We start from the raw sequence: 144179 nt of genomic DNA, 5'->3' as shown, positions 1-144179 counted from the left end.
AAGTGTAGCTATTTCTGCCACCTTCTGGCCTTGCTTCTGTTAACATCCTAGCTAATTTCAACAGCAGGCAAGGTCTTAAAAGGGAAATATTTTAGCTGCAATCTTCAAATAAAATCAATGAGGACAGGAGGAAGGCAAGGAAAATTTTAGTGATCTTTGTGTATTAGTCAAAGAATACCAAAAATGTCTTCCAACACAAATCTTGAAAAAAAAAAAGATGTAACTCTGGGAAAAATATTAATGACTTGATGCCATGCACACATTTCAAAAGCATGCAATTTAGTGGATTTTTTTCAGAGATATTTCTTTATAAGAGTCATAGTGAAATAGAATTTAAGTTCTCCTCAGCTGGAGATGAACTCCAAGAATGCCTCTTCCCATGCTAAAGAAAGATGGGCTACAAGGTTGCATCTAACCTCACAAGGTGTTTAATTAACCTTGCTGATGAAAACATGAAACTGATTAACGACTTTTTGTTCAAAATACACCACTAAACATGGTCCTCTAAGAGCTTTCATACTGAAAGCTCTAAGTCATTTACCTGCTTTGAATACAGAGCAAATGAGGGAAAGTCTGTATCAGTAAAGGGAGTCTGCCTTCATAAATCACACTGTCTAATACCTATATTTGAGTGGCAACACCTGTGTACAAGCCAACACAGAATCTAGCATATTAATTAGGAGAAAACTATTAAAACATGCAATAGTTGTTCAGGGTACTTGTAGATACTGAATTCAATTCACTATTGTTGAAAAACAAACTGCTATATGAAAAAAAAAAAAGCTGAAAGATGTAAGCTTGAGCTCCAGCTCTTTCTACTACAGAATTTTCCCAGTCAAGATGCATACATGTGCACTAAGTTAGCTGCTTTAATGGCCAACAGAGATCTAGGACTAGAGTCAATTGCCCTAGTAGAAGCACCTGGTGCCACTGGGCCAACCTTCCTATCCAGCACACCCACCAGAAGAACAGAGGTTCTCAGGAGGCCTTGTGTCATGTGTCAGGCTCATAAGGATGTCTTTGGTACCTTCAATCTCACCAGTTACTCAAACGTGGGCAATTAAATCCCTGTTCAGGACAGCCAAAGTAGTTGGAAATGCTTACCAGCTTACTAGATATAGCTCTTTACTGCATAGTTCTCTAAACACCGCATCCTGCACAGGCATAGGGGCTTAACTCAGACACATGCTCCTAGATCAATTTCAGGTGCCTTGGGGTATCTGACACATGTTTATGAGGCCAATGGATATGACACAAAACCTACAGAAAATCTTTGTCCTCTGAACCACCAGCTAGAAGCCAGGATAGACCCCTATAGGAATCTCCTGTGTGGGACCGAATGGAGTCTCCAGTGTCTATTTTATTCTGCTGATTTTGTTGGAACAAATTCTCATAGCATGAAAAAAAAATGAGATGTTGACAGCAAATGGTGTGCTAACTGGATTAATCAGACACTGAGACCCACTTCATGACTCTATTATCTCGCTCCCATTGAAATCAAGGTTTCCCTTGACCAGTGCAGTACTGCTCTAATTCAACTTTTATTCCATTTTCATGTTTTCAAATATAAAAATGATATTAATGAAGAATATGAAGTTTACAAGTTTGTGAGCAAGAGAAAAATCAGCATCCCTTATATCATCTGTAATAAAAGAAACACAGTTAAATACTTTTTACACTGCAAGCAATAATAATGGTTTTACCAAGCCAAATTTAATCCAGTGTTTACCTGTGTGAATTGAGAAGTTATGAATCATTGCTTTGGTAACCATCCCAGATAGGAATAAGTTCTGATTATTAAAAGAGGATTAGATTATAAACTTTTGTTTAAAAATAAATATTTTCCTTATGTCTGGAAACTTACAGCTAGCAGAGTCCAAAATATTACTTTCATATGATTTAACCAACATTACAGTAAGTTAGCAACCGTTTTACCATACATAACCTTCCTTAAAAGTGACCAATTCTGTAGGCATTTATCCAAGTGGATTTTCATCCTGGAGTATAAATTGAAACAGATGTCAGTAAACAAACACAATTTTATTTTCTAGCTGGTTCACAGCAGCAAGCTTCAGAAAAGGCAGCAATGCCAACATCAGAAGCATGTTATTTGCTGATACATTCACCAGGTGTTCTGAGAATCTATTCATACCACCCTGACTGAGCTGAAATCACTTAATCTTCCATTAGCAGACACAAATATGAGTAATGCTTCTGACACTGAGAAGAGTTAATACAAAGGTCAGATAACAAAGACCAAGACCCCACCTTGAATACAGAGAAAAATCAAGTTGCATCTTTCTTGACCTCAAAATGAATCCATCAACAAAAATAATGATATAGCTCCCAAGAGCAACATGCAAATCAGGGAATTAATCTCTAGCAAAATGTTTTATGTTATGGGAACCCAGAAATAGATTTGATTCAGTGACAGTAAATCAAACATGGTGGATAGTTCTGTTTGACTGATGAGCATACATGCCACTGGCAGCAGGGCAGTGACCTGTGCAGGATAGCAATAAATACTTTCACTGGCAGTTTTGCAGCCATTGCTCAGTGACACTAAAGGAACATAGAAAGCTTCAGGCAAAAATGCAGTCCAGCTAACAGAAAGACAATTTGCTTTTCTGCAGCTTTTTCCACACCACTCTTTTCTGCTGATCAGGAAAGGAGCATCTTATAAAGATGTGTGAAGAAAAAAATATTTTAAACTGCCTACAAGATATTTTTTGCTGCTATCGCTTTGTGCTAGTAGTGACTTGCTGCAGCTGATGCATACCTGCATAATAACATTGGTACGTTATCTACAGCTCTTTTTTTTCTCATCCTTACTCTGCTCTCAAGCTCTACTATATTTCCATCTAACTGACACTTTCCCACTCCTTATTAAAGCAAGGGTTAAGTTAGAAAGGGACTACAGTTAGTGATATTTCCTGTCAAAGGAGAGGCAATTGCCAGGAACATTTAGAAGAAAATGAGGTTGCTCTGAATCACACTTTGTTGTAGTCTGCATCTTTCCATGAAGGGAGTTTAGAGAGATTGAGACCAGGTTATTCCACACTACATCACACTAATTGCTTGTCTCACAGTGCTGACCTCTCCCAGCTACCCAACTCATCCAGCACATGCCAGAGTTCACAGGTAACCAAGAGATAGATATATGCCCCTAAAGCCACAACAGCTGCAGCAGAGGCTATTATTGTCTGCATGGATTGAGGAGTCCCTTGGGTATACTCTGGAAAAAAGAAACTTTAGACTTCACAGCTGAACTGTGCATAATCTTGTCTGTTCATAATCTTGGCTGAGAGGCAGAGAGGGGGGTTACTACCAGGAGGAGGTAGTACGAGTAGCATAAGTAATAACGAACCTGAGCTTTTAATGAGGGTGAGAGGTCTGGGGCTGGAGAAGGAGCTGGACAAATCTGAACTCCACCATTGTCTGGGTCAACACAGTGTCCAGAGCAGTATAAAAACAGCACCAGACCTGGGCATCTGGTCATTAGCCATATAAGTCATACGCAGTCTGAACTGGGTCCCACTCAGAGACACAGTGGGGGCTGTTTCCTATGGCAAGGATCAGCCCACTCAGCTTCCCAAGATACACCAGTATGTCTCTTCAGAGCTGATGATGCTGCCAAGTAAAAGGTCAGCAGAACTTCCACTGTGGCAATCAAATAGAATGCTTATTCTCTGGTGTTTCAAAGGTCCTGTTCTTCATCTCTAGACTATGCACATTAATGGATGTTCCTGAGGATCCCACTGTCATGTCTCCTCATCAGTTCACCTCATCATTCCCAAGGGTTTAGGATAGAGGTATATTGGAATTCCCTGTCAAGATTTTGGCAGCAGGGGAGCTGCAGGTTGCTTCTGTAGAAGAAACCCAGGGCCACCCTGTGTTGGACACAGGGGGTTCCAGCTTCAGTGAACACACCCCGGGATACAGTTGAGCCTATCAGCAATGCTGGCAGCACCTCTTTGTTAATATGTTTAAGAAAGTGCAATAAGCATTGCTTAGCAGCTGTGAGAGGAGTGAGAACAATGTGAGAAAAACAGCCCTGCAGACAGCAAGGTCAGTGAAGAAGGAGAGGGAAGAGTGCTTCAGCTGCCAGAGTAGAGATTCCCCTGCAGCCCTTGGGGTACCAGGGTGGAGCAGATATCCACACTGCAGTCCCTGGGGGACCCCATAGAGCAGCAGGTGTACATGCCCTGAAGAAAGCTGCAGCCCATGAAGACCCCACACCAGGGCAGAGCCCCAGCACAAACTGTGGCCTGTGGAGAGGAGCACACTCAGGATTAAGTGTTCTGGCAGCACCTGTGGCCCATGGGGGACCAGCACTGGAGTGATCCATTCCTGAAGGACTGTACCCCATGAAAAGGACCAATACTGGAGCAATTCTTTGAGAACCACAGCCCATGGGAAGGACCCATGTTGCAGCAGTCCAAGAAGGTCTGTTTCCTGTAGTAAGGACCACACACTGGAGCATGAGAGGAAGGAGCAATAAAAACAAAGTGTTATGGACTGACTGCAACTTCAGTTTCCCATCCCACCTGGGCAGTTCATAAGAGAAGGTGGAAGGGTCAGGAATGAAGGCGTGAGGATGAGCCTGGGAAGAATGGGGTTCATAGAAGGAAAAAGTCTTAGTTTTTTTCTTTGCTTCTCAACATCATACTCTATTTTTAATTGGCAATAAATTAAATTAATCTTCCCCAACTCGAGTCTGTTTTGCATGATAATGTAATTGATAAACTATCTCCCCACAAGGTTTTTCATCTTGTTTTTCTCCCTGTCATGCAGAGAGGGGCTGAGAGAGCAGTGGTCACTGAGAGAAAGTCTGCCAGCCAGCCAAGTTTAACCTACTGCAATGTGGTCATCACTACATTCACTCAGCTATAGCACCAGATAAGGAAAGGTGATGCACCTCCACCCCTACTGCCTTTGAGAGAAGAGCTGGCTATAACTCAGAAAATTCCTGTGGAAAGAAAACAGTGACTTAAGTTCTTTCCCCTGGCACGGTCAGTGGTCATGCTGGTAGCAGGGAAGATGCCTTCTTACAAGGAAGGGGTATCTATAATTGGGGATGTTCTGGAGCGGCTGTCTTGGATGTTCAGTTATTGTCCTGGTCATGTTTATTTTAAAGTTTGGTAAGAAATAAGTAGTTCAGTGCCCAAGAAATAATACTGGCTCAGACATATGTTTGGGTAACAGAAGTTACTATAGGACTGCAGACACACAAGGCAGCATATGCTTTTGCTAACGGGATGATATCTTGTACTGCATTAATATGTTCCATTAGTACACAGCTAGATGAGGCAAGAATGTAACTTTACCATTTCATGTTCTTATGAAACACTGGTGAAGTCAGGCTGTGTTAATACCAAACATTTTAAGACATTTGCAAGGTCTAACTTTGGTAAAGAAGTGTAATGTCATACAAATGTAGAAATAATGTAAATACAAATGAAAGCAAAATAAGGAGTACTCTGGGATATATGATCATATTCATGTTTACATGGTACATGAAAGCAGATCAAATCCTTTAGCAAGTTCCACAAGTCTTCTATAAAGACTTTTTTTTAGAAGATAATGGAAAAACCTATAATAGCACCTTAACCCACATTACCTTCCAGCTCTGACCAACTGATCTAAGAATCCATCTTTAACTAAATAATTTTATCTGGTTAAGTAGTCAGCACATGCCACCAAGGATTCTCTTGTTATCTTTATTTTTTTCATTTCTCAGATTTACCCAATCTGTGATTTTAGTGCCTCTGCCAGGCCTTTTCCAGTGCCATAAGAGTGTGCTAGTAAAAGCTGTAAGAACTTTCTGGCCATAACAGGGGTTTTTGAGAGCCTTTTTTATTTTTCAGCTTCTGAGTGTGTAATCACTGCTGTAAAACTGCCAGACACCCTGCTGCAGGAAATCCTCTCTTCACTTGGGCACCACCAGCAGGTCCTAATGTGTGCTAGAGGTAAGCAGGACAAATGCCTCCCTGCTACAGTTGTTTAAAGACCAGCTCAGTGACCAGGCATTTGAACTACAGCTGTGATGTGAGCTAACTGAAGGACAGTGCACTCTCCCTCCTGCACTGCTGGAGCATGTGAGAGGGAGGAGGGGTATGCCGCATGTTGGCTAAGGGTTGGTTAGAGTCATATGTCCTAGCTGCCTTGGGGAGGAAACAATCCATCGTAGGACAGCACTATTTTGGGACACAGATCCAGAGTGAGAACACAAATTTTTCCAGCCACTATTAGCAAAGTTTCTACTTTTGAAGAAGTGTCAAGGCAAGACATTATTACTGGATGAGCCATGTAAATTTTCTAAATGTATGCAGCTATATGTAGCCCCCATCTCCTCAGGAGACTGTTATTACAATCTTGTAGCTGCCATAATTGTGATCCTTTATCTTTGCCCTGTAATAAAGGCAGTCCCAGGAGAAGCTAGCAACACTGCTCACTCCACCTCCCACCTGCCTCTATCCACATAAGAGCTTCAGTGCCTGGGGTAGCCGGTGGACAGCCTTGTACATCTGTTCCTGGCAGCTTGCTAACCTACCAGGCAATTGCAGGAGCATGCTCCCTGGGGTACATTTCAGCCTGCACCCTTGCCCACAGCCATAATAGAGCAAGCACAGCATCTGAGCTTGGTCTTGAGGGTGTCTTTATCCACAGCTACAACAGGAGCTACGGACAGAGCCAATGAGTCTTGCAGTTGTGGATGTCTTTTGCTTGTGGGGATAAACGTGATGTTATTACAGCTACTGTTCTCTGCCCTGGTCTGCTTTTACAGGAATACAAGGACAGTTGCACTGGGCCCAGTATGCTCTCCTAGAACTTCTTGTTACATTTTAATATCCCCCCCCCCGCTTCTTCTCCCTCTCTCAAATATCCTTAAATAAGAGTAATTTTTAAAGTTGACTTTTAATATGGTGAAGGAAGAACAGAAAATCCCCAAAAATGATGCTTTTCACAAACTCTGGCAAAGCCAGTGAAAAATGGCATGGAAATGTCAGTAGTTAGTCTCACAAAGCTTTTCTTTGTTTCTAGGTAATTGTATTTGATACCATCTTAAAGGCTGAGATTATATCACTTTCTACTGGTTCTCTCTGTGCAGAGACCAATGGATCTTATGGATCATTGTAAAAGTCCAATAGGCAACTTATAAAAGTTCTGTATAATGTTCAGTGAATAAGCAGGGGACAGGTTTAACAGCTGAAACAATATGATGATACTTTTTGTTAAATAAATGCACAAAGATTCTGTACAGTCTGAGTATCCTGAGGCTTCTGGATAAATTTAATTCACATTTGATCTCTTCAAATGGTTACCAAAGGATTTACTTGCCTTCATCTTGTTTGAGAGGTGAGGCTAATGCTATTTCTTTAACCTGCATCATTATGCAAAGACTGAAATCTCACGAAATGCAAGTAGTCAGTAGATCTTGCAACACTTTAAAATGTTATATTCAATAGCAGTGATAGTTTATTTCTACCTGCATGTATTTCACTGCCCTTTGAAAGTCTTTGTGTGATTCATTGCTAGGCAGCCACTGTCTTGAAAAAACCTTTGGGCTAGAAGCTTATGATGTTGACATTTATAATGGTTGTTCTCTTCATAACTATTAGTCTTGACAATAGTCATGTTGGTGCTTCTCAGAATTTCTCTAATTCACATCAAAATTCTGTTTGTTTTCTCTCTCTAAAACCAAAATTTCTTCTTTTTCTGTTGGAATATTTGAGAATTTTCTACTACATTAATTTGCCAAAGAATATGTGTTTTCCACAAAATGGAAACCATCATTTATGTTATAGGTTCAGTGAACTTGCAAACTCATTAGTCTAGACAGTACGTTTTTTCACCTGCTTATCTTTCAGGATTTTCTCAAATGAACACATTTCTTGTATCTGAATAGCTGGAGAATACAGCAAAATAGACTTGGGGCTACATTGACAGCTAAAATTTTTCCATTGAAGATGCAGTCAGTGAGGTAATAAATTTAACCATAAACGCAAGAGGCAAGCATTTACTTGTCTTTTTCTATGATCCATAGAAATATTCTATATACCACTGGTTGAAAATCACTGATTTCGCTCCACGAAATAACTTGTTGTCAAGTCTTTTGTCCTTAGTGTCAGATCATATTGTGAGATATGTAGGTTCCTCACACAGGGGACAGATTTAGGCTTTTAAAAAGGGATCCACAAAATTTGAATGACCAAACCCCATGGTTCTTAGGGATATAATTTTCAGACTGCTGAAAGATCCATCTTCTGTCTTCCTCTGAATAAAGTTTATTAACTCATGCAAAACAAAGCACATTTTTATATATTCACTGGAGCAGAGACAGTGTAAACCTCTAAGTACATAGAAGGTAGATCACCTGTTTACAATTAAAAGTGTAATTAACACTATAGATATATATACACATGTATAAAACCATTCAAAAATCAAGATAACCTCTTCCTCCATGTTAGGTTATATGAACAAAGCTTCTTCAAATTAAAGCAAAGACCAGTGATAATTAGAGGAACAGTAATGGGTGAAAGTACCCAAGCTGAAAACAGTAAATTGCTAAGATCATTGCAGGACATTCAAGCATTGATCCTTGTGGAAAACATGCAAACTGGAATTATCACATAACAGATTACAAAACCTGTTATGTGGTTCAAGGGTTGAAGAGAATTTTGGGATGAGGTAGAAAGACTGGAATTGGAATTCGGATGTTTAAGGAAGGGACCAAGGCAAGGAAAAAGAAAGATTAGGGAGGAACTTAGATGGGAAATAGAAGAAAAAGAGAGGGATAAATAGAGGTGGTAACATTTAAATAGGTGGTTAGTCAGTATGCTTGATACACTAAGTCCTGTTCTTGATTACTGCAGCCCACCCTATATTAAATCTCATATGTAACTAAATTCTGTGGGGGTTCATACCCTGTTCTAAGCCTGCATGTCTGAACTTCCAGCAAACTTCAAGTCAGCCTCACCAAAGAGTAGGGAAACAGATCTGGGCCTCAGGACAGCCTTAATGTTCAAAGCCAGCTACTGGTGGAAACCATCTGAGTCAGGGTGGACCAACTACCAAACTTGAAGATGAGCTAGAATGTAATGATGTAATAGGAGGACATAAGCACTTTGAAAGACACAAGGTCAGAGCCAGATACTGAGTGAGAGGCCTGAAATGCAGGCAGGGATATTAGGTGGACTTAAAACCCATTCTGGTATCTGGGAGACCAATGAACATGGGAGTGGCTGAAAATCAAGAAGGTCAGGATGTGTGTATGCCATGTATGTATGTGCTCTGCGTGTGTGTACAGATGTATCAGGAATAAAAGGTCAGCCTCACTGCTGGCTGGACTCGGCCACAGGAAGCCACTGCATCCATAGGGCTGGGATGGGAGAAAGCTTGAGGGCTGAGAAGGCTGAGAGCCAGCTTTAGAGGGCTGAGAAGGAGAGCTTCTCTTGTCCCTAATGCCCGCCAGACCCAGTTTCCTCCAACTAGAACAGAATTTTATTTTGTTGTGGGGGTTTTTGTTTTCCTGCTTCATGCCACTGACTTTCATTACACGAAAGACAGGATATTTCAGTCATGGATCAGTATCATATTGCACTGTCAACATAGCCCCTGGCTGACTTGGAATGAGCTGAAAAATATATGTGAAATTGTGTGGGATTGGTCCCCAACAAAATAAATTCTGAAGCAATGTTGAACTAACATCTGAATTCCACATTCATCAGTGACACTGTTAGTTGGGAATCATTTGTTTACTGCTCAAATATTATCCAAGCCTAAAAGCTGTTACCTGGCTTTGAAGATACCTAAAGAGATTTTCTGAGTGTTTGAAGGAAGATGCATATTGCCCTTAATTATAAATAACATAAATGAGTCTCTCCTAATGCTGTGTGACAGACTGACTTCCTAAATAACTATTTATTCTGAATACACTGAGATCGGGGAAGACATAAACACTTCAGGAAAAATAAGAAGAAGGAAGAGAGAAAGTAAGTATGGACTACAAAGGCAAAGCCTTGGTTCCCAGTCAGTTCCCACTGAGTTTTATAAAAACAGAGTAATTTTGGCAGGAAAGGACCATTGAAGGTCATCTGGTCTAATTTTCTGCTCACAAAAGGGGCAACTCCAAGAAGGTTGCTCAGGTTCTGTCCAGTCAAGTTCTGAATATGTGCAAGGATGAGGATCCCACAACCCCTCTGCCACCTGTGCCATGCTTGAACACCCTCACTGTGAATGAGGGAAACTTTTTCCAGGAATCTAATCAGAATTTCTAATGCTGCAAGTTGTGTCTGTTGCTTTGTATTTGGTTTATGTGGTAAGGTTTTGGTAGCAGGGTCCTACATGGTGGCTTCTGTGAGAAGATGTCAGGAGCTTCCTACATGTTAGACTAAGCTAGTTCCAGCCACCTCCAAGATGGACCCACCTCTGGCTAAGGCTGAGGACATCAGTGATAGTGGTGCTGCCTCTCTCACGACATATTTAAGAAGGGGTAAAAAAATACTGCACAACACAGCCAGGAGAGAGGAGTAAAAATAAGTGAGAGAAACAACTAGGCATAAACCAAGGTCAGTGAAGCAGACAGGGGAGAGGGTGCTCCAGCCTCTGGAGAAGATATTCCCCTGCAGCCCATGGCGCAGACCATGTGAGGCAGGCTGTCTTTCGGCAGCCCACAGAGGTCCTCAGTGAAACAGGTTAAGGAAAAGGCTGACCTCATTAGGCTTCAGAGCAAATGCTGATCAACGGTCCATTCCTCTTCGTCTTGTCTTTTAGTAAGCCTGTAACCTTGCCTTGAAATACATCTCAGATTTGCGAAGGGATACGGCCAGGTCAGGAAGATGCTTACAGGCCATGTGAGACCCAGGAAAGATAAGAAATATGAATTGTAACACGCAATGCAGAAGGCACAAAGTGACTCAGAATGGTAGATGACATGATTACAATGACACCAGAATGGGAAAATTTGGGATTTAAAATTTATTTCTTCTAAAGAAGGAAACTTCTTTTAAAAATAGCAACTCAAGAGAATCCTCTTAAATTAGGGCACAACTACTGATTGTTCAACAAGGGACAAAATATACAGAGAAGGGAAAGGTTTCAGAACTATATATTGCGTTAATAATGAAGAGAATTGGCACAGTTAACAAGATTACAAATATACTTTACAGAAGCTAAAAATTGTAGCATTAAAACAGAGACTGTGCATTTTGTCTAAAAGCAAATTTTTTCTGTGGCAATTTCTTTTTCTGTTACTTAAGTGGCATACCACTGTAAACAGTGTATGTCTCATGTTGCTGGTGCATATTGTCCTCTATATTATTGTAATGCCATAGCCATAGTAGCAACCTTTCAGTATTATCAATCTGACCTCAATAAAAGCAGCATAAATATTACAGATGATAACATGTTCACAGTGATGGAGTTAGCACAAAGAACTGAGAGTTCCAGGAGATATCATAAACTTTTGAGATGTATCTCTTTTGCCATTGTTATAGCAAACATATATAAATGAGGGAGATCAAATTTTAGGGGACAAGAAAATAAGTGAAAATTTAGTTCACATTTTTGAGTTCTTATGCATGTGGAAAATTAAAAAAGAAAAACAGTGTAAGGAGCATGAAGATTCTGTCTACTGAATGAACCTGGGTTAGATTTGGAACTGAAATCACAATCTAAATGTTGCTGTCCAAGTGCTAGTATGTATTTCAGCTATGGTCAATCTTCATTTTCCTCCTGTCTCCTGAACAGCTGAGTGTTTGGGGTTTGTTTGGTTTTTTTCCCTTTTTTTTTTTTTTCTGGTCACATCAGCTGCAAAGAGGAAAGGAAGCAACATAGATCCTGCATAAACCTGCTACCTTACCAGGAAGAGGGTAATTCCTCTTACAGTCCTGTGCCCTTGCTCAAGTTATATGCATCCCAATGTCAAAATGGGATCAGATATTAACCTCTCTTTTCTTCTTGTGGAAGGTGAAGTGCATTGCTTTTATGACACCATGTGTCTAAATGTCACTGTGTTGGTCCTGAGCAGTAATGGCATGATGAAGGATCTCCAAGTTGTCATCACTTACTGAGCAGCAATTTGATAGCACAGTTCTACTGCATGTAAAACTGTTTCTTTTTGAAAGAAATGAAGCAGGGTGTTATGTTTTGGGAGGCACCAAGTCTAATCAAAATGCTGAAAAGGGACACAGTTTATCTAATGACTGGTCTTTTTAGCAACTTCAAGTGTATACATGGAAAGGCAGTTTGGATCAAGGAATCAATATCTTGTTCAAATAGTTTTAAATAGCTGTTTAACCTTAAGCAAGACCTGAATAAAATGCAACATACTCATTCCTAGCAATAGGGTCATGCTGGTTTCAATACCCCAAGAATATTCAAAATTTTTAAAATTTTCAAATGCTACTGTAAGTAGCCTGGTGGGAAAGGGGAAGATGTGAGGGGATGTCTCCCCCATACATTGGCCTTTCAAGGAGAAAAGGCAAGATGTACAATTATTAGTAGTTCCCATTACACAGGTCCCAAAGCATAGGGGTGATTGCAGTGCTAAGTACACATATCAGATCAGTTTCATGACCAGCAATTCTATCATTTTACAGGCCATTATCGGAAAGTACAAAAGAAAAACCTTAGACCAGGCCCTAAAGCTGGTTGATAAATACCAAAATAGGCTGCAAGGTGTAACATAATGAAACTCTGAGACCAAGCACAACTCTGAGGACAAACAAATCAGCACTGCGACTATCAATCCAAAACAATGAACACTTATCACAAATACAATTAGACACACTCTGGTCAGATCTGTCATTATCTCAACCCTTGTGCCCCACATTGGGCTCCAAAAAGGACTGTCCTGGTTTAGACCCAGTCAGTAACTCAGCACCACGCAGCTTCTCGCTCACTTTCCTTCTTTACCCTGCTCTTCTGGGCAGGATGGGGAGAAGAATCAAAAGAATGTACAACTTGTAGGCTGAGATAAGAACAGTCCAATAACTATTACCCAATATACAATATAATACAATAAAGTACAATAAAGTACGGTAAAGTACAATAGAGTACAATAAAGTGGAAAATAATAATAATAATGATAATAATAATGGAAATAACAAGGGGAGAGAATATGTATATATTTAGCATATCTAGATAACATCCAATTCAGTATTACATTGTCCAAATTTCCACCTTCAGCAACAATTTAGGCATATATATATATATATTATGATATTTCAAAAAGAAAAAGTTAGGGATCTGGTCATGTTTTCAAAAGCACTCAGACACTTGCTCCTTAATGAAAACAAATACCTAAACATGTGACCATACATTCCAAGAAACTTATTGGGCAGTTTTTCTTAGGTAATTGCAAATATCTGCAACCTCAGCCATGATACGCAGGAGCCCTCATAGGTACTTTTAACTTGCATTAAGTAACTGGAAATGTGTGTTTTCCACCAGGAATTATCAAAGATTATGTTGAATTACAAAGTTGTTTTCAGCTCCGTCCTCTGTTTTCCTCTCTCTTTCGCTAAATTCATCAGCCATACAAGGGGCCATATTTTACTAGAGAAAGGTTACTCAGTTGGAAATATGGAATAAAAATATAAGTACAGAATCTCATAAAAATTGACTTTTTTTTTTTCCTGTGGGTAGAAAATAATAGGTTAGTGTTAAAGCAGTACAGGATTGTTGTAGAGAGCATTCAAGATAATGATGGAGAGGAGATGCAGTGGATGTTCAGAAGTGCCATGGACAGATTGTAGATTGCAGCACACATAGCAGTGGAAGTGGCTGGAAATGCCAAAAAGATAAGATTTTCAGAAATGCTTGTTGAGTACTGAAAAGCATAAATAGTGACAAGCAGAAAATCTCAAAGAGGGTAAGGGAAATATCCAAGTGTCTCAAAATAAACCAAAAGGGGAAATCAGACAAGTGTATGGAGTGTTTTTGAGGCTATAGCTAAGCAACAGGAAGCATTTGCATGATTGTCTGTGGTGGCCAAATGATCTGGACAACAAGCGTCCCTGGCAGTTCACCAGACCTATGGCATCACTTATGATCCCATGTTTACTATCAGGGATTGGATGAGCTGCTGTATTGGCATGTGATAACTCATCTCTCCTACTGCCTTAACAATGCTCTGTTTCATAACATGTCAGACTCAATTACAGTCCAGACCACATGACTATAATATAATCATTCTTGTATATGTATATGCATACACATATGCATAAGTATATACAAATATATATGTATGGAAAAAAACTATGTAGATGAGCCCCTCAGTTTAGTGGTGGACTTGGCAGTCCTTGGGTAATGGTGGGACTTGATGATCTTAAAGGTCTTTTCCAACCTAATTGATTCCATGACTATGATTCTATGCTGCTTCTTCTACACTTGTACTAATAAATCCCATTAATTTCCACTGTTAACTTTGTCCTTTTTGAAATACTTAATTACATTCATCAAAATCTCAGACTCAGACATGTAGAAGAAAACATTTTTCCTGGACCAATGGCAGATCCCAACATATGAATATTAACTGTATCAAAATGCATACATATAAAGCAATTCTAATGCTGGGTTTCATTTCTTTTGGAGCACTGATGTCCTACTTCAAAAAAAAAAAAAAAAACTGGATTGGAAAAACCCACAGTGGGGATTAAATGTCAGATTATTCAAGACAAGCTGATGGGAAAAAATAGACTGAGCAAAGTAGTTGAGCATCACCACAGCAGGTTAAATTCAGCATAGATAATACAAACTAATGCAGGCATACAGAAACAAGTGGAACACTCAGCATAAAGGTCTTAATATCACTGTGGACAGCTCAGAGCAAGCAAAAATAGCAAAATTACAAGCTAATGTGATAGGTACAAATTAATAAGCAAGTTAATGTGCCATGTTCTTGCCCTAAGAAAGGTATAGAAAAGAATGACTTCATATTTTAAATGCCTTTTTATAGCTCAATGCAATTTATGTACGCGTATAACCAGTTCTAAATTACATCTAAGGAGCTTCACATTGTATCTGTGTGTACATGTGTTCTGTAAAACAGTTCTTCACATTTAACTGCAAATTCATGTTAACTTCATAGTTATGTCTAATTTTGACTGCCAGAAAAACGTGCTTTATGCTAGAAGTGACATATCAGACTTTCCATGTTGTGTAAATATCCACCATAGCTCCTTTTTAACTCTCACACTTAGTCTTTACTTACTTAGACAGATAGAGTCTAGGGTTTTGTCAAGTGAGAATGCTTGCCCACCTCATGATTTTTCATTACTGTCTGTGTTTGGTTAACAGCCGCACAGGTGTTTTCTACTGAATCAAGAATATCAAATCTTCTTCAGAGCAAGCAATAGTACATCTTCCTCTTGCCAGGCTTAAGACAACATAATAAGACCCTTAAAACAGAAATAAATCAGTGGCCATCTACTGTGTAATATAAAAAATGTGGAAACGAAATATTGTAAAGTACTCTCATTTAATTTCTCCTCCCATGTTTTTTAATTTTTGTATCTCCTTATATAGTAGATCCATTGAAGGCAATATTTGGTCTGAAAAAATGAACAGAGATTATCTAGCCACTGCAGACACTTCTATTTTCCAGAAGGTGCCTGTTTGCCATTACCTGTCTCACTGCCATGGTTTGATGAAGACAATAAAAACAGTTAAGTTTACAATTCCTAGCAATGTCAGGGAATTTGGATGTGAATAAATTACAAGACAGAAATATTGAAGTCAGGTGGCACATTTCTCAAATTACTGGGACTTTGTAAAGGGAGACACAGCATTTATGCTTCATATGTTGTTTACAGATGCTTATGTCTTCATTTAATATGCAGCTTTAAAGACGAATGCTGTTTACAGTTCTTGTTCCTGTTTGAAGCATGTTAGTTTTTACTGCTAAGAATCATAGTGACTAAAAAATCCTACTGGAGTTTATTGTGTTCTCCTTTGCTTTCAGCAAGAGGAAATGTTAAAACTTTGTGCTACTTGTTTTATAATCTCATTTATTTTTGACTGAAAACCTGAATATTAATGGCATTTTATTTTATTTTGCTTTATTGGTTTGGCTTGGGTTTTACTACATGGATTAGATTCCTGCATTTCTTAGTTAACAGTCCCTTGATGGAAATTATTTGGATGTCATCTTTAGGATTTAATTATCTGGAGTAGAAGTTAAAAAGCACTGCTCTATCCCAGTGAGACAGGAGGGAGCCCATCAATACTTCCTTTGCTGAATTATTTTAAGGACTGATGCAGTTCCCTTTCACATGGGTGTAGATCAAGAGCTGTTCCACTGATACGAGTAGATTTATATTTCAGAAAGGAGATTAGGATCATGTGGCATTTTGTAGTTAGCTTTTTTCTCCTGGTGGCTGTTAAGAAGTACAAAGGCAAGAATGAAATAACCTATCATGTACAGGAGCCAGCATTGTTTTATGTGGCAGTTCTTGATCTGTCCAGGTGCCCGGCAGGCCTGATTATATGTCAAAGGTGCCCAAGGGCTCAAATTTTGCCTCTACTCTCATGGAAGATATTTACAGCTCAGATCCTTCCATTACAGCATGAAGGGGGAAACTCCTACAGACTTCAAAGGGAGCACGACTAGACCTTGGGGTAAAGCCAGACTCAACAAGCAATATATATTTTTAAAGTGAATCAACTGGGTATGTCTCAGTGGAGATTTTTCAATCCTAAACTTTTCAAAATCAGAGTAAATTTGCATTTTTAAAGGAATCTAAATCCCATGTTCTCTGTAATGCACAAGAGCCCACATCTCATGGATAATGTAGCTGTACACAAAAAGCTACACGTGACTCAGGTCCTCATCAGGCCAGAGGACACCTCCACAGCTTTCAGGGAGACTTGCAGGGCATGTAGTTTTCCTGGGGCAGTAGATCAGAGCTTCCAGCTGCAGATCAGACACTTGAATAAATATAGACATACCCAGCAATAGCAAGCAGTGAGTATAGAGAGTATGACATTTGCAGTTCATCACTGAATAATGTGAACTTCTGCTTTAGCTGATACTATCATACTTGCAGAGCTCCTCTTTTCGTTTCCCTACTTAGACAGTGATTACAGTCATGCTTACAGCCTATTGTGAAAAGCGTAAAGTCAGACTTAATCCCTGGCCACTGCCATATCACTTCAGAAAATAGGTGGAAAATAAAGCGGTGAGAAAGAGGCAAAGGAAATGAGCAAATTCAGCTTTGTAAACTGCAGAAGTAAGAGACTTGGTAAAAGTTAGAGAAGTACAAGGTGACACATTATATGCAAATAAATTAAGGACACAGAGTTAAATCATAAAAGTGATAGAATTCAAGGTGTCAGACCTCCAAAACCAGGTTTTGCTGCAAAACTGGGCAACTTCTCTAGTAATATAACTGATTTTTCTTACAACAGGAAAATGCAGTATATCTCATCTATCAGTGCTTCAACAACACAATATATAATATGGGGACATACAGGAAATAGTTCAGCTGGAGAGGATAACAGGATTTATATCAAGTATATAAAACTGTGTGATGAGGAGGCAATAATGTTTATGCTGAAAGTAATCAGCTGGTGCTGGATAAAGGTTCACAATTCTGAAGAATCTGCCCTTAAAGTAACTTATATTTTGTTAGATGCCTCAGCACAACAAGGCTGGAGTGTGCTAAAAGCTGGATATTAACATAAAGTTAAGAGATTTGTATAATTTGGAATAATAGAGGTAGGTTGAAATTAATTTAAGGAATAATAAAAATAAGATGTGCTGTAAGCAGAAAACTCAGAAGTTGGAAATGATAAAAAAAAAATACTGTATGTGCAATTTGTGTCAGTTATAGTCCTAATCAATGAATCCTAATTGGAAAAAAAGTATGGAGAAAGTCACTCTGTTCTCCTGACCATGCCAGTCTGCAGCACATGAAATGACGGTAAACTTGCTAGCAAACAGGAAAGCATGTAACTGTTCTCTATGAACATTTGGATACTGGGGTACCTACCTGGAAAAGCATGCTTCTGAATAATTATGAAATGCCTTTTAGTAGATAAATCCTTAATTGGATCATTTACTTCTTTTGTATAGATGATGTCTGGTTTCAAAATTCAAAAACCTTATCTGCAAAACAGACCAGCATTTGCTTTTAGTCTAAGAGGAGTGTTATGGGTTGTTAATACTGTGAGTTCCATGGCAATGTGAACTTAAGTATGTTCTTGCTCAACAAAATTACAACACCTGAACATTTTTTAATTTATCTTGGTCTCTCATCAGGTTAAGGAGTCTGCCTGAGCTGACATTGAGCTATATACTAAATTTTTATATATACTTTTTATATATATATATATATATTTATAGTTTATATACTATATATAGTTTATATATAGTGTATATATAGTGTGCAGTATATATAGTATAGTATATATATACAGTGTACTATATATAGTATATATATATAGTATATAGTTTATATGCTATGTATAGTAGTTTACTATATACAAAATAGACCCCACCTGTTCCTCCACAGGTTTAACTAGCAGTTATCCTTGGAGATGGAGTTGTGCTTTTGGCCCTAGCACCTGCCAAAACACCTGGCAAACCATATTTTGAACAAGAAAGTATTGTCAAAAATTGAGGTACGTTGCTGTCTGACTCTGCCAGCTCTAACAGGTGTTCTTTGCAGCAATATAGAGAGTCCAAAAAAGGAACAATCTTTTTAAAGATGGAAATGTAGACACAATAGTGGGGGAAAAGTAGGAACAAAATTAATTCAAAGTCTGAATAGGAACTGAAAGAATTGCTTTCATAGAATCATAAAATAGTTAGGGTTGGAAAGGACCTTAAGATCATCTAGTTCCAACCCCCCTGCCGTGGGCAGGGACACCTCACACTAAACCATAGAATCATAGAATCAGCCAGATTGGAAAAGACCTTTAAGATCATCAAGTCCAACCATTACCCCAGCACTGCCAAGCCCACCACTAAATCATGTCACTGAGGGCCTCACTTACACAGGTTTTTGAATGCTTCCAGGAACAGTGATTCCACCAGCTCCCTGGCAGCCTGTTCAATAGCTGACCACTCTCCTGGTGAAGGAATTGTTTTTAATACCCAGTCTAAACCTCAAATGGTGCAGCTTGAGGCCATTACCTCTTGTCCTAGCACTTGTTACTTGGGAGAAGAGAATGACACCCTCCTCTCTCCATCCTTCTTTCAGGTAGTTGTAGAGAGAAATAATGTTCCCCTGAGCCTTCTCTTCTTCAGACTAAACAATCCCTTCACCCCACAACATTAAAAATACCAGGAGAAGCTCTAGTTTATTTATAGCTTATCATGAAGAAAATTGTGTTCCTCATAACATCTTCTGCCTGGCAAGAATTTTGCAGGCATAAGAGTCCTGCAAACCAAGTGAGGTAAGAAACAGGAACATCAGTGTACCAAAAGCTGTAACAACCAGTTGGCTCCTCTCAACGCACCCTCAAGCCTAGCGCAAAGCCCTCAGCAACCTGGACCCAAACCATGACACCCAAGGCTTCGTCCAACCTGGCCTTGAACACTGCCAGGGATGGAGCATTCACAACCTACCTGGGCAACCCATTCCAGTGACTCAACACCCTAACAGGAAAGAATTTCCTCCTTATATCCAATCTAAACTTCCCCTGTTTAAGTTCTAACCCATTCCCCTTGTCCTGTCACTACAGTCTCTAATGAAGAGTACCTCCACACCATCCTTATAAACCTCCTTCAGATACTGGAAGGCTGCTATGAGATCTCCACACAGCCTTCTCTTCTCCAGGCTGAACAGCCCCGACTTTCTCAGCCTGTCTTCACATGAGAGGTGCTCCAGTCCAATGATCATCCTCGTTGCCCTCCTCTGGACTTGTTCCAACAGTTCCATGTCCTTTTTATGTTGACAACACCAGAACTGCACACAATACTCCAAGTGAGGTCTCACAAGAGCAGAGTAGAGGGGCAGGATCACCTCCTTCGACCTCCTGGTCACGCTCCTTTTAATGGGGCCAAGGATATGGTTGGCTTTCTGGGCTGCAAGTGCACACTGCCGGCTCATGTTCATTTTCTCATCAACCAACACCCCCAAGTCCTTCTCTGCAGGGCTGCTCTGAATCTCTTCTCTGCCCAACCTGTAGCTGTGCCTGGGATTGCTCTGACCCAGCTGTAGGACCTTGCACTGGTCATGGTTAAACTTCACGAGGTTGGAATCAGCCCACCTCACAAGCGTGTCCAGGTCCCTGTGGATGGCATTCCTTCCCTCCAGCGTATCAACCAAACCACACAGCTTGGTGTCATCGGCAAACTTGCTGAGGGCGCACTCAATCCCACTGTCCATGTCAGCGATAAAGATGTTGAACAAGACCGGTCCCAACACTGATCCCTGAGGGACACCACTCATTACTGGTCTCCAGCCGGACACTGAGCCATTGACCACAACTCTGTGTGCGGCCATCCAGCCAGTTCTTTAACCACCGAGTGGTCCATCCATCAAATTGATGTCTCTCCAATTTAGAGACAAGGATGTCATGTGGGACAGTGTCGAACGCTTTACACAAGTCCAGGTAGATGACATTAACTGCTCTACCCCTGTCCATCAGTTCTGTAGCCCCATCATAGAAGGCCACCAAATTGGCCAGGCAGGATTTCCCTGTAGTGAAGCCATGCTAGCTATCACCAAGCACCTTGTTGATTTTCATGTGCCTTAGCATGCCTTCCAGGAGAATCTGCTCCAAGATTTTGCCAGGCACAGAGGTGAGACTGACTGGCCTGTAGTTCCCCGGGTCATCCATTTACCCCTTCTGTAAGCGGCGAGGAGAAGCAGACAGGCCAACCCAATATGCGTGATAAGCAACTTCTACTTTATTTGTGACGCAGTTCACACATATATAGGAGTGGTATTCAGCCACTCCTTCTTGTCACAACAGTATTGGTTAGCCCCCCACAGCTTCCTCCACATTCTCCTCCCAGGTCCGGTCTCCAGCTACCTGTGGGGGCCACCCCTGCCTTGTTCGCACAGTCCTCCAGGGCTCTATGGTCCTGCTCTTAGAGTCATTCTGCAACAATTCCCCCCTTCTTCTTTCTGCGAGCAAGGCATTGTGGGTTATTCTGTTCACCTGTTGTATCACACAACTATAAGCAAGTCTCATAGCTACGATGATTAACCTAACAATGATACATAAGTGCAATACTTCAAACAACAGTGTTTGACTCAACCTGTAATGCCCCGTGAAGACAACCATCTAGTTATTCTTAGGATATTGCTCATTTACTATTGCTGGGTAAGCTGAGCCAGGGTTCTCAGCTGTGCGTGCATCGAATTAGCATAATCAGAGAGACTCATACAACACATTCCATCAAGCTCTTCACATCCATGTCCCTGTTCCAACAACAAAAGGTTCTGCAGTGTTGCATGTCTTACAGAGTCAACATTAAAACAAATCAGAAATTGCCTTCGATGTAGAATTGTCTGCTTAGCAACTCAGCAACCCAGTCTGCTTATTTGAGCCAAGGCCCAGGCTGAAGCACTTACAGTGATTTGGCATATTATGATTGGATACATGTTTTAAAGACCCTTAGTGACTAACATATAATTGGTTAAACACAGGTGTGAGAACTCAACCTTGAAAGCTTGCCAACAGTCCACAGTTCTCATTAACTTGGTGAATTCCAGCCTCTTATCTTGCTTGCTTAAGCTTCTTCAGGCCTCTCATGGCCTTGCTGTATCTTTCAGGACTATTCAAAGTTTATGTACCAATTATGCATTCTCCCGTGAGAACACTGTCTCCACAACTTCCCCCTTTATGTTTTATATATGGTTTGGATGACCCTACTTGAGCAGGGGATCTGGGCTAGATTATACCCCCAACATATGCCAACTAGAGGCTGCCTGGGCCTGCCCCTTTTTTCTGCTGTATGGCTCTCTGATAACAGGCTGTATAGCTCTCTGTTCCTTCACATCAAGGTCTGGCATGGCATGTGTCCCCACCGCTCCACGCCTGCTGGGTTGCAGCCAACAGCGGAGCTAAAGGTTCTTCTTGGTGGCAAACGCAGAAGCCAACCCAGTCTTGCCCTTGATTGTGGTAGCAGGCATTTGGTCAGCCTCAGTCCTTGCACCTTGTTGTCAATGCACAGTTTCACCTGCTTCATCCAGTAACAAGTCGCTACTACAGCAAGGCACACACAAATTTACATTAGCAGAGTAACTATTACAGGGTGCAGCAGCATGTTGAAGATGCTGATGGCAGTGAAGGGCTAGCCAAAGAAATTCCTTACCAGTGGAATTCTCCCCCCCTCTTAAATTTGTTCCATCACCTGCTTTATAACACTACCATTGTATTAAAATTTTTCTAGCTTTTGCCTTAGCATTTTCTAGCAGCTACTGCAAATTTCCATACTCTAACATCTCTTTTACAAGTGACAAATCTATACAATACAAGGTGCAGTTTCTTATTAGCAACTAGCTAGTAAATACAGGTGGTTTTATACACAAAATCACAACCTCTAATAATAGCTACTTTACAAGCACACATATTCAGGATGTTACTTTTCAGTTGCCCCCAAGTGATGTTTTGCAGTTATTTGGTCTTTCTCTTCCTCTATCTCATTCTGCTTGGGGTAATCACGGTCAGCTCCTGTAGCTGAGGTATCAGGTTTATCCATTCATCTGTCCAGCTCATGGCAAGGCTTGACAAACTTTGCAGGCAGTCGCCATGGACCTGTAGGCAGGAGGACACAAATATACCCCCTCCCCCAGGTTATCAGTTCTTCAGTTCTTGAGAAGTAGACAGGTTAAGTGCAGCATCATTACCCTCTCTCCCCCCTCCTTTTTTTTTTTTTTTTTTTTTTTTTTTAGTCCCTGCGAAAGCCATCATTACTCCCACTACAGTCCCACATACAGAACGTGGCACAAGGACCCTGTGGAGACTAACAGCAAACCAGCTCCGAGAAGCATCATTGCAGTGCGAGGTGGCAGGCTCAACCTTAGCAGGCGTCCCCACAGAGGCTCTGCCTCCCCCACATCGTATGAGGCTTGGGCTTTTATACTGACCAAAATGCACACTCATTCCGACACAGGTGGCCAGCCTGTGCTGGAAGAAGTGGCCAGCAGTATCTACAAAGGTCTCCAAGGGTTGATAGAAACCTGGACATACTTATATTTACCAACTTCTAGTACATGAGTATCACAGAGAAACTGTATGGGCTCCCCCTGTCACTTGCAAGAAAAAATCATAACATATACAGCTTGAGTGTAAGAGGATTTTAACGCATATGTGGTCACTGTTTGTCAGGCCTCCTTAACTACTTTGAGATCAAGAGCTTCCCACTCTTTAGCCCCCTGCTGTGTAGTAAACACAGGATATGCAAAGATGCCCATTGCAGAAAATTCCCCAGTAATGTTCGCATCCTTGGTTACCCATTGTTACAACTGAGCGGCTCCAGGGCCAGTGAGTCCGAGCAGACCGACCCGGGAGACGAAGAGTCAGAGTCTGGAAGCAGAGGATATAAATCTGGATCGGATTCAGGGAATTCAGGGGCTGATCCTGCGCCGAACTCGGGGTCTCCGTTGCTCGCAGCTGTGTCTTTCTTATCAGATGTCTCTCGTTCGGTATGTAGCCATCTGCAGACCTGGCTCCTCCGTGACTGAGTTAAAATTTTTTTTCACTCTAGGGCATAGTGGGCTGTTGAGGCTCGCGGTTCCTTTAAATCTCCCCCCTCACGCATGATCCCTATTTTCTACTGCGTGCTTCAAAATGGCGCCGCAATCGATCCCGTGCCGAGGCACCGCCCTCTTTCTTTCGGATTCCTCGACATTTATCATACGTATACCTTTTAATATACTTTCTCTGTCCTTTTCAAAGTCCCTACTTTCGGAACTGGGGTGGTGGGGGAGCAGGGGGTTACACCTCCTCCGCGGCACCTTCTGATGGAGGGAGAGAAAAGGAAGGGGGGGGTGGGGGGGGTGGGAAACCCTGTGCTCCCGAGAGTTGGGGGAAACGAGTTGTAATCTTCCCCCGGTTTCAACCGACCGGGGACGTCTGTTCCTAGTTTCTCCGTTGCTACCGCAGCAGTTTTATTTTCCGCCTTGTAACTTTTTATACAGTTTATTACTCCTCTCCGTGGTTTACCGAGTTTCTTTGCCGTTTTATCATCATTAAGCATTGAGTCAAATAGTTCTTCACCAAACTTTTGCCACTCACTCTCCTCAAAAACTGTATTAGGATCTACAAAAAATCCCTTAGCCTTCCCTACAGCCACTAGACCTGCTAGCTGCTTTAGAGTCTCAGGCTCAATTCCCCACTTTTATAAAAAGCACTGTAAAAAGTTCAGGGCTCAGTTCCCCGCTTTTATAAAAAGCATTGAAATAAGTCCAGGGCTACCTCTCGGTCCATTTTCATGGCCAGCCTTTTCCGGATCGTCTTCTTCTGGGTCGTCCTGTAACCTCGGTCTCCGGATCGGCCTCCCGACGCAGCAGTGTCTGGTTCGCCCCAGCGGCGGATTCCTTTCAGTTAGTCCAAGCACCCGGGTCCATCACGCCACCACAGCAGCATTGCCCACGCTTCCCGGCCGCTGCTGCCGGCGCCGCTCACTCGCCATTCTGGGTCCCCGTTAGCCGGGGCCCTGTATCCGGGTCCCCGTCAACCAGGGCCCTGTATCCGGGTCCCCGTTAAACCGGGGCCCTGCATTCGGGTCCCCGTCGACCGGGGCCCTGTATCCGGGTCCCCGTTAAACCGGGGCCCTGCATTCGGGTCCCCGTCGACCGGGGCCCTGTATCACGGGTCCCCGCTAGTCGAGGCCCTGTATTCCGGGTCCCCGCTACTCAGAGCCCTGTAATCCAGGTCCCCAGTGACCGGGGCCCTGTATCCGGGTCCCCGCTAGTCGGGGCCCTGTAATCCGGTGTCGTAGTTTAAACCCAGTTGTCGTGGTTTAAACCCAGTCAGGTAATTCGTTCGCTCACTTCCCCCCCCCCTTTCTTGCCCTCCCCCTGCTCCCGGAGGGACGGAGAGGAGAATCAAAAGAATGCAACTCCCACGGGTTGAGATAAGAACAGTTTAGTAACTAAGGTATAACACAAATCACTACTGCTACCACCAATGATAATAATGATAAAGGAAATAACAAGGGAAGAGAATACAACACCTCAGCACCAGCTGACCGATAACTCGCCCCCCAAGCCCGACCAAGCTCCGACCGATACCTCCTCCAACCCTGCAGTCTCCCAGCCCTTCCGGCTAACTCCCAGTTACATCCTGGGCATGACGTGCTGTGGTATGGAATAGCTCTTTGGTCAGTTTGGGTCAGGTGTCCTGTTTCTGCTTCCTCCCAGCTTCCCCTCCTCCCTGGCAGAGCATGAGGCTCACAAAGTCCTTGGCCAAACCAAAACATCTCTATCAGCTCTGTTCCCGAGCCGAAAGTCAAAACACTGCACTGCACCAGCTACCAAGGAGGAGAAACATGACTGCTACTGCTGAACCCAGGACACCAGTCAGGTAATTCGTTCACTCACTTCCCCCCCTTTCTTGCCCTCCCCCTGCTCCAGGAGGGAAGAGAGGAGAATCAAAAAGAATGCAACTCCCACGGGTTGAGATAAGAACAATTTAGTAACTAAGGTATAACACAGATCACTACTGCTACCACCAGTGATAATAATGATAAAGGAAATAACAAGGGAAGAGAATTCAACACCTCAGCACCAGCCAACCGATAACTCGCCCCCCAAGCCCGACCAAGCTCCGACCGATACCTCCTCCAACCCTGCAGTCTCCCCACCCTTCCGGCTAACTCCCAGTTACATCCTGGGCATGACGTGCTATGGTATGGAATACCTCTTTGGTCAGTTTGGGTCAGGTGTCCTGTTTCTGCTTCCTCCCGGCTTCCCCTCCTCCCTGGCAGCGCATGAGCCTCACAAAGTCCTTGGCCAAACCAAAACATCGCTATCAGTTCTGTTCCCAGGCCAAAAGTCAAAACACAGCACTGCACCAGCTACCAAGAAGAAGAAACATGACTGCTACTGCTGAACCCAGGACATTATCCACCCCTTATTCCATACCATTCACGTCCTGCTCAGATCCCACATTTTCAATATACCATCACTCTTATCTAAGTGCATGGACCAGTAGTTATAAACCTGCTGAGTCCATCTGGTCCATGATGTCAGGCTCCATCTCTTGTAACAGTCTTCCAGAGCAGGAGAGACTGTGTGCAGTGCTCACACTCATGAATAATCTGGGCAATAGTGTCCATTGCTAAGTCCACCCCTCGATCATGAGTCCATCTTTGTGCTGCATCCCTGCTCTGATGGCCTGAAGTGCCATGGACCCACCAGGCTTAAAATAATTCTCTGTCCCCTTCAGCAGTTTCTGCAGCTTCTTGCTGGGGACTCCACAAAGCTGCCTTCCATCTCCGATGCTTCCAAAGCACTGGAGGGGCCCAGTGGACTAGATACTTGCCCATACTGTCCCACGCACCCTGCCACTCATGACTGTCCAGCCTTGGGGAAAATCTCTTGGTCCCCCTGCATCGTCGTCTAACCCCAGACAAGACCCAAACCTGACTCTGCTTAACTTCTGAGATCAGACAAAATGGTGGTGGGTAGCACACAGTCTGTGTGTGTGCCAACATGTTGATCCCCATCACGATCAGCAGGCAGGTCCCAAGGATACCCAAAGGCCATTCAAAACCTTCAGTACTCTCACACGATGCTGCTGTACTTGTCACTGGGGCTGGTGTAGCTGCTGTGCTTGCCGGCTCTCCCACCACCAGCTTCTCTTTTCCTGAGTCCAGCTCTTCCTCCTCTGCCTTGCTGGGAAATGCTGCGTGGTCTCCTGCATCCTCCTGGGGCTCGGCAGGCGGCTTCCGGGGGATGCTCTTGACCGTCGCGGAGCTCGGCTCCTCCGCGGGGCTCGGCTCGGCCACGGGCCTCGGCTCCTCCACCGCCTTCTCCCGCTGCTCGGCAGCCGCCTCCTTCCTCTCCCCTACTGCCCCGACCTCCTCCACCGGCAGCCGTCCCCTCGCGGCCTCCGGCCCCGCTCCCGCCGTCGCTTGGTCCCCGGGGCCACTCTCCTGAGCCGCTTCGGTTGCCGCCGGCTCCCGGGGCCGCTCCCCCTCGGCTCCCCGCAGCCTCACGAAGATGGAGAGTAGGGTGAGGGCCAGGACGGTGAAGAGCAGCCGGACGGCCAGGTACAAGTCCACGGCCACGTCCGTCCCGCCCTGCTGCTGGAGCCCACCCGTATTACAAGCCATGGCCGTAAAGCACAGTGAGACAAGAACCTTAGCCCAAGTCCCACACTTGATAAACACTAACACAGCAAATACCGGTTCTAAGTAAGTTACAACATTCTGAAGCTGTGAGATCAACAAGAACAACTCTGAGAGCCAATAAATCGTCATTGTGATGAGTGACTATTAATCCGGCCAGATCTGTCGTTATCTCAACCCTTCGTGCCCCACGTTGGGCGCCAAAAAAGAACTGTCGTAGTTTAAACCCAGTCAGGTAATTCGTTCACTCACTTCCCCCCCTTTCTTGCCCTCCCCCTGCTCCCGGAGGGACGGAGAGGAGAATCAAAAAGAATGCAACTCCCACGGGTTGAGATAAGAACAATTTAGTAACTAAGGTATAACACAGATCACTACTGCTACCACCAGTGATAATAATGATAAAGGAAATAACAAGGGAAGAGAATACAGCACCTCAGCACCAGCTGAACGATAACTCGCCCCCCAAGCCCGACCAAGCTCCGACCGATACCTCCTCCAACCCTGCAGTCTCCCCACCCTTCCGGCTAACTCCCTGTTACATCCTGGGCATGATGTGCTGTGGTATGGAATACCTCTTTGGTCAGTTTGGGTCAGGTGTCCTGTCTCTGCTTCCTCCCGGCTTCCCCTCCTCCCTGGCAGAGCATGAGCCTCACAAAGTCCTTGGCCAAACCAAAACATCGCTATCAGTTCTGTTCCCAGGCCGAAAGTCAAAACACAGCACTGCACCAGCTACCAAGAAGAAGAAACATGACTGCTACTGCTGAACCCAGGACATCCGGGTCCCCGCTAGTCGGGGCCCTGTAATCCGGGTCCCCAGAGACCAGGGCCCTGTAGTCCGCATCACTGTTCGGGCGCCATTTGTAAGCGGCGAGGAGAAGCAGACAGGCCAACCCAATATGCGTGATAAGCAACTTCTACTTTATTTGTGACGCAGTTCACACATATATAGGAGTGGTATTCAGCCACTCCTTCTTGTCACAACAGTATTGGTTAGCCCCCCACAGCTTCCTCCACATTCTCCTCCCAGGTCCAGTCTCCGGCTACCTGTGGGGGCCAACCCCTGCCTTGCTCGCACAGTCCTCCAGGGCTCTATGGTCCTGCTCTTAGAGTCATTCTGCAACACCCTTCTTGACAATGGGGGTTATGTTTCCCTTTTTCCAGTCGTGGAGAACTTCACCTGACTGCCATGATTGCTCAAATATGATGGCCAGAGGCTTAGCAACTTCATTAGCCAGCAATTTCAGGACCCATGGATGGATTTCATCAGGTCCCATGGACTTGTGCATGTTCAGATTTTTAAGATGATCTCGAATCATATCCTCTCCTACAGTGAGCTCAAGGTCTTCATTCTCACAGTCCCTATGTCTGCCTTCCAAGACTTGGGTGGTGTGGTCAGAGCCTTTGCCAGTGAAGACCGAGGCAAAGAAGTCATTCAGAACCTCAGCCTTCTCCAAATCCAGGGTAGCCAGTTCCCCCAACAGCTTCCAGAGGGGGCCTATGTTGTCCCTAGTCTATTTTTTATTCACTACATACGTATAGAATCCCTTCCTGTTATCCTTAACATCCCTAGCCAAAATTAATTCTAACTGGGCCTTAGCTTTCCTTTTTTTCAATCTTAGGAATGTTGTGTATCTATCATTTTGGTCAAGAATCACCCTTGAGGAGTCAGCAGTGTAAAGAACCAGTATTTGAAAGGAATTAACCTTATTTTCTCTTCCCAGATATCATGTCCTGATACTTCTTACTTTCCAGATTTGTCTTTCTGTAAAAGGTCTGATTTAGGCCAAGAAAACATCAGTGCATAAAGAACAACAAGAATGAACATCAAACTGATGAAGACATCCCTTTAAAACACTTCATATAATGAATATTTTGTGATTTGAGTTCTAGTTTCTTAGCAGAAATTCTTTTCTTTACCTCCAGTGAATTGAAATGTTCAAACGTAAACTCTTTTTTTCTCTGTCACTTTTCATTCATTTACTGTCTAGCTATATATTACCCATTTTTTTTAATTTATTAGAGTAACCTGAAACTGTTGGTGCCTAAGGATTTCATTTTTAATTTATGTAATTCACTTGAAAAATATGCTGCCTCAGGGTTATTCAGTTTACTTGCAGATTCTTTTTTTTAGGCATACATTTTATTGATGTTCATGCATGTGTTATCACACTGCATATGAACAGGTCATTTACCCCAAAAATGTATGTAAAAACAAATGCCCCAAAGCATAAATTTTCATTCAAGGAAGTTCCTCTAAGGCACAAGCCTTTGAAAAATTTAAAACTCTCATTATGCCCTTCAATAAATTCCTAGTTCTGCCAAATGTTTATATAAAGTTTGAATTGAGTATAGTCAAGGGCTTTGCAATTATTAAAAACTTAAGCAGCCACCTGGTGCTGAAATTTAGAACACTATTTCCGTTGTATTATAATTTCATCAGTGACAATTTTTTGCGTACTTAACACCAATACAGTTTTTCATAGGCTGAAGTGAACATCTTGAATTTTTTTCAGAAAACAATAAAAAGCTCATTCATCTGGGAAAGAACTGAGATGATATTTATATCAAATATGATTAGGTAAATAAGGAGGTGTGGTTTCTATGAGTTGTAGCAACTTCTTGGGTTTCAGGGTTAGTCTTGTGTAGAGCAAATGGATGTTCTTTGATCTGATGAGGCTTAGATAATTGTAATTTTTTTGAGAGGGCTATTAATAGGTTCATAGTCTGATGCAAATTTAAGATGGAATTCTTGGATGATCATGCCATCTGAGATACTCAAGCCATTAAAGGATCTGAGAACAACTCAAACTGCAGAGCTTTAGAACAAGAAATGGAAAAAAATGTCCTGCCACTGGGCAGAAAACAACATCATTTCTGATGAGTATGAAAGGATAGAAGTGCTGAGCACAGGGACTGGAACCCCCTTGGAGGATGGTATATATGTTAACATAAAAAGTATCACAGACTATACCAGGCTCAAAGACATTCCTAACACTACCAGTCCTAAGGCTTCTTGCTTGAGTCTTGTCATTTGAGACAAATCAGAGCAGCAGAAACAAGTTATTAGAATGTAGGGATTGTTTCTCACAACAGTTTCAAGCTTTTTTGTACCTACAGAGGATCTTTAGTTTTTAAATATGGCAGTAATATAAGAAATGCACATATAGTGTGGTAATTTGATCCTAGTTTTGCTTAGTGGCAGCACAAAGAGATTTGATTTATCTTGTAACTGTCAATAATAAAATGATACTTTAGGTGGCATAGCATGCCCCTCTACTGTGTTTTGTGCTGGAACAGTGTACTGGGACAGCTATTCACCCTCACAGTAAGGTTTCCCTTTCCAGCTTCTTCTGAAAACAAAGTGGTGAAGTGACTGAAAATATTTCCCTAATTGATGGGTTCAATAGGTAAATGACGTGGCCTTCAGCTGGTGTTGATGTGCAACAGTGTCAGCAGAGCAAATGGTGATTATTTCCTTTTTTGTCTATAACGCCTCCCAGCTACATCTGCTGACTATGGTGGTCAGAGATGTTTAAACATTAAGTCTTCAGCACTTCAGCAAGGCCAATCAGCAGAAAAATCTGGCAGCACCTTTTCCTGTTTAAGAGATTAAATGCAGTGATCTCTAGAAAGCATAAGGCAACTTTGTGAAAGGATATAAATCATAGCAGAACAAAATATGAACCTGGATGAGCTGGGGGTAGTTTATGGCTTAGCCACTGTGAAACTATTGTTGTCTCAGACTTTGACTGCTGGGTACAAAATGCTCCTGCTGACAGAAGTTGTCCTTATAACTTTAATGTGTGGCACTTCATGTATCTCAGAATTTCTGCTGCATGCACCAACCGATGCACATTTTGTCTCTTTGTTATGCATGCCACTGTCTAAGATACTTATTTTCTAATCCTAAGTGAAAATGTGACCTTTTCTTGATTATTCCTGGTGACATGTTTTGATTTCACTTGTCTTCCTGTCTCATTCCTCATATCGCTTCTTTTAATTCTGTGTATACACCACACAAAACCTAGAAACTTTGCTTGCTATTCTGTACAGATATTTCTTCCTGAAATATCCCCACTGCCTTACCCACTTTCACCTTTTTAATTCTATTGAACCTCCTCACTGCTAGGGTTCATGTTTTGCTTTTCCCATTTCTATTTATAAAGCTAATAAAATACCAAGGAATCATTCTGACCTTTCCAGGTAATCAATATTAAGGATAGTCAGCTATCAGCAAATATTGTTTCAGACAAAAATTATATAGAAGAGTAGCAGTTTTTCATTCACCTTAAGCAGATGTCTGGGGGAGGAAATAAGACTATCTTAACTCCCTGAGATTTTGCTTCAGAAACATCTTTTTTGACACATACCCGTTAGTTGGGCTTGGTTGTGGATAGTGTCTGCTTTAAAGCAAGTGTTGGCACTATTAGAAGAAAGTGGTGCATTCTGTCAACTCAACTCTTTCTCAGCATAATTGCTCAATGGATGACAAATAACTGTTCAAACTACCAGCACAATGGTTTATTGTCTTTTTGCAATGGAAGCACTTCACTGAAATGAAAAGTGAAATAATGCTATTGGATTTTCAGCTTATTAGCAAAAGAGCAAGGCGAATTTAGAATGAGAGGAAATGCCTTCTGTCAGGTGTGGAGACTGAAGTATTTGGGAAGCTTACTGGTGTAGCAGGAATTATACTGAAGTCATGAAACTTTCAGAGCAGGAAGCAAGGGATTTAAAATAGAAGGGTCTTGCTACCCCAAGGGACACTTTTTAAGGTTCAAAAAAAAACCCAACCAACAAAAAAAATATTGGTTCTTTCTATAGGCTTCTTTTATTTGTCTATAAATGAAGCTGATGAAGAGAAAATAATATTCAGCCAGCTGGTGTCCTCAGATGCTCCCTAGAGTAGAACAGAAAGATAAGCAATTATTGGCAAATAAATGGAAAATTACAATTACTACTCAGAGAATGTAATACTACTCCACAAACAAAAATGCAAACATAAATATTTGTGGGAGGCTGGGGGTACGGATGAAGGGGACAAGAGGACTTTAAAATGTGTGAGGTGAAAAAAATAGAACGTCATTAAGAGAATTGGTATTATCAGATTTCAAAAGTGCCTGGTTCCTTTGAATCTTAAATTATTTCAGTAAGCCTTTGTTTCTACTTCTCTTTATAAAGTCTCTTTATTTTTTACCAGGCTTTTCTGACTCCAAAACTGATTTCTCATAGCTGGCTATATTTTCCAGCTTAAATTTCTAAATTTAGATATTAGACAGTTGTTATTGTCGAGGAAAAAGAGAAGACCTGGGCTCAGTTACTTCAGAAATCACAGTCTCTGGACATAATAATTGAGAATGACAGAAATTTTTCTGTTCTAAATGCAAGTTGTGTTTGTAAACTACCTCTTGCACACAAAGCTCCTTTGCCCAGAATCTCTCTGCTAACACAGAAGATACTGCAGGAACAAGGCCTTGATTCCTGCTTGTCAAAACCTTTAAAAGAAGGTAATTAGGAGACACATGAGAAAACCAGTGAACCTTCTCCACTTTAAGCCATTGAGAGCAAACTGTGTAGTTATCATTTGAAACATTCAGTATTTGAAACTGTCAATTTAGTTTGCCTTCATTTTAAGGTAATTCAGATATCTAAACAAAGTTGATAAGGTAAATAGATTCTTCTGTACAAAACAAGTAACAAATGATTTTGATTGGTCATGGACTGAAATGGCAAGTGTCATCTCACCAAGCTTTAAATATCTTCAAAGAATACCTGTACATCTGAGCTGTACATCATACAGCAAAGCTCCCTTTACACTTAGTGCAGAGAAATAGGTACTTGTATCTGATACGTTTTATAACTTTTCTCCATAGGTCTGTACCAGGAGCCTGGTGCACCAAATCTACATACAGATGTCTACAACACCTACATCTAGAATTAGTCTGAATAGAATTCACCAGAAATACCAATGAAATTAAATAAAATGCCATCTAATGTCTTATACTCTGTCTATACAGAATTTAAATCAAATTTAAGGTGAGATTTGGGTAGGCATCTTCATCCTTTTCAATAAGACACGCAGATAGAATCATCATAGAATCATAGATTAATTAGAGCTGGAAAAAACCTTAAGATCATCTAGTTCCAACCCCCCCTGCCATGAGCAGGAGCACCTCACACTAAACCATGTCATCCAAGGCTCTGTCCAGCCTGGTCTTGAACGCTGCCAGGGATGGAGCATTCACAGCTTCCCTGGGCAACCCATTCCAGTGCCTCACCACCCTAACAGTAAAGAGCTTCTTCCTTATATCAAATCTAAAGTTCCCCTGTTTAAGTTTGAATCCGTTACCCCTTGTTCTATCATTACAGTCTCTAATGAAGAGTACCTCCACAGCATCCTTATATGCCCCCTTCAGGTACTGGAAGGCTGCTATGAGGTCTCCACGCAGCCTTCTCTTCTCCAGGCTGAACAGCCCCAACTTTCTCAACCTATCTTCATATGGGAGGTGCTCCAGTCCCCTGATCATCCTCAGGGATCATATGGATCATTAAAAAGAGCCAGTCATAAATATGTGCTTCCTTTAACGCATGTCAATGTGATTGCAAAACAATCACATTGTGATTGATCACAAAAAATGTGATTGCTTTCCATTAAACAGTTGCAATAGATACCAAAACACACAGAGAGACTGAACAGATGAATCATATTTCTGCAGCAGCACCCAAACTATAAACTATAAATTACATCTGGGATTTGCACAGTTCATCTCAATGATCAAGCTAAACCAGACTTGTTCTGAATTCCGGGCATTTAACGTATACACAAAGAACATCTATGCAGAATACATGTAGTAAATCCAACATATCTGTCATTTATTACCTCTTATGCATTTGCTGTGCAAATGTTCTCTGGTCCAACAAGTGGCATTTCCTGCGCAGGCAGGTCATCTGCACCACATATATGTGTTTGATCCATTAGAGTCCCCACATGTAGACTGATGCATTATACCCACAGGTTAGTCAGAGCAGATTCAAAAATCTAACTAAGCTGTCAAAATCATGACACCAAGGCTACATTTCTGTGGTGTTAAGGGTGTACACAATAGCTATAAACAAATGTATCTGAACAAGTTCTTTAAAATATATTAAAAAAGAAAAAGCTAATTCACATTTAAATTCTATACATATACTTCCATTAAGAAGAGACACACCAAAACCTACTCCAAAGTGATGTTCAATACAATGCAATTATATCTGAGGTAAGAAGTGCTTTCTTCCCCATTTTCCAAAAACTCAGCCGAATTTGACATCACCTAAAAAGGCAAAATTCATACATTAATGTGAAAGTATCATAAGGAATGGATGAAGAGAAATTTTCTCTTAAGAATCTTTTTCAGTTTATTTTTTGTTGATGCCAACATTTCTTTAAACAGTTTTGTTCAGAGACTAGTTGTGATTCCATAATTGCACTCAGTGGCACATCTGAACCACAGACTGAAGAATAATTGTAATTGGAAGAATCTTGGATTTTGAAAGAAGCATGAAACTTGTGCCATTTTGTTGTTTTGTTTTTTTCAACTAAAGCCAAAAGACATCTCCATATAAAGTTGAGATAATAATCTACAATTATTGTTATCTTATGCTGCTGCCCATAGTCGGAATGTTCAGTTCTCACAGTAGAAATACTCTCACTGAAGAAGACTACTCTCCTAGTTTCTGGTTTCATATTATAGGTTTTTTTTTTCTGTCTATCTTACAAGTTTTATCCCCTTGTCCATCCTAAAGAGATGAGGGCCATTTATATGAAACTGGTATTAAGAGCAAAGTCCAGCAAAGTCCACTTCCTTTATGAAGGCAGAATTTTACTTGAAAGTTATTTCTTCTCAGCTTCACAGTGTGGTCTCCAGTTTCCCTTGGATAAAGTACTTTGTGCTAGCATTTTAGTAAAGCAAGGAAATTTTCATCCATCTCTGCTGGACACTCTACCTGTCCTTTGCATGAAATTAGTTAGGAATCAGGAATCTCAGATTGCTTTCTCTCTGCAACACAAACTTCATGAGGGGAGGACAGAAGACGCGGCTTGGATTGCCCAATGTCACATTTTGATCCAGAGCCACATTGTTGCTGTAATATCTGTGATTTGTGTATTAGCTATGTCACAGATTTCCCTCTCAGGAAGACATTTTCAGATCTGAGAAGGCTCCTCGCCCTCATAACCTCAACCTGGTTTTAAAGACAAAACATTACACCAGACTGCCAAAATGCCCCAGTCTGAACTCGTGTCAAGTGATGTCTCCAACCTCCCAGCCATATAACTCAGAGTATGTTGTCTGCTGTGATAAGACTTGAGCAAGATGAGAGGTCATTTCTTAGAGCCAGACTCCCAGGCAATCAAGCCAACAGCAATCCTGCTCCTGGATAAACACAGGTTTTCCACAGTGTTTGCCACAATGCACAGAAAACAAGCATTTGCCGCATTTGCTCTCAAACCAGAGGCTGTAGAGATGTCTCCGTGGTGAGGTAAAACCTCTGTTTCTCAGCAAGGAAGAAAGCTGCGCTGATCTGATAATGCAGATGATGGGACCCAAGGCAACATCTCTGCACTGTGCTGAGTGCACCTACCAGTCTCTTAGAGCCAGCTTGGGCATCTTTAACACAGCATGGCAATATAATATGTGAATGATAGAGTCTATATATACAGGGCTCAACAGAGAACCCTTTTCCACTGTTCTGCCATATCACTTACTGCAAAACATAACTGCCATAAACACTCTCATTCTCCTGCACAGCCATGTCAAGCAGGTAACAAGATAATTTCAATTTTGTTTTGCATTCTTGAGGAGTATTTACTTTTGTTTAAAAATTTAGAAATAAATTTTCAGGTCTCTTCTAGTATTTGTTCTGTCTTGTTCAAAGTTGCTTTTCAGTTTACATATTTTTTATTTCTTTGTCAATGTGGGACACTCCAGTGAATTAAGTTAATGCAGTTGTCATAGAGCATTATGGATGCTTAAGCCTTAATAAAAATATTTTAATCATATTTTTTTCCTGTGTTCCAATATCCAGGGTATAATTTTATTAAAATTTAGTTCAATATCAGTATATTTAAACAACATATTTACTCTAATAAACTTTAATACTATTCAATTCAGAATAATAGAAAAAAAACTTAGAAATATCTGGGATACAGGAACACAAGTAAAACACTCTTGTGGTTTGTTTATAAGGTGTTTATAAGACTATGTCACTCACACACACAAGTTTTCACCAGCATCCCTACTCTTGACATGAGAAATTTCTTCACTCTGTCTTAAATGTAATTCTGCTACAGAAATTGCTAGCTGGTATCCAACAACTTTTTAACCCTTTATTCAGGGCTGTTACGCTTTTTCTCCCTGATGGGAGAGCTCACTGGATGAATGGGCAATAAATATTACCTTACATTACATTTCCAGCCTCTCTTTTGAGAGAGATTGGAAAAAACATTAAGGCTTACTACACTACTCTGAAAATAAGTAAGATTACATGAAGTAGCACACAAATTTAGGTGTCACTCTCAGTCTTGGTGACATTCCTCTTTTAGACAGCAAAAGCCTGGCCGGAAACTAGGTAAGGATGTGATGGTTTGCAGCCAAATTTCCCTTGGGAAGTGTTGGATCCTTCATGACACCGAAATAGGCAAATGAGGGGAAAGGCATGGGGGATACTGTGACCATGCCAAAGCTTCTGTACTGTACTTTGTCTTTTTATTAGAAAATCATGTGGTAAACTGACAGCATCATCATATATTACTGTAATCTATACTTTGCTCTGCATAAATGTTTCCTCCTCTCCTCTCTTCTCTTTCTCCAGAATCCTCAGCCAGACCATCTGGTGCAGTGCAGCTGCTATGTACTATATTACAGCTATGATTTACCTGCTCTAGGGGACTTCACTCAGGTATGCAGGTTTTATGCGTGCTCAGCTGGGGGCCTGCACACTAAACCTTCCTTTCCCACAGATGGAAAAAGGGAAAACCTATTTCTGGCTAAGTTTACCACACACTCAAGGCTTTTCAGTATAGCCACCCTCAAGATAGGAAGAATTAGTCAATTGTGTGCTGAATATTGAATTTTCTTTAAAATTGTTTTATGCTTTTAGTGAAGCTTCTCAAGGAAGTGAGAATAGCATCTGCCTGCCCATTTCTCTGTAAGCCTCAGTATCCTTCCCCGTAGCTCCTGAAGTTGTTAGACAATTTTAGCAAATCTGCCAGAGGAGTGTAGTCTCAAAGGAAATATTGTCATGAACATACACAGTTGAATAGAGGAGAGTAGCACAAATTAGTGCCTCATCTAACATAAATTTTGCCAGACAAATTCAATAACTATCGATTTTCATTGCCCTGGTGGTAATTCAGCATATGCACATGGCCCCGCTGAGCAGCAAAAGAGCAACCTGGAAGCATCACATCTTGCTTGGTTAGTGACTAGAGAACAGAGAAGGCTGAGAAGGAGGTAAACAACACAGCAAGAGACCTAGGTGAATTGCAAGAAGGCAGAGGCATTCCCGTTCAAGAGCAGAGGAGTAGGGACAAGTGGACCACTGCGTGTAAAATGAGAATAAAGATCATGCACCCACAGGAACTGTGTTTTCTTAATGCCATTATTCACAACAAAATGATGTTGGGTAGCAGCTCCATACAGACTGTCTTCTGATAATCTTAACTCAGCCTTTACATTTTTATTCATAATTTGCATTAACTGCTACCTCCAGGTGTGTGCAGCCTCTGGCTATTTTTTATTTCAAGCTCTCTGGTCCAAAATCCACATTAATTTTGTTTATACAATATTTATCTAACTCCAACCAATTTTTATTTCTTCTTTGCATACCAGTCTTTGATGTCTGTCTGGATATGAGAATACACAAGTGGTTTCGGAACTTGATAAAACACAATACCTCATTGCTTTTAGTAGAACCAATTTTATAGAAAGCTCAGCTGCTTTTTTTCATTATTTAAATGAATATTAAAATCATAACACTCTTATGCTTTCCAGATTATGATGAAAAATAGGATTTTCTGGAAAACACCCTAATAACAAAGTTTTATCTCCCTCGTAAGTAAAAGGGTTGGGGTTTATATTTGTTGAGAAAGAAACCTTAACTATTTCACTGCCATTTTGGTAATGTGGAAAACCTTGGGAAATGCTATAAGTGCATGTTCTTAATTATAAGAATTTTCCTGGAGGAAAAAAAATCATTTCATCTGTATGCTCTTCTGTAGAGATTTCCTAACAGGGACCATGTTTCTGAGGGTGGCCTATTGTGTTTGAGACTGCAGTCTCTACAAAAACTAGGAAAAGAAATTAACTTCATTTAATCAAGATAACAGCAAGCCCTTTTCCAGTCTATCATATATTGCTAACATCTTCTGTACAAGGACAAGAGATATTTATGAATCCCATCTGGCAAATAGAAATAATTGTAACTAAGTTTTATCTAAATGCAGAGTTTTACACCTCGATTAAAGGTAAATCATCTGAAGAGCAGTCCTGAAGCTGTCACAGAGATATTAACAAAATTTAATTCATGTTAGGTTTCTTTCTGCTGGTGAAGGTTAGATTTGTCTCCTTTCTCGGAATTCACTGTCAAAACAGTTTGGCACAGATGAGGATGAGCTGTTAGTTGCTTGGATTACAGCAGAATTTCAGTATCTCATTAAATGCAGAAAGGGGGAGGGTGGAAGATCACTTTGGCACCACTTTTGGAAACTGCATCTCATCAGTTATGTTGAAGTCCTGGCTCTGTCTGTCACATTATAGAAATAATAGAGGTCAGGTTCTTGCTTCATTTGGAAGCTCTGTGGGCATTTGTGTGCAAAACGTGGAATATAAATCAATCTCATTTGTAAAGATATCTATCTGCTGAACAGCTGTTCAATAAAAGAGTCAAAGACAGAAAACAGGAAAATTAAACACACAGACATACAAACTGCAATGGTCAGTAGACCACAGAGACAGTCTCAAGGACAGCATCTCTCAAGCCACCAGCTGATGACCCTGGGAAACTTCACCAAGGGTAGTGGTGAGGACATTCAGCACAAATTTGTAGCTGATAAGGACAGGGGAAGCAAGATTACCATGAAAGCAAACTCTTCAAGTACTTGCAACTGTGTAAAATTTCTTGTGTCATGTTTTAACAGGATATGTGAATCTTATTATGGGGTTTTCATGGGAAGGGACCAAGGCATAAATGTTTACTAATAAACTTTCAAGTTGGAGTACATAACAGGAGGAGACTTACCATAAGGACCCAAGGACAGACCTGGTTGCAAGGTCAGAGATGTGGGATCTGGGCAGGGATATCAGATGGACATAAGTCCATGAATGTGTATGTGCCTGTAAAATCCAGAGAGTGGGGTTGTGTGTACGAACCAGTAGCAAGCTTCAAGCATGGTCAGGTGGAGGGGAGGAAGAGTACGTGGCCATCCATGTTAGTTATGTGTATACAGGTCTGGGGTCTAATAAAGTCACTGTGCTGTCTCTGCTGGTCTATGAGGTCCTCCCTGTGGCTGTGTCTCTGTATGTGCATACCAAGAACACTTGTTCAGCCTCATTGCCAGGACATGGACATGAGGGACCAATGTATCCATGGGACTGAGACTATAGAAACAGTGAGGTCTGAGACGGTACCAGAGCCAATTACCTTTAAAATCAGGTATACTTCTCTTTTAAAATTATCTTCAAGTCATCAGTGTGCTTGTTAACACTTGAATGTCAAGGTTAGAAACTGAAGAGTAACCTTATTCTAATTAATTTGGTTTCATGTTCTATTACCAAGAAATTTGGGAAGGAAAGATAGATAGAAAATCTACTTTTATTAGTGAGTTTGAACATCTTAACGTCATAAGCTTCAAATTCACACTATTCTTTTCTTTGGTATACTTCATTTAAAGGTCATTTGTGTTATACAAAAAATTCTTCTCAATCACAAAAGCCATTAACAGAGATGTTTCCTTTTGAAGTAAAGTTTATATCTCTGTCAAACTAGTATCTGATGTTTTAATTAGGAGAAATGTATCCAGTTCTTTGTTAAAACACGTCTAGATTTTATTTTCCTTTGGGTATATTTACAAGTTTCTATTAAAAATATCACATTTCAGTGTAAAGAACAAATTGATCTAGCATTTATTTATAGCTTGAAAATATGTTGTGATACAGAATATAGTCTAAAACTCTAAAATGTTGAAAGTTTCTCCTTAATTTTTCAGTCACACTCAGGAGCGATAAATTCAGATTACTCATTCAAGAGGCACTATTTTCCTTGACATTTGAGAACTGTCCATGTTTGACAGAAATCAAATACTATAAGCTTGAATATTTCACCTAACTAAATAAGCAAATAAAATAAATTTCATCTTCTGTAACTACTATATTAAAAATTTAAGCAATTCTTAAAATTCATCAGGAACAAAGCAATCACACAGGAAAAATAAAGCCTTATAGACTTATAATTCTCATTAATCTTTTTTTCTGAGATACTGGCATTTTTCTCTTCCTTTTTCCAACAGTAAGTATTATTTTGCTAATAAATTGACAAGGATTCTCCAGTTATTAACCAGAAGCTCATGACTCAGACATCAGACATGTCTTCTCTCAGCGTTAGCTGGAAATTAGCACAATTAAACGGGCAAGTGCATTTTTAAATTGGCAGGTCATCTCCTTACTTTGCACCATTTTATTCAGAAATATATACTAATTGCATCTTCAGTTGACTCTAAAAGTTGAGTTTTATTAATCTTTCCCTCATAGCGCTTCATTCTTTTTACTGGTATTTTGACAAGCTGAGAATAGCACCCATGGTTGAGATGAGGTGGTGCAAAAGTATTACTATGAACACTAACTATCATTTGTCTAAAACTCTTTGACCAAGGAGTCAGAGAATGAGTGAGGGTGAGTGCTCATTCTCCAACTTGCATAAGGCTTCAAAATCACGCCTGGAAATAGAACTCAATAGCACTATTGAAGGCTTCTACTTGTCCTTTAAAATTTACCTGCCTTAAGAAGGTGAATAACAGAGAATGGAAATGTTGAAATACAATACTTTTAGAAATGCAAAATTCACATGTATGTATTAAAATCCCCGAAGTATAGTGGAGATAGTCTCTGGAGTTAGTTTTTTAGAAATATTAGCCAACTATTGCAAAACACAGAACTACACCTGAATTCTGAATCTCTTCAAAATTTCCACACATTCATATTGCATGGACAAGTTGAATTATGCCTACTTTATGATTCATTGGTTGCACTCTGACACCATCTTTTTTTGCTTTTTCAGGCAATTGGAAAGTAACTATTCCAGGAGTATGTTATAACTAGACATGAGTAAATCAACACTTCAGAAATATTAGCAATAATTCTTCTCTTAAACGGAAGTCTTCCTCTAATAATTTAAAGCACCAGTGAAGGCTGCCCACATCTTCATACTTTTCCACTAGCCAAACCAATTAACTTGACTGTAACATCGCTGCTGTTAGTACTGTTTCTCACTTGCCATTATTTCTTTCCTGAGAGTTGATCACTTGAGGTAAAGTGGTGATTCTTTGCTGAACAAATGAATAAAATGTTCAACACAGAGAAATTTTTCTGAGACGTGGAGGCCAAGAGGGCAGGTTATATTGACTGCAAATTCAGTTTACTGTATAAACAGAGCCCATAAAGAAGCAGCTGTTAAAAGCTGCCTATGGCACTGTGACTTCTCCTAACTACACAGCAAGAGTACTGCTACAGAGAAGAAAACAAAGCTCACCACACCCCAAACAATCTGCAATGAAGGGGAAAGCTCTTACCCACATCACAAGATGGATGAGTTCCAAGTTCAAGTCTTCACCTGCATTTTGTGGAAGGAGGAAGAGCACATATAAACCTTTACATTTAAACTCACAGCAGTGATGATCTTCCACTGTATCAACTCACTTAGACTGCTGCATTTCTAACAGATATGTTGCTGAGTCCTGCTGATATATCCGAGTTTTAGATTACATACAGATGTCATGCAAATGCACCACTGATGGGAAAGAAGAATATAAGGGATCAACAGCCATCTTCTTTCTTAGTGTTCCAGACATCCAAAACCATACATCTGTGAGGCTAAAGAAAATTTCATAGTATAAATCTCAGACCTCAAAATTAGTTCATGTGTGATTCTGAATGCGAAAACCGAAAGAAAGAATAGTGGCAAAGAATGAAGTCAACCATATAATGCACCATTTTATGTCTGAGGGTTGTACAAGCTTCATCTTGTTTCACAATTCATAATAAAACAACACTTTAAGAAACAAGTCCTGATACACCACTGCTTGCTTGGAAAATTTGTCACTTTTCCTGCTTTCTTAGTTCTTCCTGAATCTCTTCTTGGATCTCTTAGTTCTTCCTGATCTTGGCTTTTCATATGGAAAAAATCCGAGCAATTTCATGAGCACTCTTAGAAAAGTACCTGTACAAATGTAGCGTTTTTTTTACTCAAGAGATCTTCACCCTGTAAGCACTGAGAATCTGCTCTGCTCATTACCTAACTAAAACATGAACAAACAAAACAAAATAAACAAAACTAACAAACAAAAAGAAAAAGAAAAGGAAAAAAAAATCCTCATCTGGGCTTCTCTTAGTGCTGCATTGCAGTGCCATCACAAAAGTTTACCTGGATTCTCTGATCTTCCGTGCATATGTGAGGAAAGAATTGTTAGCTGGGCTTTGTTTGCACAATATTTATTCTTGTTGATGATTAAGTTGATGATGATAAGCTTAGAAATAATATCATTGGCTTTTGGATCTCTGGCTTAATATTTATCCTGCTACTCATCTTCTTCCTTCTGCACTGCTGACTACCAAGATGCCATATATAAATTACTGATTGAATTAATATTGAGGTGACTGAGAGGAAGAATTTATTCCATAGCTCCAGCTGTTTAAAACACATCATTTTCAGGTCACAAGAAGTTTAGAATTACCATACCTTTCATAAACAACCAGTGGGGATTTTAGCCCTGGCCCCTGACTCACAAAGGAAAGCTATTTAGACACCCACATTCAACTACAGATAGCATATACCTACAGAAGTGAGCTCTAAAAAATTTAAAACTACAATAGGTTTAAAAAAAACAGATTTTTGTCTCTACTGGTGAGGCCACAGTGGTTTTGCAGTTGTCAGGCTACAGGACAGGACCAGCAAAAGCTAAACCAAAGCATGGGAAATCTGCCAGCTACAAAAGTTTTGCAGGCACTTTGTCCTCAACAGGAAGCTCTGACTATGTTCAACTGCTTAAACTATTATTGTGGAGGTAAACTGGCTTAGAGCTCAGCCAATTTAACACTTCAGTACCTCAAATTTTACATGCACAAAAATGCTTAAAGGCTGTAGGAAAGCTGAAAGTCACTTTGCTTCTACAACCATGAAACCTTAAGGAGGTCAGGAGGGCAAAGCGCTATCACTCTGTGCTAGTTTAAGCTTCCTAGCGCAGAGGACTCAGGAAATAGCTTTGTGGCTGCCAGGATGTCCCGGATGCCACTGAATTTTTCAAATACAGAAACAGAGCTGGCTGAAACAATCACTCCACTGAATGCTTGCCTCCCTTTAACCACTTCATTGTTAATGTAAGTGCCAAGTGCTATGCTCTAAGCTCCTTGGAAATGCCTCCCTCACGCACATTTTCTAAAGGGCAACAAAATGCAATGCCTTTAGAAGCTGGCTGGCAAATGCAGCTTTCCATTTCCATCTCATCATGTTTCCTATGAAAATTAATACAAAATTCACTGCAAACACAGTTTTTCTGTGTCTGTCATATAGGAGTTTCCTAAACCACATTCTAGATATTGTTAGTGATAAAAATGTATTTTTGTGCATTTCATATACATTCTATGCATAAAAATCTCATTTTTATGTCTAGACTTATGTCTACCATCTTTTCAAATTACATTCCATCAAAGTGTTTGATGTCAGTATGGCATAATGTGGTTATACAACAGTATAAGAAGATTACAGCAAGCCACCACACAGAGCATATCTACCCCTTTGCTCGGACAGTGAGATAAAGCTGTTATCCGAAAGGTGAAAACTTTTACCAGAGACAAACAAGAACTGGTAAAAGGGCACTCAGGCCAGCTAATCTAAGTATCTACTGCTACAGCCTCTGCTCCTAACCCTGCCTCCAGCCTTGTCTACGAAATTTTCCTGAAGAGGGAAGATAATCCTCTCCTGTAAATAATGTTAACCATGTATAGAAGCACTTTTGAAGGCTGAGGCCACTTTACTGCACAATTACTTTGATGAGTTTTGATTCATAAGCAATGCTATAATCTCAACTATAGGACCTCATTCTCTCTAAGACTAATTCAGATGATTAATAGTTACACTGGTTTAAGCATGCATTTTGTACAAAAGTGCTTGTATTTACTCAGTGCCTAGTATAGCATATGCAGTTTCTTCAGCTAGCAAGCCCTGAGACAACATAAACAGTCACTACTAACCAGCCATACTGTGGATGAAGAATCTTATTGTTGCTGATACTTGGACAGATCATTCAATCTATCTGTCAAAACTGATGCATAACTGAACATTATCAAATAAAACTGCAAAAAAAATATGGCTGGATATGGGCTACATGAAGAAACAATGTGGGCTGCAGAGAGACTGTGAGTTGTCAGTTCCCCATTCCTGGAATCACAAAGCAGAGAGAGTGAGTAGAGAGACAGGAAAGACAGCACCCAAAATAGCCGCTTCTTTCTACACAAAGTGGCAACATTTCACAGCAGTATTAAGAATGTCATCAATGTATTTGTACATATCCAGCATTACTACTGCTAGGTAAATTTTTCTGAACTTTACTCAACTTTAGTGCTTAACTTAGAGCCTTAAGACTATTTTTTTAAACATTTTAATGTATGCATCTTTGCTCTCTGTCAGCAAGAACAAATTCCTCTCAAGCATTTCATCTTCTGTTTCATTGTCATGTTGAAAAACTTCTCTGAGGAACCATAAGATTCAGCATGAAGTTTTACTTAGGCAGGTAAGCAGACACACGCTTATGCTGGAGAGTTACTTTTACAAGGTGTCACCCTGTCGTAGCAGAACTTGTGTGGTTCTGCACATGCAAAAGCATGCAATACGTAGGATTCATCTTGACTGCTTTATGTATTATGGCTTTTAACATCAGGGATGACAAGCACATAGTTAATGGTACATATTTTAGGGTATTTATTTCCATAAGAACCTCTATTTTAATGCCATATTAAAAATTAAAAAAATATAGTAATGAAAATTTCCTCTTTTCTTTTAAACCACACCAACACAATACAGCATTCCTATCCTAAACAATGGAAAGCAGTGACTAAAAAGTTACTACTTTCTACTTGCATTCTATGAATATTTAAGAACCTTCCAGAATAAATTACACATTGTGCACTCTGTTTTACAGAAAACTATCATAAAGAAAGGCCTAGACAGCCCATAATATAGAGTCATAGAATCATAGAATCGTTAGGGTTGGAAAGGACCTTAAGACCATCTACTTCCAACCCCCCTGCCATGGGCAAGAACACCTCACACTAAACCATGTCACCCAAGGCTCTGCCCAACATGGACCTGAACACTGCCAGGGATGGAGCATTCACAACTTCCTTGGGTAACCCATTCCAGTGACTCACCACCCTCACAGTAAAGAACTTCTTCCTTATACCTAATCTCAACTTCCCCTGTTTAAGTTTGAAACTGTTACCCCTTGTCCTGTCACTACAGTCTCTAATGAAGATACCCTCTCCAGCATCCCTATAGGCCCCCTTCAGGTACTGGAAGGCTGCTATGAGGTCTCCACGCAGCCTTCTCTTCTCCAGGCTGAACAGCCCCAACTTCTTCAGCCTATCTTCATACGGGAGGTGCTACACTCCCCTGATCATCCTCATGGCCCTTCTCTGGACTTGTTCCAACAGTTCCATGTCCTTTTTATGTTGACAACACCAGAACTGCACACAATATTCCAAGCGAGGTCTCACAAGAGCAGAGTAGAGGGGCAGGATCACCTCCTTCAACCTGTTGGTCATGCTCCTTTTGATGCAGCCTAGGATACAGTTGGCTTTCTGGGCTGCAAGCGCACACTGAAGCTGGCCCATGTTCATTTTCTCATCAACCAACACCCCCAAGTCCTTCTCTGCAGGGCTGCTCTGAATCTCTTCTCTGCCCAACCTGTAGCTGTGCCTGGGATTGCTCTGACCCAGCTGTAGGACCTTGCACTTGGCATGGTTAAACTTCGTGAGGCTGGCATCAGCCCACCTCACAAGCATGTCAAGGTCCCTCTGGATGGCATTCCTTCCCTCCAGCGTATCAACCAAACCACACAGCTTGGTGCCATTGGCAAACTTGCTGAGGGCACACTCAATCCCACTGTCCATGTCAGCGACAAAGATGTTGAACAAGACCGGTCCCAACACTGATCCCTGAGGGACGCCACTCGTTACTGGTATCCAGCCGGACATTGAGCCATTGACCACAACTCTTTGTGTGTGGCCATCCAGCCAGTTCTTTATCCACTGAGTGGTCCATCCATCAAATTGATGTCTCTCCAATTTAGAGACAAGGATGTCATGTGGGACAGTGTCGAACGCTTTACACAAGTCCAGGTAAATGACATCAACTGCTCTACCCCTGTCCATCAGGTCCATAGCCCCATCATACAAGGCCACCAAATTGGCCAGGCAGGACTTCCCCTTAGCGAAGCCATGCTGGCTGTCACCAAGCACCTTGTTGGTTTTCATGTGCCTTCCAGGAGAATCTGCTCCAAGATTTTGCCAGGCACTGAGGTTAGACTGACTGGTCTGTAATTCCCTGGGTCATCCATTTTCCCTTTCTTGAAAATGGGGGTTTATATTTCCCTTCTTCCAGTCATCAGGAACTTCACCTGACTGCCATGATTTTTTAAATATGATGGCCAGCGGCTTTGCAACTTCATTTGCCAGCTCCTTCAAGACCCGTGGATGGATTTCATCAGGTCCCATGGACTTGTGCACGTTCAGATTTTTAAGATGGTCTCAAACCAGATCCTCTCCTACAGTGGGCCCAAGGTCTTCATTCTCATAATCTGAGGATCAAATATATATGTATATATGTATTACAGACAATCATGCTGTTAAGCAATAGATCAGAGGATAAAGCAACAGGTATGTATTCTGGTCTTATTTATAGAGCATCATGGCAGCTCCTACTGTCTGTAAGTGACATAGCTGTGGCACCTCAGTTGCAAGTGAACCCTCATACTGGCGGTGTTCATTAAGGCACCTCTGCCTCCCCACATATACACAATTAAAAAGTCTATGAATTATTTAACAGGAGATTATTTGCTATTAAACAGCCATGCAGTAGTAAATTACAATATTTACAAATCCCATGAGCAGGATGAGAAAGTGATGTCCTCAGGAGGAAGCAGTGCCAGAGCACTCTGCAGAGGAAGCAGCAGCATTGCCTCTGAGACCAAGCATGAGGACAGCTGAGGAGCTCAAGGAGGGTGAGCACAGCCACACAGGCATATTAGGTGAGGATAACAGATATTCATCCTTCCTCCAGTTCTCATGTGCACAGTGCCTTGAAGACACTCGAGCACATGGTAAAGGATGAATTAAAATACAGTGCTGCAGCTTGTCTTGAAGATTTATTCACAACTCTCTACATGCAGTTGTGCACACCCATTGCACTGTGCATGGTCTTTTCCTCCTGGCATGCTGCAGTAGAAGACACATTGCTGGATAAATATAAGTATTACCTTTTATTAGCTTTTGTTCCCTGAGCAAACTGAAATTATTACAGAGCTGGAAAACACTAATTGTCTCTAAAAATCTCATCAGTTTCTGTGAAATTCCAAAGCCTGAACTGTTCAACAGAAAATAAGAATAGCATGCTTCAAAGATGCTTTTACAAAGTAAACCACTCTTCCAGTGTTTTAGCAACACTGCCAGCTCAAAACAGTTCAACCTTCTGTTTTTCTGTACTAAAACAAATTGTATTCAATTAAAGTGGAAAGTCTGGCAGAGAACTGTGTTTTAGAGCAAAACACTGGTATCCAAATTTTCCACATGGACAAATAATGTAGAGTATGACCCAATCCCATTAAGAAATAGCCCACTACAGAAGGTAACCAAGGAACTGGCTTCCTGCAGATGTTGCACAGGAAATTGTGCCAGGTATCTGATATCTGCTTGAAGCCTCCAGAGAAATCACACATTAGCACATGCTACCATGGTATCAAGCCCCTAGTTGCAAAAGTTTCTGTCTCAGAGCAGGTTGTCAGTGACAATGATCAGTTTTGCTTATTTTAGCAGAACAACTGCAATTACTGGCATCAGCAGGTTTCAGACTATACCCAGCAAAGGTGTTTTGGCTAATTTAGTTCATGACACTGAGACTAGAAAACACATTTTTGTTTCCTGCAGCTTTTGGTGTGTATCAGACTCTAGCTTTAGCCAGGTATTTTAGGGACTTGGAGCTGTGTAGAACTGCACATTTAATCACAGCCTCCTGCTGTGATTTTGGTGAATGATTCATTCAAACATTAAAAAAAGGATTACGGCTTATTGAATCAGAAGTGGACACTTGGCAAGAGAAACTGGGCATCTAGTTACACACTGATATGCTCCAAGCAGCATTACTGGCCAAGTACCATCTGGTTTAGGTTTTTGGATGAAGCATCAATTTTCAGCTGGATTTCCAAACATCAGACCTTAGAAGGTTCGTTTATAAACCACAAGTGAAACAAACTGTCAGCAGACAACGCGCTGTCCTGGGTGACAGCATGCAGCAGCAGACTTTCACTGACACTGCAGTCTGCTCCGTCTTCTAGGACAATTGACTTAAACTTTGACGCAGACATTTAAAGATCACCCAGGATAGAAAAAGCATATTGCTTAGCTGCATCTCGTTTTAACCAGTCTGTTACAGATCCTCTCTTATTACCATCTACTACTCCTTTTCTTCACTCTAGCTATTCCTTAGCTCTTTTATTACCAATACTAATACCTGAGCTATTAATCTTGTCATATTTACAAACACTATTCATGCAAAAGTAAGGCAAGAAGGAGCCTCCTACTCACTTTAAAAGGCCTCAGCCTTTACTGTTTAGAGGGTCAAGAGCCATGATCTGAATAGAAAAATAAAAATAAAATCAAACATCCAGGGGCAACACAGTATCCAGCTCAAGACAGTTTTGATGCCTCCTGAATGAGTATGTGGTAGTATAAATCAGTGGCTTCAGTTATGCCAACATCCTGCATATGTTTAACTTGATGAACTTTGAGTAATCCCATTGTAGTACGTAATGTTAAGAATTTATGTAACATTTTTCTGATCACTTACATATATAAATGAATTATTATAGGCTGCATTAATTAGCTCTGATGAGGATTCTAATCCAAGAAATACTGCAAACACTAGAAGCAAAGAAGCAAAGACTTTGATGCAGCTAAGCATATTTCCAGGGTAACATAGAGATTCATCATGGGAAAAATGCAGTAGCTTCGACCATAAGGAACATAGATGGTGGGTTAGATGCATGCAGGAACTAGAAAAGAGGTGAGATAGGAGATTATGGATAAGACCTAAGAATGCGATACTGGGGGGGGGGGAGGGGGGGGGAGTATCAGACACCACCATGTATGCAGTGGGTTTAGTTATGAACTTTAAGGTTTTAAGGTTTTATATGTATGTATATATGTGTGTATATGTATATGTGTGTGTATATATATATATATATATATATATATATATATATATATAAAAATTTTCCACAATACATGCTGGAGTCTTTTGGTGAAAAAAAAATAAAATAAAATAAAGCCAAGACCATTATTTTTGTCTGTAATTTATGGATAGGGAAACAGTCATGGCAGAAGTAGCAGCCAGGGAAAGTGCACAACCATTATACCACGTCTGAAATTGGTTGCTGTCTTTCAGGCTCCAGCTATATAGAATTTTGTGGTGGCAAACTAATGAAGAGGTCTAGGAGGCTAAGCACTAGTATTCTGCTGTAGAAGCAAATCATGGGGAGGGAAAAGAAACTTCCTCAGGAATGTATAAAAGAATTCTATAGACTGCAACAAAGGAAAAACTAAATATAACATCCTGGGAAAAGTAGCTTAAAAAAAACCTCTGACATTTTCCATTAAAAGAGATAATAAACAACACATGACACCATCTGTGAGGAGTAACATTTGTGGCAAAGCAGTACCTAATGCAGACAAATTATGTAATAGCTATTTTGTATGTTTAATGGTTATGAGTCTGTCATTTCTAAGAAGATCTCCAGCTTTAATTCCTGTGTAACCTGGAGGAAGTCCTCAACATGTTTTCTTCCTTCTATGCTTGCATTTACTTTCCATGATCTATTGAGCCTTGTGAAAAGCATTTTATTAAAATGACACAATTAGTTATTTCACATTTAAGACCTGATGGTCAGGAATGGGTTTGTGATTACAACGCCTGTGTAATACCATACCCTCCAGAGTGATGACTCTTACACACCTAGCCTGTCACACATTGCTGTTTCTATCATAGAACCCAGAACCAAAGACCATTTAGGGATTATCATCAAAGTAATATAGAGAAGGGAAGACAGAAGTCAGGGGTTAATTATGTTCAACTCTGCTGTTCAAATAATCAGACAGAATGTTAAATGCCACAAAGGTTATTTGTTCTGCTTCCAAAGATTAGATAATGTCCTTTGAGAGTTAATACTACTTCTATGCTCGGATACTCAGAGACTGTGTGACAGATTTTAGCTGGGACTCACTTACCTAGTGGTGGAAACAGTGCAGCTCTGGTCCAGCCTTTGGTTTAACCTTCGCATATGCTGCAAGTTGCGCATGATAAGTTATGCAGAGTTAAGTGACTGTTATTTTTTTCAGTGATTTCCTCCTTTGTTACTCAGCAGTCAACTGTTTTGCATAGGCTAAACCTTATGCTATACTATGCAAGACCCTAGAAAGTGGTTTGTTTTTTTTTTAATAAAAAAATAACATAATATAGATTCAGTCAAATCAAAGACCTACAATGCTCAAAGAAAAAAATTACACCATTAGTGATGGCTTCTGTTCATATGCTTCCAGCAGCGATAGATAACTGATTATATTTTTGCCACACATACAGGAGCATTAGTCACTCCTAATTGGAAAATATGAGTTGACGCTTAGCGGTTGTACACTATGGAAACCGTGGGGCTTGTGCAGTACAGCCTTGGTAGCGCATTTGGCCCCACTGCAGGAACACCTTTTATTCTAATTACCATTCAGCACTCCAAGGCAAAAAACAGAGATCATTTTCAAATGAGCATATAAATTTTCCACTAAAGCTCATTTATAATTAATATATAACAGGAGCAATTTTTTTTCTCCTATGTTGTCTCTGATTTGCATTATGAGAGGAAGCATTTTTCCATGTAAATTAACTTAACCTTCCCAGAAATACCCTCACATTGACACTCTGCAATATACTTTCCTTCTCACACAAAGTTTGAAAACTTTAAATAAAAAATTTTAAATAGTCATAGAACAAGCCAACAGAGAAGTAAGCAAGAAAGCAGCAAAAAAATAAAACTAACTCAACAGCCACCTTTCTTGCCAATGTTATCCCTACTTATCCTCCAAGTTTCATCCTTTGTAAATTGCACTTTGGAAAGGACACAGCACCACCTAACATATTTCAAACTGTTCATTCCTAACAATTAAAATACAGAGCAGCATTAAACTCTTCTGGCTTATGTAGTAGCATTTACTAACTAAATATGCCTGAATTGAGTTATTTCTTGAAGCAATAGAGACCTGCTCAAATAAGCAGAGATTCCAAGCTGACTTCCTTCTGCAGCCCATTCACTGTCATATAAATTCCTCTCACACTTTAAGAGATATCTGCATGTCTATTTTGCTCTCCTCTAAAAAATCCTAGTTACCTTAATGAAGATTTCAAATGTTCATATAGAATCATAGAATAGTTAGGGTTGGAAAGGACCTTAAGATCATCTAGTTCCAATCCCCCTGCCATGGGCAGGGACACCTCCCTAAGTGCCATATTTACACAAGTTTTTAATACCTCCAGGGATGGTGACTCAATCACTTCGCTGGGCAGCCTGCTCCAGCTCTTGACAACCCTTTTGGTGAAATCCATCAGCAACCCATCACTCCTCCTACGTTTATATTCTATACCCTTCACCAGCTTTGTTGTTTTTCTTTTAACACATGAAGGGAATCCTGAAAACAGTACCTTATTTTAATTTCAATATACCAGAAAGCAGTATTGAACCAGCTTTATATACATCAAATACTCATACACCCCAGCTTTTCAAGAGCACAAAAGCTATGCAGTATAGTACAGAATTCTTAACATGTGCATTTGTAACTTCTTCCAAAAATGAATAATTTCATAATCCAGTTATTTTAATGTTTAATAGAGTAAGTCCCAAGACTATGTTTCTGTGCAACTTAATCTGCATGTGATAGCCTAGCAACTACTGTCCCAGACTATTAAATGGAAATACCAGAATTATTCCCTTTTCCCCATCAATTACTATTTTCTTGTTTCTGTAGTAATTTAATAAAACACAGAGTATGTGCATGGTGTGCAGCTTACAAGAAATAATATAAAATGGTATTTTCTACTAAAATTACAGCCCTTCAGGGCCTTACAATTTTGGTCACTGTATCTGGAAATGGCATCCAAGAAGGTCAGGCTACGTCTTCCTTAGAGAATAAAACAGTACTAGCAGTTGGAAAACATCAGTACACATTTCATATTTATATTGTGTACATAAGGTGGAACTGTTACTGTGGTTTTAGGCTAATAAAAATCCTCTGATATGAGATTCATGTATGATTAATTAACGCCTCTAGTGTAGTCTTGTTTCTTGGCTGTTTCGTGCTTGCTTGTCCAAAAGCATAACATTTGGTAGGAAACGGATGACTAGCTGCAAATATTGTAAATGTGTGTTGGTGGAATATTTGAACATTTGTTCAAATTTGTCTTAAGATTTTATGCTGCTACCCATCTCCATACTGCCTGAGCACAAACTTCTCAAAAGAGAATTTTCATTTTACTGTGTTTACAATTCTTCCCAAGTTCAGTTCCCATGAAGAACAGGCACTCTAATTTCATTAACGCAAAAACTTGCAAAAAGGCAGTATTTAGCTTAAGCTAACTCAAAACACTGTCAACTGCCAACTTTTAATTTTACATTGGTTATGAATTTTGTAGTCAGCAGGGTGCTGGGTATTTGTATAATTTGTGCTGTGTTATCACGTTTCACAAACAGCACACTTGAACCTGAGTATTAGTTAAATTCATGTTTATTGTCTATGGTCTTTACAAATGAAATATTTGTAAGTTAGGCTATTAGGAACTAATCAACAGACCTACTTACATAGCTGACAAACTAGGAATTATATAACAAAACAACAGCACTTTGCCAACTCAAAAACATTAATCTTTGAGTTCTGGCTGGATAATCATTACCATAACCAACAGACCCCAAATTTGTATGTCACTTCTAGATTACAGTGAATTTAATAATGTTTCATCTCAAGTTTATTAATCAGGGAAAAAAATAATATGACTTAAGAGATCAGTTACAAGCACAAGTAACTGTTTCCAAATATGAAGCAATAAAACTGAATGCCCATATTGAACCATTCAGTAAAAATCAATAGCTTTTGTAAATGCGTAAAAGAATTTTGAAAGCAGCTAAAACAGTTTTCAGTTGCCTCAGCACACAAATCCAAGGCCATTGGGATGCCCCCAGGTATCTGAGATATCCATGGGTATTGGCAGGTATAACCCAGGACCTAGGGGGATCTTGCATCCTTCTGGTAGAGGCAAGCAGGAACACCCCTTGAAGATCTAATTTAGAAATAGGCATCTGTGTTAAGGCAACTGAACCCCAATCTCTTCTCGGATGATGCACAGTGGCAAAGATGCCAGTTTCTTAAACTGTCTGTAAGAAAGAATGCATTTTTACTAAAATTCTGTTGGCAAATTCTAAATACATGGTTAGGCTTTCATATAGCAAAAAGTATGCCAGCTTTTTTCTTCTTGCCACAGTCAAAACTGCACCACTATGAGGACAGTGTTTTCTCTGTTCTCCTTACCTCTATTAACTGTTCATCATTCTTTTATTGCTTTCTGAAATATTGTTCCTGAATTACTCAGACTACAAGTTGAGAGGTTAGAATGTATTGAGTAGTCACCTTTTTAGAAGTAATCTTGAAAATTTGCATGCACATTAAATGACTGAAGTACATTTTTTTTAATGCTTCAATGTATGCAGACATCCGAAATTATTCTTCGTAAGAGCCTTTCAAGTTGTTATATTAGATCATGTCTTTTTTTTATGCAAAATTAGTCATCACATCTGAAGTGCATTTTCCAGTGCACTTGAAAGTTGACAGAGGATTATACTGTACTGAGTACAGAGAACTGACTACAGGACATGAGACCGTAAGAGACCACTGACTTAAGCAGTACACTGTATGATGCAAATATCAATGAGGTAAATATTTCTTTCTATTGGTGTGTGGTGGAAAGCAAAAGGAAACAGAGATGATTTCTTGATGGATCTTTCAGAAACCTGGGACTTGTGTAAATCATTAAATGATAGAGCTCAGAAGGGGAATTACTACAGGGAAACACTGCCTGCAAAAGGTATTAACAAGCAAGATGACAAAGAATAGGGCCTTGAGCAATCTGGTTTAGTGGAAGGTGTTCCTGACTATGGCAGAGGGGCTGGAACTAGATGATATTGAAGGCCTTTTCCAACCCACACCATTCTATGATTCTGTGATTCTGTGATCACTAACTGAAGATAAAAATTGCAATGTTGATCTTTAAAGAAAAGAGTGCTACTCCTCATTTACACATCTACCAGTAAAGATATCTGTCACATTGACTGTCATTAAATTGCTACAGTACATAAAAATGACCTTCCTGAAGACAGTGATTTATATTCTCCCTCCCTGGATCATTATCAGTAGTACAAACTTTGATAAAATCCTGATGTTCCAGAGTGACTTATATATAGCTGCAGAAATGATCTTGTAAGAAAAGGAGTGGAGGGAAAGCATGTCTTACAGAGGTCCTAAGCATGGGTGCCCCAAGGAAGGGATGGATATTACTCCATTGTGCAGTCTTTTGCTGCCCTGTCCCCAAATGACAGAGGACTACAAGCAAGCAACCCCTCAGCTGCCACAGATTTTGAACACTGGTCACAGAGAGATTTCCTGCCTCTGAAGTAACATACAGGGCATCTTGTTCTACAGCTTCCCTTAGACCTACCCTCCCATCAAATGATGCATCTTTTTTCAGTCAAGTTATACTATTGGCTTCTATACCATCTTGTGAAAAATAGTGAAGGATTTTTAATAAATTTGCACATCTATGAAAGATAGTCAGGAAACAGAAAACTGTAATTTGCTCTTGTAAGGATTTGGAAGCACTTCTGTGATCTTTATGCCCTGATTTAAACTCATAGCTACAAAGCCAGGATCCTGCCAGCTATAAAAGGCTTTGATTTTATTTTTTCATGCACTTATCACGACCTCATTTTGTAAAATGCCAAGTGGATTTATTCATTCATAACCCATCTTGATGCAGTAGATGGCAGCAGGGGGTGGTTTTGGGGTGGAGGGGTTAGTTTTAGTACATTTGATTAGTTTAATGGGACATAATGTTCCTTTCTATCTTTTCCTACTTTAAAGATTTTAATTCATTCTATGAAAAAAAAATCAATGGCAATCTGTCAAGGGCTGCAATTATGTTTTAAATCGGGATGAAAAAGCATGTGTGTGTGTTTGTGAGCAAGGGGAATCATTTACATAATAACTGATGGTAATAATAACTCTCAGATACAGTCTTTATACCCTGTACTCTAGCCCTTGTTTGTAATTTTTAGAGGACTGTTTTTTCTGTGCAGTACAACTAAAAATGCAGAAATCTTAATTCTGCAAGTTTTAGTCAAGTATTGGACATCAAATGCTGATATCACTTTGTCCTTTAAAATTTACACTGCTATCATCAGCTGCTATCTGGCAAGGTGTCCCAGACTGAAAGTGATTGATTGTAAACCTCCAGAACAAGCCTATACTTATGACTAGTGGTGGGTTTCTAGGCTTATGTTGTCTTCATCAACTGAGACCACTGGTCTGCTGTTGATTCTGCTAAGGAAAATACTTTTCTCCTAATTATTAATAAATTTAGTCAAATATTAACATTTTAGAGAGGCATAAATAAATTTAGAAATTTTGAAATTAAATGTTTTACTTCAGTAAGATTGCCAGCATTATATTTGAAAAACAAAATGTGGTTTTAAACCAGAATCTGTCTTTTGAAACTTGACACATGTACAATATAAAGAGAAATGGAAAAAAAAAAAAAAATAAAAAAGTGCCTCAAGAGCTAAAAGTTTTAGAATTTACGAAAAATGAAAGGGTTATTTATTTTTCCCATGTTGTCAAAAGGCCCCACCTAAAAATCCTTTTTGGATCTCCCTTAGGCACAATTTATCCCACAATATCAAAAATGAGTTTTTCCTCCTCTTTAGTGTATAACACCTAGTTTGGCAGGTGACATGAAAGACAATAGATGTCATTCATTCCTTTTGTCTTTCCAAATGCAGAAGACAGGATGTTTCTTTGTAGGCCTTTCAGCTGTGGGAAAACATCCACAGAGGAAAAAATAAGGAGATGTATAATGGTAATGACTTATGCAAAGGGCTGCACTCGGTGCTCCCTGGTGGAGGTCCACCTGCAGCAGGGGGCTGAGCTGTGGGACGCTGTTAATAGGCTGCGAGGTGTCAGGGAAGCTGAGAGGAAGCAGGAATGCTTGCTCCCAGCCCAAACTGTGCAGGGGCCTCGAGCTTCCCCTCTACCTCATGAAGGAAAGAAGGAGGCCGTTAACCTGGGAAGCTGGGAATTAGTGACAAAAAAAAAACAAAAAAAAAAAAAAAGAAGGAAAAGGACAACCAAAAGCAAGGGGCTTCCCCCTAAATCCCCTGTCCCACGCAGAACCGCTTTGTTGTCCTGCAGGGGGCTAATGAGGAAACGCACTCGAGCCAGAAACAGGGACATAGATAGTAGTAGCCTGGGGAACATAAAGAAGGACTACAGAGCCCTGGGGGAGCTGGTTAGGGGCTCTGGAGCTCAGATAGTCTTCATCAATTCTCCAGGATACAGGGGAGGACCTAAAAAAAGCTAGGAGGATCAACCAGGTTAATAACTGGTTAGAAAAGGGTGCTGTCATAGTCAGGGGTTTGGGTGTCTTGAACATGGGACCCAAGCTTGTAGGCCAGGTCTAGTGGGGGCTGGTGAAGCTGTTTTGGTAGGAGGCTTGCCAGGCTGGTCAAGGAGGCTTTAAACTAGATGTGTTGGGGGAGGGGGCATCATTCCATCCCAACACACCCAGTCAGTTGCTAGCACCTATAATAAATGCTCGGAGCGATGTAGAGATATTCCAGCTGCTCCAGCCAATGAGCCGGCTTCAGTTGGAGCTCGGCTCAGATGCCTCTATAGAAATGCCCGTAGTATGGGGAACAAGCAAGAGGAATTAGAGATATGTGCACATCTACGGGGGTATGATATAACAGGCATCACAGAAACATGGTGGGATGGCTCCTATGACTGGAATGTTGGAATGGAAGGTTACAGGCTCTTTAGAAAAGACAGGCCTGGCAGGCAGGGAGGGGGAGTTGCCCTTTATGTTAGGGATAGGCTGGAGAGTATGAAACTCTGTCTGGGGACAGGTGAGCAGTCCACAGAGAGTTTGTGGGTCAGGGTTAAAGGGAATATAGCAACGGGAGACATTACTGTGGGGATCTGTTACAGACCACCTGATCAAGGAGAGCCTGCGGATGAAGCACTCCATAGACAGATAGGAAAAGCCTCACGCTCACAGGCCCTTGTTCTCATGGGTGACTTCAACCACCCTGACATCTGTTGGAAGGACGGTACGGCCCGGCACAAGCAATCCAGGAGGTTCCTCGATTGGGTAGAAGACAACTTCCTTCTGCAAGTAATAGAGGAGCCGACAAGGAGAGGTGCCATGTTTGACCTCGTGCTCACAAACAGGGAAGGGCTGGTTGGAAATGTGACGCTCCAGGGCAGCCTTGGATGCAGCGATCATGAAATGCTCGAATTCAAGATCCTCAGGACAGTGAGAAGAGCGTGCAGCAAGCTCACTGCCCTGGACTTCAAAAGAGCAGACTTTGGCCTCTTCAGGAACCTGCTCAGTAAGGTTTCATGGGATACAGCCCTGGGGGGCAGGGGGACCCAAGGCTGTTGGTTGATATTCAAGGATCGCCTCCTGCAAGCTCAGGAGTGTTGCGTCCCAACTAGAAGGAAGTGCAGCAGGAGGGCCAGGAGACCTCCTTGGATGGATAAGGAGATCCTGAGGAAAATTCAATTGAAAAGAGGCTTATAATAAGTGGAAGCAAGGACAGGTGGCATGGGAAGAGTACAGGGATGTTGTCCGAGAAGCTAGGGACCAGGATAGGAAAGCTAAGGCCCAGTTAGAATTAAACTTAGATAGAGGTATTAAAGATAACAGGAAGGGATTCTACAGGTACATAGGAAATAAAAAACAGACTAGGGAGAATGTAGGCCCCCTCAGGAAGCTCTCAGGAGAACTGGCTACCCTGGATTTGGAGAAGGCTGAGGTTCTGAATGACTTCTTTGCCTCGGTCTTCACTGGCAAAGGCTCTGACCACACCACCCAAGGCTTGGAAGGCAGATGCAGGGACTGTGAGAATGAAAACCTTGCGCCCACTGTAGGAGAGGATCTGGTTTGAGACCATCTTAAAAATCTGAACGTTCACAAGTCCATGGGTCCTGATGAGATCCATCTGTGAGTCTGGAAGGAGCTGGCGAATGAAGTTGCGAAGCTGCTGGCCATCATATTTGAGAAATCATGGCAGTCAGGTGAAGTTCCCATCGACTGGAAAAAGGGAAATATAACCCCCATTTTCAAGAAGGGGAAAATGGATGACCCAGGGAATTACAGACCAGTCAGTCTCACCTCTGTGCCTGGCAAAATCTTGGAGCAGATTCTCCTGGAAGGCATGCTAAGGCACATGAAAACCAACAAGGTGCTTGGTGACAGCCAGCATGGCTTCGCTAAGGGGAAATCCTGCCTGGCCAATTTGGTGGCCTTCTATGATGGGGCTACAGAACTGATGGACAGGGGTAGAGCAGCTGATGTCATCTACCTGGACTTATGCAAAGCGTTCGACACGGTCCCACACGACATCCTTGTCTCTAAATTGGAGAGACATCAATTTGATAGATGGACCACTTGGTGGATAAAGAACTGGCTGGATGGCCGCACACAGAGTTGTGGTCAATGGCTCAATGTCCGGCTGGATACCAGTAACGAGTGGCGTCCCTCAGGGATCAGTGTTGGGACCGGTCTTGTTTAACATCTTTCTCACTGACATGGACAGTGGGATTGAGTGCGCCCTCAGCAAGTTTGCCGATGACACCAAGCTGTGTGGTTCGGTTGATACCATGGAGGGAAGGAATGCCATCCAGAGGGACCTTGACATGCTTGTGAGGTGGGCTGATGCCAACCTCACGAAGTTTAACCATGACCAGTGCAAGGTCCTACAGCTGGGTCGGAGCAATCCCAGGCACAGCTACAGGTTGGGCAGAGAAGAGATTCAGAGCAGCCCTTCGGAGAAGGACTTGGGGGTGTTGGTTGATGAGAAAATGAACATGGGCCAGCTTCAGTGTGCGCTTGCAGCCCAGAAAGCCAACCATATCCTGGGCTGCATCAAAAGGAGCATGACCAGCAGGTCGAAGGAGGTGATCCTGCCCCTCTACTCTGCTCTTGTGAGACCTCACCTGGAGTATTGTGTGCAGTTCTGGTGTTGTCAACATAAAAAGGACATGGAACTGTTGGAACAAGTCCAGAGGAGGGCGACGAGGATGATCATTGGACTGGAGCACCTCTCATGTGAAGATAGGCTGAGAAAGTTGGGGCTGTTCAGCCTGGAGGAGAGAAGGCTGCGTGGCGATCTCATAGCAGCCTTCCAATATCTGAGGGAGGTTTATAAGGATGCTGTGGAGGTACTCTTCATTAGAGACTGTAGTGACAGGACAAGGGGTAACGGGTTCAAACTTAAACAGGGGAAGTTTAGATTGGATATAAGAAGGAAATTCTTTCCTGTTAGGGTGGTGAGGCACTGGAATAGGTTGCTCAGGGAGGCTGTGAATGCTCCATCCCTGGCACTGTTCAAGACCAGGTTGGATGAGGCCTTGGGTGATATGATTTAGTGTAAGGTGTCCCTGCCCACGGCAGGGGGGTTGGAACTAGATGATCTTAACGTCCTTTCTAACCCTAACTATTCTATGATTCTATGATTCTAAATGTTTTCCTTAATATGCAGGTGGCTTATATCTCATGAGGATCACCATACCTATTTTTCCTCTGCCTCAAACTTTTATTCCATTTCCAAACATACTGTTTAGAGCCCACCATATCACTTCAGCCTCCACATTCATGTATGGTTGATCTCCATGACCAAAAGAGTCTTTTCCAACCTAAATGACTCTATGATTCAATGATTCGGTGATGCTAAGGACTGTGACTGACTCATTCTGAACATGAGTGAAGAGAAGGTCTTCCCAAGTACAAAGTCTGGCCTCAGAGGATGTCAAACATAAACCACATTTAACCTTGAATTACTGTTGTCTCTAAGGAATACACAACTGAAAGTTATGATGTTAACGGCATGGTAGAAGAGTTTCTTTTTTAGCTAGGAAGACAATTTGCCACTATAAGATAAATTGGACTCTAGACTTCATGCAATCATTTTGACAGGTAGTATTATTTTACAGTACTCGCCACAGTTCTGCTGAAAAAGATGCTCAATACTGTGAGTATCCAACCCTGCCTTCTTTCAGCTCAAAAATTCACCACTTCAATTTATATTAAAATGATTTTTGCAATAGTAATCAGCAGCCACTGCAGAAAATGAGTTTTATCATTAAATAATCACACCCTTGAGAGGCTGTGGGCACACAGCTGTCTCTCAGCTGGCTTCAAACAGCTGAAATGTAACTACTGCAGAGAAACGATGCCTCTTGTCTTTGAGTATAAATTAAAACTAAAATACTAACTTTTTCACATTTATTTTGTAGCATTTCTTATATGTGCAAAGCTGCATACCCATACTCACTAAACATGCATAGCCCATATCACTGTATAAATATGTTATGCCAATACACAAGAGCAGATTAATATGTATCATGAAAGTGGTTTGGGGGTTGGTTTTCTCTGCTGAGAAAAGAGGAATACTGATGCCAACAATATTTTTTCAAACACAATCAAGCTGTGTGCCTTTCGTATCAGGATTCAGTACCCAATGGAACACAATATATCATACACAAATTTTGCCCAGAAATGAGAGGTGTACCTGCCAGCATCTGTACATAACTAGGTAGTCCTAGTGCCCAGGCAGAAAAGGGGTTTCCCAGAGCAGCTCCCTGAAACTAGGATGAGAAGTGAGTAATGGGCTGTGCCATAGAATCTGCGCTATCTCCATTAAACTACATGATAATTCTGGGGGAAGCAGGCGCCTCTCTCTGAACCCTACTTTGTCCTGCAAGAAGCCTCCTCCCACCTCTTCCTCCTGAAATAGTTCTCCATTTTCCAGGGTCTCTCCAGCTACAAGGAGGGAAGACAAGGTCAGGCATCCAACAGAGCAGGGGGCTCTGACGGCATGATGCTTGTCAGGCTAGAAAAGGCTGTTGCTGCCTGCTCAAATGTAGGCTAAGCAGTCAGTCTCTTTCCCCTGAAATCTGTACCCTCTGCAGCTGCATACTTTGCTTTATGGACCTATTGGTTGTACTGAGGAGCTCAGTTTCCTGTATTTGAACAGACCCCAGTGTGGGCTACCAGGTGTGAGTGAGGATGAGGAGAAGGTGACTACTGCTAGCTTCCTAGCCATTCTAGTTTCCTAGGAAGATTTTCCCATCAGATACACCTTGAAATTGAACCTCAGAATTTCACATTCCAAAGGCAAATAGGCAACCCAAGAGTCCTGTTTAATGCTCCAAGTGGTAACACTGATCCTTGGGATTTATGCAGCAATGTTGTAGGTTCTGTTCAGCCTGCTGAACTCTATCTTTTCCAGGATAGAAGTACACAGGATTGTTAATAATAAGCCTGTTCTGAAACTGCAATAAGGCCACTGAAGGGAATTTGATTTATCAAGAGATAATCATCTCCTGGAGGGAAATAAAGGCACCTGGCTGCCTTCTGCAGTCAAAATTTAATATTAGCATTAATAGCAGCTCCCTCCCCCTGCCTTACATAATGCTTACTTAATAATTTAATTATCCAAATAATCTTCACACACAGTTTATGTTTTTATCTCTAACTGGATGCCTAATAGAGCTCACATTACTGCTTATTGTAAACACCCAGAAGCAGCACTCCCTTTGCTCTGCAAAGTTCCCACAGAGGCACAGTGCCATGCTTCGGAATTTGCTTAACTGTGGATCTCACAGCAGAATGGCTTTGATCAAAAAGCACTGTCTAGCTAATCACTTAGATTGTATTCAGCAAGGTATTTAGACTCATGCCCAGTGTTTAAGCCTTTGAAACATCCCACAGGGGCTCCCCTAACTGGTTAATGAAGATTAATGAGGTGCTACAAAGATACACTCAGAGATCTTAAATGCTGAATTAGGACTTTGTTTTCTTAAGGTTCTGCCTTTTGGATGAGTAACAGTACATGCTGTTGTTGGGCAGGGAAGCTACACTGGTTACACATGGGTGAAATGAGAGCCTGGAGGTGTTCTTTGTGCCACAGATATCAATCTTAGTGTTTTACCATTAAAAAGCGAAAAAAAATCTTAATGACAGCATTTAGATCCTGATCCACCATTCTGATACTCTCTTTTCCGACAGTCTGTCAAAATCTAAACCTCTAAGAGAAACAAGTGCCTGAACTGAAAACAGTACAGGACTGATGAACTGAACAATAGCATTCCAGTTTTCCAAATCAACATAAAGATTACTTACAAATTGATCATTTTGCAATTCACATTTCTGTAACATATTTTATACAGTGTAAATTGCATATTTGCTTCCTGTGATATGCTAGGATACAATTTTTATTCTTTTGAGAAGAGTCCTAGCTGTTATCTCCAACCAAAAGAGTTAATTTGGGCAATAACCAATTTGTATGCTAGTAATATTACTTTCAATTGCACCTATGCTAACACATGAGACCAGGTTACAGCCAGTTCTCATTTCTTCTCTTTTAAAATACTTGAAGACTGATAGTTCTAAAGATTATGGAATCTCTTCTTATTTCATCAGCATTGCCAAAGTTTTTATTACTTAGCTGCTTCAGCTCATATTAAAAATTATTCAAAAACCTCAGAGACTCTTCACATACACTCATGAAATTTCTATCCAGCAAAAATTGTGTTTGCTTTTGCCATAACATATGCTTCCTGGTTTTTAGGTCAAGCCTTCAGTTCTTTTCCTTCATCTTGAATGATGCGGACATGTTAATACACCAATGTTTCCTTTTTTTTTTTTGCAGTCCAACCCACCAGCAGCCCCACTGATATTTCTTTCTTTGGCTGTGGCATGCTCAGAAAATACCTTGGACACTTTCACGGATAAGCCATACAAAGCTGTCCAAACTTTACTCTGGGTACAAATATTCCAGCACAGTCCTGGGAATGTAAGGCAACACTGTGTCTGTTCTCCTACAGTAGAATAATCCATCTCAGAAGATGAAGAACTACTGAAAGGATTTGTTTAAACAGGTACTCAAATCATAATTCAGTGTAAACATGAGCTGTAAGGCTGGAAACTGTTGTGGAGCTAGAACTTTGGTAACCAGGTTTCTTCCAGCATAATAGTAGAGGTCTTACTGCTAGAAAATTCACCTGTAAAAAGTTAGAAAGCATCCATATAGAATAAAATTTTCCCAGTAAAGCAGGGCTGCACCTGTATGATGTGATGACTTTGTACAAACTTTGGACAACTTTCACAACCATAGACTATAAATGAATCTAAGAGGAACTCAAATTATCCTTTTTCAGGATAATATTCCTCAGTTTCTATGGCACCCATGTTTACTTTCATTACAAAAAGGGGTTTTTTAATATATATCATTGAGAATTTCTTTCTTTTCGGTATTCACCAGTGGCTGAACACAAACAGAGTGCAAACTTTGGCTGTGTCTGCAGTAGTAAGACATGAGAAACAACCAGAGGAGGAGATACGATGCTGGGGGCTCAAGAACCACCCTACACTCAACTTGAGATTTCTACATCAGGCTACCTGTAACGAATTCCCACAGGCTTAATGTGTATTAGTAGCAGGAGCAAATGATGTGCAATCCTGTAGCGTACTGCCTGGCCTGCTTTATCTGAAAGAAATTCATTTCTCTAAACCTTCTCTTAAATGTGTGAACAAAAACACACTAAATGGACTTGATCAGATCTGCTTCAAAAGCACATTCCAGATCCAAATTAAAATAGTAAGATGTAATCTTTGCAATCCAGAGGTGCTTGGGTTTTGGGAGCTGGGTAGTATTTAGGTGCTGCTCCTCTTGATTTCTAGCCAGCAGTCATCCATACGTACCCCAAGTATGCTACACTTAATTGCATTTATTACCCTCCACTCAGCACACTCTGCATACTGAAATTGGTGAAAAGTTTATTTAATTGCTGAAGGATTTCACTGTTTGACTTAGGAACAGAAACATATTGATATGAATCTAGTACTTTACAGGAGGAATGTAATGCATAGCAACTGGTAATGGAAAGCACAAAGTTAGGAACATATAGGAAAAATGAAAATGTATAAAATTTACATAGACAGATTCCCTTGCTGAAAGGGAAATCATAACTTCTCCTCTTTTGATAAAACTGACTACAAAATTAGGATTCATTTCTTCCAACGAGAAAAATCTTACTGAAAATACATTTCAGCAGGAAGAGTTGCATTTTTATCTAACACAGTCCTGAAAGGCACCAAAATAAAAAAAAAAAATAGTGATCAAAGCCAAACACAAATTCTTATATTTAAAATTCTACCCAAATGTATCTGTAGTTAGCTGAAAAAGTAAAAAAAAATAAAATAAAATAAAATAAAAACCCCTGATCCTCTGGGGGTTTTGCAGCTTTAATCACATGAAAAACCCCTGTGATTAAAAATTACATGTTTGAGGTTGAAATTGCAAATTATTCATATTTGTCTAAAGTGCTACTTGAAATGACAGTGAAGACTTCTTGCTATTTTATGCAGTACTTACATTACTGAGTCTGTTTTTCCTTTCTCCTTTCTCTATTTTTTTATTCCCTGTTCTTGCCTTGTAAGGTAATACTTTCATTGCTTTCTTCTGAAAGCAGACTGCAGTTCACAGTAATCAAGTGTAATGGGTCATGCTCTCTGAACATTTAGGAAGGAACTAACACAAAAAAGAGAAAACAGTGTCAGAAAAGGCTGATCAGCTTAAGCCAAACTACATGAGTCTGCTGGGGCTTGTGAAATGCTTTCCAGCACCATGACCAGCAAATCCGGGCATACCAAGAACCAAAGTAAAGGTAAAGCAGTGCCTACTTCCTCTGCTGGTCAAGTATATTCAGATGCCTTTTTTCACTGTAAGGGATTTTTCAGTAAAAAAGCAGTAAAAAACAGCATGGTCAGAATTTTAACCTTTTCCCTTCACTTTTATTTGTACCACACCAGCACTGATAGCATTCATCAGAGATACTAGCTTTTGCTCCTCAGCTGGTCTCCTTAAATCTGTCTGTGTTTCACGCAGGAATGCAGGTCAGGGATCAGGCAGTGCAGCGCAGCACTGGCTGCACTTGCCCGTCAAGGCAAAAGGCAAAATGTTATCTGCATTCAGTCACTGTGATTGAAGCAGAGCTCCTTCCTCAAATCACCTCCCTGTGAACACCACAAGGCTGCTCAGCAGAGCTGGCTTATATACTGTCACCCAGGGTAAGTGATTCCTGCACCTCCCTAGCTCTCCCGGTTGTAGCTGAATTCCTTCAGTTCTTGCCAGCACAGACATCCCTGTATGTACCATCCCACTGATAACGGAGACCACATCTTTTCCATGTGGATGGTAAGGTGTGCACGATTAGAAGTGCTGAATGCAACTGACTTACACTATGTCCTCCATCTCCAGCACAGAGTACATTGAGTGTAAGCTTTTTAAGAAGCTGGGGGTAAAATATAACAATCTCTAGAACAGCCAGTTTAAAATCATTTTATTTGTTGATGCTTGCAGCTGGAGACGCCTTTTACTCTCTCTCTCTCAAGTTCTCTATGCTAGTCTTAAGCTCCTTGTTGTAATACTGAAGGCTCATGGTTACAGGCTCTGACACAGCCTTAACCTCTAATCATCACCTAAAATGCTATGTGGTTTGAGAGGTGGAGGGTCAGCAAGCACAGGCATAGCTGAAAGGACAAGATGATCTGGAATATATTGCTTTTATTATACCCTTTATTAACTTGACTCAACCACCTCCAGCTACTACTGCAAGATAAAATGTCCTATAGTTACAGGTTTCTCAAATAATGTCAAATTGATGGCAAGTTGTGTAAATACATGCTGATGACTGAATCTTGTAAAAATTTGCCCTTAATATGAAGATTTCATACTGCAGAAAATAAGGAAAAAAAAGTCAAAGAATTAATATAATCAGAATCTAACTATAAGTTTCCTTTGTTGAGTTTGTAGCTGATGAAGTGAATATCAGGCACACACTGATTATTTGGTTTGAGTGCTAAAGAAATGTGCAGTGGGGGCCTCTTTTATAACCAATTTAATACTTAACACTGTATTTTTGAGGGTCATGTGTGCTATGCAGTCAGCCTCGACAATAAATATGAAGGTAAAGAAAGTAACTTTAGTGTTAAATATCAGTAAGAACCATACTAAAAGATTAAGATGGGAAAAAAGGAGCTTATAGTTCTGAAAGGAGGAGGAATGAACAAGGTTGAAAGAGAACAGACTTCTGTTTTTTAACCTCTCTCTGTGTGTCTGCATGCACTTGTGCATACCTGTCTACTAAGAGACTTGTGAAGGAGGCACTGCCACTTTTGACACCATGGGACAAATTCAGTGACAAAGGAGGCAGAAAGATAGACACTATGAAAATAATTACATTGAAGCTATCATACACTGCCTACCCAAGAGGACTGGGACAGGTGCCAGAAAGAGACATAAATGACCTGTAAGAGGATGGAAAAATACTGAAGAAAAATAGGATAATGTCAAAAAAAGGTTAGAGTCAAATTAATTTGACAAAGTTTCAGTAGCAGGAGGGAGTTATTACAGGCTTCTCAAGTCAGTGGAAATGTGATGGAGGAGAAGAGGGAGGAGAAAAGAGGATTTAGGAATCATTCAGTCTGACAAGGTTTTCTCAGGTGACACGGCTTACTGTATTTATTTTTTTTTTTGGTCTTGTGGTTTTGGTTGTTTGTGGGGTTTTGGGTTGTTTTTTTTCAGAAAGTCTCTTTCTTCTTTTCTTTTCTGTTCCAAGTTTAGGCAAAGCTGTCTGAGAGCAAAGTCTTCCCCTGCACAAAGGCTGCACATAGGTGAGGATGCAAGTCTTGTACAGTGCTGTGCTGCACACAGTCCTTCTGCTAAGGAGTGCCTTTTGCACACAGATGTGCAGGACACATCACCATGTCGCTCCCATCAGACCTTCTTGCATGTTTCACAGCACAGCCAGGAGCCCCTTCCTCTTTTTGCCAGAGCCTTGCTTCAGGTGAAGATGTAGGGTAGTAAATAACACCTCTTCAGATATGTTCCTGCTTCCCCAGAGGTAACACTGCCCTTCTGCCAGACAGGGCACTTCTTCCCCAGCTCTCTCTGACATTTCCAACCAGTGCCTATTTCTCTAACCTATGTCCACAAAGTAATGCAAGATAAATAACTGTCATTTTCATGAGAGCTAACATTTGCCATTCTTCTTTCTTTCTACATTAAACATATAATTGGCAAGTCCAAATAATATTTGAAGTATTTCCCAAACAGGAGAGGAACTAAAACACTGAAAGTGGCATAGGGCTATGCTCAGTATTTCTGAGAAAATAAAGGGACTTGAAATCACAGAAACACTAAAAGTTTTACTGCTCCACAGCTTAAAACCATTCTGGAAGCACAAGATAGTTGATTATTTTTTTGGTTTATCCTTTCAGAGGGGGGCCTGTCTTTTTCCCTGTTCCTCCTGATATGCACCATATTCTCAATTCTTAGTTCACTTTTTAAGTGTTATTTATTGTATCTTCAATATTCTAAGATAGTGTCACTGTAAAGTTCTGTATCTTAACATCCTCTTAATGCAGCCTAGATAACATCAGCTGCCTGTAAGTAAAATCTCCCCTCCAAACATGCACCACTCAAACTGTGAAAGTCAGTAGCAGAGAAAGCAACACTCCTTCATTTTCTAGCTCATTCTTAGAGCTAAATTAACAGCACTCCTGGTAGTGATTAAGCCAAATTACAGACATTTGTTATCCTAGTATTCCTCTCAATTTGTTAAGAGGAATGATAAAGCACGTGGAGGCTTGGGGTTATTTTCTCTTTTTTTAGACAGTTAATGTCATAATTACATGTATAAGCCCCTTAGATCAGACAGACACTAATATGTTGTTTCATTCCTTCATGAATTGTTTGAAATGAGAAAGAATTACCTTCTGCTATGGGGATGCCTGCAACAGGTGATTTACAGAAACAGTCCCACCAGCTTCTGCAAAGGCATTTTGTTGAAGAAGAGTTTCATGCAGCAAGAGCTATCTCATCACCCCTTGTGCCTTTATATTAGACATATTCTTAATAGGTTACTTGTGATTGGTAGGTATTATTCCCTAATTTCAGACAGCAATACAACATTTCATGAATGGTCACTGCACATTAGTAGATGCACATAAGCCATGGTTATAGACAGTCTATCAACTCAGTAAGCAGCCACTAATAAACCACTAATTGAAAGCTCTATTTATTATTCATTTGTACAACGCTTACAACAATCTCAAAATCAGAGCTAAGATACAGAAGACGTCTTCATGGTTGATAATGTTTTGGTATTTGTATCTGCAGAAAGCCTTGAGATTAATCTTAGTCCTGCCATAAAAAAGATACTACCAGCCACTATTGCTTTATGGTGAGTAAATCATACTGCACCTGACAGAAATTCTGTAATTTCTTTGTCATGGAGTTTGATACTGAATATAAAACACAGTTCTGTTAAGCTATCACATATGGCTTAATAGAACATTATTGACTTTACTGAAAATTGTTTCTTCCGCTAATTGCTTTTCATTACATTTTTATTATTGGTAAGGGGACATTGCACTTTTCTAAGAAAACAAAAGAAATCCTATTTTCCTGACTTGCTTTTTACTATCATTTGGAGCAATTCAGACAAGTCCCATTTTCCTCTGAGAAAGATGAAGTCGTATCTCCAAATCAAGTTGAATAATGCACCAGTGAGTAAACTGATGTAAGTCATGAGCAGATCAATGTGACTTTGATTCATTGTACATACTGAAGTAAAATCAAGAGGATATTTTTTTAAGAGAAAAAGGAAGCTTCCTTCATATGTCACATGGGTTTCTTGCGGCACTTCCGAAGTCAGTGAGCAGCTGGTATTCAGCAGGCCAAGAACAGGTTTTAAAACTGCTGTGCTGCAGAAACAATACTTTGTTTCCTCCTTCTATTTGTCAGTTCTATGTTGCTGATATTATAAGACAGATTTTTTTTATTTCAGTATTTCAGTACTTCACTTGGTGCATGGATATACCAAAGGGTAGTGATTAGGTAACTAACTGGTATCATTACAGAGTAGGACTAGCAGGAAGTGTTTAAACTTAAAATATATTTGTAGTGTGACTGCATACATTATTGTGAGAAAGTGACAGGCTACAGAAGCTAGCGTTCAAACAACAAGCTTTAAGACATTTGCTGTTACTAACCAAAGTAGTTTAGCAATGGTAAGTAGAGAAATAGGGCAGTTCAGAGTTTTACTTGGTGCTCCACATCACTCTCAGAAAAACTGTTTTTCCCCACTTTTGGGATCCACCAACTACACAGCTTTCAAGAAGAGATGCCTTCTGTGCCAGTAGATAGATCGGATTTCTCTGTGAACTTCTGTGTTTTATACATGTAAATCCCAATCTAGCAGGCTGAAATCTTTCAGCAAGTGTGCTAGTGATTGTACTATTGCTTGTGTTTTAACTCTGAACCTAAGCGTGCAGTCTGTGACTTACACCAAAGCTCAAGTCATTGAATTCCTTGGACTTAGCTCCAATCCAGCCTTCATTAATTAAGTAGCTGATGTGGTTGTGCTACATGCCAAGAGTAGACAAGACAAGTGTGTTGCAACAATTACACTTGTCTGCTTTTCAAACAGAATAACCTCTTAAGGGGATTTTCTGCTGAATTTGATGGCTTTCTATGTAAAATCAATAACCACAGTCTAGTCCCTAATAGGCTTCCTGAAGTCTCTATTTGTCCCCTTTTGGAAGGTACAAGCATGTTACTTTTTCTCTTGCAGTTGTATTTTATTAGCTAGATAGCTTTGTAATCCAGTTATGTTTTTGTAATTTCTAATTTGTTTGACTCAAGTGGGAGAATGGACTGGAGATGGAGATATCATTAAAGCTGAATTAAAGTTTCTTTAGAATTAGGCAAGCAATTGCAGTCTGCAGAATAATTTCTGAGAAAAGAATCTGAGTTCTGAGAAAGTGGCTGTTTATCTAATTTCTGTTCACATTAACAATTGAAAGTTTGCAAGTGATTAATGTTCCAGGAGACTAGTCAAAGCTCAGTAGTATTCAGCAGCCTGTAAGTGCATTTTGATTTCTTCTTATGATTGAAAATGTATAGGTGAGAACATTAAGCAGTTCCTTGTCCATTTATACACTTTCTACAATTCTCACCAGTTGTGCTCATAACTCTTGTTCTCTTTGTCATTTGGCCTTATGGTTCCTTTTTTAACTTTTCCTTTTTTATGGTCTTTCAGATGTGGTTGCTTAGGTGCATAAATATCTTAAAAATAAATAGAAAAAATACACCTTAATATGTAATGTGTAACAATTGCAGTGAACTGTCACTGCAATTTCATTTTAATGTGCTTTACACCTGTGGCTTTCTAACAACAAACTTAGTTGAATACATTATCAATGAAAATTCTGCTAGCATGTTTTAAACTGTTCTCTTTTATGATTTCTATTATAGCTCACTGTACTTTAACTAATCTAACCATTCAGGTGGATGTTGTAAGTCTGAACATGAATTTTCCTAATATATCGTAATTATAGAAGCATTAAATAATGTTTTGATCACCCACAGTGAAAGTAATATACAGTATTCCTGATTTCTTGTTTCTAACACTTTAAGTCACGACGTATCATTAACTTGAACAAAATAAAGTCACATCCATTTTTGTTTATTATATTTTAACTGAAAACTTCTGAGAGGACTATGTTTGAACACTTCATGCAATGGCATACCTGCAGTAGTGTAACCTTTTCTAATGGCAGTGGTAGTAAGATGGTATTAAACCATAAGCAGTGTTAAGTGCTGGGGAAAGACAGCTGGAGAAAATGCTCTTGAACATTCTTTTCATTATTGTAGAAGCATCCCAATTTCCAACATTTTCACTTACTCAATACACTACCTCAAAACCTTCATCTTCAGCGAGTGTCCCCTGAACAAAAACATACCATTTATTAAAACCACTTTTCCCAATAATATATCCTGCAGGGTTAATATTGCTTACAGGTAGTAATTCTAGCTAAGTTTCCTACAGGGTTCCATTTCAGAAAAAACCTTTATGCATATGATTAATTTTAAGCAAAATATGCACTATGGGGATCTCGTTCCTAAGGTCTGAATCATTCTCCAAGGTGAACAAGTGTAATATTGTCTATTACACAAGGCCTGTTACAATCCCTTTTGCAACTTCTGAAAACTTCTCTAGAGCAGGTTCAAATTCATCTTTTTTTTAAACACTATTAACTCCAGGCTACTTGAATATCACACACAGCTGCCTCAAGCTGAATTCATTTATCTGATTAGTTCTGTCTCCTTTCCTACATTGACATGAGGGATCGTACATGTATTTACAAATGGATAGAAAACAGTGTCTTTTTAGAAGTAAATGACAGTGTTTACTTGAGTTTATGTCCCTTTCACTGACATATCTTTCTTTATCCTTACTTGACAATGTTAAGAAAATGATTTCATTCAATTTTTAAGTATCTTACGTTTGAATGTAACAAATTCACACTTTTTTTTTTAAACTTTAAGGTGCTGTGCTGTGCAAGATAGACAATAAAGCAGGTTTTGTACATTTCTCATCTTCCATTGTAAACACTTTCTTTCTTACCTAATCAGCCCTGACTCCTGATGGAAAAAGAAAAAAAAATTTCTAACAAACCTGCAGAGTTTCTGGAATTCTTTTTCTTTTTAGGGAGATATATATATATATATATGTATACATATATATGTGTTTGTGTATGTGTGTATATTTATACACATATAAAAGTGTCTGTGTGTATATGTATATGCATATAAATTACTTTCAATTATTTTCTAAACTTTTCCTTATGTATGGTAATTTGTTCTAGGACTATTCAGACAAATGATAATGTATATGTTTGGGATAGAAAGTTTAGATTTAAAAATTAAATCCCTTCATACTCTTAGCACCCTATGAGGGAACCTGGAGAAGCCTATAAATGAAGAGAAAGGTGATTCTCTGCACATACGTGTCCTGGGTTCAGCAGTAGCAGTCATGTTTTTTTTTCCTTTGTGGTAGCTGGTGCAGTGCTGTGTTTTGACTTCCAGCCTGAGAACAGTGTTGGTGAAGTCGATGTTTTCAGTTGTTGCTAAGCAATGTTTACCCTGACCAAGGACTTTGTGAGGCTCATGCTCTGCCAGGGAGGAGGGGAAGCCGGGAGGAAGCAGAGACGGGGTGCCTGACCCGGGCTAGCCGGGGAGGTATTCCATACCACAGCACGTCATGGCCGGGGTGGGGGGTGACTGGGAGTTACCCGGAAGGACACGGGCTTCCGGGTGGAACTCGTTTTCTTGGCCGGTGGTATCGTATTCTCTTCCCTTGTTATTTTCCCTTATCATTGTTGTAGTTGATAGTAGCGGTGGTGATTTGTGTACATTGGTTGCTGGACTGTTCTTGTCTCAACCCGTGGGAGTTGCATTTTTTCGATCCTCCTCCCCGTTCCTCTGGGAGTGGGGAAGGGGAGAACCCCGGTGGGGGGGGGGACACGGACCTCGATTGTTGTCAGCTCGGCACCACTCACTGGGAGTGAGTGAACAAGTTACCTCACTGGGTTTAAACCACGACAATACGGTGAGTGATAACACTGTATGACGAATCTGTCTGTGATTTCATTTAGCTAAAATCATTTTGGACTGAGGAACCAACATCTTTTTGGCGCAGGCACAGGCTCTCTGAAGAGAACACTTGAAGCCTCAAGTGTTTCAATTGAGACCCATATAAAGATGCTTCAACTCATGTATTTGGAGTCAAATTTTAAAGGTAGACAAGCGGAGATATAAGTTTGCAGTTCTGAAAATCTCTCTAAAGCTCTTGACTACTCTTTTAAAATTATATATACCTTTATATATAAATATGTGTGATTCTTCTACTTACAAACACATTTCTGAGGTCAAAAGGGTTTTTCTTATGAAGATACAAACTCACCATTTCAAGAAGCAGTTTTACTTCACCTACACTTGTCATAGGAGAGATTTGACTACTAGGCTGTCAAATGGATCTGTGCCATCCATTCAGAGCAGATCCATTCAGATCCATTCAGAGCAGATTTAAACTGCATAAAACGAAGTGGAAACTAAGTAAGCCCGAAGAGATATAGAGGTGGGTAGCACCTAACCTTGAGAACTGAGCAAAAGTAGCTAATAAGACAGCACTGATGCTCAAAATAAGCAGTCAGCAGATGAAATACGTGAAATTAAACTTTTGGTATGATTATTTTTAAGCATTGAATGCTAAGAACTTTCTCTTTTTTTTGTGTACAAAAATAACTGTCCTCTTTGTTTTGCTTGTCTGACTTTCTAAGAGTTGGATCTGGAAGTATTAAAACTGAATTAAAAAAATATATGGATATCGATATAGATAATTATATAGATGATATGATACAGATAATTAGGTACATATAGAGATACTGATAGATGTAGATGTAGATATTGATATAGATATAGATGTAGATGATGTAGATGCAGATGTAGATGTAGATGAGATATAAAGAGATATAGACATGATAGAGACACACAGAGAGATAAGAGATGAGATATAGAGATAGATGATAGAGATATAGAGATGATACAGAGATAGAGATGATAGAGATAGAGATGATGTCGTGGTTTAAACCCAGTCAGGTAATTCGTTCGCTCACTCCCCCCCCTTTCTTGCCCTCCCCCTGCTCCCGGAGGGACGGAGAGGAGAATCAAAAAGAATGAAACTCCCACAGGTTGAGATAAGAACAGTTTAGTAACTAAGGTATAACACAAATCACTACTGCTACCAACAATGACAATAATGATAAAGGAAATAACAAGGGAAGAGAATACAACACCTCAGCACCAGCCAACTGATAACTTGCCCCCCTCAGCCCAACCAAGCACTGACCGATACCTCCTCCAACCCTGCAGACTCCCAGCCCTTCCGGCTAACTCCCTGTTACATCCTGGGCATGACGTGCTGTGGTACGGAATACCTCTTTGGTCAGTTTGGGTCAGGTGTCCTGTCTCTGCTTCCTCCTGGCTTCCCCTCCTCCCTGGCAGAGCATGAGGCTCACAAAGTCCTTGGCCAAACCAAAACATCGCTATCAGCTCTGTTCCCAGGCCAAAAGTCAAAACACTGCACTGCACCAGCTACCAAGAAGGAGAAACATGACTGCTACTGCTGAATCCAGGACATTATCCACCCCTTATTCCATACCATTCACGTCATGCTCAGATCCCACATTTTCAATATACCATCACTCTTATCTAAGTGCACGGACCAGTAGCTATAAAGCTGCTGCGTCCATCTGGTCCATGATGCCAGGCTCCATCTCTTGTAACAGTCTTCCAGAGCAGGAGAGACTGTGTGCAGTGTTCACACTCGTGAATAACCTGGGCAATAGTGTCCATTGCTAAGTCCACCCCTCGATCATGAGCCCATCTCTCTGTTGCATCTCTGCTCTGATGGCCTGAAGTGCCATGGACCCACCAGGCTTAAAATAATTCACTGTCCCCTTCAGCAGTTTCTGCAGCTTCTTGCTGGGGACTCCATACAACTGCCTTCCATCTCCGATGCTTCCAAAGCACTGGAGGGGCCCAGTGGACTAGATACTTGCCCATACTGTCCCACGCACCCTGCCACTCATGACTGTCCAGCCTTGGGGAAAATCTCTTGGTCCCCCTGCATCGTCATCTAACCCCAGACAAGACCCAAACCTGACTCTGCTTAACTTCTGAGATCAGACAAAATGGTGGTGGGTAGCACACAGCCTGTATGTGTGCCAACATGCTGATCCCCATCACAATCAGCAGGCAGGTCCCAAGGATACCCAAAGGCCATTCAAAACCTTCAGAACTCTCAAACGATGCTGCTGTGCTTGTCACTGGGGCTGGTGTAGCTGCTGTGCTTGCCGGCTCTCCCACCACCAGCTTCTCTTTTCCTGAGTCCAGCTCTTCCTCCTCTGCCTTGCTGGGAAATGCTGCGTGGCCTCCTGCATCCTCCTGGGGCTCGGTGGGCGGCTGCCGGGGAATGCTCTTGACAGTCGCGGGGCTCGGCTCGGCCGCGGGGCTCGGCTCCTCCGCGGGGCTCGGCTCCTCCGCGGGGCTCGGCTCCTCCACCGCCTTCTCCCGCTGCTCGGCAGCCCCTTCCTTCTGTTCCTCGACCGCCCCGACCTCCTCCACCGGCAGCCGTCCCCTCGCGGCCTCCGGCCCAGCTCCCGCCGCTGCTTGGTCCCCGGGGCCGCTCTCCCGGGCCGGTTCGGCTGCCGCCGGCTCCCGGGGCCTCTCCCCCTCGGCTCCCCGCAGCCTCACGAAGATGGAGAGTAGGGCGAGGGCCAGGACGGTGAAGAGCAGCCGGACGGCCAGGTACAAGTCCACGGCCACGTCCGTCCCGCCCTGCTGCTGGAGCCCGCCCGTATTACAAGCCATTGCCATAAAGCACAGTGAGACAAGAACCTTAGCCCAGGCCCCACACTTGATAAACACTAACACAGCAAATACCGGCTCTACGTAAGTTACAACGGTCTGAAGCTGTGAGATCAACAAGAACAACTCTGAGAGCCAATAAATCAGCATTGTGACGAGTGGCTATTAATCCAGTCAGATCTGTCGTTATCTCAACCCTTCATGCCCCACGTTGGGCGCCAAAAAGAACTGTCATGGTTTAAACCCAGTCAGGTAATTCGTTCGCTCACTTCCCCCCCTTTCTTGCCCTGCCCCTGCTCCCGGAGGGACGGAGAGGAGAATCAAAAAGAATGAATCTCCCACGGGTTGAGATAAGAACAGTTTAGTAACTAAGGTATAACACAAATCACTACTGCTACCACCAATGACAATAATGATAAAGGAAATAACAAGGGAAGAGAATACAACACCTCAGCACCAGCCAACTGATAACTTGCCCCCCTCAGCCCAACCAAGCACCGACCGATACCTCCTCCAACCCTGCAGACTCCCAGCCCTTCCGGCTAACTCCCAGTTACATCCTGGGCATGACGTGCTGTGGTATGGAATACCTCTTTGGTCAGTTTGGGTCAGGTGTCCTGTCTCTGCTTCCTCCTGGCTTCCCCTCCTCCCTGGCAGAGCATGAGGCTCACAAAGTCCTTGGCCAAACCAAAACATCGTTATCAGTTCTGTTCCCAGGCCAAAAGTCAAAACACTGCACTGCACCAGCTACCAAGAAGGAGAAACATGACTGCTACTGCTGAACCCAGGACAATAGAGAGAGAGATGTAGGTATTTATATAGATAGGTATACATATAGGTATAGATAATACCCTAATAAAAAAAATAAAAAGACAATGAAGGATCATCTGTAAAAAAAGAATATAAAAAATTAGCTGAATATTCTACATGGTTGATTTACTTATGTGAGACCAAACCAGCTGACCGTTCATGACCCACAGATGTAAACTAAGCTATAGGTATTCTTCACTTTCTCTGATGAAGGAAAGTGAAAAACAGAAATCCTAAGAAACAATTAGCTGTCTCTCAACTCAGGTAGCTGAGTCACTTTCACAGAGCTAGGTGGCAAGAACTCACAGGTTTCTAAGTGGGATAACACCTCTTTTTAATGTACCTTGCTTTATACCTTAATTTAATTCATGTTCTGAAAAGAAAGCAAATGCCTCTTACTTACTGTATGGGCTTTATATTCACTGAATTAGTTTTTATCTAAACTAGGGAGTACAGCAGAGTCCAGATTGTGACAGAATTTAGCTCCCATCTGTAATCACAGGAGGGAGTAAAGTATTATATTTGTAGTGATTAATGTGCACCTATCATTAGATTCAGTAAAATTCATGACAGAATAGCTCACATACTTTTTCAAAATCATTCTCAAAATCATTCTGAGACACAGATTCACAAGCACTACCTGAATTCCCATGCTCAGCATTTCTATTAGCTGGGCTGTCAAGAGGCAGACAGTAAGAGAGTTGGACTAATTTTAGGCTTGTGCTGGTTTTGTAGGTGGTTGCAAAAGGGTACACATTTAAAGTTCAGGCCCAAGGTAGTAGGCAGAGGCAGGTGATTGATTTTTGTTACTGTGCAGTAACTTGTCTTATTTCTTCTCTGGCCTTTCAGTGCTCCTGAAACTGATCAGTCTATCCATTCACTTTTCCATCTCCAAGCACTGCCTTTTAGTTGCCAAGGCTATCATTTTTGACCTTCTACTATTTCATAAAAATATTCTGGTCATACGTCCCCAGAGGTTCTGAAATTTAGTGATGGGATAGCAATTTCTAATTCCACTTGAGAAAATTGTGAAGAAATGTATGATATCTGAAAGGAGCAAAAATCTGTAGCCTCGTTCACAGGAGGAGTCATGAGGAGATTTGTGTACTGGAAAAAGTCAAAAGAGGGAAAACTAGGAGATCTGAGGGTGATATAATTAATAAGAGAGATCCAGGCACAGATATTTTATGGACTATGAAAAGGGTAGGTTGATAATGTGTATATGTATGTACACTCTTTATCTCTTCCACTCACTCAAAACTCTCACCTTTAGTACATAGCCATAGAAACCTCAAGGTACGTCATAGTAGGAGAAATGTTCTTTAAACTGGAGACTGACTTGGACGATTTCCTGTTGTGTAGTTGATTTGGTGGCATTAATTTACAGTGTTAATGAATAACTATATTATTCAATGAAAAATAATAGGGCTAGCTTTTTAATGTTAACGAGTAGGCTCTTTTTGATACATTGGGTGCCTTTTGGCTTTTTTACACATGTCACTGCAGCACCTCTCTAGGTGTTGCTTTTATGGTATGCACACATATGCATAGTGTTCTATATATGTATATATATGCACGTCTGTGTATAGAAAGTGCATGATAGCGGAATGTATAACAACTGTGTTAGTGCGAGAGAGCTTATTCACAGATCATCATCTACAAAGACCATCCCAAGTGAGTCTCCACAAACTTGTTTCCAGAATCCCTGCAATTACTTGAGTCCTCATTCAGAAAAAAGGGACTAAGAGCCATTATTAAGAAAAAAAAAATACACAAGCAGACTGCTGTATTTTAAATTGTCACTCTTGGTTGAATAGAAGCTTTCTTACCTTCTTGCACTGGCTGCTGTGCTTGGTAATTCACAACTCCACTATCATGTACTACTTCTTTGTAAAAGGTAAGAGAATGGGCTTGATTGTCCCTATGCTACTGCAAACCAAAGGCAAGCACACCAAAGTGAGAGTCCTGTGATGGGGGTATTTGTTACATGACAACATTTTTCCTTTCCTGCAATAGACAAAATATGTGGACACCAAGTGGATGGACCACAGCAGTAAAGAAGACAGAAGGACAAAATGCAAAGTTAAACCACAGCTGCTTTCCACAGCATGTTGCACTGGTGAATTCTTGGCTATTCACACATATATCTCCTGATTCCTTTTTTATGAGGAGTCCTGTGGAATAGACAAGGTGTAATAGGTACAGGTTACAGACGAGATTCTCATTGGACACAAGAAGAAAATTTTTCACAGTGAAAACAATAGCCACTCAAATAATCTCCCCATGGAAATGATGGCTTCCCAACATTCAACACTTAAGATTCAGATGAACAGGGTGCTGACCCATCTTGTCTAGACCATGCTTTTGCCAAGAAAGGTTGGACCAGATGACACTTGAGGTCCCTTCTAACCTAATATTCTATTTGTCCCAAGGAGCTTTAAGATAAAGAGATAGAAGGCCAATAAGGTGCCACACAAAAAAATAGGACTGGATGATTTTATCCTTTCACCATGGGAAAGGCCAAGTGCTACTTCTCCAGTGAAACTGCTCACAGGTTAACACAGCAGAACTGTGAGCCTTCTCCTCTATTTTACTTGCAGGGAAATACTGGAAAAGGAAAATGCTTCATTATTTATGGAATTTTAGTGAATGGTTTTCTTTTTCCTTATTTTTGAATGATTCTTATTAAGGATGAACCAAGGAGATACATGTATGTTGAGTTGTAAATAAAAGGTGGCAACATCTTTTGTGCAATTAACGATCGAATGTAAGTTTAAAAAAAAAAAAAAAAAAAAAAAAAAAAGGAGCAAGAAGAATTGGATGAAAGTCAGGTATATACTGCCCTCTTTTGGGCAAAAGAGAGCAAAGATATGAAAGAAGACGAAGGCATGTTTTTAAATACTAGTCACAATTTCACAGAACCTCGAAGGCAAGCTAATGCTTTATTTATAGAAAAGCTAAAATGCTGACTAGAACACTCCAGTTAGTTAGACATTAGCCACTCACCAAATGTTGTCTTGTGGATTCAAACACAGTCATACTGTAGTACAAGAATTAATAAAACCAGACCTGAGTAAGAACTGCAAAAGTTAGAGGAAGCAAGGTCAGCAAAGGCAGCGATACAGCAACTGCCCCCAGCAGAGATCAGAATAGCATTTACAGTGTTAAAGAATTTTGTAATTAAATATATGCCATTCTGCAATGTAAACATTTTTCAAAGGTTTTAGTCTTCAAGATTACCAATTAGTTTGAGATTTCCAAGATCTTGTCAAGCTTGAAGATAGGAATCATGTTTCATTGGTTGTGAAGGCCGACAAAGAAAGATTAAGTACTATGATCGATATATTTGTCAAGGCAGCTGTCACATGCCCGATATTTCCTGTGTCAGGATTAATTGAGAAAAGGCAGTCGTCCTCCCCATGGAGAGCTGAGCATGAGTTGTGGAGACTCACAGCTGTCATGAGTCTATTTCCATGCTCTCTGTTCTTGGTCAGTGGCTTGTGAGATAAGAAAAAATTCATTTTCTTAGTACCCCCAGGGGTGAGTCCCATCATCCATGTGCTTCAACAGATCCCTTCAGCACACAGCAAGATGGGCTTTATATAGTTGCTTCTAATGGCATGGGTTGAGAAAGGGACATATGTTCCTGAAAAACAGGTCTAACACCACCAAAACATGCAGTCATCAGACATTTGCTACCCTTTTTTATACCTGTTCTTGGCACTGGACTCTTAACATGAATGATGAGTGAGGAAAGAAAATAGAGGGTTGAATAAACATTGTACATAATAAACACGATTCTATGAAAATACATCATGTGAGATCAAGCATCCTGGCAGAGGTGAAGCTGCTGCCGCTTCATGTCCCATGGCCCAGTTGGCAGTGAGGCTGAAGATATAGTCCCAGCAGGGACGTGCACACAGGGCACACACGTACACCACATACATGTATACACAAGTATATGCGTATTTACATATATACATATATATATACATGGCCAACCATATAGATCACACACACTCAGAGCACCTGTATGAGCACAGAAAACACCAAAGGCCTCATCCTGCTCCCCCCTCTGGCCAAATGGGATACAAGCCCACTAGTGAAAATATATACCTATGTGTGTGCAGCATGGATCCCTCCAGCTGCTGGTCTTAGACAGTCTGCCAAGTAGTAGCCCCTCGATCCCAACTTCCCTAGTTACTGGCACCTGGACACACAAAGCTCCAAGGCTGCAAACCCCACCTCGAGTTGCTGATACAGACCGTCATGTATGTGTGCATGTGTGTATGTGTGCATGAACACACACACGCAGATGGCAGGCACTTCCCAGGTCCCAATAACCAGCCTCCTGTGCTCTAAGCCCCAGCCCTTAGAGACACACAAGCACTCTTGGACTCAAAGGTGCCCCTTAGAGACCCACTGACACCCTTGCTCCCAACCCGCTTCACCTTCTCACTATATTGGTCTTCACTAGCGATCATACCCCAAGACTCTACAGCCACTGACACCATAGACACAGAGGTGCTCTGAAGCACCATCTGACTCCAGTTACTGCACTCACACCTCCATGCACACACATACACACAGAATAGTCACTGACTCAGGAAAGAGCTAGAAATGAATTTAATAAGGCAGGACAGACTGCGGTGATCAGGCACAGGACATAGCCAGACATGCACACTGGCCACCACACTATTTACACACAGCCAGGTCTTTTGACTTGCTTTGCCCCCCATTTTCCTACTTTTATTCCCCTCAAATTACTTGAACATCTCCCTTTTCCTGCCTTCAGTTCCTCCCCGAAGTCCTGTGAGATGCTGAACTGTACTTCCCTGGCATCCCACCATGTGTCCCACCAAAAGGGAAGCAAGTCCAAAAGGTGATCCACAGAACTGCTCCCAGTGACTCATGGTGATGAGCTTCACACCTGGACACTGGGGCTGAGGGTCTGCTGAGGCAGCCCTGGAAGTCATCCAGGCAAGGTGGTGGTTCCTCAGGAATCCTTGGTTCAGGTTCACCGCTACCTGCCACTGGGCCTCTCTGTTCCTCTGGGCTTGTGCAGATGGGCATAAGACGGCTCCTCGGATGCGCTGGGCAGTAGCTGGTCAGGGTGTTATTTCTCTCTAAGTGTTTATCACATCTGTAAACAGTATACAGATACGCTAGTCTTCAGAAACTGCCTTTAGACAGCACTAACAATGAAGTCAGTGATGTCTAAGTATTTGAGTGTGGTCAGCTCCTCACTTAAGGCATGGTAGGCACCTAAAATACCCTCTTACTCCTCAAACTAAGAATGAGACCAGTCACAGTAAAAGTTAGTGCACTAGGACGGCAACAGAGACTCTAGTAAGTTATCATAGAATCATTGAGTGGTTTCAGTTGGAAGGGACCTTCAACATTATGTAGTTCCATAGCCCCCCTGCCATGGGCAGGGACATCTTCCATTAGTCCAGGTTGCTCAAAGCCCCATCCAGTCTGGCCTTGGACACTTCCAGGGACAGGACATCCACAGCTTCTCTGGGCAACCTGCTTCATTGTCTCATCACTCTCATGGTAAAGATTATTTTCCTCATGTCTAATCTAAATCTCCCCTCTTTCAGCTTAAAGCCATTCCCCCTTGTCCTGTCACTTTTGAAAAAAAGTCTTCTCCCGATTTCTTGTAGGTCCCCTTTAGGTACTGGAAGGCTGATATAAGGTGTCCCCTGAACCTTCTCTTCTCCAGGCTGAACAAGCACAGCTCTCAGCCTGTTTCCATAGGAGAGGTGCTTCAGCCCTCAGAGCATCTCTGTGCCCCTCCCCTGGACTTGCCCCAACAGGTTCATGTCCTTCTTGTATTGGAAGCCTCAGAGCTGAATGCAGTACCGCAGGTGGGGTTTCATAAGAGCAGAGTTCCTCTATGGCTCCACGTCCTTCTCCACCTCTCCATGTTGCTGTCACCTGGTAACTGATGCAGTCTATAATGTCACCAGTTTGCTAGGAGGATGGAACACTCTGGTCTGCCAGTACCTCAGCACTGGGTTCAGAGCACTGTGCTGAAACAACCACAATTTTGCCCCAGTGGAATAGGCAAGTGTGAACATCTGCATAAGTTTTCATTTAGCAGGATTTGTGTCTTGGCTTACACACATAAGATATATAGGATCAAATGAGAAAATGCACCTGGGCTGTTTCTCTTGCTCCTCTCTGACAGCCTGAGCTCTCTTCATTCAGAAAGGTTGAATTGAAACTTTAAAATGCCATCTGCAGTACAACAAAAGTATTTCTGTGATTTCCTCCAACAAGCAAGCTTGTTCAGACTTTCACAAACACCTAGCCAGCATCTTTGGCCTCAAAGGTAATTATGAGTTGCTCAGCTATAAATGCTCACTCATAGTAACGGCTGTTCTGCATACTAATCTACTAGAGGAAAAAAATCACTTAAGGTCCTGTTTGTGGCTTTCTAATGTTATTTACTAACAAAACAGTCATATTTTCCATAACAACTGCCACTTCATTGGGTGCATATGTTCTTAACTCCAAACTATGAAGCAGATTTAACTCAACACCATCTGGTATGATGTGAACTTATGTGGTTTTTTTGCTGTTTTAAAACAGAAATTAAATTGGACGTGGGTTTTATTCTCTGACGTATGTAAGATTCATAGCGTATTTCACCCAACATTTTTGAATCTCTTTCCTTCTCTTACATATATTTCCAAATACCAACTTACTCCTTTGCTCTGTCAGGCAAATCCTGTCAGAGGAATACTATTTGGAGGAGGAAAGGAGAGTCTAGTTACCAAAGCAGCTGGTATGTATAGAAATATAGCAGTTGGTTTTGCAGTCATTCCTTTCCTGGTTTGTGCCTGAAGCAAAATGACAGCTGTACAAATGCACTAAGCAGTCCCTATTTTCAGGATGTGCTGAACTCATAATTCAGTCCTAATGAATATGTCATTGGAATCTAGCAGCCTGTTTAGATTACAGCTTCCGCTATTACAGAGGGATTGAATGCAGATATGATAATGCTGTAATTTGCAATGAATAAATATCATGTTAAGGGCATGGAAATGGCAGTGGGCTGGGGGCTGTGGTGTGAATGTATGGATTTCCTGAGCCCTCTGAGAGCTCTGAAAACACAGATAGAAATACCCCTTCTTCATTTGTCCTAGGGTTTATACTTTGTGTTGGCAAGAACACTAAAACATATTTTTAACCTTTTTAGTTAAGCTATGCTACATTAGCCTTGAGCATTGTGCAGTATGCTTGAAAAACTGCTGCTTTTGATAGGATAAGGATTAGGTCTTGTCCAGAATGAAAATTAGTTGGGACAGAGCCTGCAGCTTCCATTCACACTATCTATCTGCACAAATGACTGAATGCATTGCTCTCCAATCTGGGAATGGGGAGTGGGCCATTGTTTGCTTTCTTCAGTTTTTGCAGACAGTCATGCACCCTTTAGCTTCAAATTCTATTGAAAACACAATTTCATAACCCCAGAAAACAATTTCTATAGCTTTTCAGTCTGCTAGTCATCCTCAGACCAAACTTTGGAATAGTATTATTTAAACCAGTTATGATTAACTAAATAGTAAAGTGAAGAGTAAGACAAATCTCTGGAGCACAGGAGTACAGGTCATGAGTGCCAATTCAAATACATATAAATATAAGCAAAACATTGGGCAAAATGTCTAAAAAGGTTCCTTTCTGACCAGTGAAAAGAGAAAAGGTCTCTGGTTTTGACTATCCTAGGACACCCAGAAGAACTGATAACGAGTTGGAAATATTTATTCCACAGCATCTTTTCTTGGTTATTTCTTCTATTTCATCCAGTCCAAGCACATATTGGTCATAATTAAAATCATATAATAAAATCTACATTTATTTTAATATGAATTTGAAAATCTGGGGTATAAGAGAAAAGTAAGGTGTAATAGCAACAAAGAAATTAATTTCTTGATTCTAAATGGGATTAAATTGCATGTTGTAATGTCCCAAAATTACAGCACAAAATTCACTCATAAACAAAACACGAAGGTATCATCCATCAGCACAACAGCATGAGATATTTCAGGTGATTTATTTTTACTCCACTGAGCAAGCATCAAATGCAGGGTTTGTTCTGTCATTTCTAAGGGGAATTCTACAGGATCTTATACCTTTTAACAAGCATTGCAACTAAATAGACTTTCTATGCAAAACTCATTTTGTCAATGTTTTTAATTTCTATAAGGTCTCTTAAATTTTGTTCTTACTTAAATTTCTGTAAAGTCATATATGAAAGATTAGTTCCATGGGCATTTGTACTGGAGAAGCAAAATATAAGTACAACACATGCATCTGTCATTCAGACAGGGGTTACTTTCAGCTTGTCTCTCTTCTAACCTCACATTGTTTTTAATGTTCAACTGTCACATCATATAGGACTTGTATATAAGAAGGCGATTAGACAGAAAAGGGGAGCAGGACACAGGTAATCGACCAGATGCGAGAAGCTTGTCTGCTAGATTTAAAAATCTGAGCATAAACCACCACCTCTCTTCAGTGGTAGTCTGGAAAAGAAAAGAAATAGACAGTGTTTTGAATAAAAATATCAGCTTTTCAATGAAAGACACAGGGCTGCCTTTTACTGTTAGTCATTAGGGGGATTTTCTAAGACAGCAGGCTGCCACACTGTGCCCTTCTGCATTTAAGAACCAAAAAATACAGGTACTTAAAATCAAGTGAGCTAAACCACATATATATCTAGTTAGTTATGTAGTTGTAGTAATAGTGAAATCGACGAATAATTAGGCTCATCAGGGAACAAGTAAATAGCTTTCTTCAGTACCCTAAATTCTTTTGAAACAACTAGTTACCTAATATTTTTCTCTTCACTCTCAGTTTTTTTACTGGTACAGGTCCAATTGAATTTGATGGAAACTCTGTATGGAGATCCCAGGTATAAACAAGCATGAAAGCTTCCCCTGAGGGCCAGTAAGCCTTATTCTTTGTTGGTTTTGACTTCATCATGTCTCTACATTGACACCAAACTCAGGCAGAAAATAGGTCTTGAAGTTACTGGCTGAATTTTATTGGCTTTTTGCAGGCTTCAAAGTCTTTCAGATTTTGAGAGACAAGGTCCTACTTGACATATAAGACTGTAACTCATAGGTAAGGCTTTAATTACCTTGGAGACAGGGAGATGCTTCAGTAACAAGGGACAGCTTTACAGAGATGCTATGCTTTTATTTCTGAAATGTCATTCTGTGGGTGGTTGACTGAGTGGGGAGGCCTTGATTTAGAAGTGAATTTTAAAATGTCAGTCAAATAGGCACTAGGTCTTTGTGAAATGCCATACCCCAGCTACTGAGATCAAGTTCTGTTTGCTATGCTGTATGAGTAGATAAGGAATAAACAAGCAGGAGGGAGGTCTCCACTTCCAGAAACAAATGCATTTATAGTCCTGTACAGTTGAGCTTGTTGCCAAGACAAATGCCAACAGTGTATCTAGAAGAGATGGTCCCTGCATATAAAGATCTTTAAAGCTACATGCAGATACAAGACAAGACATTAATAAGTCAAACAGGAAATTTCAACTACTGTGACAAGTCCTGTCTCCACTAAGACTCTATTATAGTAAGAGTAATTAGAGAAGCTGATTCCAATTTCTTTTGCCCCAGTACCATGCCTGAGCAGCTGAAGGAAACCACAGAAGGAAGTAAGGGCATGATTCACATTCTAAGCATAGACTGCTAATGCTATTTGAAATATTCTAGAGTTTCCAGGCTGGCCTTCAGCTACTATACTATCTCCCTCCCTTCTTTCTGCTGTAATGTCTGTCAGCCCCACTCAGGTGTCAAGGATGCCCTTCAGTATCTCAATTGAAACTAAATGCCAATGTTTAGGCAACTCAGCTGAGCCCTTCAGATTAAAATTTGGCAGCCATGATGTGCTTCAGAAGATCACATACTTTCTCAAAGAAGAGAAACAAGAAGCCAACATAAATACTTTCTCTCCAAGAGGAACAGCTGGCACTAAAAATAGCATATCCTAAAGCATTCAGTGTTTATCCAGCCCTCTTCTAATTAAACAAAGCAGATTTTTAATGGTCCTACTCACTCCTGAAAATCAGATGTGATATGTTTGAAACACCTTCCAGAAGATTTACATCTGTAAGCTGAAAAGCCATGCCAATACCAAATAAGTTTAATCCAATCAGCCATGAACAGAAATCATGCCATCATGCTGCTTTTTCAGTACGAAAACGCCAATGCTGCTCAGAACAGCAGATATCTTGGGGTCAAAATAATTTCAGTGTTCAGTAATGCTTACTTTTCCCCATAGACTATAAAGGAATTCAAGATGCTTATCTCAGTTCTACACATCTAAACCATAGGCACATGAAGCTAGTTGAAATGAATGCAGCATTTCATGTGCAAGTTATATCACTACAAAACCAACCACAAGGGTCTGTGTTACAAAAACAATTACAGAAATGCCTGTAGCCTGGAATTTCCATTTTCTGAAGTACTTCAGGTTTTAGTCCATGAGACCTATACTTACATGCACAGTCACTTCTCTGTGAAAAACTTTAATAGATCCATGCAAAGTAACAGCAGCATAGCCACTGACAATTGCAACAAATTGAGAAGATATCTACTTTCTTAGGCTTCCAGGCTCTAAATGCACATACATAAGCATTCCATATCCTGATTTCAAAACAGAAATTCTGAGACACAGGGCCAAAGTTTCCATTTTCAGCTGATGATAAAAGATAAGCATTTGTCTGAATGGGAACTTCAAAGATGGAGAAGTTACTAACTCTGCCTTTAGCAGAGGAGCTATTTACAGCATTTAAGCAGTACTATCATCCAAAGAATAAATGTATTTAAGGTGAAAAACCTGGGAAGGAAAGTTTCTTCTCAGCCACTTTTAACTACCAGTGTCCAGAATCATTCCTTTGCCTGAACTGAACTAATTCAGGATCTGGCATTTATGGAAAGAAGACCAAATAACTTCTTCAGAGTAATGCAGCACTTAATGAAGTTGCCCTCTTCTTGTTAAATGCGAAAAAGAAAATAAGGAATTGCAGTTCACTCCTACAGACCTGAAACTGTATGTCTTTTCTAAGACCAGTTTGGTCAAACTGTCATAACACTGCCTGTCTTTGATGCTTCAGTATCTACAGAATAGAGCAATCAATCAGGGAGTTTTAACATTGGTCACAACTTACAGTTCAGCTTTATGCCAGAGCAACTATTACTGATGTTATAATTTATAAATATTGGTAGAATGAAGCAATCTAAGGTATGCACTTTGCATATATGAACCAATGCTCTTAAGCTTTATTTGAAGACACAAAACAGATGTCCCTTTGAGAAGAATATTAATGTTATTTTATTTGGTATGATCTTAGTTGAAATCACTCAAAAACAGAAATGCAAAAAGAAATATCATTCAGCTGAGTTAAAGCCATGCTATATTCAACAATAATTTTGAGACAGGTTTTAACAATAATAAAAATGGAAACAAGGGATTGGTATCATAAAACCTGTCAAATAAATGTAAAAAGGACATAAACCCTCAAAATAGCTTTCACATAAAACCTCACCACAAGATAAAATACAGCTTTTGGGCAAAAAGAGAGTCATATCTCCAGCAACTTCCATAAATAATTCACTGCTAGCTTGTAAACAATAGAGAAGCACAGTATGAATGCCAAAGAGGGTCTTTACGTGTCATAAAGCCACTCAAAAGTGCACTTGCTGCAGCAAGTCTGACTGTGAGCTTTGATGCGCTGGAAAAGAAACTGCTATGGTGAGGTCATCAGTTAGTAGAAAGCAATTTCCCTCGTACAGGGAAGCAGATATACTGCTGGGCTTCTGACACAGACAGATTGGATTTAAAAAACAACCCTGCATAATGTGGGCTTGCAGGGGGAAAGAAATCTTCTGCATACTTCTAAATGACCAAAGCTCAAAGAAAATATGCCATCTTCCTTTAATGGCTATCAAAAGTTGACATGATAGCGTGGCAGGGTTCACACACTGGTACAGTCACACTTTAAGTATGCAACTGGTCTGATTTGCATCCTCTTTTTAAACTAAACTGCTTCCATGGAGAGCTTAAGCTGCTCTATTTGCTGAATGTCAGGCTAAATAATTCAAGTGACATAGATCTGGAGTTCATTTCTTATCATAAGTATGTTTTAAAAGGTAACTCTGCTGTTTGAAAAATCTCAACACAAGAGGAAAGCCAAGGCTATTGCAATAACGTCCCTTTCATTTATAGACTGATAAAAGTGAATTAAAAAAGCCAATAACATGATGAAAAGCTATATAAATATTGAATGTGGGTACAGGCACCTTTAAGACCTCAGACCTCTAACTAGCACAGCTGATTACTGTAAAAATAACAGAGGAGTGAGGATGGGCATCAGGTGGAAAGAGGAATGTATGTTTTGAAATTCCAGTGAAGAAGACAACAGTATGAGGATATTTAGTGCTGGGCATGTGATTCAAGAAGCACAATCAATGTGACAGAAAAGGAATAGGTAGAAGATTATTTCTATGTGGCAAGTTTTGACCTCTTTCAGAAGTCTTCTATAATGCTTTGAATTGCATCTGTAATTGCTCTGACCTACTCTACCTCTCAAAACCTTGTGATTTGTGCTTTCTCAAAATAAAAAATCCTTCCAAATTGGTCTGGTTGTTGGGCTTTTTTTAGTTTGGGTTGTTGTTTTGTGTTTTTTTTTTTTTTTAATGTGCAACTTTTAAGTGTATTCAAAGGGCTAGTTCAGATTTTCATCTGTCCACAGTTGAAATATATTCTTTGGCAAAGGAATTGTCTTTTCAAAGGGAAGGAAGAAAAAACATCCTCATTTCGAGCAGTGAAGGCAAAAGTTGTGGGCATCACAGGAAGAGACACAGAAACACTTTTTTTGCATAGTGCCATTTGGATTAACCACCTGGTTGAAGCTTTAATAGAGTGATTGCAGAAAAAGCTCCAAATTTAATGACCTTTTAAAAGGATGTATTATTGTTGGGTCAGTTGCTGAGGTGAGTAGCTCGAGAGAGAACGCCTTCAACACCGGAGCGGGGGAGAGATCAGCGTTCAGGAGCCTCAACTCAGAGCGGTGAGGGCCACCGAGGGAGCCTCAAGTCCTCGACAGGACCTGCCCAGGAGCCGGCAGTTCAGCTGACGAGAGCGAGCAGCTGACTCACAGGGGGCGGAGCCTGAAGTACCGGCACCAGCCCTGACTGGGTAAAAGCCTGACCCAGGGAGCGCGAGCGACTAGGAGTGGGTTGAGGCAGTTTGCGCGGGTAAGTGAGCACTCGTCGTATGAGCAGGGCCCGGTCTGGGAGCTCTGCTCTGGCTGCCCCGGCGGTGGCCAGCGTAGGCACCCAGACAGAGCCGATGCGAGGGGAGGCTGCAGTGCAGAGCTCAGGGTGTAGAGAGTGGCTGCACTGGTCTGGTGAGGGGAGGGTGCACAATGGGCAGGGCTGCACTCGGTGCTCCCTGGTGGAGGTCCTCCTGCAGCAGGGGCTGAGCTGCGGGATGCTGTTAATAGACTGCGAGATGTCAGGGAAGCTGAGAGGAAGCAGGAATGCTTGCTCCTCGCCCAAACTGTGCAGGGGCCTCAAGCTTCCCCTCTAGCTCATGAAGGAAAGAAGGAGGCGGTAAACCCGGGAAGCTGGGAATTAGTGACAAAAAAAAAAACAACAAAAAAAAAAAGAAGGAAAAGGACAACCAAAAGCAAGGGGCTTCCCCCTAAATCCCTGTCCCCACACAGAACCGCTTTGCTGTCCTGCAGGGGGCTAATGAGGAAGCGCACTCGAGCCAGAAGCATCCGGCTGATGCCTTGGTAAAGATCTCTACTGGTGCTGCCAGGAAAAAGCGGTGGGTTGTAGTAGTAGGGGAGCCTACACTGAAAGGGACAGAAGCACTCGTCTGCTGTCCAGACCCCATCTCAAGGGAGGTGTGTTGCCTACTGGGGGCGCAGATCAGGGATGTGACTTAGAGGCTGCCTGCTCTAGCAAGTCCCACGGGCTATTACCCACTCCTGGTGATACATGTGGGTGATAGGGATATAGATAGCAGTAGCCTGGGGAATATAAAGAAGAACTACAGAGCCCTGGGGGAGGTGGTTAGGAGCTCTGGAGCTCAGACAGTCTTTTCATCAATTCTCCAGGATACAGGGGAGGACCTAAAAAAAGCTAGGAGGATCAACCAGGTTAATAACTGGTTAAAAGGGTGGTGTCATGGTCAGGGGTTTGGGTGTCTTGAAAATGGGACCCAAGCTTGTAGGCCAGGTCTAGTAGGGGCTGGTGGAGCTGGTGTGATGATAAAGAAGGGAAAGAGCAGTTTTGGTAGGAGGCTTGCCAGACTGGTCAAGGAGGCTTTAAACTACATGTTTTGGTGGAGGGGGCATCATTCCATTCCAACACACCCAGTCAGTTGCCAGCACCTATAATAAATGCTTGGAGCAATGTAGATATTCCATCAGCTCCAGCCAATGAACCAGCTTCAGTTGGAGCTCGGCTCAGATGCCTCTATACAAATGCCCGTAGCATGGGAAACAAACAAGAGGAATTAGAGATGTGTGCACATCTATGGGGGTATGATATAACAGGCATCACAGAAACATGGTGGGATGGGTCCTATGACTGGAGTGTTGGAATGGAAGGTTACAGGCTCTTTAGAAAAGACAGGCCTGGCAGGCAGGGAGGGGGAGTTGCCCTTTATGTTAGGGATAGGCTGGAGAGTATGGAACTCTGTCTGGGGACAGGTGAGCAGTCCACAGAGAGTTTGTGGGTCAGGGTTAAAGGGAATATAGTTTTGGGAAACATTACTGTGGGGATCTGTTACAGACCGCCTGATCAAGGAGAGCCTGCGAATGAAGCACTCCATAGACAGATAGGAAAAGCCTCACGCTCACAGGACCTTGTTCTCATGGGTGACTTCAACCACCCTGACATCTGTTGGAAGGACGATACGGCCCGGCACAAGCAATCCAGGTGGTTCCTCGATTGTGTAGAAGACAACTTCCTTCTGCAAGTAATAGAGGAGCCGACAAGGAGAGGTGCCATGCTTGACCTCGTGCTCACCAACAGGGAAGGGCTCGTTGGAAATGTGATGCTTCAGGGCAGCCTTGGATGCAGCGATCATGAAATGCTCGAATTCAAGATCCTCAGGACAGTGAGAAGAGCGTGCAGCAAGCTCACTGCCCTGGACTTCAAAAGAGCAGACTTTGGCCTCTTCAGGAACCTGCTCAGTAAGGTTTCATGGGATACAGCCCTGGGGGGCAGGGGGACCCAAGGCTGTTGGTTGATATTTAAGGATCGCCTGCTGCAAGCTCAGGAGTGTTGCATCCCAACCAGAAGGAAGTGCAGCAGGAGGGCCAGGAGACCTCCTTGGATGGATAAGGAGATCCTGAGGAAAATTCAATTGAAAAGAGGCTTATAATAAGTGGAAGCAAGGACAGGTGGCATGGGAAGAGTACAGGAATGTTGTCCGAGAAGCTAGGGACCAGGATAGGAAAGCTAAGGCCCAGTTAGAATTAATCTTAGATAGAGATATTAAAGATAACAGGAAGGGATTCTACAGGTACATAGGAAATAAAAAACAGACTAGGGAGAATGTAGGCCCCCTCAGGAAGCTCTCAGGAGAACTGGCTACACAGGATTTGGAGAAGGCTGAGGTTCTGAATGACTTCTTTGCCTCGGCCTTCACTGGCAAAGGCTCTGATCACACCACCCAAGGCTTGGAAGGCAGATGCAGGGACTGTGAGAATGAAGACCTTGCGCCCACTGTAGGAGAGGATCTGGTTTGAGACCGTCGTAAAAATCTGAACGTTCACAAGTCCATGGGTCCTGATGAGATCCATCCGCGGGTCCTGAAGAAGCTGGCGAATGAAATTGCGAAGCCGCTGGCCATCATATTTGAGAAATTATGGCAGTCAGGTGAAGTTCCCATCGACTGGAAAAAGGGAAACATAACCCCCATTTTCAAGAAAGGGAAAATGGATGACCCGGGGAATTACAGACCAGTCAGTCTCACCTCTGTGCCTGGCAAAATCTTGGAGCAGATTCTCCTGGAAGGTATGCTAAGGCACATGAAAACCAACAAGGTGCTTGGTGACAGCCAGCATGGCTTCGCTAAGGGGAAGTCCTGCCTGACCAATTTGGTGGCCTTCTATGATGGGGCTATGGACCTGATGGACAGGGGTAGAGCAGTTGATGTCATCTACCTGGACTTGTGTAAAGCATTCGACACTGTCCCACACAACATCCTTCTCTGTAAATTGGAGTGACATCAATTTGATAGGTGGATATCCACTTGGTGGATAAAGACCTGGCTGGATGGCCACACACAGAGAGTTGTGGTCAATGGCTCAATGTCCAGCTGGAGACCAGTAACGAGTGGCGTCCCTCAGGGATCAGTGTTGGGACCGGTCTTGTTTAACATCTTTGTTGGTGACATGGACAGTGGGATTGAGTGTGCCCTCAGCAAGTTTGCCGATGACACCAAGCTGTGTGGTTCGGTTGATACCATGGAGGGAAGGAATGCCATCCAGAGGGACCTTGACATGCTTGTGAGGTGGGCTGATGCCAACCTTGTGAAGTTTAAACATGACAAGTGCAAGGTCTTACAGCTGGGTCGGAGCAATCCCAGGCACAGCTACAGGTTGGGCAGAGAAGAGATTCAGAGCAGCCCTGTGGACAAGGACTTGGGCATGTTGGTTGATGAGAAAATGAACATGAGCTGGCTTCAGTGTGCGCTCGCAGCCCAGAAGGCCAGCTGTATCCTGGGCTGCATCAAAAGGAGCGTGACCAGCAGGTCGAAGGAGTTGGTCCTGCCCCTCTACTCTGCTTTTGGGAGACTTCACCTGGAGTATTGTGTGCAGTTCTGGTGTTGTCAACATAAAAAGGACATGGAACTGTTGGAACAAGTCCAGAGAAGGGCCATGAGGATGATCAGGGGACTGGAGCACCTCCCGTATGAAGACAGGCTGAAGAAGTTGGAGCTGTTCAGCCTGGAGAAGAGAAGGCTGCATGGAGACCTCATAGCAGCCTTCCAGTATCTGAAGGGGGCCTATAGGGATGCTGGGGAGTGACTCTTCATTAGAGACTGTAGTGACAGGACAAGGGGTAACGGGTTCAAACTTAAACAGGGGAAGTTTAGATTGGATATAAGAAGGAAATTCTTTCCTGTTAGGGTGGTGAGGCACTGGAATAGGTTGCCCGGGAAGGCTGTGAATGCTCCATCCCTGGCAGTGTTCAAGACCAGGTTGGACGAGGCCTTAGGTGATATAATTTAGTGTAAGGTGTCCCTGCCCACGGCAGGGGGGTTAGAACTAGATGATCTTAAGGTCCTTTCCAACCCTAACGATTCTATGATTCTACATTTGTAGAGTTTAATAACGAGCATCCTTCTGACAGGCCTCAAGAGCTTGTTTAAATCATATATTGTAACCCAGAAAAAAAAAACTAAAAGGAAGTTTTGCGTACTGTCACAGGACTGACTGTGACTAAGGTCTCAGTCCAGGACAGCACTGTTTTTTCAGAAGAATCACCATTTTGAATCCAAATCAAACTACTCCTGAGTCTTTCTAGAACTTTGGAAAAGTTATCTCAAGCTTTTATATTGTTGGCTTGCATATTTTATTTCTGACAGGACAGGTAAATTCAGACGTAAATAAAATGCAAAAAAGAATAACAGAAAAAAACAAACAAATAAAAAGTCCATAACTTTTATATTTCTTACCTGAGGCAAACAAAATGTGAACTTCCACTGACAAAACATACTGACAGTAATAATCTGCCCACCTCTAATCACACACTTTGTATTTGCAGCCTGTAGTTCCCTCACTAAGCTGAACACATATCCTTGATCACACACATCCTCCCAAGCTATGATGATACCTTCCTTCATAAAAAAAAAATTAATGTCCATTTGCAATGGAAGGGCTCTTTGTTGAAGCTAAAATATACAGCAGCTCAGAAAAATGGCTGCCTCCTGCCTTAGTTCCCTTCAGGTCCCTGAGCTGGTTCTTACCGGCTCAGGCCTTGCCATAGTCTCCACTGCTACAAGGGAAAAGGAAAGCCTATACCTATCAACAGGAGAGTGCTCAGCTGTGATGTCATCAGGAGCTCATATCACAAAAATTAAACCAGCAAAAAATATAAACTTTGAGCATTTAAGAGAAGCCACTTTCAGCCAGAAGCTGGGAAGTCTCATTCCCTCTGCGTTCTGTGATTTTACATCTGAGATCAAACAAAAATGCTGGATGTGAACTGTTGAGCACTACAAAGGAGCCTTGGGTCAGATCCTTCCAGGTTCGGTTGCTGACCTATTGGTATGTGTTCAGGCCTTTCCTAAACAGAATAAGAAAGCCAGAAAGTTCGGACCTTTCATGGACACAAGGAAAAGCCTATGCTTTTTTTTCTGGAGTCTCTGCTTCAGCATGTCATATGTTATGTGCGAGGTACTTGTCATACATAATTTCCAGAACATCTTCAAGATGCTGCCTCTCACAATCCCTCTCCAATAATCCCATGATTAACCTGTGATAAATGTCTTTTTAAAAACACCCTGTGTTTTTTGTGTTCTGTTTATTGTGTTCACTGCTTGCTACCTCTGCAGCAGTCTGTACTATCAGACATTTATTTGATGGCAAGAAGCCCATCCTGAGTGTCTTCAAATGTGAAGCTACCTCTGCAACAGCACACCCATGCTCCACCTCTCCTATGCAAATATTCTCCAGGCTATCTGTATCTACAGATAACCAGCCCTATCTACAGGGCAGCCCCCACACCCATCCCTGTGAGATTAATGCCTTCTCTGGGGTAAAATTAACTCACCTGGACTTTCTGTACCAGTGTAAATAAACCTTTAGCCCAATAGAGCTTTAAAATCAGTCCTGTTAGGAAAAGATCATCATTCACACAGTCTAGTTAAGCTTGGCTCCTGACATTTATTCCCTGGGATGCTTCCTTCCTCTCAGAGTTCAACTAGGAGAAGGTAAGGGCTTATTAAATCTTAAAGAAGACTCCTAGACTATGCTGTAGCTTGGTGAAATGCAAGAGAAAAATAGGTCACAGAGTTTTAACATCATTCCGTCTCATTTATTCGGTTCAGTCCAAATTTAAAGGTTGTCCTTCCTCACTGCATTATCTATTCATACCTGTCATATCTCACTGTCACATTCCCCTGTGCAGAGTCCCAGAACAGAGGTTTCAGCAAAAGCTAACAATCTTCAGGAACAAACCTGGCTCCACCCCACAGTGCAAGAGTGGAAGCCAAAACACAACTAGGAACAAACTGGAAATAAATTATTTCAAGTGTGAAGGGTCTATTAAGGAAAGTGATTGAGTTTGAATTTCTCAGAGAGAGGGTCTCTTCTTGAGCCTGTAGTGTATGTAAAGCCATGAATTCCCTCTCTCACACCTTCTTGATCTATCCTTTGCTCATTAGTTAACCTATGCTTTTAAGAAAGGCAATATTCAGTTGGCCCAAAGAGCAAAGTTCCAGATTCCAGACTTTCTCACATATATCAGCCAGTCAGTTATAATCAGTGTAATCTTTGCTACTAAGCGTCGCCTGCACCTAACACCATCTGTACCTAGCACCAAAAAGAAAACAGCCACAGTAACTCTTTATTAAATCTAACCACTTAAAAAACTATTACTTCCTCAATCTTGTGATTTTAGTAACATTTGTATTTGCTGATTTAATCAGGCACAAAATTACTACTTCTGTAGTGCAGGCAAGAAAATAGGGCAAATGTGATCCTCTTATGATGTTTAGGTGAAATATTTCAGTAACAGGAAAGCATTAGGCATCTGTACAAGGCACTGCCTTGACTTCACTTAAAATGCTTTAAACATCAGTGTTCAAAGAAATTGAGCACAGGTTACAAAGGACTAATGTAAGGGCTGCAAAGTTACTTGGGGGAATCAAAAACCTATTTTATTAGATGAGAACAAAAAATGTGGGGTTTAGGCAAGCTTATAAAGTTTGGAAGTGGATTTGTTTTGTGCTTTGTAAGTACAACATAATTTGTGATAAAATACATGAAGTGGAGCTCTTTAATTTAAAGGTCTGTGTAGGTGCATGAATTAATGAGTATAAGCCAAGCATTAACATTTATTCGATAGCTCCATGAAGACAAGAAGGCTCTATTATTCAGTAAAGTGAAAGCACAGAATACTTTCTTGAAGAAAAACTAGAGTTTTAGCATAGGGAATGATGAGATGACAAAAAAGCAAAGATGTTCTATAGCATGATTATATGCAGTAACACAGTCCTAAACTCTGAGACATAGGAGGCCACTTCCCACATTAATTCTCTTTTTCTCAGCGTGATCAACCGCCACCAAGATAGTAACACACTGAGGGGAAACTTACAGGGGTGCTTACAGGGTGAATAGCAATATCAAAGAAGCTGTACATTACTGGTAGCTTCATATAAAGCCTGAGAAATTATTACCTTTAACTCTGAGAAAAACAATATGACATTATTTTGCTTGACAAATATCTCTTTAACACAGCTATATATTCTCATTCAGAGACAAAGATGCCAGTGTAAGCAGGCACATGTATATCCTCATCCTAAAATTAATGCTTTATGTGACCTAGTTTTAGGAAATATAAATAAAAGGCTTTTACTGATATATGTTGAATGCTATATGCCTTCCTTTATATAAATTCAAACATGTAGTATGAAATGCCATCTTGTGAAAATTTTTGTTTCCATTGGGGAATAGTGTAGTTTAGAAACAAGGTATAATGGTTTAAAATCTGAAACAGACCTATATAAGCAAGCCTCATAGTAAAGATTTATTTTTGCACTTATTCATCGGACAGATAATAAGTGCATCCTTTTTTCCCTGTGAAGTGTACTCAGTGCAGAAAAGGACAAGGCATTGTTAAAATTATTTTACATTCATTTTAATAATGTAGTTTAAGTGCAAGATGTAAAACTCTTTATACAACACGGGCAACATACAGCCATCCTCAAAGGTTACCTCATGTACTGTAATAGTTTCAAAGACATCTTTCTCCAACACCTTGAGAATTTCCACCATATCATTTCTGAGGATGTTTTCTACTAATTGCATGTCTGCTCTGTGCCGTGTTGCCAAAGTTGCTTTCTTATAGGGGTATGCTACGTTCCCTAAAGGGGAGGGAACAGGAATGGGGAATGGGGAGGAAGAAGAGCACAGAAAAGCAGGAAGGAGAAAAAGGAACACAGCTATCCATATCCTGAGGTCAGTGAGATTAACATCTGAGAAAGCTCCATCATTTCATGGTCATTTCTAACCCAGCTACCTTCATCACTGAAATTCCTCCTCAGAAACACCATCAGAAGCAAATGTTTCAGCATAATGACCTGCCATGGGCAACACAGTTTCAGCTTGGGGAATTGCATTTAATTAATTTATTGCCAGTTAACATCAAATTTTAATTACTGATTCAAGTATTCAGAAAAACAGGAAGATAAACAATTAAACAAACACTGACGGAAACACCTCTCATCCCTGCTCCCCACGCTCGATTTCAGGCCAGTGCCTCTCCTCCTGACTTCTCTTGCTCTCATAGCACATCTTGCTGGCTTTCCTGCTATGGAAGGACAGCAGGTAGTCCAGGATAGTGCTGTCCCTGCATGAAGGTTTCCTGCTGCTCCTTCTACCTCTTTTCCCTTTCTCCCCTCTGTCCTGGCTTCTCACTGCTCTTCTGCTCCAGCATGGGTTCCCATTGGGACACAGAATCTCAGGTGTGCCCTGCCCCCATTTAGTTGCCCTGCAGCCCCAGTCCTTCAGGGTAACCCAGCCCCAGCATGGGTCCGTCAAGGAAGCCTCCTCCTTCCAGCAGTGTGCACCTGGTTGTGTTCCCAGAACCATCCCCACTACCCATCTGCTCCATTTTTCCTCCCAGCCAGGCACCCCACATCCACACAGGCAATCCAACTACTACAGGTGAGACCCCAGAACAGGAGATCAGGAAAGGACATCAGCAATTCCTCAACCAGAAGATGGACCAAAAGATGAAGCCTCCTGATCACTGTTTCAAAAAAAAGAAAGTCTGCAGGACAGACCTCTGAGAGGCGCTGTTACTTCCCAGTGCCCAGCAACAGGCCGTTTCCTCCACAGGTCATTATAAAGGACAGGTCAAGTATCTCACCTGACACATTTTCTAGGAATTTCCTTTTCACCCAAAAAATAATGAACTTTCAAAGTCATCCAGCTATAAAAAATGCCTCTGCTCTGATTTTGCTGGAGAGTAATAACATGAGAACCAAAAAATCAGGGAGTGAAAACAGTCCAGATTAATATTTTTGTTTGGCTTTCAAATTCTTTCCCCAATACCAGTTTATTGCTCTTGATGAATATTTCTTTTGAGCCTGAACAGCAGAATTTTTGATTTAGCAAATGCAAAAAATAAAATTCAAAGCAACATTAAAAGTATCTAAAAGCTTGAGGTGTAGGAACAAAGTGGGAGCCCCTTCAGCAGTACCACTGTCACTAGGAGGTTCTGGCAAACACTACCTAGTCTAAAAGTTTCTGTGAATCTCCACCACTTTTTGAGTTAGTGCAGCTTCCAGCAGGCACTGAACTTCCTGATCAGAAGAGCACTTCGGCATTTCCTACAGGATACTTCAGGGAATACTTCAATTGCCCTGCCTGAACTGCTATGTGTTCCTGAGCACTGACACTTGTGTCAACATCCAAGCTTAAGGGCACCCTCTCTTTCAGATGACTGGCTTTGAGAACAAAATTTCGGTAGTTCTTTGGACAAATTTTGGGGTTTACACTCAACAACTTAAGCATACATTTGAAACATTTGCACAATCCAGGACCCATGGACAAGAAAATATCATTTTTTGAAACCTTGCTTTTCTTTCCATCAGTCCTTTTGCTATTTTTGCATTTGGCCTTGAGCAAAGTGTAATATGTTTCCTAGCTATTCCTCAGGACTCCTTTTCTGGTTTTCAGTTCATAAAATGTGATAGGTTGTGAATGTCTTATTTTCTTTCTCATCTCGTGTATGTAGTCCAGATACAATCTCTAAACAGACACTTCAGTGACATTTCAAAATATCCGCAAAAGGACCAGGAACACAATAAAAGAAATTGCAACCCCACTGCACTGCAGTGTGTTATAATGGGTTGAAAATCATCACATCAGTTTTGACTAAATCTGTCAAATTCAGACTGGTGTATACATATTGTTCATGACCTAGTACTTCCTGCCTAATTTATATAGTGGACTCAGAATATATATAACCTCATATTGACATATATATGAAGATAGGATGTTTGTATGTCTTTTGGGGATAGGGGAGTTGTGTTATCACCTGTTATTTTTTCATACATCAAGGAGCAAAACCAGCACAATCAGACTCAGAATTAGAGTGGACTGCCGCAAACAATTTACTACATGAAAGTTATTTTGTGAATGCTGTTAAATATATAACTTATTCACAGAAATAAAGACCAATGCGCTAACATTTTCAACTCAGGTATTAACTTTTTCACAACAAACTTAAAACTTAGGTACTGAAATTAAGTAAGAGATAGTGAATGTGATTTTTTTTGGAAATGTTTCATAATTTTGACTTTTTGGAGCAATTTGAAGAAGAGGCACTAACATGTTTACATCTAGATCTCACTCATAAAGGCTACCTTCAAGGACGACACACTTACCTTTCCTCTATTGTCACCAGCCACTACATCCTGGTATTGTTTTACTTGATATGACACAAGAAGACAGCATCAGAAAGTGTTTAGATTTTTATCTTTTCACAGCCTGATTTTTTTCTCTTTGGGAGGTAATTGTATTTCTCTGGAAAGCTCTCCTTTATCCTTTTATTTCTTCTCTGAATAAATGACCAAGAACTGTGCCTAGATGGTTTTAGTGAAACACAGCTCCAGCAGTGGTATCACTACAACATCCATAGTATTCGTAATGAGAAAATAATTTGCCACAAGTCATTCAAAATTAACTAAGAAAATAATGTTCGTGCTCTTCATGCCTCAGTTGGTTTTCCACAGAGGCCTTCAAAGGTTTGTCATTTCACTCACCTCTCTGCAGAGCAGAAAACTCAATTTACACTGCGCACCGATTGTATTTGCACAAAGTTGCACAAAGGCAAGAAGGGTGTCTCCTTTTTTCTGAATAGGCTGCTTATATTTTCTTGCAGTAATAAATCAGTTTCATGTTGACACTACAATATAGCAGGAAGTGATGATAACTACAAGCAGCAGAGGGTTTAGTTTATTTCTAATTTGGTTCAATATGAAGGTACACTAGCTGGCCTCTTTAGACTTGAGAAACAATCACATCAATGTTTTAAGAATCCATACAAATAAAACACAAGAATGGAAAAAAATTGCATGTAAAAATATTATATATGCCAGGAAAATAACATCATGTTTATATGTATGTATATTAAAAGTAACTTATTCAAATCATAGCAGTTTAATAAAATAATTCACTATATAACATCATATTAAAGCAATCAAAGAAATATGAAATATTTTATTTAATTTCAAAGGTATGTAGTTCAGAATTCGTGCATCAAATGTTGATTTCACATTGGTTTAGTTATTATTAACAACGATTCAAAGTGAAAAGAGGTTCATATGCTTAAAGTCTAATGCTTCAAATAAAATCATGGCTACACCAAAGGCAATGGAAAAGCTCTCATTACGTAGAAGTGGGGCAGCATTTCACCCATCATGTCCATTCAGTGTCATAAACTCAAACCACCATTTAGCTGCACTGACTGACCAAGACTATTGTGTGGGAGTAAAAAAGGATGTGAGACAGTTTTGGAGAGCAGCAGTCACCTCTGGAACCCAGGATTTGTCACAGCTTCTTGTTGTCCATTGACTGAATATGAGTTTTATTACAACCAGTATTCTAGCTCTTTTGTGAACATTTTTGATTCTGTCTTTGGCTGCTTTCCCATATTTCTTAGCACATTTTAATACACATTTCTCTCAGTTTTCCGTAACTAGTCATGGGCGGGTAAAATGCCATCTGTTAACTACTGTATCCTTAGGCATATGTATTGTCTTATTAGTAGCTGGTTGCTGACTTTTCAACTTCGTTACTGTAAAACATCATAGCTAGAAATGAAAACGCAGCTCTAGGTTACAGCCAATTCAGAATGTGGTAGCACTTTTCTGAACATGACAATAGTGCTTGGCAATCCTGTTGGATCTCGAACCAGGACCAAGACTTAAGTCCATTCTTCATTGGAGTTAGTCAGTGCAAGAAAGGCACCTCTCACAGTGTGACCTCTTACACATATTTGAAACAGTTTTGTCAACAGCAGCAAGGTCTAGCAGCAAAAGCTAAACCACCTTTAGACAGAAAAGCAAGCAGAAGCAACCACACTCAGACAAAATATTCGGAATATTTTTCTCTTCAAGCTTGTAGCTATTCAATTTACTTTGTTATTCTGCTTGCTTCCATTAGAGTAGCAGATGGGCCTTCTATTGATGATCGATCAAAGATAACATGGACACTACTGTGTGTGAGAACCATTTGACTTCAATACCTCCCTCAAGTGGTTTTCAACACACTGTTGATCTGCAACATTAATTTCACAGGAACTATATATGGAGTCATATCACAGACATTGATTATTTCACAAAACAGTAGACATTGCTATCTTTTCCCTTCAGTCAAGTTCTCCTGACCTGTTTTGTTCATGGGGTAAAGGTACTGTGCAGCAGTTCCTGCATTGCTCAAAGGCAATAAAGATGAGAGGAAAGAAAAAAGACACTGGCAGCATGGAGGGCTTGAACACTCCACTCCTATAGTACCAGGACAAAGGTAAAAATATAAGAGTTTTTGCTTTGATTTCTGGTTGTGCTACAGAAAAGTGAAAAGGCAGTAAAGAAAGGAAAAAAAATGCAAGCAAGACTGATTGTGACAATGGCGTATTCAAGGAAATAGGGTAGAAAGGAGAAAAAGGAAGGAAAAAAAGTTTCATGTTGTTCCTGCTAACTGGAATAGTTTCAAGAAATTTCAAGAATATAATACCATCCCAGAAAAAACCTTAGGAACTGTAGAAAATATAAGTAAAGGTGAAAAAGCAAACAGTTTGTTTATGTTGGAAACTGTAGGATATTATAGGATCCCAAACATGCTGTGCTAACTTGACTGAAAAAAAAGAAAAGAAACATAAAAGAGACTGAAGATACGCTTTGAACAGCAAAACCTGCTTACTGATTTAAAACACTGATATTCATGAAATAATTTTAGAAATGAAGTACCATCAAACACATTACACAGATGAAACACCTGGGAAATAACTAATCCAACTTTTCAGTTTGGGACTAGATTGTACCAGAGCAGAACCTGGAAAGAATTGCCATGTCTGTCACATCCATTTTAGACACTTACATGTGCCTGTCCCAGCAGCAGCAGGGACATTATCCCCGCTAATGGACAACCATGAGTTTTCCAATATCCCCACCTTCATTCAGCCTATGTAAAGCCTTATTTCATTCTTCTCTGCCTTTTCCTCTGTTGAGGTGACAGTGTTTTCCATTTCACTTAATTAATAATCAATGTTTAATTGGATTAAAAGATTAAGGATTCAGTTATGGGTATTAAATAATCCTTTATTTTGATTAGTTTTGTTGTTTTTAATGAAGTAATATTCTATAATTAAATCACTGGATACAGAAAGTTACAGTATAATAAATAGGACCATGATCCTAAATGACTTAGAATAATGAACCCAGGCAAGGCCCAGATAATTAAAAACACTCATGACTAAAATCTAACATATTTCCTAAGCACATTTGGAGCACAAGTGTGATCTTACCAACCACACATTGCAACAGGCTCTCTGTGTGGCCTTGGACAAGGTATATAATCTTGCTGAGGCAAACTTCATTACCTGTAAAACAGTAACAAGGTCTTTTAAAGTAAGCACTCAGTGTCAAGGAGAGGTGCTCAGTCTGAATGCATAGTGCCTAGTAAGAACTGACTTCTCAGCATTATCAGAAGATAAATAATAAAAGTTTGGGAACAAAACAGCTGTAGCAGGTAAGAAGGAAAGTACACCTTTCTTAATATTCCCTCAGGGACAGCTGCAACTGGCAGATGGTTAAGGAAATATTGAAAAGCCAGGCAAGGCCTGTGTGGTATCTCTGCCTCTGTCTCACCCCTACAACTTGCAGCTGATGGAATTCATGAGATATATCATGGTGCTTAATAGCTTACACTGTTAGCAGATTTTGATCCCAGTTCTACATGAGATCACCACAGCTTCCCCCCACTATTTTTATTTCATGCCCTTCATATAATGTGCTATGAAGACAAAGGAATAAACTTTGTCCACACATCTTCTCCATCAAATTTATAATTTTATATTTATTTTATATATTTTTACTATTTTATATTTATTTTATATATATATATATCAGCCTGAGTTATCTCCTTTCCAAGCTGTTTTAAGTTTTTCCTGGAAAGAAGCCATTCCACCTCTATGATTACATTCCCTTGATATTTTTGTTTCCTTTTTCCTTTTTCAAGAAACAGAAATAAGAGTTATACATACTGTTGAAAATGTGGTACACCCCAAGTTTATAAAGCGGCACAGTGTTATCTTATATTTTGTTCTCATTTCATTTCCTAACCATTCTTATCAGACTTTTTGCTCCTCTGACCACTGTTGAGCATTTAACTGATGTTTTAATAGCACCAGCCACAACAATTTCAACATCACTCTCCTGAGAGACAATAGCTATTTTAGGACCCATCATTCTGTATGTACAACTTAAGGATGTGTTTCTCCATTTGCATCTCTTTGCATATATTGACCTTGAATTTAATCTGCCATTTTACTGTCCAGTCATTCAGTATCATGAAATCCTCCTGTAACTCTTTGTAGGCAGTTTGAGAGCTGAATACCTTCAATAATATCTCAGCAGCAGCATATTTTGTCACCCTGTATCTATTTTCTTTTCAATGTCACTTATGAATATATTGAAGAGCTATATTGAAACTTCCTGAACAGCAGCATCCATTGTAATGCCTCTTCCTATCTCTACCTTTTGTTTCCTTTCACGGAATCACATAATCACATTTTCCTATCTCTGCATTTCCTATCATATTTGCTTTTATTAAACCACAGGAGGAATTTATCTTTTATCTCAAGACAGCTTAGTTTTCTTAAACCTTTTTGATGATGGATCATGTCAAAAGCCATTTGGAAATCCAAGTAGACCAGCTTAGTAATTGTATTCATCTATCACTGCCTCCTTCAAAGAGCTCTAGGTTATCTGTGAGGCATGACTTCCCAATATGAAAGCCTTGCTAATTCTTTGCCATGTGTTATATTCATAGAACTATACAAGAAAGACTGCATTTCTGAATTCTATTTACTTAAGTAAGTCTGTTGTTTATCCTGTTTTTATATGCCTACTATGTAGGAGTTTAGTCTGTAGTCCTCTACATCTCCTTTGTCACCTGCCACTTCATAGTCCCCTAATGTGGAAATGATCACACAACCTGGAATTCATTCCTTTAGCTTAAGAAAATGGAAATTACTTGGCAATTTGAAAGATGTAAGTGCCTAAAAGAAATTTGGCAATAGCTGGTTCTTCCATCTAGCTGGCAATGATACAACAAGATGCAACAGCTGGAAATTTAAGCTATCAATATGTTATGACAAAATTTCTGAGCTATACTCAGAAACACATACATAACCAGTATGTCTTCATAGGTAACCATATTGTCTTCAGATTTGCAACTGTGCCTTTGTCTCAATTTTAAGTATGGATCTGCCATGAGTGTGAGCTGCCTGCCTGGTTACCAGTGGCTCAACCATCCTAGATTTTAACTGGGCTGCTACTTATGTCACAAAGCCTCTCTCTGAGCACTGAAACAAATCAGAAAAGTTCCTGGCTTTCTGGAATAATCCATACAGTTTACAGCCTATCTCAAACTGCCCGCAAATGAGGGTAGTATCACCAGGCTGAGCACATCCACACTAACTGAAAGGGAAATTCCTCCATTCACAGAAGTCCTAGTGCAGTGTGATGCCCTGCAGATGATTGCATATCATCTCTTAAGGCCTGATAGTTGCTGGGTCTACGGATATTATATATCCTAGCTATTACAGTGGACAACTCTTTCTAAATTATCTTTTTAATAGTCTGCAAAATTGTCTTCCTTATATTTTGTTGCATAGGTCACTAAGGAAATTACTACTATCAAGCTGATCACAATTAAAGCAATAAAATTACCAACGAGACAAAGAAACGGTGGTGGTTATTTTTATACAGTATAAAAAATCATCATCTGCTACAAAATTCGCTGTAGTGCTGGCAAGCTGATTCTTAGCCTCTATGGTCTGTGAGCATCAGCACATTTTAGTTCCATTCTTGAGGTCATTCTTACTTCCAAAGGAGCTACTATTAATTGGCAGCAGTTATTCACAACCTTATTCTTGCTCCATTAATGTTGAAGCTTAATTTTCATGTGGCTTTCTAGATGCCTAGGATCTGTTATACAATGTCCTGTATGTGCTGTATTCCAGCTGGTCATAGGCTACAAGATTCTTTTGAAATTTCTTGTGACTCTATTTGAATGAGTGGTTAGTTTTTTTTTTTTAAAAAAAATCTGATACTTGGACAGAGCTCACTGAAACTCCTTTATTCATTCCAACAGATGCAGCGTAAGAGAAGGATTTTTAAAGGACAAAAGAAAATTGAGGGAAGGGATTTGAGAGGTTTTGGAAAATGAGACTTTGAGACACTGAAAAAAAAAATGAAGCAAAGGTACTGGGTTGAAGTCAAAAACACTTTTTTTGAGACTTAGAAGGTGGAATTTCAGATTACAAAACTCCATTTTTATAGACTTTCAGTGACAGCCTGTGAGTTTGCTGTTTACGTCATGCTGGATTAAAACATTTCAAATGAAAACTATATGAAATTGAATTAGCAATTGTTCTGTCACTGCAACCTATCTGAATCAACTTTCTTCTTGGAAAAAGTATAGAGTCGAGCCAATTACAATGGTTCAACTGGTGGAGCAATGAGATGTCTACTTAAAGATTTTCAACCCTTTCATCCACAGAGTTGGAGACAGCTTTTTTGTCATTCATTATCAGAAACAGGTTTGAGTGACTGAATCTCACATGCACAAGGCGCATCCTGAATGTATTCCCTCTTTACCTTTTTGGCAAAGGAATGGAGTGATTTAAGAAATTCCTCACCTAGCCATTTTCTATTGCTTTACCGTTTATTAACAATGTCAATATAGATATTTGGTTATTTTACCAAATTTTTCAGTTTTCTTAGAAGTGGTGCAGGTTGAAGCCCGCTGGTGCATACTAAGGTGTAATTCCTTTGATCTAACACTCCCACATCTTTCTTGGACTACGACTGCAAGCTGTGACATGGACTGAGTCTGCTTGGGATATATGAGCTTTTCAATCTCACCTCTATCACGTGGATCTGCAAGAAAAAATATAGACATAAAAGATAAATGGACAAACTACTGCATGAGATTTTAATTTCAGTCAGCATTTTGGAGGTCAATTGCACTGCAGGATTGAGTGCATAGCAGATGGTGGGCTTGTATTGTAGAGGCTCTTAGTACTTCAAGGATGGATAGATTATTTTGCTTCTTAATAAAAACAAAATTAAAATACATTTCTGAAGATTGTTGCCCTTATAGAGGAGGTACATGCTTTAAAGTGCCATACTTTTGCATAGTCTTGATAATCAGTAATGAAGAGAGAGTGAAGAAGATTACAAAAAAAAAAGCATAATCAAATGATAATAACGAATATTTCAACCTGCAGACATTTCAAAGTTTTAATTAAAATTAGTAGTGCTATTGATATTGTAATGTCTTCGGGTAACATACAGGCAAGTAATCACAGAATTCCCAAATGGACTGCATTACACATGCAATTAATTATGAAAGATGTTGCAGCTCAAGCCACCCTGGGATCTCTGAGATTTAAAGCAAGGGCTCACTACAAAAGGCAGCTCCACTAACACAGCCAGCACATTAAATATTATACTTAACACAGATGCTGCGCTGCTGTGATGCATCTCAAATCTGTTCTGCTAGCAACAGTCTTTACTCATCTTCTTTAATAACACAAATGCTTCTCCTTTTGCCTAAAGTAAAAGCTGGTATTTTTAAATACAGAGTGTGAAAGCTTGAGGGACAAAAAAAGACTCCCACCTACAGAGATGTTCTTTTCACAAGATGCCCTCCACACTGCAGGGGAAGAAAAGTTTAATCAAAGTACAGTGCTTGTTCTTACTTTTGTATCTCTGTGGCTCTGCCTCCACTCAGTGCTCCCACTCTGAAGTTCTTCCAGGATTCTCAGATTTTTCTGAAGTTAATTTTGTCACTAGGGAGCAGGTCTGAAGGCTCCTTACCATAAGACAAGGGATGATAATAGTACCTCCAATTCACAACATAATGGCTTAATTTAGACCTGAAGGGGTTGTTTAGAAGCTGTCCTGAGTGTACTTTGACATATTGCTACCTGTGGGCCTGAGCACACATTTTAAAAGATCTTCTATGTCCCTCTGTGAAATCAAATTATTATTTCAATAGCTGAATTTCATACTGAGCTGTTCTGAATAAACTTCTCTGTCAGTTCAATCCACCTAAGTCCCAAGGCTTACTGTCAGGAAAAGTAAGATTCTAAGATCATTCTTGTTTATGATTTTCAGGCCTCATACACAGCAAGATCAAACATTTTTAAAATAAATGGGGGCAAGGGGGTGATTGTAGCTTTTATGTGACCTTTCCAAACTCTTTCTCAGAAAGGCAAATACTCCACTCTGCTTGACAGGTGCCTTTTTCCAAATGGACCCCTAAGATTTGCCAGCTTGCTGGATCAAAAGCTGCTAGGCAATTCCTAAGCCCATTACTATTGATAGTATTTCTGCTCAGAAGGTAAGGGAGGATTAGACCTAAGGCTTTTCCCCTTCTTCCATACTCAAAATGTTGCTACTGATTTAGGCTATTTAACAGACCTGATAGTGCTGGAAGGCTATGGTTTCCTCAGAACCATAAGGAAGGGAATGACTATTGCAAAATAGAACCATATCCCATAAGCTTGTCCAAGCTAATTTTCTGCTGCAGGACTGTATTTGACCACCACTGATCTCAGCAGCTGTTCTGCAGGGCAAGGCAACTTGGCTAGGAGTGTCATGAAGGAAGCAACAAGCTAGTGTTTTGGAGCACTTGTCAAGGCTGTTAATGTAAGCAAAGCACACTTATTAAATTGAAAATTAACATCTATCACCATGTCTTGGTAACTTTTAAGCTTTTTACATAGCTTAATTCACAGGCTGTTGCAGATCATACCCCAGCTTCCAGGGCTTTCCGAATCCCTTCTGAGGGATTCATTTGTGTCAGGCATTTGAAATGATAGTGTGAGGGAAAATGAGGACTGGCTACTCAAAAAAGGAGGGAAATACTTCATTGAAACCTTCCTCTTTCCAAATGCTGGGGAAAAGGCTGCTCATAGCGTGTCCCACGGCAGTGACATGGAGGTTTCACCAAGACAAACCATCTTTATCCTGCCAGAAGGTGTCAAAAAAACCATATGGTGTGGGAGAGGTCTCTGTTCTGCAGTAACATGGTGGCAGGATTCAGTTCTCATTAACAAGTTCTTTAGGCACACCAAAACACTCAGACTAGACCTGAGTTTAAGCATAAAGTGAGGACACTGCATCTATATTTTCTGAGTGGAGAAACCACAGTTTATAGATTTAATTTAAAAGAAGATAATGGTGATTTTTTTTATTTTTTTTTTTTACCACTCTGTAAGTATATTAGTTACTGTTGCTATCCTTACAAAAAAATAAATGCTTGAGTCATTGTTGGGCAAACACATAGACTGTCCTTGCTCCCCATTGTACTTCTGCTTAAATATTAATATTTAATTAATTGTTTAATATTAATTAAGAATAAATATTGAATTAATTTTTGCTTAAGCAAGAATTCTTGCTTAAGCAAGAATTAAGGGTGGCACTCAAACATTGAATTAATCTGCATAAACTGCTGAAAAGTACTTTTCATTCTTCTTTGTATGCTTTCTTTAAAAGCATGATGGAGCCCTTTAGAATTATTGTTGGAACAAAATATACTGATTTCAGCCATTATTTCTTTTATCATCAGTTCACTCCACTGAAGCACATTAATACCAGACTCAGATGTGTCAGTGACCCCCAGCTCCATTAAGCTAATCTGCACCCTGACAAAACACTTCCAAATAGTTCCAAAGGCACCATAAAGAAATCTTTACAATAAGAGTGATGAAATGCTGTCACAGGTTGTCCAAACAGGTAGTGGGTGCACCATGCCTGGATACACTCAGGGCCAGGCTGAATGTGGCTCTTGGCAACTTTATCTACTGAAGATGTCCCTGCCCATTGCAGGGGGTTGGACCAAATGAACTTTGAAGGTCCCTTCCAATTCAAACTATTCTATGATTCTATAAAAGATTTTTTTGTGTAGAAGAGTATTTGGAGCTTTTCCTACGTGAATCAGTTACATACATGAGATTTTATGATGCGCTTTTTGTATATTTGTAAATTTGTAAAACTAAGGTACTGAAATTAACTTTGCAGTAAATATTAAAACAGAATTAAGAGATATTTTAGGTTGCTTGTCCAATGAGTAGGTCTGAGCTCTAAGCCAATAATGGGAGAAAAATCAAAAGAGACAATAAAGTAAAAGAAGGAGATGTGACTGTCCATGGAGACAAAGCTGACACTAATGTAAAGACCAAATTCCACACAGGAACTTGTTACTGAACAAATTCTGAGATAACTAACTGCAAAGACAAGAGAACAGTCAGGGACAGTTTAAGCAGACAAAGTGTATAATTTAATTCTCATGTGAGCTCAGTTTTCAAAAAGGGCATAATTTTACAGGTTTTAGTGTGGGGAGAACATCCATGGAGTATTTATGGGGAACATTGTTAAAATCTCCTTTACATTGTCTTCTTTAAAGGACAGCACTGATGTAACTATTCTTTCAATTATATTAACTTTTGAAACTCCTGGGAGCCATTTTAATGAACATTTAAAATAGACTAGGCTGATATTTAATTACAAGGCATGATTTAAGTGGGATTATCTGTGCCATACCAGCGTTTCAGCTTCAGCCAAAGAGTTCAGTGGAAAGAATTCACACGAAAGCATGAAAAAATAAAGCGGAAAATACACTGAGCTTCTACAAAGTGCTTCCCATAAGCACTTTTCCATAGCCAATGGTCCTTAATGATATTTGCTTTACAATATTTCTACTAAAGTGAGAGTTTGCCATATTCATTTAACACAGGATACCTCAATGTTGAGTGCACTATTACAAAAATGAGCACAAGGTAAACTGGGGGATTCACTTAAATAAAAGATGCCATTATTAAAGGTCAAGCTATTAATTTTTTAAACCCTAAAGGACTGCACTCCTAGAAGATGAAAAGTTTTTCCCTACTGAAATGGAAAATTATCATTTTTCCCATAGTTTTTTAGAAGGACAGATACCTGATATTTATTGCTTAAAAAATTTCTAGGTAGCAGTGCACCAGGGAATAAGTGTGACCTGTGTCATTCTACCTCCTTTCTTCTTATCTCCTTGATGCTGTAAGAAAAATCTGTTGGGAGAACACAAAAGGAGAGTGATTCACACTGAAAACAAGAAATTTAACCATGTGTGCTTGCTCATCAGCAAAAGAAAAAAAAAATAAAGGTTAAAATAAAAAAAAGCTGGATATTATTTGTGCAAGAGTAGAGCATTAAAAATTCAAGACATATTTATTTCTGCTGGCAGGTTTCTGCACAGTGAACAAAAGAGAGTGGAAGCAATCCACACAAGACTTCCCTTTAGGAGGTGCTGGTATAGTCTTGAAATTACACAGGGTAGAGAGAGCAACTGGGCTGTGAGCATCTCCTGCTCTGCCTGAGCATCCTACCACAGGATAGAGGGAAATGTCATTACTGTTTCTGGAATAGTGTTTAATTTGTGATGCTCCATATAGGATTGAAGCATTTTGCATTTCTGCCAGCCAAGGTATTTAATATCCATAGACTGACAGTTCAATTGACAGTTCATAGCAACATAGCATTCAATAATGCCATCCTAAAAACAACCTTGTAAACAAGTTAAAGTTTTCAGGGGCAGACATAGCATGCAATGCCACTGAAACATCTGTTTTCCACTGCTTCTGAGTCATTCAGGTGTCAGAAATGTTGAATGTCATAATGATGACATAACCCTCACAAAGTAACAAGATTTGTATCAATGTCTTGTCTATCGTTACCTAAAAAAACCTTTTATTATGTGCAGAAATAATCCTTGCAATCTGCCATCATCAGTTTTGGTACCGTAGAGCTCATAAAAGAGCTCAGGAAAAGTGCCTGGCAGAATAAGCAAAAGCACTGTTATGTATCAGCTATTTCTATATTTTAAAAAGTCCACTGGTGACCTTAACAAATGGATTTTCTGACTGTTATGAATACCTAATTTCACAGCTCCATTACATTCTTTATTACTTTTACTGGATTCTGGTAACATTCCTTGTTCATCACTAGAGGAAAGCAATTCTCTCCACCTCTCTTTGTCCTTGTCCTGTGGCAGTCATTACTGATGATGATGTGTCTGCAGGTCAAGACTTATCAGAAATTGGACACCTTAGTAACTTTCTCTAACACACTCAGAAAGAGAAGAAAAAAAAAGGTATTATGAATAGCTGGCATGGCTCTGCAGTCTTTTGTAGTTGACAGCGAGAATGAAGTGTTTGACAGCACCCAGCATATAAATCTGCTAGAATCCTGAATTCTCAGTTTAAGTGGAAAACATAAGGGTATTAACACCAGGCAACTTTTCTGCTGAACAGAAGGGATTTGCCTATCTCTTTTCAGAAGGGAAAAAATTCTCACATACTCACTTAATTATGTGTCTAAAAGCTTAGGTTAGGCCATATTTTAGAAGTTTAGCTAAATAAAGTCAGTTTCAAGTTACAGGAGGTTTGCAACTTCAGCTGCTTCAGCATCTCCTTATTGCATGTGCTTGCCCCGTAGTGTAATATGTACATGAAGCTATTTTATATGCATTTGGTTGCTAATCCTTTGCAGTCCTTACTGCATTTAACATCTATAATGAAGAAGACACCCTAACGTCCTTGTGAAGACAGACTTTATGATATTTTTTTGTTCTGCAAAATGTTTATATTCTTTTTCCCCCTCATTATCATTTAATGATGGACAGTGGCAAAAGCAGGCAGCCTAGGGTGATGTTTTTAAAATAGTCCAGTGTTAATAAGTGCCTTCTGTCAAGATCATTGCTTCAGAGCTTAGCTGAAACTGCTAGGAGAATACCTGAGGTCATTCATCCCGGAGCTAATGTTTCACTGTTACACCACCTTCTTTATCCAGGTAGGGCACGCTTTTCTTTTTCTGCAAACAAACTACCATGCCAAATAGTTCTCCTTGTCCAGCTGCTTTTGCTACACACTGCTCCCACAAAAATCTCAGAGTATTTCAGAAAGATGAATTTCCTAATAAGAAAGCTACAGATACAAGACACTAACTCAACCCATTAAAGCAAAGACTAGCTGACAGTCTAATTCCTCTACTTTCAAGAGAGTTGGATTTGTGAAAGCTACTCAACAACAAAAACAGACAGAAAAAGAAAATGAAAGCCGAGAAACTTCAGAGCATCTTTCTTTTTCTAATCTAGTAGAGACAATTCTAAATGCCAGTAGATGGGACCATTACATTCACAAGCTTGAAACATTGTCAAAATTGAGCAGTGAAGAGTCTAGAAATGACAAGATGAATGCACAGCAGAAATAGGGCATATGGAGCCTGACTCTCTTCACATTTCGCTATTTGAGATCCAGTGTGATAAGTCCTGCTAGTGGACATTTACTCTTGATTTACAGCACAGTGAATGGAAGCTGAGTCAACCTCAAACTGGGGTTCACCACAGAAATAATCTTGGACTGCGCACCCTCAATACTGACAAGAGATGCAGGCCTTAGATTGAAAAACTATGTTGACAGGTGAAATATGTGGACTACCACAGGGGTGGGAAAAGACTCTCAGTTTAATCACTACTGCATTAATGAATGCTAAAGCATTGCATTATACCATCCGTAATTTCTGCCTTATGAGAGCTAGCACTCTTGGGAGGGAGAGGAGGAAGGCCAACAAGCTTTTCTGTGAATGCTGAACCTTCCAACTTTCGATTTGGAGACACCTGGCTTGCTTTTGAATCACCTCACCTTTATAATGTCTCCATTTAAGCCTTGTATAAAGTTTAGGTACTGTAATCAAGCAGCAAACTGGCTAAGGACGGCATCTGTCATAGTGAAAAACATACAGACCCTCTTTTTGACTGCAACTTTTTAGACCGTTTCCCTTCCTTCTGTGATCTAGAGTGAAACTCTAACAAGCCAAGCCTTTCTGGAGGCAAACACCAATTGTACCTCAAAGTCTGCAATTCTGTCAACAGCTGCATTTTGTAGCAGAAACACCAATGTCTTTAAGGTCCATCTACTGTTGTTCTACTTATGGTCTCCACAGACACTGATCTGCTAAGATGAAACTCATGAATGGACTATTTTCAGGTGCGTTTATTAGTGTCTTGACACTTTATGTCCCCTGCTGTTTCCACCACCTCAGAGAGAATGATTTGACCCTTCTCGGTGTATCCATCAGGGATGGATCTCTCCAAAAAGTACTTTGATCTAAAGGAAATATGGCTCTGCAGTGACAGCGACGCATATGCTGATCATCTGTACCACTGGTACTGACAAATCTGATTCAAAAAATAAATACTTTATAGCATGAAATAACCCAGGGACCCTTTTAATCTCAGGCTTCTTTACAACTATTATATGCCTTGATTCACTCTCACTAAGCACACACAGAAAATGGTAGTGTGAGTGCTGTGCTAGAAGCAAGGCTGACAGTATCAACAGGGATTTTTTAACAGCTGCATTCAAGGGCATAGTGTATGAACTCGCATCTCAGATTTTCCTTTTTTTTTTATCTAACTCTTACCCAGTCACACTGGAGCAGAAAATAACGTGACAAATCCAGTTGGTGCAAATCTGTCTCAGTTGAAGAAGGTCAGAAGATATTGAGGAGGTTTAGAAGTTCGCCCTGCAAAGTAAATCCAACCCATGACATAGTTTGTTTCTTTGAAAAAACAGTAACCTGCAGAACCGTTATCTAGCAGAGATACTCTTCTAACGGAAAGACCTTATTGTTACATAAGCAGTTGATCTGAAGTTCATATGAGTTAGTAGCAGTGCTAAAGCATCGAAAAACTGGCTGTAAGAGAGCAGCTGTGGTTAATGACAGAAAGAAATAAAAAAAAATAAAAAATAAAAAACCTCAAAAAAATACAACTAGTGTAAAAAAGAAAAATCAAGGTAAGGAGAAAACCTTAAGGAATTACTTGTATATACACCGACATGTCAAATTTTGTAAGAGTATTTTTCTGCTGTACTTTTTTCCCCCTGTTTATATTAAATTTAAATGGCCTCTCTGAGTTGGGTGCCTTACCACATTCACTACCTTGTATGATAAATTAGAGTCTACCTAGCTAGGAATTTACAGTCCAGAAGTCTCATTCAGCTTCAAGAGAACGGCATGAATTTCAAACTACAAGTACATAGATTCAGACTAGATATAAGGAAGAATTTTTCTTTTATGAGAGGGGTGAAACACTGGAACAGGTTGCCCAGAGAGGCAATACAAAGATGCCCCATCTCTGGAGACATTCAAGATCAGGTTAGGCAGGGCTCTGAGCACCCTGGTCTAGTTGAAAATGTTCCTGCTCACTGCAGGGGGAATGGACTAGGTGACCTTTAAATGTCCCTTCCAACCCAAACCATTTTGTGATCCTATGAATTTCACCCATGCCAATGTCCCAAAAAACTGAAGGGCTGAGACCCAAAGAGACATACAGAACCCAGTTCCCTTGATCCACATTTACTGCCTTATACAGTAGACCAACCATGAGCTCTCATATTATGACAAATACATACTTATATGCATTGTTCACTATAATTAAATACTATGTCATAAAAAATAACAGATTGAAAAATTAAAGCTTCACATTGAAGTGTTTTAAATTTAAAAGCTTTCTAACGACTTGTCAACACGAGAGTTTTGAAATGGACAGTTCAGATGTCCAAGTGACATAAGGGCAGGACTTCTCTCTGCTTCCTCTAAAGTTTGTTATTTGATACCTGAACAGCTAAATATATGAAACTACACAACTATCTGGACACTTCAACACGAGACAGAAACGTCCAAAGTAGCTCATAAAATACTCCTAATGATGGAAATTTAGAAGTGCAGACTAATAGAATTTTTACATACTTAGCCTGAAGACTAAATACATTCTGTGAAATAAATACCTAATCAGCCTAGGAGCCTGCTTCTAAATATGGGAGCCTCTTAGGCATTTTGACCTTTTTGTCTAATAGTAGCATCGGCACATACTCAAGTAAGTCAAAGGCATAAGTACTCCCCAATAGATAAAACTGCTGAAACCAAAAGAGAGAGTAAACATTAGCTCTAGTAGACCAGATGATTTGTCATCATGAGCAGACAACTCATTGCTCCAGAATTCCAAGTAAGTTATCTGGAGATACCCATGTAAATAACTGCCGACAAACAGGAATACTCAGGTTAGGCCAGCACAATTGTACTAGGTGCTATTTCATTTCTTGGTGCCTCCAAACAGTTTATTCAACATTTTACGAGACTGTACAAGGGGGGAATCTGTTCTCATCTCAAGCAGCTTGCAGTATAAATCAATAGATTTTATACAACACTGATGGAGATTCAGAAGCAACTTCATTCTTACCTCAGTTATCTCCTCTGTCTGTTTGTTTATCACCTCCACTTATAGCTCTGTGATAAGAAATGGCTGAAGGCAAGGAATGAAGCTGAATATTTTAAGAAAATTAAATCAGAACTGTTCTCAATGTGACTGACATTTTCAAGATTTTGTCTCTGAATAAAGGATACTGCTTTATTAAGTCAGTTCTTTCCATAGGTTATATAGTGAAACATATATCAGAAGAAAGCATATGTTTTGTGGAAGAGGTTTACTAAACTATAAAAGAAAGTTGGATGTCCCCCCCTCTTCCATTTCTAAAGGAATGACTGCACCTCAGTTCTCTTACATATCTAAAAGAAACATGGGGTTTTGTGTTCTTAGCTGCTAGTGCCAGACAATTTGCCTAGGGTCTTACAAGAACTAAAACATATAAGCCCAGAAGGCGTTGTTCTTTATGTGCAGGAATAAAAACAACACCAGATTTTTAAAGGAAGTACAGCTGCAAAAATTGATTCTATCACCTCTGAAAAACAGTGATGGGTGCTGTGCACTATAAACTATAGCTGCAGAAAGATGCCAGTGGGACCTCCATTCACTACTTTTGGGGTACTCAGCAAGGACTGCAAGTCATGGATTCTTGTTCCTACTGTAAAGCTTTGTAGAAAACAGGAGGAATGTCTTGAACTTTACTGGTTGCCAGCATTCTACTTCCTCTGTTAGATCTCATCTGGCCTCACTGAATGATGCACTGATGCAAACTGTACACTGAAAAATTAAACAGGAATTCACTGGTGTCAGTAGTCTTACCTAACATTGAGTAATATCTTTATTAAAGTTTAATATACTGGAAATTCAACAGAAAAGATGGCATGCAGTGCTCCCATGTATTGAAATATGAAACATAACCAGGGCACTGTTGTGCTCATTTCAGTATAATTGCTGAAGAATTGTCCCATTAGTCTGGCAATTTATGAAGAGCGAAAAAGAGCCATAAGAAGTGAACTGAAAATAACACCATCAAATAACCTACAATGGAAAACAGAAGAAGAAAAATGGTGTGAATACAAGGTCAGCACTGGACTATAAACATCTAATGTGTGTTCCTGCAATATGATTGCTCGCATTTAAATATTTATTCATTTTAGGGATAATTCAGTCCAACAAAATTTTACTCTTTCTCAGTCCTTCTTATTTCTGAGCCATCCTTTACTCCAGTGTCTATGTAAATCCAAGAGGATGAATGAAGTTGATAAATAGCTTCCAGATCAACTGAAATTCCCTGTGGACACAGACTTGACTTGGGGCTTCATGGATTTCATGAATCATAGAGCTGAGTCCTGCAAGCGCTTTGGAAGGGAATCGCTCATGCCAGTGTAAAAATATTGCCCTCTACTCCCCCTGTTCACAGGACAATGTAAAAGGGTTGTGAAAAATATCGTAAAGGTTATTTCTTTTATGACGTATAAAAAAATACAAACTTAAACAGCTCTTTGGAAGCTAGATCCTGGTCTAGTCATGTAGCACCCCTGAAACCTCTGGTGGTCTTAAGAGAAGATCTCATGTAAGGCTGCACTTTCCCAGCACTTTATGAAGTGTCATCTCTTGCTCTGCCAGTTCAAGTGGATACTGCAGAGCAGTATTTTACTTCAGTAACAGCAGTGCCTGTATCAGGTTTGTAAGATGGGAAAAGTAAAGAGAAATGATGGTGAGGATTTGGGACAGAAAGGGAGTGTTATGTGGGTTTGCAACTATTTAAATTGTTCACTGAGGCCTGAAACTGTAGATATTCAAGGCTATTGAATCTCTAACAATTACTTCCAGGCTGAAAGAGTTCATTGTTCCTAAAATGCCATCCTTGATCAACTGTAAATTTCAGGCCAGTTTTGCAAGGGTCATGGTAACATTGAGCAGCATTTTAAACCCACTGGCTTTTTGGAAGTCCTGCACAGCACCACTTGTAATGACACAGTCAGGCACTGTTTGTCACTACTCAGCTCTGCAGAACTTCTGGGGCTCTTTTGGTCTCAATGGGCATGTCATAGCTGAGTAGCACGACAGCCTCAAGCGTCTGGGAGCAAAATGGCCTTTTTTTTAAGCTTTGCTGTGAACCTTCAAACTTTTGTCAGTGGAAAGTGCTGATGCTGACAGAATTGTGTTTCTCTGAAGAGCACTGAGTCCAAGTGCTGTAGTTTTGGCAGCTTTGGCTTCAGAAGCTCTGAATCTTGGTGCCATATAACATCCTAGGTGCTTTCATTCCCTCCATGCACTCAACACACATTTGCATCCCTTACAAAGTGTTTCTTTCTAGCTCTTGTTCTGTGGAGAAGTCATTGTTAACTCAGTGAAGAGCATTAATCATTTGCACAGATTTTATTTATTTGTTTTTTCTCATGTTGTGAATGTACAATATTTTGCTGTTTATCAATTGCAAAACAATTTTGAAAGCAGCCAAACCCTGGGCCCTTTCTTTCACCCCAGTGTGGCATTAGTTATCTAAACAATGACAACATATCCCATTATAAAGTCATCTTATCCTTGCTGCAAGCACTGCATTTACAGACAAAAGGAAAGGGAAAAGTAGGTCTCCTTTTGCATTCAAGAGAACCATATTTCTAATCAATGAAATGCAGTGGCCGAAAGCAGTCAAAAGTAATGTTCAATGTACTTTCACAGTATATCAACCCAGTGACTTTAAGGAAGGATGCTTCAGTATCTCTTATCTGTGAAAAGGGTAAATGTTACAGACTGCTCTCGGTATTGGGGGAAATCAACTCTGAAAGGAAGAGTAAGGAAGAAAGACTGTATGTAAATGAGGAAATCATGAAGAAATCTGTAACCAAACTATGGAGAATTTGTAAAATATGAAAAAAAAAACCCCACAAACAAAAATTTGTTATATGAACAAACTAAAATTAAAATCACAAACAAAAAAAATAGAAATGAATAACAGCAAAGAAGAGATGCCAGTCACCTTTAAGAATATACCGGTTTAAGGCAGTGATGAATAGCTAATAAGGAAGGTTGTGCAGCTGTTACACCTCAGTGTTTGCATCCCCAAAGCTTCCAACCCACAGTGAAATCTGAAAAATATTTGTTAGACTTGGACTATGTTTTAGAAGCCTAGAAGAATGGGGATTTATTTTTTCCTAAGAATTTGTAACCTAATTTCTTAAGATTAGTCATGCTGAATTCAGCAGGCACTGCATGTGCTCTAAAGCCGGTCACTCATGCTGAAGTGCCTGCATACATATTTACTTACTGTTCCGCTGGCACTATGATTTGCTTAGCTTTTAAAAGGTCTTAGATCTTAGTGTCCTTTGAACTGATGCCAGAACACAGCAAAGTTAATGAGGTGACTGTAGTGCCCTACCTACACCTACGTGTAGGAGACAGCAGATATAGCGCCTATTAGATACCTGAGTACTGCCTAGGGACAGAGTCCCCCACAGCTGTAGTTACATATTAGAAGTCATAGCTCCAGAATACACTGAGGATCAGCAGCAGCAGTTGGTAAATGCAAAATCTGTTTGTTTGGGGGTTTGGTTGTTTTTTTGTTTGATTTTGGATTTTTTTTCAAAATAAAGCTGAAAGAATCCAAGGGTTCAGGAGCTTCTTGGCTGTCCTTACTGTGACCTGAGCAGATGCTTAATAAATAAGTAGCTGAATTTGATTCTTCTGAAGATTGAATTAATTTAACCCATTTTAAAACCATTCAGGTCATTGAGTTTATGCCAAGTTTTTTCAAGCTACCTATTCCAATGCCCATTGATTTTTACATATATATTAAACTGTGTGAACCAGCATGTAGAACCAATATGTGCATGTTAGACTTATAAACAACACCTTCCCCAAGAAAGTAAATGAAGATGAAGTTGAAACAGCTTTCAATGAGCTGTTGAGAGTCACAGTTCAGTGCCAGTTTCAAACCGTCTTTTATTCCTCTTGCCCAGTGTTAAGATATCCCAGAGATGCCTTCACACAGCACTGAATCCATGATCCACCTCTCTTTTCTTCCTAGCTGGCTGAAACTGTGCGTCACCTTTAAAATGTACCCTTTGCTTTTAGAAGTGATAATTAGACAAACTTTCAAGGAAGTCAGGGTGTAATTCAAAAAAGCATGCATCAAAATCAAAAATAGATAAAATGTTCTTTTTGCTTATAATCATGCAGGTGGAAAAGTAATAAAAGGCTTTTTTGAACTTTTTCCCCCTTTCATTCAATTTGTTTATTTTGTGTTTGAGGTTTTGTACTTAGTCACGGGGACACAAAATCTCGTCTTCTTTCTTTTAAATCATTGTTACTATTGCTGTTGATTTTGGTTTGGTAAAATCTAAGCTTCTCACAAAATCATATTAATCCTCTGAGTGCAACTTTAAGAAACCTCCAGGGTAATGAGATCTGTGTGGAGCTGGCAACAATGGGAAGCTCATACAAGAAGGTAAAAATGAGATTAAAACAATTCTATTCAAAAGTTTTCATTAATATGTGACATGAAGATGCCTCCTTTTATTTCTTTTTAGTTTCTTTCTTTCCTTCCTTCTTTCTTTCTTTCTTTCCTTCTTTCTTTCTTTCTTTCTTTTTTAAACTCAGAAATAGAAGGAATCCAGACCTTGTAGTAAAAATGTTTAGAGGCAGAGAGGCATCTGAATTCACTAATCACCTGAGGGACTGTTTTAGAGAGGGATGGATATACCAGAAAGCAAATCTGTTGCTTCTATTTACCACTTCCTGTAGCAGAAATACAAGAAGTTATAAGTCAAAAATGAACAAAAAGATACATTTCATATGTTACACATTATTGCTTTACAGATGAGATTATAAGAACTACAGAGGATTCCCATGGAATATAGGCATATATATATCAAGAACATAGATTTATATTTCTTATTACTGGTAAAGACATATCATTGTTGGACAACTCAACAGGGTTAAAGAGGGGGAGATAACAGAAAAAGGACTAGGTGACATGGAGCATCATATAGGGATAATAATTCAGAAGTATTCCTGTTACTCAGAATAAACAATTCCTGGAATACAAAATATTATTTACTACAGACATATTCCCCATTAGACTGAAAGTGTCTTCTGAACTGAGAACTCTAACTTATACATAAGGAGATTCATCTTATTCCAAGTAAATATCAAGTAACAGTGGGTGACCTATATTTATGAAATTTATGTTGGCATAGTCTAATGTGCAGAGAAAACAGCTTCATATTTTACCCAAATCTGTGTTCTGCAAGAAAGGGCATTCATCCCAGCCTTTCCAAGATAGCAACATGTTTAAACATGTTGCCTCTTCCTTTTCTCTTTGTATTTATTAACCACATGGCACATTAATGGCGTAATATAGGAGACTGGGGAGCTGAATAGGTGAATGAGAAGCAGGTTTCCAGCCGCCAGTTAATATCCTTTTTATGCTCAATGGAAAATCAGAGCTGATAAGACAGAGCAAAGGCACCAGTTAAATCCTAGCTGAAAATGAGAGGCCAAAGGGCGCAGCTGCATACTGATGGCCTCAAGGTGCACCTGGCAAATATTTGTGATGTCACACAAGCATGAAGCACTGTCTTTTTTATTGGACAGACAGGAGGATTTATGGAGCCCTTTATCCACCACATATGTAGCTGACCTGCAAAACACAAATATTTATCTTACTAACTACACAATGCCTATCTGACACGCGGGGAACAAAGCTGTTCAGAAAGCATTAATTCTTTTTGCTGCCCTCACCTCCCCTCCCCATCGTTGGCTCTGGGAGCAGAGCTGCTGACGGGCACCCACCACAGCTGGTGGGAAAGGCACAGGCTTCACCCTGGGACTGGTGGCCCTGCTCACCTGCAGCTGCACCCACCATCTGCCATGCACAAAACCAAAGACCATAATCGTATTCCATTTGCAAAAAATATGTATTATTTCAGTAGGATTGGAGGGGGTTTTCCTAGTTGCTATGCTGTGATTACCTCAAAGGGAGACAGGAAAGGGTCTGTTTGTTTCATAGACTAGAATAATAGAATGGTTTGGGTTGGAAAGGATTTTACAATCATCTTGTTCCAGCCCCCTTGCCATGGGCAAGGACACCTCCCACTAGAGCAGGGTGCTCAGGGCTCTGTGCAGCCTGGTCTTGAACACTGCTAGAAAGGGAGCATTCACAACTTCCCTGGGCAACCCATTCCAGTGCCTCACCACGCTCATAGTAAAGAACTTCTTTCTTATATCCAAACCAAATCTCCCCTGATTAAGTTTGAAGCCCTTACCCCTTGTCCTATCACTACAGTCCCTAGTGAAGAGTCCTTCTACAGAATTCTTATGGGCTTCTTCAGATACTGGAGGGCTGTTATGAAGTCTCCACACAGCCTTCTCTTCTCCAGGCTGAACAGCCACAATTTTCTCAGCCTGTCTTCATATGACAAGTACTCCAAACCCCTGATCATCCTCTGGAACATGTCTTTCTTATTCTGCAGACACCAGAGCTGTACACGGTAATTCAAGTGAGGTCTCATGAGAGCAGAGTAGAGGGGCAGGATCACCTCTTTCGACCTGCTGGTCACGCTCCTTTTGATGCAGCCCAGGATACGGTTGGCTTTCTAGGCTGCGAGCGCACACTGCCGGCTCATGTTCATTTTCTCATCAACCAACATGCCCAAGTCCTTCTCCGAAGGGCTGCTCTGAATCTCTTCTCTGCCCAACCTGTAGCTGTGCCTGGGATTGCTCCGACCCAGGTGTAGGACCTTGCACTTGGCATGGTTAAACTTCATGAGGTTTGGAAAGTTTCTTGGAGAACACTATTGATTCCCCCTGTTCAATTCCCGCTGGAGAGCACAGGCAGATTTTCTCTAGCACTGTTAAATATCTCCCACAAGACTGTTAACTTTTCCAGGCACACACATACATATGGATATATTTTATCTTAAATTTATCAGATGCCTTTCAGTTCTCATGGGAAAAAATGCTCCACTAACTACAGATAAACATGAGTAACAGTTTTGGGATGCCTGATGTATTTTAAAACCCAAGTTGAATTTTTTGCCTGTAATCATAAGAGCCGTAAGAAAACAAGTAGAAGAAACCTGTGAAGGAAATTAACCTTGCACTTGGGCACCTATTTCTTTTGTTTATTGTGTAACATACCTGAGTAATGTGCAGTGAATTCTCTACCTATTACATTATCTGTGACAGTTAATGTTTTCTCTAGAAGTATGAACAAGGCTAGCTTGAATTTTGTTTCCACCAAGGTTTTGACAAAAATCACCAGTTTGTTGATACCCAGCTCTTTCAAATTTCAAGCATTCTGGGTTTAAAGCAAATATTACTAGGCCTGAGTGAACCCTGAGACAACTCTGGTTTGATTGCCTCAGAGTAAGGGGTCTAATGCTTCCAGGATCCAGATTCTGGGGCCAATGCAACATATGCCCCTCTGCAGCTCCAGGTAATTAAAGCTAGCACTGTCCCATAGGCTGCACCATAGAGGAAAGCCTTCCTGCTGGGGAGCCCATCTGGCTGCTCCAGCCTGGAGTCCAGATAACACACCACAATTAGACAGCATGGGTGGAACTGCTCAACATCCAGGGTAGCTTTTTAATCATACCCACTGGAAGGAGAAGCACAAGCCAAGAAAGGCTTCTCAGCTCAGCAGTGAGGCACTCACCTGGACCAGGCTGCCAGGATCTGCTTGCATAGTTTATCTAGTGGTTACAGTATGCATTGTAATGGCAAGTGCTACCCCAAATATGAATCAGCAGGGGACAGCCCAGCTTCTTGCCTCTCCTTTTAGCCCAGTCAGTTCTTCCCTCTCTCTTCCAGTGCCACAGTTTCAGCTTCGGTGATGAGATGGCATTGTGGATCCTTCCAGAATTTAGGTGATGAGAGAAATAAGATCCAGATGCCTCCAGATGTGGATACGATGAGGAGAGGGTCCTCCTAAAAAGAAAGAACAGCTTATTCCTGTGTCTCAAGACAGTGTCAGAGGAAAAATCACTGGACCCTCCAATCCCATAGCTGACACTAGTTTCATCATTACATAGGGGACCTGGATGCACCTTGTGCCTGCAGCTGAGCAGATACCAAAAATTACCATATTCACCATTACTTCAGCAGATTTCCAAAAGAAGAATTTTATTCTTTTCTCTTAAAAACTCTTCCACTTTTTTACATAGTAATTAAATATTGATTTCTCCAGAGAAAGAGGCCAAGGAGCCCTCTAGTCCTGTCAACCTGGCTGTTGTTGAGGAAGAAGGACAGCTGCATCCTTTCAACATCGAACATCAATCACTTCAACATTTTCTGTGGAGAAAGCAGGTATCCATCCCAATTCCCCTGACAGTGCCTGACTCAGTGACTGTACTGTACAAAAAGGGAATAGCCCCAACAGTGTGAACTGATCTATCACCCTGCTACTGGGAAGAACCATCACACTGCCTGAGAGATGGACAGCGTAAGTACAATAAGAGAAGGGAAACCATCCATGCCCTCCATGTCTGTTCCCTAATCTGAGCTACCACATGATGCTTTGGGAAAGGCAGGACCAGGGAGCAGAAAACTTCAACGTAAGAAAACTAGGTGCTTTCAGAACGTGGCAGCAACGGAGCATTTTGATACTCTGAGTTCTGGATACAGACAACTAAAATGGCAGCTGAGCTCCCAAGAATAAATTCCTTTGTGTGTCTAGCTATAAAGCAAAAAGGTTGTAACTTGTCACTAAAAAGAGGATAAAAGCCATAGGTTTAAAAAAGCAACGCTGTTTTTAAAAATTCAGCTTCAACTATAATTCAGGTTTTGTATACAAATAAAAATATGTTTTTAACACATTTCTTGTCATATGCTTATTCATATGGTGTCAAGGGGAGCAGAAGACTAAGTGGATATTAAGTTTCTCCATAAATATAAATTGCCAGAACATGAACTAATGTAGAATTGTTTTTTAGTGAAAGGACATGTAAGGTTAATTTACCATGCAAGACTACTGCCTCTTTGAATAAAACAAAATACTACTTGCACACTTCAAGATACTCGCTGGCCACATGAAAAGATGCTGAAAGTTTCTCTCTGAACATGTGATTAGAGGAAAACATTGGAGGTTCAGTTTTCACAAGTGTCTGCTAAACTGATTGTATAATACAAAGATACACAAGGAATATTTGCTTATAGAAGGCAAGTAATCATGGATGGTACCTATTGTTCCTTTCATACAATGCAAGTATGTAGGGAAGGAGTCTTCTGTGTATTTAAAGCATTCGTAATCATAGAATCATAGAATGGTGAGGTTTGGAAGGGACCTTAAAGATCATCATGTTCCCTGCTATGGGCAGGGACACCTTCCACTAAACCAGGTTGCTCAAGGCTCTGTCCAGCCTGTCCTTGAACACTGCCAGGGCTGGAGCATTCATAGCTTCCTCGGGCAACCCGTTCCAGCATCTCCTACATTTTATTGAGTAACTGTTTTTAAAAAAAAAAAATCAAGCAAAAAAAAAAAAACAGCAAACCAAAAAAACCCATCCAAAACAAGCTCATTGATTCAAAAGCAAACATATCATAAAAAACTTCTCAAAGTCTCTGTTGTAACAGTCAAACGGCCAGTGAGGTAAAAAAAAAATCTAATAACCTCATGTTATCTCCATGTATGATCACCCTCCTTCTATAGTCTCCCAATGCTAGTCATGAACCTTAATTAGTTTTAGTTACTGACACTTTGAGGGATAGTTTAACACTCTGTATCCCCAATTTCCTCATCACGTTATTATTTCTTCCTTTAATTTCGTGGTGCCCTTAGGACTACTTAATAATTAAAAAGATTTAACAGATACAAACATTGTGTTCCTTTACAACCAGACAAAACCAATTTAAAAGTTACAACCTTTCTTTTGCATGCAACTTTCCTGCTTCTTCACACCTTAGATGGAATGTCACAGGGGAGAGATCTGGCACTGCTGTCTAGGAGCCTCAAACTCAAGAAACCCAGATTCCCAAAATGTGAAAAATTTCAGTCCACGAGTAGAAATATCAAGAGACAGGGGAAGAAAGTAATTTCTCCTGCCTCAGTCCGAATCCTCATGGTTACATTTTGAGTTACATCCTCTGAGTTACGTTCCTCAGAACAGCAAGATGATGGAGGAATGCCAGAGATGCAAGGACAGGCAAGTCCCTTGAGTATCAGGGCAGAATTAGGGCAATGTTCTTAACTCTCCAGAGGATGTATATGCTGTCTTAGCTATAGCTAAGCTCAATTGAAGTTATTTTCCTTTCCTTCTCATCCTCCAAAAAATTAGACGAAGCAATTTTTTCATTGTCATCTGTGTATAGTTTTTCTTGTGTCACAAAACTAAGAGTGTGAATGTGTAGCCTACACACCCTAGAAAGAAATGTGGTCAAACATGAAACAATACAGTTTGAAAATGTAGCTGCAATACCTTACTGTAGCTTTGATACCTCTATGTGCCTGGTTTTCCAGCCAGACTGCCTCTTCTGTGATTCACATGTAGTTGAACTGGGAGTGTAAATGCAGAGGGAAACAAAAGAGTACACGATGGAGCAAAATTAAATCCCACAAGATCCCAGGCCAGTGTATCCAACAGGAATATTTCATCTTCTCATCTAAAATAGTTTAGCTTTGGGACACTTCTTTTGAAATAATAACAGATTTCTGAGCTAATGCTTTTCATTATATGCATCCTTTCATTAAATGTTGTTATTACAAAACAACACTAATGAAAAATGTTCCAGCACCCTTAGTTTGCACCTCTGTAGGGAATCCATGGCCACCTTTCCACCTTTGCGTGACTGAATGCTGTTTGGATACAATGGGGAAATCAGGACTAAAGAATTTTTTTTTTCCTCTAAAAGTCTCTGTGCAAACTATATGTATTATTACAGCCATCTGCTCCTAGTGTGTGCTCAGTAGTAGAATCTGTTTGCTTTACTGGCTGAAATACACTTTTATTACCTTTACTACTTCTTTTTAACACTGCAGAGTCCATTATGCAGCAGAGGAGTGATATGTTTTTAATCCATCTTGCACACCACAAACAGAATTGCTAAGGCCCGGATAAGTGTGTTATCATTAGTAAACTGTGAATATGAAAGGATATGTCTTGGCTTTTACCTTCTCACTCTATGTGTGTAAGGCTGCCTAATAGAAGAAAAAGAATTCTTTTATTTAGAAATTGAGCAGATGAGGTTTCTCATTACTGGAAATTATCACCAAATCCCCATAAGACCATTTTTGCAGTCATTTTCTTTGAGTTGAACTTTAAAAGGCGTCAGGGACTGAGCAGTATGTTACTAACAGAAGAACTTTTCAGTTCAGAATTGAAACTCAGAGGCTCGATGTTGAGGTGTTTGTACAAGTTTCCACATGTGAGGTCTGTTCAGCATTAAGTCTACTTTATTATTCTCAGGCAATAAACACTGTTTGTTTGGAGTTTTTTGTTAAAAACTCTTTTTTTTCTACTGAAGAAGTGACAGAAGTTTTTATGTAGCTTGCTTTAACTTCTGTTCAGGAACAGAAAGACATAAATGTGACAATAGTAGTGTTAAACACCAGCTTGGCCCGAAACGTGACAGAACTAAATGAATATTTTTTACTTTCACTTGATGTGTAGCTGAAAATCTGTATCAAAATTAATGCAGAAAATTGCATGCTTACTAAAGCAGGAATAAAAAAGCAAAACTAACATTCTTTGTTACTGCATTTTAAACATAAAGTTCTAATGTGTCAGCACATTGATACTTCCATCTTCCATCTGGCAGAGCAAGTGGATCAATGGGCAGTAAAGGTATCATCACCGAGAAAAAGCTAATGAATCATTTTTCAAACAAGACCCTTTATCATTCATACCAACAAATACACATATCCACATAAAGCTTTATACGATCAGCTGTCTCATAAAACATGTAGCCTCAATGCTACTGGTGAATTTTGCTTTGAACAGTTTTCTTTGCCTCAATTTACATTCACATTATTTCCACATTTAAAATATCATTTGGATGGCAGTGACTTTACAAATACCTCAGCAAAATCATTTAGTTCAGAACATCCCAACCTTTCAAGAGCCTATCAGCTCTCCCTTGTCATTTGAGTATATTTCAGTCCAAAGGATTTTTGGCCATGTTATGCAATTAAAACCCAAGTGCTTTCCTGCATCAAAAAATAGATCATTTCTATTCATATTTCTTCTTTTTTTTTTCTTTTTTTTTCTTTTTTTTTTTTTTCTTGCTAACAACAAAATTGTCAATCAGCTGGTCTGTTCAGGAGCCCTGTTTTTTTCTAGGTACACCCTTCCAATTACAAAAGCTTTGGTATGGTCAAAGATGTAGAATACAATCCAAATTTGATTGATTGCCATAAGGGAGAATAATCGTGTCAACTGTAATGACCTGCTTTCTTTTCCTTTTTTTTTTCTTTCCCTAAAAAGCATTTAGAAACATCTTAAAACCCTTATTGTAGCCCTTTACCTGCATACAGAACTGTTGTTAATGAGGATGGTAACTCCAGATTCAGACCCACACTGGAAGAGTGTGTCAGCAAGCAGAGCCCACCATCTGGCATGGTCCTGATGGAGGAAACACCAATGTTTTGAGGGAACTACCTACTGTGACCATGCAGGATCTCCTCACCTTGTAAGAAAAAAGTATGGAGAGGTTGCAAGCTTAACATACATGTTCCTGCAACTCCCACATACAAACCCAAAGCACAATTTTGATGTGCGTAAGTTGTAAAGAGCCTTGATTCTTTAAGCAGTTTTTAATAATGTTTGCATTTTACATTGAAGTCAAGGAAAGAGTATTTTATTTCTCAGAGAAAACTAGAATACAGATGCTTCCAGCCCCAGAGGCTTGGGAATTAGCGCAGGGTATTCTGTTGTTGCTTTTGTGTTCTGTTCTGCTTATGAATTCCCTCAGCCTGTAGCACCAGGACTTAGAGTACAAATTCTGCCATTTTGAGGCAGAATTACTTTGTGATGGATAAAAACAATTCAGAAGTCTCAGAGTTTTGTTAGACTCATCATGACATTCTCAAGGGCCACAAATGAATTCAAGTTTTGTCTTTAACAGAGCATATAAAACAACAGTAATTTCAAGTCTGACATAACAGTAACAGAAGACTAGCCATGTAATAATTGCTATATGAAATAACATTCTGGTAACTAAGTAGCAACTGTATGAGAAACAGTAGTATTAACATGCTAATTTACATTAATGCTATCCACTTCCTTTAATAAGTTCACAATGAAGTCCTGCCATTACTGTAATAACATTTCCCCATAAAAACAATAATAAATCCTGCTTCACTGGAAGAAAACATTAAAATGTTAGAGTGATAATTATAGCACCCACATTTCCTTTAAGCACATTGTCTGGTCTTGGATCAATGACTTACTAAGGGGATAACAGCAAAAGAGGACTGTTGATAATTAAATTGGTTTTGCCCATATAGAGATTTCCACAGCATACCAAGAAAATTTCCAAAGAAAACCTACTTCTTCTTGAAATCTATTCACTAGAGTCACCACCAGCAGTCCCAGGCCCAGCCATAAGTTCCATCCCCATCCAACTAGACTGAGTGTTGTTACTGTCTGGTCAAGCTCATGAACATGCCATTAGCCTCCGTGAACTTAACGTGTTTCAAGATATCTCCATCGTGTTATTTTTTTTCTCATCTCCATTAATCATTGGTCAGAGGATAAGGTGAGTGATAGGAAGAGACCATGATTAAAATAATTCAATTCTTTTTTTTTGACTGCTCCTAATAAATCTGAGTATTTAATGACCCAGTTATTGGGGTCTTTGCCTTAAGGGCCCAGTAAGCCTCCTGCACTCTGGCTGGCAGAGGGAATAAACAAATTGTTGTACAAGGTCTCATTTAACATAAACAATTCAATTGTGGTACAGCCTAGAAGTAATCATAACAATAAAACTATTTATGAAACGATGCAAGTTTATATCACTGAATTTTCTTCTCTGGGATGCCAGCACTAGGTTTAACCCAAACTGCACAAGCTGTAATTTCTGGTCTAAAACAGCTGGCTAGCCAAACCCAAAATTACAGAGCTGGCTTGAAGGTGCAGAAGTGACAGACAGGAGGAGTCCGAAACAGTCTAAAAATTATAGCCAAGAATAAGCTTTGATTTTAACTATGAATTTTCAGTAAAGAGACATATTGAATCCTACCAAGCCTAATTGTAATGCAAAATGCTTTTTGCTATTAATAGTTAACAGTCTATAGCTTAGAAATAGAGTTCAGGGTCTTGCAGGAATTGGAATATACTTTTCTGAAATCATGGTCAGGTAGCATATGTCAGGAGACCTGGTGCTTCTGGACAGAAGTCTTGCTGGAGAATATACTACTACTTCTACGCTGTTCCTACATTTTATACCAGTATAATTCCCTTGGTCTCAATGCAATAAAAAAGGGTTTCTCTTCATAAAATAAATTAAACTTACCACTTGGAAATGTGTCCTATTTTGTATAAATTTAATTAAAACTTAGCCATGAAACAATGCTGACCATGCATTAAGGGGCATTCTTCAATATTTCAAACCTGTAATTTTTCTGTGCCATACTTGTTTAGGCATTTCTTTATTGTTCTGTTTAACAGCTGAATTACTCTTTTATGAAGCCAATCTTTAATGTAGCAAGGCCTTCTTGAAATACAAACTCGAAAAGTGTTTTCAATCAAAAAAAATATTTGAAAACTGATTTTTCATTGTCGTTTGTGATTAGTTTGAAATCTTTTGTACTCTTTCACCAAGAAATCACTTTTCCCTTCTAATGGTGTCACTATCAGGAATCAGCCATGCAAGTCTGAACACTTAAATCTGCAGTGTGCATTTTCACTTAAATCTGCTAGTCCAGTACAAGAATGCAAGAACAGTAAAACCCAGTACTATGTGTCAGAGAGCCATACACACAATAGTAATGCTGGTGTTTTATTTCAGATGAGTAAACAGCAAGTGTTACAAACTCCCCTTCTTCTCAACGTGGTCACAGAACTCATTATCTCTCTGTCCCTCCGCTGCAATGAGGGCTGTGCTCAGAGAGATGTAGTGGCTCTATGTACCCACAATGAGAGGTTTAAAATGGATGAGATTTTCAGCAACATGTAGTTCTTGGAAAAATAGGCCATGATTTTTGTAGTCATGGGGAAATATCATCAGAACCTTGTAATAGCTTACTAATTGCCCTGAGTAAAGTAATTTGTTTTATCTGTCTGCCACTTGGTTTCCTGCAAAGTGCAAAAAAACTATTATGGGATTTTACTGAAACTAATTACTACTATTTTATCACAAAGGCTGCTGAAGCATAATCCTCTCCTTTCCTTCAGTGTTTCTGTCACACATTATGCCTCCCCCTCCTTCATCCTGAATTTAAAATCTTGTGGAAAGTCAAGAAGTACTCTAATCATCCAGTATTGTAATCGATCCTGCTGATATTCAGCCTTCCACTATAATAATATGGAGCGATAGCACAGTACAGCAATGTAAACTCTCATAAGCTGGATACACCACTGCTTATTTGTTCACAGGGAATCTGCACCCCACAAAGTGTGAGATGTGATGGAGGGGTATTGACTGCCTTCCTGCAGTAATTGAGTGGTACAAACTCCTGAATGACAAGCTGAGAGGAGGATAATTTGTTTCCTTCTTTTCCCAACCAACTTAACGCGTGGAGCTCATAAGAATTCATTTTAAACACTGATGACTTAGTGAATAAATAGTAACAGTGTACCCTGATATTAATGCAATATCTGGTTATTAATCATAATTTGTTAGAAACCCTGAAATATCTCAATTTGATCATTAGCATGAAATCCTGCTAATGTTGAGATACCTCATTAGAATGGTTGGCAACTTGTCTTTGATTGAAATTATTATTCTTATGAAATGAATGACACCGCCTGAATGTGTTCTGTCAAATCTTGATAGTTAATTAAATTGATTTTATCAGAATAGTCAACCACACAATATGCAACCCATTACAGGATGTATTTGACAAGAAAATAAATTGATCATCAGGCTCTCATTGATATGAAGATGAAGTACAGACGTTATCAGCATTTCTTGCCCATTATAACCAGTGACAGTTCAACAAGTGTTTATGGTACTAAGAAATTATGCTGCTCTTAAAAAAAACTACCCCTCCTGGAAGGTTGATTTTTCTGTATAGCGAAGTAAATGAAGATTGATAGTTACAACACATAGCAGCAAGAGGATATTGAAGTAGGAGACAAGGTAAAGTCTTTCTTTTTCCACAAAAAGAAGTAGGAAGAAAATAATATTTTTTGCCATTTGAATTGCTAAAAATGTAAAGTCAGACTGCTCCTAAAGGGAAGATTCTCACTCATATGTCTTCAGGTATCCTATGGAAATGACACCAAAATAACAATGATCACTTTTTAAATCATAGAAGTACTGCTTATTACATTTTATTTTTCACATTTCTTGTTTTCATATCCAGTGTTCCACAGTGGCATCAGATCCAACCCTGTGATGTTCTTGCCGGCTGACTTTGAAGGCAGTGTTATTAAAAAAGATCTGAATCAAGCCTTCAGTGCATTAAGTATTCGAGCCCTTACTTCTGTGACATTTCCAAGTCTGCTTATTGTAGGTGGGTGGATACTCAGCAGAGCTGGCCAACAAGGCAAAAATATTCTATGAATAATCATTCGCACATATGAACAAATGCACTTTCACTGCACATTTTTTATCAGTTATCCAGTTCCCTCCCAAGAGCACACACCTTAGGAAGACAAAAACAGACAGACTGAATCAGATTCTAAATACATCTGTGACAATGGCCAGACCTAGCACCTTCACAGAAGAGGCTTAAAATCCAGATTGTATTTAAAAGTCTCAAGCTATAGACCACTGGTGGTCTCATGGGGTAACATTTTCAAAAGGGCTTCAAAGCAGATTTTTAAAAGTAAACTTTCAGATGCACATATCAAAGAATATTAAATCCTGTGGAAGACTTTTTCATAGTGCTTGTTACAAAAGACTACAGGAAACTATCTGCATATTTAGGCATCTAAATGCCTCCTTAAAATCAGTCTTTAAGCAGTTTAAGTGCAGTTCCTTCCATCCAAGTCACTAAGATTCAAACCCTAAGTACCTGTGAGTATCCTAACACTACATTCTGTAGCTTTAATGAGAAAGAAGCTCCCAAATCAATAGTGTGGGGGCTTTATTATTTTAAGGGCGGTCTGTAAAATTAAACACACCAGCAACATTATCACTTTTCTTTAGCCACAGGGAAAAAGAAAAAAAGTTAGCATAATGATAAAGAAGAAACCTTGTGCTGTATTCCCCAATTGCCGTTACTGCTATGGTCACTTTACATGAGTATTGACTGTTGCTTGCTCTCCATCAGAAGCTGAATGTACAGTGACAGGCTGGAGACAGCTTCCTGCTAAAATGTGTACCTGGAGCTAACATGGCTCCAAAAGGCAAGTAACCCCTGCCTTGCCACTGCACTGTGCCCCAACAAAGGACTACTACACTGAGCGTGCAGGCACAGGTGGGACACAGGCAACGAGATACAATGGTGTGAAGATACTGAGTGGATGTCGGATAATCAGCTCGTAAACTGAGCAATGCCATTCCCAATCCTTTTGAGTCTCTGGCCTTGCCTAAGCAAACCTGCTCTGCCTGGGTAGGAGTGACTCCAAACACATTTCTGCCAAAATCTTAATTTTTAATGAATGCTTCAGCATGTGCTCAGCCCTCATCTGGGCATGAAAAAGATAAATTCATTAATTAATTAATATGGAAAAATAGGCCTAATTCAAACCACAAGCAAAAAGCAATTAGAATAAATGGCTAAATAAATTACAATAGCATCTTTCTTTTCCTAGACAGGCCCTTTTAATCAACACCAATAATGAAGAGAGAAGAACGAACCTAAGTAACTGAATAAACAATGGCCAGAAAACAAGGCAAGGCTTCTAACAGCACTGAATATAGGAGCATTTCATAAAGGAAAGTACAGATCAAGTACACGGTGTTTGAATGAATAAGACAGTCATTGAATTCAAAAAGCCTTCTTCATTCTCATGGCTTATGAAGAGCAGCAGAGTCCTGAAAATGAATTATAGCTTCAGTGTTCACATTGGGACCATAGGCTGATACCATTAACATGGATTAAATTATTCCTGCAGGTTTCTTAAATAAGTAAGAAACAGATGACTACATCACAGTGGACTCGATAAGCAGGGCCTCAGATGTGTGAACCAGCCAGGTACCCATATTTCAAGCAAGTGCAGATTGTGCCAGACAGCTACATCTATCACTGTGGTTCTTAAGTAGGAGGAACGCAAGTAAACAGCAGGGGGACCCTTGAGACAGAAACACAGCTTTGATCATCAGTCTTCTCATCATTCTTATAGTATAGATTGCATGCAGATAATCATGGGTTTTAATTTTCCCTTGAAACAGAATGCCAAGGAAACAGCTGGCTTTGACAGGTACACTACCTACTGCTCTGCTAGAATTTGTTTCTTAAGATCTGTAAGCTGTCTGACTGCTATATTACATGGTTCATTCCTGATCACATTTTACACCCCAAATCTGGATTTCTTGCACAGAACATGTAGACTACTATATCTATCAATATGTAAGTGCAGAAGGAGCACTGTCCAAAACATTTCTAAAGGAAGATGGTCTGGTAGAGTTTCAGTCTTCATTTAAACCTACTGATGCAGACACATGGATTACTGAAGTGAGAAGTATCATGTTAGCATTATAATAGGAATAAAATGTGCATGTTTCTGATGTAGAAACAATAGGATTTTTCTGTGGTGATGTTAAATAAGGATACAACTGACATGAAGCAGAAAACCTATTAAATTACTAATGAAGGAAGAGAGAACTTATGTCATTAGTAATGTACATTAGGTCAGTAAAGTTCATTATTTTAGTGATATATGAGGGCAATTTCACTGTGCGGATGCATATTATAGAGGTCAGTAAACTGGATCCTGTAGCTATACACTTCATGTCACCTTAACAAATGATACATAATCCATATAGAATTGGACTCAAAAGGGGAAAAGCTCTATTTCCATGGCTTGAAGGAACATTATTCCTAAGAGTAGGTCTTCTTTTGCAGCTCTCCTGCCAAGCACCCACAGGGTACAACCCAAACGAGCTGCTGGGTAGGTAGCACTGGTGAGTTGGTCGGAAAAACAAAGAGCTGCTTCTGCAATATCCCTAAACTTTTTGTCTTTGATTTTTAAGCTGATCTGCTATTTCTGAGCTTCAAAATGCCATCTGACAAGCCAGCAACTATTGGAAAAATACAAACATACATTTCTTGTCTGGAATTGGCAAAAAGTTGTCACAGCTAGACCAGACTGGGATCTGATTTGCTGCTCTTGACTGTACCCACCATGGAGGCCCTACAACCTGCTCTATTTGACATTAAATGCAGTTGTATGTTTTAAAAAGTCACAGAAAGTCTCAGCCATGTTGTCACTTGCCCTAGCTGAACACTGCCATATCTGATACTGTAAAATACCAACTGATATTGCTGCTGCAGGACTTTATTGATTAATAGCTTAGAGAAAAATCAGGAAAGGAAAGGGAGACCTGATTCAAAACCATATTGAAATCATTTGGAGGTTAAAGTCACCCTTCAGATTTCCCTCCTCCTTTGTCAGATGTGCACTCTGTATAGCTATTGTTGAAAAACTGTTTTTAAATTAAGACCATGTTCATTTGTTCATCTGTCTCTGCCACTATATGTATTTTGATAACCACAAAATGAGTTGTAGCAGAGTGGGAATTGGTAGAAATAAAAGTCTCCCGTAATTTTGCAACAGCTTTCCCAGTTGATTCCAGATTTAAAAACATGCTTTAAAGAAGAGAAATAAAAACCTCTTTCTATTACACAATGATGTTGCCAAATATCAGTGTGCAGGCAGGTGGAATGAGATAGCTTAAAGACAGCTGTAAGCAATATGCATTTTCTCACTGCAGAATTAATGCTGTAACACAGCGAAGGCAATGTACATATAAGAAAATCAAAGCTGCAGTGACTGAAGCATGTGCTCCAAGTGAGTAATCTTATTCATTGCTAATGAGCACAAAGAGGATTGCTGGAAAATCTGACCCAATAACTTACAAAAAATGCTGGTAAACTCCTCTGAGCAGTAGATAGGTTCTTTTCTTCTCCTCTTCCTAATGCCAGCCCCACTTGCAATTCCTAACCACAGTAAAATAACAGCAAGAGCTCAAGAGTGATGCCCAGAATGTGTCCAGGGAGAGGGGAATACGGTGAAAAAGTTGTATTAGTACTACAATGGAACACGTGCAGCAGACAGAGACAGTCTAGAGACAAAAGCACTGGTTCCTTTCCCAGAAGAATCCTACCTGGTACTTGGCCAATATTCATCATAACTCCCCCTGTTTCTCGGTGCATTGCCAAATGGTAATATTGACAACATGCATGAAGGTAAAGGGATCAAACTTATTTGCCTAAATTATCATCATATGCTCTGTTCAGTTGGACACATACAGGGCTATGACTGGTAGTGTGAATATAGCAACACATGAAAGCATTATCATTATTTAAGGTCCTTTTCTTAGGAAAATTCTCATCACCTTACCTGGAAACAAAAGCTGTGTCTTACCATTGTTTCCAGTTGTCATTAATATGTCTCAGCAAGCTCCTGATGAGCCATGAAATATTATCATCAGATGGAAATCATATTAATGGAATTGCTTAGGTTTGCAGTGAAAAATTAGATAACTTAATTTGTACTTCAATTTCCAAGGCACCTATTTGTTAGCTAAGTAATTTACCACCATCTTTCCTCATTTAAGTCCTTTTCCTCTCTGAAGATTTAATTAGTTTCCTTCTCTGTCTCACAAGCAATTTTCTTGAACCATTTCAGGCAGTCCCAGCAAACCCCAAGAAACATTCCTGCAAGCACAGAGGAAAAATCAATAATTTCCATGCCTGTTCAGTAAAAGAACACAGCATTTTCTGATAGCTGCAAACAAGATGGGATTTAAGCCATGAATGTTTCCCAGTCAAGCATGAAAACAGCACTGGTATGCTGCTGGTAAGCAGCCCTGCAGCCCGAGATTGACCAGTGGCAGAACACATCCAGGTTCAGGTCTTTTGAAAATAATTCGCCCTGAAGAAAGCCTATAAATAATCTAATGTGGAACAAAACCATGCGTTTCACCTTCCATAATAAGCACACAGCATGATGTGAGAGAACAGCTCATATCAAACCGCTTCCAAGATGAGTTCAGTTCAGTAAGTTCCCTTTTATTTATTTGTCTGTGGTTTCTTTTTCTATTACACATTATCAAGTTTCACTAAACTGCCTTATGAATATGTCTCTAAATTAACCTCAGGTCTCCTCCTGCTTGCTTTTACAGAGATCAGCATAAACCTGCTATGAAATTCAGTAGGGATAGGTATGGGTCCAGAATGAGTAACCTTTCCTTACTTTCGTTGTTTGCTAACTTTATTTCACCTTGGTCTAACCTTAATTACACAGTAACTTAATATTATCCTTCCTATTCACACACCCAAGTAATTGCCCTCTTCCTGTCATCTCTGCTATTTTTAACACACCCTTTGTTGTTTTTTGAATACTAATACAAACATTGATACCAATCACAGAGTATGCAAACAGGCTACTGGGCTCGCACTTAACTAGCTACTAGAGGACATAACTGGAGACCTGGGGGACAAAGTGTCATTTCCTACATCTTTATACGGTACCCAGCACACCAGGCCCCCACTGTGATGAATATTACCTTTCTACCAAGGGATTTCTTCTGAAAATTCCCATTATTTTAGTCAGCAACCATCTCAGGATCCTTTATATATCATCTCATATCTGTGTGAAGTAAGGAAGTTACTGTTATTCCTGCTTTATATTTAAGACATTACATATAAACTGTGAAAGGTGGAATGTTTCTTCTGACTTCAGAGCAAGAACCATTTATATCCCATTTATATCTTTTTTTTTTTCCACTGCAAGATGTTGGTAGACAAATTAAATTAAATGAAGAGTTAAAGTGAGTTAAACTCCATAAATCCAGCTGGGGGGCAGCCCCAGCTTATGACCCCTTCTGCTAGAACTGCTTTACATTTATCCACTGCACCTATTAAACATAACAGTTATGCATGTTGCCTCTTTTAGATCTCATCATCAGGTTCTTGACTCTCCTTTGATAAGGAAAGCTCAGGCTTTTTAGTTAGCTTAGGCAGTATTAGCTGCATGTATTACATTAGGACATTATGTTAAATAGACCAGGTCTGTTCAATGATCCCTCAAGCTCATTCTCTGAGGTTTGATGGCATCTCATGCTTAATGAAAAAAAGACATGTACGGAGTGTTGCTTCCATCATGCTCTTACTCAAAATTCAGAGGATTTTGAACTGTTTTTCAGAACTGGGCATGTAAAATGCAGTTGTTTCAGCATGAAGTACTAGTGAGCTTAACCCTTTCATCTTGGATAGTTTTGGTTCAGATGGAAGGAATAACTCACAGAAGGATGAAACCAGTACTCAGACACTCTGTCAGCTTGTGACCAGCACACCTGAGTTGCAGCTCAAGCCTGCAAATTCTTGTCCAGACTCCACAAGAAGTTGGTGAATGTTGGTCTACTGAGATTCATGCTGTTGGCCTCTGAGCCCTGCTGCAAATTAAATAAAAGTGAATGGCAACTAATAATAACTTGCAGCTTGTAATCAGGCTATGGTCATTATGGCAGGTTTCATGACAAATGTAGAGCGAAGGATTTTGATAAGGGCTGTAAAACCTTCTCCCCCAAGGAATGCTCAAGTACTGTACTGACATCAACACAATTTATGGACATATATTAGCACTCTGCTCATGAGCCTCACACTCCCCAGAAACCTTAGGAATCGGGAGGGTGGAAAGATGATCATAAAATAACCATATATTTGACTTGGTGCTCAGAGGATCAGAAAGCAATCTGCAGTGGTCTGACTGCTGGCAAGGAATGCTGTTTAAAAAAATCACAGTAACTGTCAAACTTATTTCTTCTACCATCCAGGATACAAGGCCAATTTACAAAAAGACCTTGAACAGTCATCAATCACCCAGCACATCTGATGGTCACGTTAACAGCATAGCCTGGGCAAGCATTTCATGTCCTCAGAGGCAGCTTAATGGTTTAAGCATCAGTAATGCAGCTGTCCTGGGTTCAGCTGTAACAGTTATTTTTCTCTTTCCTAGTAGCTGGTGCAGAGCTCTGTTTTGGCTTTAGTCTAAGAACAATGCTGATAACGCACCGATGTTTTAGTTGTTGCTAAGTAATGCTTACCCTGGTCAAGGACTTTTCAGTCTCTCCTGCTCTGCTAGTGAGGAGGGACACAAGAAGCCAGGAGGAAGCACAGCCAGGACACCTGACCCAAACTAGCCAAAGGGGTATTCCATACCACAGCACATCATGTCCCATGTATAAACTGGGGGGAGTTACCCAGAAGGCCCAGATCGCTGCTTGGGTCAGGCTGGGTATCAGTTGGTGAGTAGTGAGCAATTGTATTGTGCATCACTTGTGTTTATTGGGTTTTGTTTCCTTTCCCCTTTTAATTTTATATTATCTTCCTTATTATTGCTGGTCGTAGCAGTAGTAGTTTTGTATTATACTTTAGTTACTGGACTGTTCTTTTCTCAACCCATGGGTTTTATGTTCTTTCGAATCTCCTCCCCGTCCTGACTGAAGGGGTGAGGGAAGAGAGGGAAGTTAACAAACAGTTACGTGATTCTGAGTTACCAGCTGGGTTTAAACCATGACAGCTGCCAATCAGTGCAAGAGAGTTAGAGGTTTCACTACATGTTAGGTAACAGCTCTTCCCCCTGCTTTTTCATTTTGCTCCCTTCCAGTCTTCCAACACATCAGGACTCAGCTGCAACTTTGCCTCAAGTCCCAAGGAAAGTACTTGTCACACCTCCATAAAAAGACAATGTGTCTAGAAAGGCTGTTCTCCCCAGTGTACTGCATGTGATATTAGAGAGTCCTAGGGGAGTCTTCAGACTTTTCTGTTGCTCCCGGCAGGGATATGCCACAAGCATCACATTCTTTCCTTGGTCAGCACAGAGGCTGGTGTGCTTTTGAGGTAGCCAAAAATAAAATGCTTCCATGGCTGGAGATTTTATGTCACATCTCTCATTTGTTACCCTTCACAATGGTTTGCTGCTTTTCATTTCTTCTCCAGTTTGAACAATTCTTTTTCTTTCCAATTCTAAACAAAAAAAAAAAAAAAAAGAAAAAAAAAAGAAAATCCACTTTCATTATAGATGACATTATACAGAAAAGGGGTATGTCCAAGGAATAAAGCCATTCTTGCATGTGAGATCATTTCACTAAAGATTGGGAACTCACATCAATCCTTCTCCCTTTTTACTGTTTTCCTCTGAAATATTACTGGCAACACTCATGAAGCCACACAATACTTTCTTTGGTGTACCTGCTCTTAATCCCTTTTCCTCTCCCTAGGACTTTCCCACATATCCAGCGCAGGACAAAAGCACCCTGTAGTACACAAGCAGGGGATGCCTGATGTCTCTGACACTATTCCTGAATGCGGCTTGCAAACTCATGAGCATAAAGCCCATTAATAAGTTCTCTTTAAACATCTTTTGAAAACACCCTTATATGCAAGACAGATAGAAGCAAATGTATCATTGTACACTGTTGAAACTTTTTTCCACTTGGAAACACTTTTTCTCAGTCCCCCCACAGTTCCTGATGTATGAGCATCTGGCAGGGTTATCAACACACCTGTTCCAGCAAAGAAAAACTGTTTCTTCAGAGGGGAGATCTGTTCTTAGCTATTTCAGGTTACAGCCTCAGCTAACTCTGTATAACACTGGGAAGTAAAACAAGGTGGAGGAGAGAAAGGAGGGGGAAAAGCTGTACTTTCGCCCATTAGGATATACCCTCATTACATTCGAGGTTGATACTCTGACCTGCATACACCTCTCCACCTTTCACTTCCTCTTTGCCTTAGCAATGTGGCCAATATATTACAGCATTACTTTTCATCCTCTCTTTAACTACAAAAGATTGTCTTTTTCGTGAAAGGTCACCAGCATTTACTAGCAGTTATCTCAGAGCAATAGCAAAGCAGAGCAATATTTTTCTTAATGCCTGTGGTGCAAAATTCTCATTCTAAGATGCAATACCTAAAACCCAGATGACTTCAATACAGTGTGCCATCATTATATTTTCTGATATTACTGTGTGGCAGGAAAGTCTATCCTCCCCTGGAGAGAGATACACCCACATATGTGTGCACATATACTTGCTCTTAAATAAACTCATTACATTTTACTTTCCTTCTAGAATACAACAGTCTTCAAGTCCACCCTGATCTTGCTGGGATAATGCTCATTCCCAGAAACTTAAAGCAAGCACAATTCAATCAATTTTTCACAAACAAAAAGGTCAAGATTTGCTTTCTGGCACAAAGCTGCCACTGCGCCTACTGCAGATATTGCTGCTGAAAAGGGATAGGGCTTTGCCTATGACACAGGCTATTGGAAAGGGCAGGAATAGCAGCTTGTCAAACACCTCATTTCTCCACAACTAAAAGGCCAGTTGTGCTTATTAAGACAGCTAGATCTCCCAAAGAAAAGAATTTGAAAAAGTGTGTATCTGCCTGGTTTATAAAGAGGCTGGCCAGTTGAATTCCAGTACACCAGTTTTACTCTGGCACAAGCCAGTCCTTTATTCTTGCATACATATTCAATACTGATGTAATAAAGGATGTGAGGGCAGGTGTCAGTCTCATGTGAAGATGCTTAGCCATGATATGCATGTCTCTAATATATCATAGAATCATAGAATATTTAGAGTTGGAAGGGACCTTGAACATCATCTAGATCCAATACCCCTGCCCATGAGAGTTTGGAGGAGGTGATCCTTGATTATTAAGCAGCTTTCTTGAGCCCAGTTCCCTCCAGGACTTTATCCCATGGCACTCCAATAAGCAGATCTTTCAAAGTGTGCTGTCCTGAAGGCCAGGGTAGCAAGTTTACTGAGCACCCTCCTCACCACCCTAAGGATTTTAAACGTCACCATTTTCTTTGTCACTAGAGCCAAGGCTGCCTTCCAGCTTCACATTCCCCCCCAGCCCCTCCCTGCTGGTGAGACAAGGTCCAGCATAGCCACTCTCCTTGTTGGTTCCCCTACCACTTGGAGAAGGAAGTTATCATCAATGCACTCCAGGAACCTCCTGGATTGCTTATGTCCTGCTCTGTTGTCCCTTCAACAGATACTAGAATGGTTGAAGGCCCCCATGAAGACCAGGGCTTGTGAAGCTGAGCAGCTTATGAGGCTGGTCCTGTCAGTCTGTAGAGGGCCTCATCCGCTTGGTCTACCTGGTCGGGTGCCATGTAGCAGACACCCACACTAATGTCCCCTGTCCCTGCCCTCCCTTTAATCCGTAAGATCTCCATTGGCTCTTCACCCATCCCCAGGCAGAGCTCTGTGCACTCCAGCTTCCCACTGACACAGAGGGCAACACACCTCCTCATCTCCCCAGCCTGTCTTTCCTGAAGAGCCTTTATCCCTCCATTCCAACATTCCAGTCATATGGTTATATTATCATGTGAAATCTCACAGTATCCACAGAAAACCATTTCAAAACTGACATTTCATTAGCTCACTTGACAGGAACAGGGACAGGGAAGGAATCAGGCACATTGCTGAGTTGTGGCCTCTACAGTCATATGCACTGCTTAATTCAGAGGGGTCTATACAGCCTTTTGGCCTGGAATACCTATGGGGCTTTGTTCATACTTTTCTTATAGCTCTTCCAATTTGAAGAAAAATCTAAATTTTTCCTGGGGTGATATAAACTGTATCCAGGAAATGTTATTTGTAACATCTACAGGTACTTAGCTGTTGAGCAAAGTAGAACCACTCTCTTGCTTTCAACTGTATTCTGCATATTTCACAACTCCAGCATATTGGGCTTACATGAGACTTTCTGTTTACAGTATTTGGGCATGACATTCTCATCCCACAGACTTTAATCAGCAATGAAGTTATCATTAGCC

The sequence above is a fragment of the Pezoporus flaviventris genome, unplaced genomic scaffold (assembly GCF_033815535.1).
Source record: "Pezoporus flaviventris isolate CSIRO_AGI_PZ_B2104156 unplaced genomic scaffold, CSIRO_AGI_Pfla_v1 ptg000015l, whole genome shotgun sequence".
Classification (NCBI taxonomy): Eukaryota; Metazoa; Chordata; class Aves; order Psittaciformes; family Psittacidae; genus Pezoporus; species Pezoporus flaviventris.
The sequence above is the reverse complement of the archived record's forward strand: the minus strand, read 5'-3'. Positions refer to the sequence as shown.